This window comes from Pipistrellus hanaki (genome assembly GCF_964339955.1).
Source record: "Pipistrellus hanaki genome assembly, chromosome: 14".
Classification (NCBI taxonomy): Eukaryota; Metazoa; Chordata; class Mammalia; order Chiroptera; family Vespertilionidae; genus Pipistrellus; species Pipistrellus hanaki.
In genome coordinates this window covers 1,703,708-1,847,886 of record NC_140516.1, presented here as the reverse complement: position 1 = coordinate 1,847,886, position 144,179 = coordinate 1,703,708, and the positions used below count along the sequence as shown (strand labels likewise).

Below are 144,179 nucleotides of genomic sequence, written 5' to 3'. Positions count from 1 at the left end.
AAACCTCAGCGTATAAGTGGGATTCTGGTGGCTTGGAAAGAGCTGCCCACACGTTGCACCGAAAGCAAGGATGTGGCAAGGGCACCGTCCTGCCCGGGAGGCCTTGCCTCGTGCCCAGCGGCTCCAGCCGCCCAGGCCCACTCTGCGCTCGGAGGCAGAGGAGCTGCAGCCACTGTTTCTGAAAGAAGCCAGCCGGAAACTGTTTTTGGCTTTATGGTTTCCTTAGCAACTACTCAACTCTGCTTCTGTGGTACAAAAGCAGTCATGGACAACATGTAAACTAATGGCTGTGTCTGTGTTCCAATAAAACTTTATGAACACTGAAACTTAAATTTCCTATAATGTTCATGTGCCATAAAATTATTCTTTTGGGGTTTTTTTCCCCAACCATTTTGGCAGATGAATGTCAAAACCATTCTCAGCTCACAGGCTCCACAGAAACAGGAGCGGATGGATTTGGAGCCCAGGACAGTTGTGTTAACCCTGGGACTGCAGCAACACGTTCCTTTGCTTCTGGTTACAGGCCTGGGCAAGAGCCCGGGGCCAGAGAGGGAGGCCGAGGCCTCCTAACGCGGCAGGCTGGCTGGTGCACCTCCCCTTGGAGGCCCCTGGCCCAGGCCTCCAGGCTCCCCCGCCCTGCCCCTTCAGGCCTGCCTGTTGCCACCCTGGGACCTGCACCATCCTGTCGGTTTCCTCTACATCACTCATTTCAGCAGAACACTGGCTGATCCAGCCCCACCTGCCTCCTGCCACCTCCTCCAGGCTTCTCATTCCAGCTTGTACATAACTCCAACAGCTCAGAAAATCCTTTTGAGCTTTGCTTTCTGTAAGGTATTACAAATCATAGTTTAATTTAATTTTTTTTTTTTTGTGGTCCCCATTTCCCCAAGATCTTGGCACCTTTCGTGAGAAATGATCTCCGGCTCTGCCAGTCTGGCTCAGGTGGTTGGGCATCATCATCCCTGCACCAAGAGGCTGCTGGTTCAATTCCAGGTCAGAGCACACGGCTCCATCCCCAGTAGGGGGCGTGCAGGAGGCAGCCGTGTTTCTCTCATCAATGTTTCTCCCTCTCAACTCAATAAAGCATATGTATGTAATATAGAAAGAGAGCGGTGATTTCCCTCCTTGCCTGCAAAGTTAGCATCTGGGAATGTGTGCCAGTTACTCACTAGTCCCTCAGTTTGGGAAGCCACACCCAGCTCAGAAGCCGCAGGCCCGGGGCAGCCCGCCCTGCCGCTCTCGCCTCGGCCTGGCTGCAGCGGCCTCACTGTCCCTCCATGGGAAGCAGCTCTCAGAGGTGTGCTCTCTCACCTAAACGAGCATGATATTGTCTTCCCAGAAACACAGAGGCTGGCTCTCTGGTACAGTAATGTAACCCCTCTAATGTATGGGATAACTATTGTGTGGGATGTTTGCTGTGTGGAAACCCCAGTACTCTGTGACTTCCAAAACTGATGAGCACCCTCTATCTTGATGTAAAAGCTCTGAGCCCTTGAAGTGTAAACGCCCTGCTCCCGGCATAAGGCTCACCGGCTGCCCACACTGATAAGACACAGTTGTCTACCGCGGTCTACATAACCCGGGACCAGCTTCAGCTAAGGTCTCCTGAGGACTCCACGTCGCTCGAGAGACAAGCCCCTGACCGCTCTGCTGTGTGAGCCTGAACCCTGCAGCCGCCTGCCTGTCTCTGTCTTTGCTGATGCCTTTCCATGTGCATCGCCGGTGGCCTTTGCTGGAGCCCAGGACCCACTAGGAATCAGTAAATACACCCTGTGTGATCACATCCTAATTCTGTCTGTGTGTCATGTGTTCCGGTTCGGCTCAGCTGACTAGACATTGACAGGGGATAGGCCGTGATTGCTGACTCCTGGTCACCTGTGTTTGTCCCACTAAGTCTAGACTAGGGGTGTCGAACTGAATCAGAGAAGGGGCCAAAATATAAAATCCAGCCTAAATCGCGGGCCGAATGGTTTACTGAACAGTCATAAAATGACAATGTCATAAACTGACAGCGGAGTGCAGTGATGACAGCTCGGTGCGGGCCACATTGCAAGGCCTGGCTGGCCGGATTTGGCCCGCGGGCCTTGTGTTTGACACATGTGGTCTAGACAGATAATCAATTAATGGGGGCATAATTGGGACAATCTCCCGTCTTCCCAGGCTCACCTTCTGCTTTATCGAGGTGTGGGCAGAAAAAGGGTTCAATGGGCAGTAACCGCTCAGGGCGATCGGTTCCGCTGGGCAGGCCTCGGGGGACAGTCCGGCCCCAGGCCTACAGCTTTTTATAAAAGACGTGTCTGTGCCTTCATTAAGCCCCACCCAGTGTTTCTGTGCATCTGAGTCAACGCGCCTTTGAAATGAACTGTAACCACCGTCCTGGCCCATCTGGCCTCTGCGCTGCCACTCCAGCCCTGTCACACCTGCGGAGGCGGAGCAGGCCACCCCCGGTGGCGCTGTGGCCCTGCCTCCCGTGCGTCCTGCTGGGCGGGGGACACTGACCCCGCACCCCTCCTCCCGCCTTCGACGTCTTCCCTTCCCTTCCTCTAAGCGGCCGTGGGAGCTGAATTACATGCTCCAACTCAGCTTTCTACGTCATGACACAGGAAAATGATGTGGGACTGGGGTACCCAGAGGAAAGGGTTTTCTGGGTGCCTGTTTATTAAATAAAATTCTCAAACACATTTATAGTAAAATAACAGCAAAATCGTTCTCTTAATGTGCAGCCTCTACGCTGAAAACCAGAGTGTTTTCTACGTGAACACCGGTTTTCTGCGGTGCGGTGCCCAGGACGGCTAGATTGCTCCTTCCCCCCCACCCCCACCCCCGTCCCCAGCCCCCATCTTCCAAGTCCTTTCCTCTTTGGATAATCTCTTCCTGATTTCTGAACGGATTCTAACACATACTGTTTGCAAGGTCTTAAGGTTTGGCCTGGTTGACCCTTGGATGTTTTGGGGTGTTTTCTAACCATTTGGCTTTCAGGGAATGATCGTCTTTATGGGAAGGAGAATTGGATGAGCATCAGAAGATTCAGAGTTCACTGCTGGTTCTGCTACTTTTTAGCGATGTGACCTTGAACAAGTGAAGGCTCCCCGCCAGGAAGTTAGTGTCCGTGGGCCGTCCCTGCAGTCGGACAGAATGATGTGTCCAAAGTGCCTGTCAGACAGATGCCATGCAGATGTTTACTATCGTTAATGTGCTCTGAAGTGTCGGCTTCTAATTTTACCGCCTGTGAGATAAAGCACTTAGAAACGGTTTCCTCCCTGAGTCTCACTGGATGGATTTGGACAGGCATTATGGTGTTTTAAAATTTTGAAAGCAGTTTTAGTTAAACCTGTAAGAGTGGACTGAAGTATTATACTATAGTAATATTGAAGGGTTTCTACAAAATTTTGACTGATTTTATCATTGCATAATGCTTAATTCTAAATACCCTGTTTAAAAAGCCTTGTTTATATTTTCCACATGATACACTCAGACATTTTGCCTGTGTCCCACATGGTTGGTTTCTCGTCTGCCTTACCAGGTTTCCTTTTTAATGAAGTTTGCTTAGATCCCAACCGGTGTGGCTCAGTGGTTTAGCTTTGACCTATGAACCAGGAGATCACGGTTCTCCCCCCTCCTAATCTACCACCAATGGATTTCATGTAAACCCCCTTACATGTTTTCCTTTTGAAGGTAATTTATAAAGACAAGGTATGAACTCCCCATTCTCCAGAGCATTCTCTCAATTCATTGAGGTTCTGCTTCCAGCATATATCGACAGTTTGGCTCAAATAAACTCACAAAAATCCTTTAGAGGTGTCAATGGTTTTTTACGTTAACAACATTAAGTGACTATCCCACTGAGGAAAGGAAGATGCATTTGGGCTGAGCTGTGACTTAGGGCAGTGGTCGGGAAACTCATTAGTCATCAGAGCCAAATATCAACAGTACAACGATTGAAATTTTTTTTGAGAGCCGAAAACCGACTTCTGCGCACAGGCCACCAAGTTTCAATCACACGTACGTGTGCCCGCATGTGGTATTTTGTGGAAGAGCCACACTCAAGAGCCAAAGAGCCCCGTGTGGCTCGTGAGCCGCAGTTTGCTGACCACTGACCTAGGGTAATCACTAAGCCTCCTACAACAGAGAACTATGCTGTTGGCTCCCAGTGCCCAAAGTAAGTGGTAGGTGGAAAAAACGTGGCCTTCCGCTATTTATAAGAAGCACCTGGCACTTACCCCCCAGGTGGTTAGCTCTGTCCGGTGGCAGTCAGGCGGGAGCGGCTGGTGGGGCCGCTCTGGGGCCTGAACAAGGTTCTCACCAGCCTTGCCTTCAGGAGGCCTCCCGGTGGGCGGCCCAGCAGGCCACAGCACGCAGGTTCCTGGGCAAGCCCAGAGGAAACCACGTAAGCTCACTGACAGTGTGACTGTGCTAACTATAATTAGTTCAGGGCTCTGGGCTCATTGCAATAAAATTTGCATTTCGGTTTTGTCCCTGCCCCTGTGGGTTTTTCTGTATACATTATGGGTAAGGGCACGCCTAGAAGAAAGATAGTTTCTGTCAATCATCCCTGAATACAAATGAGAGGCTCCACCCAGAAAAACCCTCTTTTAAACCAGGAGTTTGGGGCATGCGCTCTCTCTCTCCCTCTCTCTCTCTCTCTCTCTCTCTCTCTCCCCACCTCTCTCCCTCCAAGGAGCACAATCACACCACTGGATTTCCCCTTCCCTTCCACCTCAGGCACTCACCTCCCAATCTCCACGTGCCCCTTGAGACTTGCAACCAGGGGTAAATGGGCAGCGGCAGCATGTTCCGGCTTGAACCTGCCTCCGAGGCCCTTTTCCTCTGCCTTCCCAGGGATCTGGGGCAGCCCAGCCTCTCACCCTCACCACACTGCCTCCCCCGCACCCTCCACGGCCGCTCCTCATTTGGAATGTATCTTCAATAAGCTCCGTTTCGCTTTATGTTTACTTTCGCTGACCTTAACATTCTTTTCTGCGTTGAAGAAAAGAACCTGGGTCCCAGCCGGTAACCCCAATGGGTAACACTCCTCTGGCTCAGACAGCCCCTCTGACCACACTGAAGGACGAGGTAAGCTGCTCCAAGGCTGCATCTCACACACCCTCCCCCCTGGGCCGGAACCTTTCCAGTTAGCAGAAGGCTCTGCCCCTCCTTTCACACCAAGCTGCCCCCTTCGCACTCTTCGTAACCTGCTCTAAGGATGTTGCCGGCCTGGGGAACAGACTGGTCAGACACCCCCTAGGCCCTCTCCGCTGTGTCCTGAGGAGTAGCAAGGCCACCCCTGATGTCTGCTCAGGGTCACCTAGCAACAGCAGCAGCGGAACCCCTCCCTTCCTGTTCAGGCTCTAATGGGTGTCACTCCCGAGAGGAGAGCAGCTTTGTTCTTTGCCTTTGCATTGGTTACCAATTCCCCCCCAGAAAACATCCTAGCAGCAGGAGGGAGTGAACAGGCCCCCTGCCTGGGCAAGGATTTGCTGGACGAAGCAGAGTGCCCAGGAGAGGAGAGGGAGCACAGGCCTCAGAGCCCGCAAGGCCTGGTGCCTGCCCATGGCCCTGCACCTCGCAGGGGCCGGCCTAGAGGTGGGGACAGACCTTGCTAGGCTTCTCTGTGGAGCTGGGCCATGGCACTAGGGTCTGGCCCGACTGAGGGAGGGAGGCTGGGCGGCCTGGAGTGAGGCTCAGAGCACAGGGACAGAGCCAGGGCCGGGCTCGGAGGGGCCGCCACCGTGTGAGACCTCCGAGCGCTGCTTGTTGTTCACACCTGTGAAGTGGGTCCTCCACGAGGGCTTCTTTTTTTTAGTGGCATTTATTTATTTATTTATTTATTAAATAAATCTTTATTGTTCATATTATTACAAAAGTTCCTCATTTTTTCCCCCTCCACCAGGTTCCCACCCCCCCTCTGCCCTTTCCCCACCCCCCATTGTCCTCATCCATAGGTGCACAGTTTATGTTCAGTCTCTTCCCACACCCCCCTCTCCCCTTTTCCCCGAGAATCATCAGTTCACTCCCCTTCCATACCTCTGATTCTATTATATTCACCAGTTAGTATTGTTCATCAGATTTTTTTTTTATTCCCTTAGTTTTTAGATTCACTTGTTGATAGTTACATATTTGTTGTTCATAATTTTTTTTAATATTTTATTGATTTTTTACAGAGAGGAAGGGAGAGAGAGAGAGAGCTAGAAACGTCGATGAGAAAGAAACATCGACCAGCTGCCTCTTGCACACCCCCTACCGGGGATGTGCCCACAACCAATGTACATGCCTTTGACCGGAATCAAACCTGAGACCTTTCAGTCCGCAGACCGACGCTCTACCACTGAGCCAAACGGGCTTCAGCACTGTTGTTCATAATTTTTATCTTTATTTTCTTCCTCTTCCTAAAGAACCCCCTTCAGCAATTCATATAATTCTGGTTTGGAGGTGATGAACTCCTTTAGCTTTTTTTTATTAGTGAAGTTCTTTATCTAGCCTTTGATTCTGAGTGATAGCTTTGCTGGATAGATTATTTTTGGCTGTAGGTTCTTGTTATTCATCACCTTGAATATTTCTTGCCATTCCCGTCTGGCCTGCACGGTTTCTGTTGAGAAATCAGCTGACAATCGTATGGGTGCTCCTTTATAGGTAACTACCTGCTTTGCTCTTGCTGCTTTTAAGATTCTCTCTTTGTCTTTTGCTCTTGGAATTTTAATTATGATGTGTCTTGGTGTGGTCCTCTTTGGATTCTTTTTGTTTGGGATTCTGTGCACTTCCTGGACTTGTAGGTCTAATTCTTTCACCAGGTGGGGGAAGTTTTCTGTCATTATTTCTTTCAGTATGTTTTCGGTATCTTGCTCTCTCTCTTCTTCTGGGACCCCCATAATTCTGATGTTGGTTTGCTTGAAGTTGTCCCAGAGGTTTCTTACAGTCTTCAACTTTCTGGATTCTCTTGTCTTCTTGCTTCTGTGGAGGAGTGTCCTCTGCCTCTTTGTGTTTCAAATCTTTGACTTGATTCTTGCGATCTTCCATTCTGTTTTCAGGACTCTGTTTAATATATTTTTTTTTTATTTCAGACAATGTATTCTTTATTTCTAGTTGATCCCTTATCATATTGTCATAGATCTTGTTTATTTTATCAGCCTTTTCTAGGAAATTCTTGAAAAACCTTATAAGCATAGTTTTGAACTCTATATCCAGTCGCTTTTTGTCCTCCATTTCTTTTGTTTGTGACCTATTTCCTTGTCTTGGCATTTTCACAGCTTCCCTGAGTTGGTAGGGTGGCTTTGTGTGCTAAGGTGTCCTATATGGTTCAGTGGGTCAGCCTCCCAATTATCTGAGGTAGACACTCTTGGTCAGGGGTCTTCAAACTTTTTAAAGTGGGGGCCAGATCACGGTCCCTCAGAGAGCTGGAGGGCCGGACTATATGAACTACTAATTCCTACTGTAACACCTTGGCTGCGCTCACTGCCCAAAAAACCTGGCGGGCAGGATCAGACTCCCCTGGGGGCTGCATGTGGCCCTTGGGCCTTAGTTTGAAGACCCCTGCTCTTGGTGCACCCCTTTGTGGACTATGTATACAGCCTTTTGTAGTTAAGTCTTGATTGTTGTTGGTATCACTGGGAGGAACTGACCTCCAGTCCGATTGGCTGTGAGGATCAGCTGTGTCTATGCCGGGAGACAGCCTTATTCAAAAGCCTCTGTGCTCAGCTTGGATGGAGTGGAGTTTCAGGGTGGAGCCTACAGCGTTGGCTTTCTGTCAGCCCCGCCCTATGAGGTTCCTGAGTCTCAGTGTTCCTCGGTGTCCTTTGGTACTCGCTGCTTTGGTACTTGCTGCAAGCACCTCTGAGAGAAAGGTGCCCTCGAGTTTCACCCACTACCAGACAGTCTAGTCTCTCGACCAATGAGCCTAGAACTGGGGTTCAGTGCAGTCCAGAGCTTTTGTCTCCTTCCCTCTAGGGCAATCCAGTGGCACAGTCAACAGTCCGTACTCTGTGAGCAACGTGCGAGACTCTGGGCTCTGTCTTTCGCCACTCCCCTGGGTTTCTGCCTTACAGCCCAGATTCCCTCTGTATGAGCTTGGTTCCACAGGGTCTGGTCTAGAACTGGGGTTCAGTGCAGTTGGAACTGGGGCTCAGCACAGTTTAGAGCTTTTGTCTTCTTCCTTCTAGGGCAATCCAGCAGCACAGTCAACAGTCTGTCCTCTGTGCGCAATGTGCGCAACTCTGGGGCTCTGCTTTTCGCCTCTCCCCTGAGTTTCCACCTTACAGCTTAGAATCCCTCTGTATGAGCCTGGTCCCCAGGGTTTCGCCCAGAACTGGGGTTCAGTGCAGTCGGAACTGGGGCTCAGCACAGTCTAGAGCTTTTATATCCTTCCGGCTAGGAAACGCCAACCAGTCACTCAGCCGCCCCTCCTCTCCGGCTCCGTCCTCTCCCCACGTGCGCACCGTGTCTTCGTATCTTAGGTTTTTACAGCTCCTCTGATTTTCCTTCTGGTTTTCTCTTTCCTTCTCGTTGTAGAATTTCCAGTCTGTCAACTTTCCTGTAGTTCTGGATGATGTCCATTTTATATTTTAGTTGTATTTTTTTGAAATAGTTGTGTGAGGCTGCAGTTAGGTATTTACCTATGCCGCCATCTTGGTATCCCAGAGTTTCTTAAAGACGAGGGCTTCTGTCTTAAAGTTCTTTTCAGGTTTCAAGATTCTCGGAACTTGATTCTGAATATCCATGAGCAGATTAAATCGTTTGTAACATGTAAGTGAAAAAGTGACATATTAAATGTACTAGGATGTGACCCTAATTCTTTGGCAGTGGCTCTCATTAAATGGTGTACCCCGCTATTTGCTCATTGCAGCCCGCTGTCCTGCTCAGTCACTTAGTTTGCCCTCCAGACGCACCCACCTACTTTCCTGCTCTGCTCCCCTGCTTTGCATCAGGAGGCTTGCAGACAAACTTGGCACGAAGGATCATGGGTCAGGTGTGAGGATCACAGACAGGGGGGGAGGATCACAGGACAGGGGGTGAGGATCACAGACAGGGGTGAGGATCACAGACAGGGGTGAGGATCACGGACAGGGGTGAGGATCACAGACAGGGGTGAGGATCACGGGACAGGGGTGAGGATCACGGGACAGGGGTGAGGATCACGGACAGGGGTGAGGATCACAGACAGGGGTGAGGATCACGGACAGGGGTGAGGATCACAGACAGGGGTGAGGATCACGGGACAGGGGTGAGGATCACGGGACAGGGGTGAGGATCACGGACAGGGGTGAGGATCACAGACAGGGGTGAGGATCACGGACAGGGTGGGGATCACGGACAGGGGGAGGATCACGGGACAGGGGGTGAGGATCACGGACAGGGGTGAGGATCACAGACAGGGGTGAGGATCCCGGACAGGGGGTGAGGATCACGGACAGGGGTGAGGATCACGGGACAGGGGGTGAGATTCACGGACAAGGGGGAGGATCACGGGACAGGGGGGAGGATCACGGACAGGGTGGGGATCACAGACAGGGGTGAGGATCACGGACAGGGTGGGGATCACGGACAGGGGGGAGGATCACAGGACAGGGGTGGGGATCACGGACAGGGTAGAGGATCAGGAGACAGGGGGGAGGATCACGGACAGGGGGGAGGATCATGGGACAGGGGTGAGGATCACGGACAGGGTGGGGATCACAGACAGGGGTGAGGATCACGGACAGGGGTGGGGATCACAGACAGGGGTGGGGATCACAGACAGGGGGGAGGATCACGGACAGGGTGGGGATCACGGACAGGGTGGGGATCACGGACAGGGTGAGGATCACAGACAGGGGGGAGGATCACGGACAGGGTGGGGATCACGGACAGGGTGGGGATCACGGACAGGGTGAGGATCACAGACAGGGGGGAGGATCACGGACAGGGGTGAGGATCACGGACAGGGTGAGGATCACGGACAGGGGGGAGGATCACGGACAGGGGTGAGGATCACAGACAGGGGTGAGGATCACGGACAGGGGTGAGGATCACGGACAGGGGTGGGGATCACAGACAGGGTGGGGATCACAGACAGGGGGGAGGATCACGGAACAGGGGTGGAAGGCAGAAGGCCCGCGGGCCTCACAGGAGGTGAACTTCTCTCTCCTGCACTCCCAGCGAGAAGAACCTCACTCTGCCGTGTGGCTGGGGAGGGTGCCGTCTCCAGGAAGGACTCGGCCTCCTGCAGTTTCATGGCCAGGGTCAGCACAGGGGGACAGAGGGGCTAATGGAGACCTGAGCTTCTTGCATGAATTTCGTGCGTTCGGCCTCTAGTGACAGCATTAACGATGAAGGGATTTATGGTCTCTGCCTGGTGCCCACGTGCATTTGGTTGTGCTGGGAACTGGGGGTGGGGGAGTTACAAGTTACTCTGACATTTCATAGTTATGCTATCTTAGATGCCAAAAGACAACAGGCTCAGCTAAGGTAAAAATGGACCTTGCCAGGGAAAATACTGGCCTCGAACATGACTACCCACCGTAACTGCTTTCAGTTAAAGTTTTAATTTCAAACCATCTTTGTGGTTACTTTAGTCTTCAAATTTGCAAGACTGCCATGCAGGCCTTCCCTGAGCATCACAAGTTAATATGTGGCCTTTTTTTTTTCTGTCCACACCTGTATGGAATCATTTATTCCTCACTACCTGGCCAGGCAGGTACAATTATTACTCTCCATTTTACAGACAAACAGACTGAGGCCAATGTAGTGAAGTAACTTGCCTGCAGCCTCACAACAGGTAGCAGCAGAGCTGGGAGGTGCATCCAGGCTGCTTAAGCTAGAGACCTGGGTGTGCAAACTGGAGGGAGGATGAAGGAGGCGGGTCTGAGCTCACTGACGGAGCTCTGACAGACTGGTAAGGGAGAAAGGTCCGCGGGGCTGGAGGAGAACTGAGCCTCAGGCAGATTTAGCGACTTGGAGCCACGTCTCTGGCCCGAGGGTCCCAAAGGCACCGGGTGAGGCTCTTGTTCCACCCCAGTCTGACCTTGGCTGGGGGCGCGGGAGGCCCTAAGGGGGAAGTTGGTCGCCTTCTCCTCCTGAAGTAAGCGCCTACCCCCCCCCCCCCCCGCAGGGGGCAGGGCGGAGGGACCTCGGTGAGAGCTCAGTACCGCTGCCCGCCGCTGGGCGGCGCTGCGGCTCCGCACAAAGGGAACAGCGCTCACCGGCCAGGACTGGGCTTTAGCGGGGAAAGAGGCACGAGTTGCCGCCTTCCGGGAGCCCAGGGCAGGTCAAGTGGACACTGGGGTCTAATAATATACGTAATTAATTCTTTCAACCCCTGGTCCCAGCATTTGAGCCTCGCCCTGCGCTCCCTGCACAGGCCGTTGGGGGCGGGGCGGGGCGGCCGCTCCCAGGGCCCTGCGGGGGTGCGGGGAGGGTGCGGGGAGGGTGCGGGGAGGGGGCGGGGAGGGGCGGGGAGAGGGCGGGGAGAGGGCGGGGAGAGGGCGGGGAGGGTGCGGGGAGGGTGCGGGGAGGGTGCGGGGAGGGGCGGGGAGGGTGCGGGGAGGGTGCGGGGAGGGGCGGGGAGAGGGCGGGGAGAGGGCGGGGAGAGGGCGGGGAGGGGCGGGGAGGGGCGGGGAGGAGCTGGGGAGCCGGAGCCGGGCGCCAGGCTGGGCCTCCTCCCCCAGGAAACTCGGGCACAGGCTTCTCTCTTGCTGCCTCTTCCTTCCTCTATAAAATCAATAAAATATATATGAAACTTTGTGTCCATGCGCAGAAGTCAGTTTTCGGCTCTCAAAAGAGATTTCAATCGTTGTACTGTTGATATTTGGCTCTGGTGACTAATGAGTTTGATTGGGATAGTACATTAAGAATAGATTGGTCAGCCCTGTCAGGTAGCTCAGTTGGTTAGAGCATTGTCTCAACACACCAAAGCTATGGGTATGATCCCTGGTCAGGGCACATACAAAAATCAACCAATGAATGCATAAATAAGTGGAACGACAAATTGATCTCTCTCTTTCCCTCTCTTTCCCCCCTTCCTCTGTCCCTCTAAAATCAACAAATTAAAATAAAGAGTAGGTTAGTTAAACTATGGTATAACCATACAATGAACACCACCTAGCTATTTTTAAAAAATAAGAAAGATCCATACCTTTTGATGTATGCCAATATGACCTCAAAAAAAACTGATTAGCCGAAACCGGTTTGGCTCAATGGATAGAGCGTCGGCTTGGGGACTGAAAGGTCCCGGGTTCGATTCCGGTCAAGGGCATGTATCTTGGTTGCGGGCATATCCCCAGTAGGGGGTGTGCAAGAGGCAGCAAGAGGCAACTCTCTCTCATTGATGTTTCTAACTCTCTCTCTCCCTTCCTCTCTGTACAAAATCAATAAAATATATTTATTAAAAAAAAACTGATTAAAACCTAGTATGTTCCTGCCCTGGCCGGTGTACTAAGTAGTTAGAGCATCGGCCTGCCCACCAAAAGATCTCGGGTTTGATTCCTGGTCAGGGGTACATACTGGGATTGCAGTGTGCTCCCTGCCCCCGCTGGTCTGGGTGCATGTCGAAGGAAGCCAGTCGATGTGTCTCTCTCCAGTCAATGTTTCTCTCTCTTCTTCCCCCCTCTACTATGAAAAGCAGTGGAAATGGTATCCTCAGGTAAGGATAAAAAACAAACAACAGGCCCTAACCGGTGTGGCTCAGTGGATAGAGTGTAGACCTGCGGACTGAAAGGTCCCAGGTTCGGCCAAAACCGGTTTGGCTCTGTGGTAGAGCGTCGGTCTGCGGACTATAAGGTCCCGGGTTCGATTCCGGTCAAGGGCATGTACCTTGGTTGCGGGCACATCCCCTGTAGGGGGTGTGTAAGAGGCAGCTGGTCGATGTTTCTCTCTCATCGACGTTTCTAGCTATCTCTCTCCCTTCCTCTCTGTAAAATATTAATAAAATATATTTTAAAAAAAAGAAAAAAAGAAAAAAAGAAAGGTCCCAGGTTCGATTCCAGTCAAGGGCATGTACCTTGGTTGCGGGCACATCCCCAGTAGGTGTGCAGGAGGCAGCTGATCAATGTTTCTCTCTCATCTATGTTTCTAACTCTCTATCCTTCTCCCTTCTTCTCTGTGAAAAATGAATTAAAAAAATTTTTTTTAAACTAGTATGTTCCTTATGAATTCTTCAATGTAAAAATATTAATCTATATATATATACAAAATCTGGAAAGTTACACAGTACATTAATTTGTGTTGATTTCTGAGAGAGGAAGGGGAAGGGAGAGAGAGATAGAAATGTCAATGATGAGAGAGAATCATCAATTGGCTGCCTCCTGCACGCCCTCACTGGGGATGGAGTCTACAGTGGAATCAAATCATGACCACCTGGTTCTTAGGTCCAAGCACCAAGCCACACTGGCCCGGCTGCTTTTTGTTTGTTTGTTAGTTCTCACCCGATTTGCTACTGATTTTTTTTAGAAAGTGGAAAGGAAGAAAGGGGAGAGAGAGTGTGTGTGTGAAACATTGATGAGAAAGAGACAATTGATTGGTTGCCTCCTGCATGTGCCCCACCAGGGCTGGGGATTGAACCTGCAACTCAGGTATGTGCCATTGACCAGGAATCAATCCTAAAACCCTTCAGTGAGCAGGTCAACTCTCTAACCACTGAGCAAAACTGGCCAGCGCTACAGTACAAAAATAAAACACAAAAGAACTCAGGGCAGATACCTTATGTGATAAAATGCAGACAAAATGCCAAATCAACTCCACTTCACACATATGACGTCAAAGTTCCACTGCCTTGGGGATGGGTAGACCCTTGGTCAGAGGTTAGAAGGTTCAACTCATGCTGACAGGACTGCCAACCGGCATAAAGACATGGCCCCGAGGCCTTTCTCCTTTGGAGTGGAGAAGTTATTTCTCACTTCAAAGTCCTCCGAACTTGAGAAGTCAAAATAAGAAGTCCATCAATGGATTTATATAATATTCTGACATTTCTGCATGGCAAAAAAAACAAAACAAAAACTTGAGAAACAGTTGTCAAGACAAATGGCAGACCTTCACGTCAGGCCATGATGGAATAAAAAGCACCCGGGTTAGCATCTCACCAAAAAACAAACTGGACCAAGTTTATGGAACAGTTGCTTTCAGACACTGAGTTACAGGCAACATGCAACTCTGATACCTGCGAGGAAGAAAACACAGGCCTGGCCCTGTGACCACCACGGCTGTCTGCGGAGGCACCTGTCATACTGTGGGTGAGGAGGGGGAGCAGAGCCAACCATCTTGCTGAGACGAGGAGGCAGACAGAGGCCAGGTGTCTGAGGTGGCTGGGAATGGCAGGGCAGAGTTCAGAGGAGTGAATTATGCAGGAAAATAATTCCAGAAATCTCTATCGGCACCTCCATGAACTTTGCAGAATACCAAGATGGGAACACATAGGATAGCACCCCACAGGCTGGGTAGAGAGCAGCCGGAAGCGATGAGTTAAAAGGCACCTGAATTCACAAATGGCTGACACTCACTGGAGTCTGACAGCCAGAGTGGAGACCTGTGACGCATTCAGCAGAGGCCCCAGGGGACATGCCTCAGGGAAAGACCTAGATTATGGCCTGTCTCTCTATATTCACAACCTTAACAACATTTTTTAAAAGCCTCAAAAGGATCAAATTGAACTGCAGGTAACCTCATTGAATATGAGGACAAAGTCCAACACATAGTAAACAAAGACAACAAAATTTAGGCACCCAACAGTATAAGTCTTTATCCAGCACCCATTCAAACATACTGAACACTGAACAAACAGGACATGTGCTCTGTAACCAGGAGAAAAAGTAGGCAACAAACTGGAGCTGTGACTTCCCTTCAAGGCTGCCAACCGCTGGGCCCTATCTCTGACTCCATCCTTTCCCCTGAGGAAACCACGAGGGCCAGATCCCCACTCTCCCAGCTTCCTTTGCACACAGGGCATGGGTGCATACGGCCCATCATCGCGTCCTCTCAGAACCGGAAGTGGGCGTCTGGTCTGGTCTGAGGAACCTTTCTGGGGTCATCAGTGGCACCAGGGGCCATCCAGGTCCTGGGAGAGTGAAGGGACCTGGAACCAACACTGGCAGAATCCAGGGCTGCCAGTGGCGATGTCTCCAGTCCGTATTGACAGATCAAGTAGATGCAGCAGTGGCCTCATTTCACATCCCTGGTTTCATTTTACAGCATGATTAAAAAAAAAAAAAATTATTGATTTTTTACAGAGAGGAAGGGAGAGGGATAGAGAGAAACATCGATGAGAGAGAAACATCGATGAGAGAGAAATATCCATCAGCTGCCTCCTGTACACCTCCTACTGGGGATGTGCCCACAACCAAGGTACATGCCCTTGACCGGAATCGAACCTGGGACCCTTAGGTCCATAGGTCGATGCTGTATCCACTGAGCCACACCGGTTAGGGCTACAGCATGAGTTTTGCTGTCACTCTGGCTGTTTAGCTTTCCTCATGCATGTGCCTCACCTATGTTTCCTCATCCATGTTTCTAACTCTCTATCCTTCTCCCTTCCTCAGAGCTGCCTGTTTTCCAGGCTTGGTTCTCCTAGTGACTAGGACCTAGTCTCCCCATATTTACTTAATAACATCATCTCTTTTGCTGAAATGCATATTCAAGCCTTCTGTCATCTTTTTAAATTTAAGTTTTTATCTATTTGAGAGACAGAGAAGAAGGGAAGGAGAGAAAGAGAAACTTCGATTTGTTCACTTATTTATGCATTAATTGGTTGATTTTTGTCTGTGCCCTGCCCAGAATCAAATCCAAAACTTTGGTATAGCAGAATGATGCTCTGATCAACTGAGCTACCCGGCCTGGACTGCCCATTTGTAAATTAGATTGTTTTGCTGTTAATTTGTAAGAATTCTTTATGTATTCTGGATATAAAAAGACAACCACAGAGTGACAAAAGATAATTGCAAATTACATGTCTGATAGTCTTTTCACATTCTTTCTGGCGTCCTTTGGATCCCCAGGGCTTGCACTGTGATCGTGTCCAGTTTTCTTTATCCCCTGTTCCATGTGCATTTGGTGCCATCGCCAGAGAAGGTAATGAAGGTTTCATTGTTTTCTTTTTTGAGGTTTTTGCTCTTTCCATTCATCTTGAGTTAATCTTTCCACATGGTGTGAGTGGAGATTTGACATCATTTTCCTACCTGTGGATACTCAGTTGTCCCAACATCATTTGTTGAAAACATTTTCTCTCCCATTGAATTGTGTTGGCATCTTGCTGAAATCAATTGACCATAAATGTAAGGGTTTATTCTTGGATTCTAAATTCTTCTTTCATAGTTACTAGGTATCAGCAACAGAAACCAACTCTGACAGACTTAAGAAAAATGGAATAAGGGAAAACCCCAATGAAACATGAACAAAACCTCACCAAAGAGGATACAGGAGTGGCCAGTGCACACAGGAAAGGTGGCCACCTTTGGAGTTAGAAACGTAGATGAGAGAGAAACATTGATCAGGGACATGCACAGCAGCTCTGCAGCCAGACTTACCACTCCCCGCCAGGCCAACTAAATGGAAAAGACTGACCGTTGTTTATCCTGATGGAGCTAAACAGAACTCATGTATTTCTGGTATTAGTGTGGATTGTTAAACCCAATTAGAAAAACAGTTTGGCAGTGTTTTGTTTGTGTGTGTGTGTGTGTGTGTGTGTGTGTTTTAAAAAATGTTTTTATTGATTTCAGAGAAAGAAAAGGAGAGAGAGAGAGAGAGAGAGAGAGAGAGAGAGAGAGAGAGAGAGAGAAAGAGAGAGAGAGAAACATCAATGAGAGAGAAACACCAATCAGCATGTGCTCTGACTAGGAATCAAACCAGTGACCTTCTGGTACATGGGACAATGCTCAACCACTGAGCCACACTGGCTGGGAGTTTGGCAGTTAAAAAAATAAATAAATTTAACATAGTTCTGCCATAAAATACAGCAATTACGCTTCCAAAAGAAAAATATGTACTTACATAAAGACTTGTAGGTGAATATTCATAATAGCTTTGTTTATAAGAGTCAAAATACGGAAACAATGTAAATGTCCATCAACAGGAAAATGGATAAACAAATGATTGTGTGTTCATCAGTGGTCTACTCTACAGAAGACAATCCATGTATCTGGACTGCACATGGCTTCTCCAGCTGGAAACCAGAGCCAATGAGGGAGCCCACAACCCAGAGGGGATCTCCAGGCCTGTGCCTCTGGTGGAAGGGGGAAGAGGGTACAGACGTCCTGTCAATCTTAAAGGACAGAGGACGGGGAGACGGGGGAGAGAAGAGGGAGGGAAGAGCATGCTAAGCTAGGAAAATTCTTTGGCAAGTGGAATGGAGAAAAGGAGACAGAGAGCTAACACACTGGCCGAGTAACCCACAGCCCATTCAGAGGTCACCTTCCTGGAGATACATCTAGCCCTCAGTTGTATTTCAGCTCCGGGACCAGAACAGCAGCAGAGCCAGGTGGGCGATCAGCGGCAATGGCGGACTGCCCCTGCCCTGACAACGCCATTTGGCAGAGACCGCGATGCAGAAGGGGCACACTCTTCCGGGTGCGCAGGAGGCAGCCAATCAATGATTCTCTCTCATCATTGATGTTTTTCTCTTTCTCTCTCTCTCTCTCCCTCTTCCTTCCTCTCTGAAATCAATAAAAATATATATTTCAAAAAATAAATAAATTTAAAGGCAATGGAAAAAATATCCTTGGGTGAGGATTATGTGGGTGAGATTAGCATGATTAGCTTGAGGAAGGCGGCATGGCTGCTCACAGACTCAGAGACCTAACGCAGTCACAAAGAGTGGTCTGAAACTCAAAGCAGCCTATGGTGGGGAGGCATGTCTAGGCCAGGATCGTCCTGGTCAAGGTCAAGCTGTACCCTAACTGAGCCTGTCTGTGGTCTTTTTGCATCCACGATAACATATCCTGGAATGTCAAAGGAATCTTCCTTTTTTAGACCCCCCAAGGCACAGACACCCTGCAGAGACTACAAACCCCCATCATCCAGTAACTGCTGACGGTTAGCTATCCTGTGCCCACCGAAGTGAAATAAGTATGTGTCCATCATTTTACTTTTTATCCAATCCCAGAGGTTTCCTGCTTTCCCTCTCCCGCCTCCCTAACCTACCACCAATGGCTCCATGTAACCCACTCTGCCTCCTTTGGTCGTGATGTATAAAACCAGGTGCAAAACTGCCTGCCGTGCTCTGGAGCTCCGCTCAGTCCGCTGAGCTTCTGCTTCCTGACCCCTGTCAACTGTTTTGGCTCAAATAAACGCACAAAAATTCTTCCCGGGTTTGAATGTTTCTTATGTTGACAATTAACAACAACAACAAATAATAATAATAATAATAATAGTGTGTGGGAGGAACAAACTTCCCTTTACCCTCAAGGTTCTCTGGCTGTCTAATAATCAAATGAACATGAAATAGATTAGCAAGGAAAAATAATCACATTTAATACATACATATGTGCATACATATATACCCACATACATGAGCAGTCCCGAGACAGAAAGGAAGACGGAGGCACAGACCCCCTGAGCTGGGGGTGCGGGACCACCTTGGGGCTTCCCAGGTCCGTGCAGGGTGCTGGGAAGAGCAGACGCTTCCCAAGGAGGAGCTGGCCTGCCGCCGAGCAGGGCCAGCTAGTGCTGTCATCTCCCTCAGTCAAGTGCTGGGCGATTCCAGTGAGGCCTGAGGACCCTCTGCAGACAGTGATCTTAGTTACATAGTAAATGAAGTCCCAGGAACAAAGGCCAGGAACACACTCCCCCTCAGAGTTGCTGTTGGAGGTGGCATTCTAGGTGATTTGTAAAACATGCATGTGCTCTCACTGTGCTTCCAATAACAAGAGGGAAGGACACAGTGAGCCCAACACTCATTGAGGTTGCCTGGTGAGTGACAACCAAATGTCAGTTCTCATTGTTTTTGTTTTTTTGTTAATCCTCACCCATCGATTTTAGAGAGAGTGGGAGGGAGGAAGAGAAGAGGGGAGAAAGAGAGAGAGAGAAAGAGGGGAGAGAGAGAAAGAGGGAGAGATGAGAGAAATTGGTTGCCTTGGAAAGCTCCCTGACCCTGGCTGGAATTGAACCTGCAACCCAGGTACATGCCCTTATCTAGGAATTTTATCAGTGACCCTTTGGTATGAGGACCAGTGTTTTAACGACCGAACCATACAAGCCAGGGCTGTTCTCATTTTTAAAATTGATATATAATTGCATGTAACGTTGTACAGCATATTGATTTGATACACTTATATTGCAATATGATTGCCACTGTAGCATTACCTAGTATGTCACGTTCATGTCAAAATTGGCTGCCTCCTTCTAGTGGCAGAAATGCGGGGGCCTGACACGGCCGGGGATCTCCCTGCTCCGTGGCCAGCACGGAAAGAGAGATGAAATTGGTTCTTCGTAGAGGCAGCCAGGGATTGAGAAATAAAGAAATGAAGAGAGCCGATGCAGAAATAGGTTTAAGCTGGGCCCCAGGTGGGTCGCAGACCTCCTCTGTGGAGAAACTGACAACCCCTGAGCCACACAGCACCTATTTATTCTCCAATACACAAAGGGGGGTTTTCACAGGAAAAACAAGGAGCCTGGGGGGGCCAGGTCCCATCCACGCCTTCCTGCCTGACAAACACAGGCCAGGAACTAAGAACATCTCCGCACTCCCAGGGCAGGAAGGTAACTGACAGGATTCTGTCAATATCCCGGGCTCAGTCAACAACAGTCTAAAGAATGTCCAGGTATTTTCCAGGGGGCCCCCTACACAGAAACAATGAAAACCTAGTCTCTTAAGCAAGCGTAATGCTTATAATCACGTTGTCTATAATCACTGAACTGAGTTTAGGTCCCCAGGACAATTTATCTGCTAGTTGCAAACATGTACTCTTTTTTTTCTTTCTTTCTTTCTTTTTTTTTTTTTTAATGTTTATACTGATTTCAGAGAGAGGAGAGGGAGAGAGAAATAAAAATGTCATCAACTGGCTGCCGCCTGCACACCCCCTACTGGGAGTTGAGCCTGCAACCGGGGCATGTGTCCTGACCAGGAATCAAACCGTGACCTCCTGTTCATAGGTTACACTCAGCCGCTGAGCCACCCTGCTGGGCACAAATGTGTCCTTAAACCACTGCCGCCTGCCCGCCCCGGCGGGAACACCGTGTGGGCGCACACCGGCCGCTCGGCGTCCTGGCTGGTGGGAAGACGCTGCAGTAACCGGAGTGAGGGACCTCTTCGGCGTCAGTTTCCATTTCTGTCGAGCGGCATCTCCTACTGTCCTTTCGAAGTTTATTCTGGATCCTCTGCTGGCGCTTTTGCCTGGTTCCATCCTCAATGAGTTCTGAGAAGGGTGTGATTAAAAATATGGCGTCCAAGTTCTAGGAGGCCTAGACGGATCTGCCAGGATCGCTAAGGTTGGGAGGAATACCCACACCCCGCATTTCCCCTGGTGTTAGCCTCCAGGCGCCACCGGCTGTGGGGCGCCCCTGCTCTGCGGCCTGTCCTCCTTCCGGGGGAATGGGAACATTCACTTACATGTCTGTGTGAGGGGCAGTCTGTATTTATTTATTTAATCTGTTTATTTTGGTTAATCCTCACCTGAGGGTATTTTTTTCCACTGATTTTTAAAAATTTACTTTGCTGCCGAAATTATGACAGATGTCCCCCCTTCCCCCCTCTCCACTGTTTTTTTTTTTTTTTGAGTGAAAAGAAGGGGTGTGGGGGGAGAGACACAAAAGTGAGATGCACAATTGGTTGTCTACCTGGTGCAGCTGGGGATCAAACCTGCAACCCAGGTACATGCCCTCGATCGGGAGTCAAACCCCAGACCCTTTGGTGTGCGGGCAGACACTCTAACCATTCAGCAACACTGGCCAGGGCTTGTGTGCATTTTTAATAGTGAATTGGACACACCATCTTTTCTACATCTTAAGCTGGGGGTTGGAATAAGGTTTGTGGAGGGCCTTCATACATTTTTCTACTTAATCTCTGTGCTGGGTTCTCCTGTTTCCCGTTCCGTGTCCGCCTGCCTGCCCACGGGCCGGAGCCAGCCAGCGAGATAGCATCAGCGAGCTGGCTCCGGGCTGCCCTTGGGTTTGGCCCATGAGGAGCCGCCCACGGAGGAGGGGCACTGAGGTGCCGGCTCCCCCACCGCACCCCCAGAATCTCCCCGGGCCCGCCTCCTGGGTCACCCGGCCTCTGGATCCGGTTTGTCCTCCTGACCCTGGGGAGGGGTCACCTGTCTTCTGCCAGGACCCTGGCCACATCCTCCCGAGAGCCAGGGGAGCCATCCGAAGGGCAGCGCTAGTGAGGGCGGGACTGGGCCGGGAAACCGGTCTATCCGCTCCCTCCGCCAGGTCCCAGCACCGCCCGCCCTGAGGGAGCCTGACTGGGGGGTGGGCAGGTGTGGGCTGGGCTCCTGCTCCACCCCCACTCCTACCCCCCCTGCCCTAGGGTGCCCCCCCCTCCCAGCGCGGGCTGTGCCCCCTCCTCCGCTGTCACTGCATCTGTCCCGCAGGCCACTCCGTTCAGGGGTTCCTGGGATGGTGTTTAACATCCAAATATTCTCAGAGGCCCTTTCCATCAGGAGAGGAGTCTAATTCTCCTTCCCCGGATGTGGGCTGGGCAGCCACTGGTTTCCAGAAATTAAAGACCTAAAAACCGCTGGAACTGGTTTGGCTCAGTGGATAGAGCATCGGCCTGCAGACTGAAAGGTCCAGGGTTCGATTCCTGTCTAGGGCATGTACCTTGGATGTGGGCACATCCCCAGTAGGGGGTGTGCAAGAGGCAGCTGATGGATGATTCTCTCTCATTGATGTTTCTAACTCTCTATCCCTCTCCCCTTTCTCTCTGTAAAAAATAAAAAATAAATAAATAAAAATAAAAAAGACCTAAAAACCGAGGGAGAGATGTGGACCAGCATGTGCCTGCCCCTCTCCTGCATCCCGCTGCCAGCTGTGGGAGAGCCTCGGACCCCAGCCATGGTTTGCCCACGACCACATGAGACCCGCCTGGCTGAACCCAGCCAACACAGGGACAGAGAGAGAGTCCTCACACCACGAGGCCATTATTCTAAGCACAGTCTTGGGCTCGTGTGTCACACAGCAAGAGAAAACCGAGCAGCTCCCTTCGGAGCAGAGGTGGGGCCACCAGGATTGATTCTCGTCCGCGTGCCCGGCATGTCCTGGGAGACGACTCTTCCCTCATTCTCAAACACTCCCAACTCTCCCTTTCAGCTCCACCATAACCTTGTCCTAGATTTTGCTCCTGGATACTTTAAACGGTAACTTTTTGGAATTAAATGTACCCGAATTCTTTTTCAGAAAAAGTAACTTGCTTTCTTTTTCACTAAGTAATATATTGTTGACAGCTTTCCAGGTGACTGAATATAGGTATCCTGCTTAAAACAACAAACACCCTGGCCCCAGCCTCAGTGGCTTAGCTGCTTGGATATTGTCCCATGCACTGGAAGGTCACAAGTTCAATTCTGGTCAGGGTACACACCAGCTTGTGGGATGGGTCCCCAGTAGGGGGCATGTAGGAGGAAGCTGATCAATATGCTGCTCTCATATTGATGGCTCTCTCTCTTTCTCTCTCAAAATATATATTTTTTAATTGCCTAGCTGACATAGCTCAGTGGTTGAGCGTTGATCAATGAACCTGGAGATCATGGTTTGATTCCTGGTCAGGGCACATGCCCAGGTTAAGGGCTCAATTCCGAGTAGGGGGTGTGCAGAAGGCAACGATTGATGATGTTTCTCTCTCATCATTGATGTTCCCTTCTCTCTCCCTCTCCCTCTCCCTTTCTCTTTCTCTAAAAATCAATAAAAACATTAAAAAAATAAGTGCTGCTTGTTAAAAGAAAAGAAGAAGAAGAAGGGTGAGGAGGCCGCAGACGTGCTGCGCTTTGGCTCAGAGAATGAAGGCGCCAAAGGCAGGTGCGGGGCAGGTGGCCCAGGGCACAGCCACCCGCTCGCGGGCGGAGCATCTGCTCAGAGTCTGAGCCCAGTCAAAAAGGTTTTGTGAGAGTAACAACCTGGAACAAACGTTTTAAAAAGTTTCCCAAGATGAATGTCACAGATAACATCCACCTACTACCAGAGAAATTGCTAATTCATTCATTTACATATTTATTTTCTCATTTGCTCATTCAAAACACCATAAAGTGTTCCCTACATGCCGAGTGATAGTTTTTGAGAATATTAAGAACTTTTTGAAACTCTAAGCCTAATTTTACAGGGACAATGTTTGCTTAAGTTAACCCAAATTGCTTTGTGTGTGTGTGTGTGTGTGTGTGTGTGTGTGTGTGTGTTGTTTTCTAAAAATATTTTTATTTATTTCAGGGAGGAAGGGAGGAGAGACAGAAACATCAATGATGAGAATCACTGGTCAGCTGTCTCCTGCACACCCCCCACTGGGAATGAGCCTGTAACCAGGGCATTTTCCTTGACCAGGAATTGAACCATAACCTCCTGGTTCATAGGTCGAAGCTCAACCACTGAGCCATGCCACTTGGGCAATTTTCTTTTAATGGATTAGTAAGATATGCCAAAGATATAACTTAAAAAAATGTTTTCATTGATTTTAGAGAGAGAGAGGTAGAGGAATACAGAGACCTACACATTGAAGAAACAGATACATCGATTGGCTACCTCCTGCACATCCCCTGCTGGGGACTGAGTCTGCAACCCAGGCACATACCCTGATCTGGAATTGAACCAGTGACTTCTTTGTTCATGGGTGGACACTCAACCACTGAATCACACCAGCTGGCAACAAAAATTGGTTTTTAATCTTGCAATGAAGAAGCCTGAATAGAACAGGGTTCATATGAGGGGTGAGGTGTAAGCAATAGTCTCAGGGGAATGGAGATAATCTGAGATTGGTCATTGTCTCTTGATAGAGTTGAAGATAATTGTGGTAGGCAGTCTTTAAGATGGCTCCCAGCGTTAGCCGGTTGCTCAGTGGTTAGAGTGTTGGCCCTAGGACTGAAGGGTCAAAGGTTCAGTTCCAATCAAGGGCACATACCTCGGTTACAGGCTCAATCCCCAGTAGGGGTGCATGTGGGAGGCAATCAATTCATGTGTCTCTCTTACATCATGTTCATCTCTCTCTGTCTCTCCTCTTCCCTACCATTCTTTCTAAAAATCAATGGAAAAAATATATCCTCATGTGAGGATTAACAACAACAAATAATAAAAATAATAATAAGATGGCTCACAAAGCTGAAACCAGTTTGGCTCAGTGGTAGAGCATCGGTCTGCAGACTGAAAGGTCCCAGCTTTGATTCCGGTCAAGGACCTGTACATTGGTTGTGGGCACATCCCCGATAGGGGGTGTGCAGGAGGCAGCTGGTCGATGTTTCTAACTCTCTATCCATCTCTCTTCCTCTCTGTAAAAACATCAATAATATATTTTAAAAATAAAAAAGATGGCTCACAAAGGTTTTCCCCTCCTGCTATTATATTCAGGCTCTTGTGTAACCTGGACCTAGTGACTTGCTTCTAACAAAAGATATCACTTCCATGATTAGGTTACAAAAGACTATGATAGGACTTCCATCTTGTTCTATCGCCTTCTATGTTTGCACACTTTAATGAATAAGCTGACATATTGGAGAGGTCAAATGACAAAAATAGAGGGTGATTTCTGCCCAATAGCTCTAAGGAACTGAATCCTGCCAGCCACCACGTGAGTGAGCTTGAACATGGGTCCTTCAGAGCCACGCCTTTATTGCCTTGATTGCTACTTTGACATAAAGAGAACAGATAAGCTGCCTAGATTCCTGCCTAGACACTGTGAGGTAATAAATACAGTTCAGTCCCTAATCTGTAGAGTAGTTTGTTATGCACCAATAGATAACTAGCACAATAATTATTCAGGGATGGGAACTTTCAAGTAATGGCACGTGATGATGAAGTTAGTGATTTAACTATTCCTTAGGTTTTTCTATAATGAAATTGAAACAAGGCTTTTGGGGACCCAGAGGCTGCCACCAAACACATCATGTAGGAAATGAGGAATTCAAGGTCTATATGTGATTCCATTGCTTTGAACTCAGCTGGACAGTGTGAGGAAAGAGATGGAGAAACACAAGCTCATAATTCTTGTTCTTATTCTGCTTCCCTTCACTTTTACTCTTCCCTTCTCTTCTTTTCCGTTGCCTTCCTTAAAAATTCACTGAAGCCAAAAATGGTTTGGTTCAGTGGACAGAGCGTCGGCCTGCGGACTGAAGGGTTCCAGGTTTGATTCCAGTCAAGGGCATGTACCTTGGTTGCGGGCACGTCCCCAGCAGGGGGTGTGCAGAAGGTCGATGTTTCTCTCTCATTGACGTTTCTAGCTCTCTATCCCTCTTCCTTCCTCTCTGTGGAAAATCAATAAATATATATTAAAAAAAATTCATCCTGAAGACAGATACAACAAAGCAAGGAGGGCATTTGAGCCTGAACAGGAAGGAGCTAAGGAGGCACAGAGTGGAGTCTTGCACCTGAACTGGGCAAGAAGAGAATCTGTGTGGGAGGGCTGTCCCGCATGGAGTCAGACCCTGAGCTGGCTGAGGGGGTGTCAACACAGGGGCTGGTCTTGCTTGGGTGTCACAGCCCCACAAGGGCAAGGAGGACAGCACCCAGAGGAGCTGCTCACAAGGTGTCACAACCTGAGTGGGGCAATTGTGTATTAGTTATCCCTGAGGCATAAGAAATTACCCCCAACTAGTGGGTTAGAACAGTAATCTTTCCCTGCCTCACGATTTCTGCAGAATTCAGACTGCACAGCGGGAAGGGCTTGTTGCTGCTCTGGGACAGCTGGCAGCCTTTGCCTGAGGGCTGAACTCTTTGGCTGTGCTGGCCGGGGAGGCTGGGGCTCAGCTTTAGTGGCTCCCTGCATGCCTGATGAACGGTGGGGAGGGGACAGAGGAGAGCAGTGAGAGCTCTGTCCCAGAAGCATGTCAGCACAGGGATGAGCAGGACCCAATGACAGGCTCGGAGGCAGCAGGCTCCCTGACAGAAGGCTCAACCAGAGGCTGCAGTGGTGCAGGCGTCCCAGGGGCCATGGCCCACGGTGGGTTCTTGGCTTCCAGCACGAAAGAATTCAGATGCAAGCCAGCATGGCGTTTAAAGTGAAAGAGAGTTTATTAGTGAAGTGACAGAGTGTACTCCACAGGCACAGCAGCCCTCCCTGGCGGGGCTGACTTCTCTTGCCGAGGTTTACTTAATACAGGGAGGGGCATTCTGTAAGGGGGGTACTCGGGATTTTTCCGGGAAAGGGTTGGAGACTTCCGAGAAGAGCCTGTGGCCATTCTGTGTCGTTTATGGGCTTTCCTTCTGGATCCTGGAGGCTGGGGAGGGTGTGGCTGTGTGCTAACGGGTTACAATGAGGTACGACGAGGCTGGGGTCACCGCAAGGTGAAGTTAGTTGCCATGTTGGATGGAGCTGTTCTGTGGGTTCTAAGCCCTAAGTCCGTGGGGGGTGGCCTTGCTGTCTCTGATGGTCCTTTTGGCCACAGCCCTTTCTCAGGAGCACGTGAGAGTGCTGACCCCTGGCTGCAGGCGTGCGAGGCCCTCAGGGAGGGCATTCCGCTGGCAGCGCCCTGACCAGGAACACCTGCAGCTGGCAGCCCGCGCCTGCGGGTCACCGCCGCAGAGGACAGGAGGTGAGCCGGCAGTGCTGTCTGGAAGTCCTGGGACTGAATCCTTGTCGCTGGGCCTGGACAAATACCATGGCTAGAGCCTGAAACGGTGCAGAATTGGGAGACCACGTGCACTTTTCAGGGCACAGAGCTTGAAGGGAGCGGGTACCCCCTCTCCAAGGCCGAGGCTATCGGAGCGTCCGTCACCGCCCGCAGCGCTAGGGGCGGAGGCCATCCAGCCCGGCTGCTGCCCGGATCTGAGCTCCTCGCGGCCTGAAGCGGGGCCCCGTGGAGAGGAGAGAGGACTGCACTGTCCGCCTCTTATCGGACGGCACGTTCCCTCTGCTCAGTCCCGAGGGCGCCCCTGGGAGTCTGACTCCGGAGAGTGAGTGCGACGAGGGGAGCACTCCCTGTCCCTGTCCCGCTCCGGGAGGCGGTCCGGGGAGGCCGGGGCGCACGGCTGGCAGGACTGGGCCTCGGCGGTGCTCCCAGGGCTGGCCGCGGGTGTGGGCAGAGAGGAGGCCTCGCCGGAGGCTCTGAGGCTCCGTGTCCATCGGCCTCACGGGACGGAGGCGGCGGCGCGGACCGGAGCGCCGGAGGACAGAGCGGAGCGCACCCCGCCGTGCGGGCGGGCGATGGGTCGGAGACCCCCGCTCAGCACCCGGGACCCGAGCCGCTCCCCGCGGGCCGGCCCCGCACAACTCCCTCCGCTGCACGGGCCGCCGCGGGGGATGCGGCGGCGGGAGGCACCGAGGTGCGGGTGTCCCTCTTCGGGGCGGGGCGGTGCATGTGGCTGAGCACTTTTGGGTTCAAAAGCATAAGACAAGGAGACCGAAGCCAAATGGCCAGCCTCGCAGCCACCGGGCAGCTCCAGGCGGGGCGGCGGGAGCCCAGACCCCTGCGCCCAGCCCGCAGCCGGAGCCACCGCCCGCCCGAAGGGAGCCGCGGGCCATCAGCCCCGGGGCCTCTGGCGGCGCCTCCCCGGGAAATGAACCGGCTCCGGGGAAAGCGTCCGGGCACCCGGGCCTCCGCTCGCCGCCCCGCAGGGCCCGGCCGGAGGGAAGCGTCCCGCCGGCCTCGTAGGAAGCGGCTCGGGAGCAGACACACCGCCTTCGGGCCGCGGGCACCGGGCACACGGGAGTGGGTTCCGGAGGGGCAGGCGGTAGGTAGGCAGACGCGGGGACGTCACACAGCGGCCGCTCTCCCCGGCGCCGAGCTCGGCTGGGGAAGCGTTCCCGGTCGGCACACGCACCCTCCCCTCCCGTGTGCACCCACAGGCCGGGGCCTCCCCTCCCGTGTGCACCCATAGGAAACCGGCCACGGGCTGGGCCAGGGGCGGAGCCAGGCCCGGCCAGGGCGCAGGGGCAGCGGGCGGCAATAGTGCCCGGGACGCTTTGGGAGCGTAGAACTGAGCCAGGCGCTTTCGTAGCCCTTCCGTGGACTAACCTGTGATCAGGCGTTAGTCACGGACTCGGTTCTTTCTAGAAAGGGCACACCACGTGTTCTCCATCCATTCTCCTGGGGCGAGGACAGAGCGGGCGCGATTCCCCGGTTGCTATGGGGTTCCAGTTGTGCAGAAGGAACGCCAAGCCCGGGGTGTGTGCTGGGGAGGATGCAGCCCTCCCAGGCACCATCACGGCCCCAAGACGCTGCCAGCTCGCCCCAATTCCTCAGCTTCAGGTTCTTTAATCCACTGCCTCCCCAAGCAGGCGGTGTCCGGCCTTTGAAAGCTTGTGCCTCAAGCTAGGCAAGTCCAAGAGAGGAATGATCATTTTTCAACCACGGGAGCCCAAGAGTCACTGGAAGGACAGGGTTCTTTCCTGCTCCCCTGGGAGAAGCCCCTCAGCCCCGGGCTCCTCAGAGCTGCCAAACCACCGGAACTAGGGGCCAGGCTGGGGTGCGCCCAGAGGGGTGCGGCCTGCTGAGGAGCCCTCCTGCACCCAAGGCTGGAGTTGGCCACCCAAAGCAATCCCAGCCCAGGTTATTCAGACGCATTTCTTAGAAACCCACGTCTTCCTTTTCCTCTGTGCCAAGGGCACTGCGGATGCCGTGGCCAGAGGAGGAATACGGAAGGAAGAACAGCTTGTAGTGGAGGAGCCCGCCCCCTCCATCCAGGGAGGCATCTGGGTGCCGTCAGAGAACCCCAGGAGCAGGGTAGGAAGAGACGTACATGACCTGGTTAAGACAAGCACTGTGGCCTGGACTGGTGACTAAGCCTAGCTTTGTACACATTGGCCTGCCCCTCTACATCGTCTCCCAGGTCTGCTGTACCTTTCCGTAGGCTCCAGGCCGTTCCTGACTCCTCTTTTAGAGAAAAAAGATGCCATTTTCCTCTAAATACACCCAAGGTCTCAACTGGATCCTCAGGTCTGTACCTCCTGCTTGAAAGGACAGAAGGATGGGGTTCCTCTAGCTGGCATATTTAGGGCCAAGGATAGCACATGCTTCAAGCCTGTAACCCTTGGGAAGTGGCTGGGTAACTTCGAGCAAGTCCTCTCTTTGTTCAATATCCCTTAAGTTTCCCATCAGCAAAGTGGTGGGATACTGTCACACCCTGAAAGACGCAGAGAAGTCTGCGCTGTAAACTCAGTGCCTTGCTTACCTGTCACTGCAAGCTCTCCTGCAGCTCTGGTGAAGCTGGGAGAGAGGGTCATGTCACTGCACACCCCATCAGCCCTGGAAGTGAGATACCTGAAACCCTCACCCTGGCATCCTGGTTTGGGAGAGCGCAGTCAGAGGCAGATTGGCTTCCAGACCAGGTGACAGCCCAGAGGCCTCTCCCCCATCGTGGCCAACACCCCCTCACTGCTTCCAGCAGGTATCCCACTGCCTCCTGCACAGGCGCTGAGCCCACGCAGGTCTTCACTGACATTCAATATCTGTTCTGCTTCCTCTGTTCCCATCTTAAGAATATTAGCACCTAGCCCGCCCATGGCTGTCAGATTTCTTTAACATTTCCAAGGTTAATATATCAACTCATACTATTCATTTTCCAAACTTATTAAAAAGTGGCATGCTTGGTTTTCTGTATCCACTTTAAAAACTATATATATATTTTTATTGATTTTAGAAGGGAAGGGAGAGGGAGATAGAAACATCAATGAGAATCATTGATCAGCTACCTCCTACCATTCCCCCCCTACCCCGTCATGGGTGATCAAGCTCGCAATCCAGGTCTGTGCCCTCGACCGGAATCAAACCCTAGACTTCTCAGTCCAGTTTACATGAGGTTCACTTTTTGTGTTGTACATTTCTCTGGGTTTTAAAAATGCATAATAATATTATGGACCCGCCATCACAGTGTCACACAATCGTTTCAACACCCTGAACATTCCTGGCACTTGGCCCACTCACTACTCCTCCTCCCTCCCCGTGAGCCCCTGGCTTGATAGCTCATTTATGTCAGTAAGTCTATTTTATACTTTCCTTCAATAAATATTTACTGAACTCCTATATCAGTACAGTGCTCTCCCATAAAAATATAATGCAAGTCACATTTACTTTTTCTAGTAACTGCATAAAAAAGGTAAAAAGAGATGAAATTTTAATAACGTATTCTACTTAATATATTGAAAACATTTCAACACTTAATCAGTATAAACACTGAGGTACTTTATGTGGCTTTGTACTGAGTCTTTGCAGCCAGCTGGCATGTTGCATTTTTAGCACAGCTCAAGCTGGACTGGCCGCACTTCCAGCGCTCAGTGGGCACTGCAGCTTGGGGGCCAGAGCGGCTATCGGTTCTGCCCTCACACAGTTTACAGTCCAGGGTGGGAGGCAGGTAATAGAGTACAGTCATTTCAGAGAGTATAAGTATTATTGAGAAAGTAATGCACCCAAATTACACAGAGACTGCGAGTTAGGTTGCCTGGACAGTTGGGAGAGCCTTTGCAAGGCTGAAATCCAAACGAGGAGGCATTAACCATCAATTATCTATTGCCACAATAATGCTGTAGGTCAAACCATTTAAAAAATCAGAGGCTTAACATAATGACTAGCTATTACTGCTCATGAGTCTGTAAGTCAGCTGGGCAGTTCTTCTGGTCCCAGATGGAATCACTCGTGCTCAGTGGGCCGCTGCCGGTCAGATTGGTGGCTGTGCTGATCCTGGGAGGCCTGCATGTTTGGGGTCTGGGGGCTGTTGCCCGGTGTTGGATGACCTCAGCTCTTCTCCATGTAGCAGGGATCCAGGAGAAAATGTGGAAGCGTTCAAGGATTCTTAAGGCTCAGGCTCAGAACTATAATTTCTGCCACATTCTTTTGGCCAACACAAGTTACAAGGTCAGCCCAGGTCCTCAGAGGATCTGCAAAGTCACAATGCAAAAGATGTGCATACAGGGAGGGGTGGGAAATTCAGGCATTTTTTGCAATTAATCTCCCTTATTACTTAAAAAGCTTTCAATTTCACCAGGAAGTTATAACGATTTACACATATATTGTCCTCAAAATATAAAAATAGTACAATAGGGAGAAATTGACAAAATGATTCTTATAGTGGGAGGTTTCAACCTATCTTTTGCAATTATCAATAAGTCAAGCACACAAAAACATCCTCACAGATACAGAAGAGTTCATCACAACTTAGGAGGTTTTCGGTCAGCAAATATTTAAGGCACACTATTCTAGATCTGCTGGGCATATAGCAATGAACAAAAGCCAACAATCTGTTCTCACAGTTTATATTCTAGTGGAAGAAATCAAAAAACCATCAAGTTAACATGCAAAACAAACATGAATGGAGAAAAACTGTGGGTAAAGAGACTATGAAGCACTGGGATGGCAGGTGAGGAGCTGAGCTTAGAGCGTGGCAGGGTGGCACTGAGCGCAGGCGGGAGCGAAGACTTGAAAGAGGCGAGGAGTCACGTGCCTATCTCCAGGGCGAGTGGAGGGAACAGCAATGACCTTGACTGGAGCTGGTTTGGCAGGTTCTGGAAGTAGATAGGGACAGGCTCGGCACTGTGGGAAGGGATGGGAGCAGCTTTGGTAGGACCTTACAGACTACGCTAAGGACTTTGGATTTTCCTCTTTGTGATGGAGGGCTTTTTTGGGGCGGAGGGTGGAAGAGCTGAAAACCCTGGGGAAAAGGGAGCTGTTCCAAGATAACAGTCAGGTGTTGGGAGCTTTAGAGATCTGTGGGTACCAAACCTTGTCAGGCAACATGTCCCCAGGGAATTTCTCTAGCTTGGTCTTTCAAGGACCTGACAGTTCACTTCCCAAAGGCCATCACCATCTCCAGAGCACACATTCCAGCTACCCTGAAAAACAAGGCAATTGGGGGGAGAGTATTCCTTCCCTCAATTCTCAGAAGGAAACCTACCCTAAGCGAGAACAGAGGGAACTCCAGAAAGCACCTCCCGTCCACTGGGAAAACCATCACAGTTTATGGCGCCAGTTATGTAATAAACTGCTGTTTCCAGTCCCTTTCCTTTTAAGTTACAATTTTACATGAAAAAGAAAACAAATGGGGGCATTTATCAACAAATACTTGTTGAGCATCTACCATGTGCCACACACTCTTCCAGGTGCTAGGGATAGAGCAGAAAAGACAGGCAAAGATTCCTGCCCTCATGGGGAAGATAAACACGCAAGACACACAACATATGTGATATGTTACATGAGAACATAAACGCCCTAGAAAGAAATAAAAAAAGGAGTAGGAGCATTTGGGAATGAGTGTGTGTGTGTGTTACAATTTAAAATAGGCTGGTCAGGATGAAATGAATGGAAAAGTCACAGCTGCCCACTGGGGCAGAGCAGAGGAGCTGGGGAGTGTTAGGGAAAGGGCAGTGTCTGGCCCACTTCTTGGAGGGTCTTGCAACATAACCACTACAACGTCTTAGTTTTATTCCACTTTCTATGACAAGAAGAATTTCGAAAACGAATGTAATTTCTGACTTCTAGTTCTCTAAACTGAGTTTTCAGGATGTAATTTATTTTACTAACATTGCCAGAAAGACTACAAAGCTCTATTTAGCAGCTTCAGTCCTGACAGTCCCCATGTCTGGGCTAGAACAATGGCACAATAATGGCGAACAGATTCTCGTATCAGTTGTGTTTGCAGGATTTTCTTTTTTCAGCTAAAGCAAAGTATGAATCCACCTGAGTGGAACTCAAGGTCATGGGGATTCTACCCTGCTCCATGCAGCACACAGGAGGGAAGTCTGCTGTATCAAAGCGTACAAGCTTGATTCAGAGCCAGGACTTCAGTTTATGGCATAAATATGACACTTAATAGGGGAAAATCAGATGTTTGAGAGTTTGCATAGAGCCATTCTAGCAAAGAAGGAAGCACTGGCTACTGGCTGTTTTATGTGTGAGGCAGAGTTGAAGAGGTTAAGAGAACCAATCTAGGTGGTGGATTATAAACTGAGGGAACTAAGAAAACAAAAGCAAAATAAAAATAAAAAAGCTGTTTGCCTAGGTGTTATCCACACTGGAGTCCAATTCACTCACTCTAGTGTGGAACTCAGGGCCTCCTCAAGGGAAGGGGGTGGGGCCTTCAGGGCATTTGCTTGCTACATTGGAACCAAGGAGGTAAATGGTCAAGGTGCTGGCACAGCCTGTGGGTCTGGAGGCTGGACTTCCTCCAGGAGGAGCCCTAGCAAGGGGGGTGGGGAGGGGGAGAGAGAGAGGAGGGGGCATATAAAGGTGGAGAGGCCTCGCACAGGTCTGCTTGGAATTCATATACTAAGCTTCCACATACTTAAACACTCACAATTTTTTACTTTTCAAATCATGTAGCATTTTCTACCAGATTCAAGAATGTGTACCAGTAATAATGGAAATGAAATGTTTAAGGAAAAGTTTGATTCTCCCAGGAGCTGCAATACCTTGAGTGAATGCCAACCTCTCCATTTCCTCACCCATAAAACGGTAACTTCAGGAAGGGTGCACGTGCGGCTTTCCAGAGGCACTGGCATCACACTGATGCCTAGTCCACTCTTCACGGCCCCCCCCCCCCCCCCCCATCAAACGCAAAGGCCAGGCTGTGGCGGATGCTGTGGGTCGCTTTAAGCCGCTGCTTGTCACCCTCGCTGTGTGGCCAGCCCTCGGGAGCCCGCTGCAGGGAGTTCGGAGTTCGGCAGGGACAGGAATGCTGTGCTGCTCACAAGCTCCCGGTGAAGCCGTGCTGCTGGCTGGGATCAGTCTTTGAGTAACAGGATGTTAACCCCACTAGTTCCGTTACTTAACACAACCACAGACAGCCCCCGAAGGGCTCCACAGACTGTCTGCTTCTTTACAAAAGGAGCTCTCCCCAGCAGCTTGGTGCAGTCACTGACCCGCCAAGCTCCTAGCACCAGCTAGGCCTGGCTCACAGGAAGATCTTCACACTGTCACCACCACTTCTGTTTTTTTTTTTTTTTTTAATATAATTTATTGATTTTTTTTTACAGAGCGGAAGGGAAAGGGATAGAGAGCTAGAAACATCGATGAGAAACATCGACCAGCTGTCTCCTGCACACCCCCCACTGGGGATGTGCCCGCAACCAAGGTACATGCCCTTGACTGGAATCGAACCCGAGACCTTCCAGTCCGCAGGCCGGCCAATGCTCTATCCACTGAGCCAAACCGGTTCTGGCCACTTCTGGGTTTTTTGATCTCATCCTTCGCTTCTGATAATTACCCCTTAATTAGCACCCACCACTTGTCATTTAAATAATTATAGTAAGGCAGCTTCGAACTGACAAAACAAGATTCTATGCTTATTTTTTAAAAAGACAAAACTGACCCAAATAAAAAGTTAAGTATACACTAACCATAGAGGAATGTGCAGACTTGTTATAACTGCCATTCATTCACATGGGCTATCTGAGTTGATTTATTTTGAACCAAAGAAAGTACCCACATAGCATTTGGGAAATTATAAATGTCAGGACATTAACTTTGTAAGCAGCGGCAGAAAAGTAAAACATTTCAACCATGCCAAGATCCACCTTAAATTCCTATTGGGAGGACTGCAGGATCTCTGAACTATTTCTTCTTTATTTAGAGTTTCCCGAATATATCGGAGGAAGCTGGTATCTTCTGGGTGCCCTCAAAGCAAATTATCTGTCTGTGGAAGAGGAGGCAGGCCTTTCACTGAAAGCTATAGGCAGTTTTCTAATTTCCCAGGAGGATCTCCATTAACCGCCCCACCCAGCGCAACAGACCCACCAGACCAGGGCGTGGAGCAATGAGTCACGCCCCTCAGGAGAAACTGAGTTGCTTTTCAGCACACACACTCTTTGCTTTTCTGAATAAGTAATATACTAGTCAGAATCAACCTTAAATGGCACAAAAGATTAAACAGCGAAAAATAATTAACCCCCTCCGTTTTACCAGCACTCACTCGTTCATTTCTTTAACCCTTTTATTATTAAAAGTTACAGATATGCATGTAGAGACCGAAATAATGAGCTCGTGTATAGACATTAGGTAGCATCAAAGAAAAACATCCCGCTGGCTTGTTTTATTCTTCTTCCCTCAGTTTTTTTTTTGTTTTTTTTTTTTTTGTGTGTGTGTGTGTGTGTGTGTGTGTGTTTTTTCTTTTTTTTTCAAATTTCAGAGAGGAAGGGAGAAAAGAAAATCCTTGATCAGCTACCTCCTGCACGCCCCACACCGGGGATCCAGCCCGCAACCCGAGCATGTGGCCTGACCTCCTTGTTCAGAGGTTGACGCTCAACCACTGAGCAACACCGGCTGGGCAAGTTTGGGTTTCTTTCTTTCTTTTTAAAAAAAATATATATTTTATTGATTCTAGAGAAGAAGGAAGAGGGAAAGAGCGAAATATCAATGATGAGAGAGAGTCATTGATGGGCTGCCTCCTGCACGCCCCACACCGGGGATCCAGCCCGCAAACCGGGCCTGTGCCCGGACAACAGGGAATCCAGCCGTGAGCCCTGGATCACAGGTCCACACAGTCACTGAGCCCCGCCGGGCCGCCCTGTCTTCACAGGCACCAGCACCATATCATTTTACCCGTCAACACTTGAGTACGCCTTAAAACACACACACACACATAACCACATTATCGTTATCACTCCCAACAAGGTTAACGACAATCCTTACCACCACCTGTATTCCCATGCACTCTAAGGCCGCGCGCGGGCAGGCGCAGGGAGAGCTGCGAAGGGAAGGGCCCGCAGTAAAACGCGGCCGTCGGTGCCCAGCCCCCGGCCTCCCGGGCCCGCGGTCGTTACCTGCGCCGGGCCAGCGCCGCCCGGGCCCGCGGGGCACTGAGACGCGAGCTCCCCACCCCGCCTCCCCGCCCCAGCCGCGGCCGCAGCAGGCCCGGCGCAGCTGCACAACCCACCGTCCCCAGACACCGGCGGTCCCCGGAGGGGAAACGATTGACACAGCTGCCTGCACCGCGCCCGGCCCTCCCGCACCACGTGCGTCTCCGGCGGGCCGGCGGGGCTGGAACTGGCTCCGGAGCCCGGCGGGCCACGACCGCGTGAGCTGCTCCGCCCGCCGCCGGTCCCGCTCCCGCTCGGGGAACTCCGCACCCGCCACCTCGCGGACCGGGACTACAATTCCCGTCGGGCCCCGCGGCCGGACCAATGGCGGGCGCGGGCGCGTGCGGGGCGCGGCGCGGCGCCTGCGCGGCGGTTTGAGTAAGCGGCCGCGCGATTGGCTGCGGGGTCGGGCGCCGCGCGGGGCCTGTGGGAAGCGAGTGACGGAGCGAGCGGCTGTTGGAGGAAGGAGGAGGGGGCCGGAGCGCAAATGGCGTTGAGATGGTTCAGGGCCCTGTTCAAACTCCTGCGCTGACCATTCACCGGCGGAAGCGGCGGCGCAGGGGGCGGCGGCGGCCCAGCGGCGGCACGTAGCGGGCTCGGCGGCCCCGGAGGCCCAGGCCCAGGCCCGGCTGGGGCGCTCGAGGCCCGAGGGAAGTTGCGGTGCCGCCGCTCCTCCCCCCTTTGCCGGTTTCCTATTTACCGCGAGCGGAGTCGCGGGGTCTGACGGCGGCGGAGCCCTCGCCGCTCTTCGTGCACCAGCGGGCCCTGTCCTTCCGCGCGGGACTCGGCGCCCGCGGGCCGTTGGGGCTGGGAGAGGCGGAGGCGGCCCGAGGCTAAAGCACCCGCCAGGCGCCGAGGTGAGTGCGGTCTGGGCGGCTGCCTGGGCCGGAGCGAGCGAGCGAGCGGGCGGGCGGGCGGGAGGCTGGCTGTCTCCCCGCCCGGGTCGGAGGAAGTTGGGCAGGGACACCCGAACTCCCTATTATTGGCCTCTTTTCTGAGTTCTTTCCGGGTGGCCGCTGGTTTACTTCCCGCCAGCCGCGCCGAGTGTGCCGTTTCAGCCCGGAGCCCTGGCCCTCGCCCTCCGCCCGGCGCCCCCGAGGCCTCGGCGGCCCGGGATTCCGGGCCGAGGCTTCCGGGGCGTCGGGAGCGACGTCCCTTCCTGGGCGGTGGGGGCGGGGAGCAGGAAAGTTGCGTGAGCTCCGCTCGCGCTGCCCCCTGGCGCCCCGGCAGCCGCAGGTGAGGGTTTCTGGGGGGCTAGCTTTGCCCTTCCGGCATCATTTCCTAAAGGGTCTCCCCTAAAACTTTGGGGAGCCGAAAGACTAGGTTTGGATGGGGGCAAGTGTGAGGACTTAGCGTACTTCCCTGAAAATTGACTTTGGCTAAGGAAGGAAAAGGCCCAGCGGCCGAAAAGACTTAGTTTTGAATTATTCCTTCTTTGGAATTGGAAGCCTGAGCAACATAGCCTGTGTACTTGAAATATACTTAAAATAGTGTCGTTTGTCCGCATACTTATTTTTTAATGTATGCACACCTTATATTGTAGGCTTACATAATGCCATTACAATAATCTGTCTAGGGACTTTTAAAAATATTATTTTTATTGATTTCAGAGAGGAAGGGAGAGGGAGATAGAAAAATCAATAGAGAGAGAATCACTGATTGGCTGCCTCCTGCACAACTCCCCACCGGGGACGGAGCCCACAACCCAGGCATGTGTCCTGGACTGGAATAGAATCTGGGACTCTGTAGTCCACAGGCACTTTATCCACTGAGCCAAACCAGCCAGGGCTCTCTAGTGTCTTTTTAAAAAAAAAAGACATTATGGAAAACTGAAAAGGAAGTGAAAAGTAGGGGATATTATATAATGAACTCTCATGTACTCTCAGATTTAAGTTATTAACGCCACTGAAATTTTCTCATTTATTCACTTTACATTCCACACCCCTTGAAGTGAGAAAATCCTTGACATCATTTCATCAGTATTTTAGTATATCTTTCTAAAAGACAAGTTCTTTTTAAAGACGTAAGCATGATTTTTCTTACCTTTAGAATAATTCTTTAACCTTAAATATTTGCCTTCAGACTTTCAACTTGCAGCTGATTCGAGGACCATTGAATGCTTTGTAGTTCCAGGACCATTTTTGCAATGAGTTTTTCTGATGTGGGCCTAAAGGATCTCAAGTCTAGATTTTTGGTTTGGCCTTCAGTTAACATTTTTAGGTCATTACTGTGTAAGTGTATCCAGAACATTCCAGCTTTGTATGGATCTGTGTAAATGTAGGTCTGTAGATCAAGGCTTTACATTCTTGGAATGAAAATAAATCAAAATCACTTCAGTTTGTAATTCTTGTAGCTGCCAAATATACTTAATTTTGTTTAGGCAGTACTTAAAAAGACCATAAGATTCTTTAGTCTAAATCTTCACTAGAAGGGAAAAAAGATCTCCCCTAGTAAAAAGTTTTGTGATATGTTAAAAGGTTTTCAAATAATTTATGGACTCTTAATCATAATTCAGGTATGTATGAAGATAAATTATTATTTTGTCAAATTAGAATTGACCTCTGAGCAAACATGAGAGGGGGAAATTCTCTACTGAATATATAGAAAACTAAGTTTATAGTGATTAAGTTAATACAGGGAAAACATTTAAAGGATAGATCAAGTATATTTAAAAAATGTCAGAAAATAAAAATAAGAACAAAAATATGTAAGTCAGATATCATTCTAGGTGAATGATATCATTCTAGGATGAAGATTTTTTCAAGCCCCTAGGCAATTGTTCATTTTTTTCTAGTTATATTTAAATATTATATTTAACTCTAGAATGTCAAAGAAATGGGAAAGAGTTGGTAGAGTTTAAGAGTACTGTATGGTAACTTGTTTTAAAAATGTTTGACTGTTCTGATTTACTGTCCTGAAATTTTTTCCTAGATTTGTTATTAAAATGTAGATAATTCAGATGAAACCATTTATTTTTTATAAAGTGAAGAGGAAAATAAAGTTACATGTTTCTGTTGCTTCGTTTAATAATCCAAGGACCATTGTAATATGCTGGAGTTCACCAGCTCCAAAAAATGTAGCTCAGCAATGATCATAAGCCTATAGGTTAAGGATGAGAGAATAAGTGTGGTTGCTTGTGCTTAGGGAGATGACCAACTAAATAATAAACATTCATATACATATATAGTTATTCTTAACCAGAGGATATCGTTTCCACTCATTTTTATATCAAGTGGAAGAGAGGAAAGGAGAAGGGGGGAGAGAGGAAAACATTCTTGTCACATAGATTAGTGCTGGGAATGGAACCTGTAAGCCAGGTAATTGTCCTTAACTGGGAACTGAACCCAGAAACCCTTCTGTGTGGTGCTCTAACTACTGAGTTACACTGGCGAGGGCTAACGAGTATTTTTCAAGTAACACTTCAAAATTACTTTAGACCAAGAATTAGAATTTAGGGTTGGGTTAAAAGCTGCATGCTTTAATACATGAGAAAATTGCACAATTTTCCCGATTTTTCCCCCTCATGTTAGTATGTGTTCTGAAATTTCAAAGAACTAAATTTAGTCAATTATTTGATATTTCTGAAATCCTGAAAAATGTAAATATGTATATTTAATATATTTTTATTGATTGCAGAGAGGAAGGGAGAGGGAGAGAGAGATAGAAACATCAATGATGAGAAGGAATTGGGCATGTGCTCTGACTGAGAACCATGATCTCCTGATTTATAGGTTGGTGTTCAACCCCTGAGCCACTGGGCACTCCACCACTGAGCCAGGCCAGCTGGGTGAAAAATATAAATATTTTGTGCTTAAGATTTTATATTAGCGAAAATCACCCTTAAGATTACCTTTTAAAGGTAAAAGTGATGTTGTTAAGAATAGCAAGATTCATTTGAAACAAAATAAAATTGATACTCCACTAGAAGTTGGTTTTGTGTATGCTGTATTATAAGATGGATAGTCTTACTTTGTAAACAGCATATGAATATAAAAAACTGACATGGGCACTAGCCAGTTTAGTTCAGTGGATATAGTGTTGGCCTCTGCACTGAAGGGTTCAATTCTAGTCTAGGGCGCATACCTCCATTACAGGCTCCTCACCAGCCCTGGCCCTGGTCAGGGTACATGCAGGAGGCAGCCAATCAGTGTGTTTCTCTTACATTGATATTTCTCTCACTCTTTCCCTCTCTGCCACTCTCTCTAAAATCAATGCAAAAATATGGTCGGGTAAAGATTAAAAACAAAAATTTGACATGGAAATCAGAGTAAAAAATTAGCCTCTCTTTTTCAACACCTCCTCCCCCGCCCCCCGTGTTAATTTAACAATTTTTAAAGATTTGTATCTTTTTTTAGAAATATATTTTTATTGATTTCAGAGAGGAGGGAAGAGGGAGAAACATCAATGATGAGAGAGAATCATTGATTGGCTGCCTCCTTCGAGCCCACAACCGGGGCATGTGCCCTTGACCAGAATTGAACCTGGGACCTTTCAGTTCACAGGCCAATGCTGTATGTACAGAGCCAAACTGGCTAGGGCAAGATTTGTATCTTGAATGTTGGAAAGTCACATGGGAAGAATCCCTGGGTTCTTAATTTTATTTTCAATGTTAACATTTAAGTATTTGGTGATTATATATATTCTTTTCTATTTTTTCTCACAGAGAATATGAAACAGGTGTCAAAATGACATCCAGATTTGGGAAAACATACAGTAGGAAAGGCGGAAATGGCAGTTCAAAATTTGATGAAGTCTTTTCTAACAAACGGACTACCCTTAGCACAAAATGGGGAGAGACCACATTTATGGCTAAATTAGGGCAGAAGAGGCCCAACTTCAAATCAGATATCCAAGAAATTCCGAAGAAACCTAAGGTGGAAGAAGAAAATACTGGAGATCCTTTTGGATTTGATAGCGATGATGAATCTCTACCAGTTTCTTCAAAGAATTTAGCCCAGGGTAAGGGTTCCTCTCATTCAGAAACCAGTGAAGCCGCTCAGCTGGAAGACTTCACTTCTGTACTTGAAGCTAATAGCAAAATTAGTCATGTGGTGGATGAAGACGGTGTTGTATCTGATAAATGCTTACATTTGGAGGATACTTTGCTTGAGAAAGAAAAGAGCACAAACCGAATCTTAGAAGACGATGCAAGCAAAAGTAGTTGTGCTAAATTAATGACTTTAGGTAAGTTTTGATTTTCTTTATTGTGAGCTACAGAACTTCATGTAAGCCATTTAGTTAAAGGATTTAAATTTTTAACTATAGTACTTTGGTTTTCTTTCTACTTTTTGATTAATGGGGACTACAAATTTTATAGAAGAGATTTAAAAACTTTAAAGAAACCAACTGGGGGTTGAAATTTTACTTCAACAACTTGGATAATGTTTCCAGACTTACTCACTTTGGGAACAGTCTTTCATAAATCCCTAACTCCAGTTCCAATAAGAAACATCTCTTTTTATTTGTTTGTTTTAAATTACGTGATTACACTCGTAACCTTTTATATATATGTTTGTTTATTGATTTCAGAGAGGATAGTAGAGGGAGAGAGAAAAATAGAAACATCATTGATGAGAGAAAATAATTGATCGGCTGCCTCCTGCACGCCCCATACTGGGGATTGAGCATGCAACGTGGGCATGTGCCCTGACTGGGAATTGAACTCCTGGTTCATAGGTCAACACTGAGTCACATCAGCTGGGCAAATCATCTCTTTTTGTTGGGTTAGGATTACACAAAACCTAATTTTTATTACTGTGGAGGATTTGGATGGTTACTGATAATGAAAATGAGATGAGAATTTATGAGTATTAGGTTTAGGAGTGTTAGGCTTTCTAAATTAATTTAGACTAAGGAGGTACTGAGTGCAAACATTGAAGAAGTAAACTTCATTGGAAACTGAGACTAGTTTGTAGTCTGTTAGACAAAGGTAGCAACTTCTATTAATAAATTTTAATCCACAAAATATGTGTTTTTAAAATGTTAATTTGTAAATCTGGCATCTAATGTTCATTCCTAAAACAATATGTTTTATCAGTTGTGTATCTCTACTTTTATAAAGGAATTGGGACTTACAGTAAATGGTAAAAGCGCAGTTAACAAAAGATTGTAGAACTGCCTGGTCGGAATAGCTCAGTTGGTTGAGTGTGACATCCTGTGTTGCTGGTTCAGTTCCTGGTCAGGGCACATACTTGGGTTGCAGGTTAAATCCCTGGTCAAGAAAATAACTCCATAGATGTCTCCCTCCCTCCCTCCTTTTCTAAGCATGTCCTATGGTGAGAATTTAAAAAAAAAAAAGGCTGGAGAGCTAAGATTGGAGGTGGCAGGAGAGACAGCATGCACCTTATCAGCAATAGCACAAGGATGGCCAACCTTAGTTTTTTACTTATTGGCAGAGTTTAGTAATATAATATGAAAGGTTATGCAGATCTCATATTTTGAAAAGTTAAAATTTTCATAGTATTCAGTTCTTGAGAAGAATTTTTTTTTTTTTTTTTGAGGCTTTTAATGTTGGGGGGTCTCAAACAATATGATAAAAGTCTTTGCCTTGAAAGTTTTAGTAACAATGCTGAACTTTTTTCACTCTTTTTCTCACCCTTGGATTAGAGCAGTGGTTGCCAGCCGGTGGCCTGTGAGGCTCGAAAGGTTGGCGACCACTGGATTAGAGGATGAGCCAGCTGTTATTGTCACTCCCTTGATCCTCCTGGTTAATTCTTATTTGGTTGTCTTTATGCTTTGCTCACATTTCCACTGAAACATTCTTCATAACTTTTCAGAAAAAAGCAGAGCATAAAAACTTTCCCAGATCAGTTCCTAAAATGTATTATAATTGAGCCAAGATGAAGAGGTCTAGGATCAGCTAGAATTGGGATGAGATTAATTTATTCCTTTTCAATATGTTGAGCAGCTACTGTGTCCTCCACTGTGCTGAGGCTCTGGGAATGCTGTTTCACTTCAGTTGATTAGTGTTTTTACAGTCATAGCTTTCTGTCCTCTGATAGTTGATCCACATGGGGCAGATCGGCTGGAGGAAGGAAGGTGAGGCTTGGGAGGTGGTAAAACTGCTCATGGAAGGCAGACATAGGCTTCTTTCTCCAAGTGCTGTCTTTAGGGAATAGTGCATCACTGGCAGGCAGAGGGGGAGCAAGAGGATGAATGTTTATGTAGAGCAAGACTAGGGACTGTCCAGCCTGCGGGTGGGCTGTATACGGCCCTGCCAAGGCAGGTGGGACTCGAAATTCAAAATCTAGGAGCTTTTTCTTAGCAACATAAATTTATATTAAGTGAATTTTATTAAATGAATGATGTTATAAATATTCAAATGGTCATTGGCAGAGAAAAGATTCTCCACCCCTATCTATATAAAGGCAGAACAGGAACTGAAAGTTAAATATTCAAAGGCAGCAACTCCATATATAGCTTTGTTACATCTATATTACGTACATGTCCAAACTGCCATGTGAAGTGGTTTGGTGAGAACTAGAAACAGTTTTCTGTAAAAGTGAGATATTGTCTTCCTAGGTTCCTGTTGCTGAATTGTAGTTTTGGTGTTGACACTTTGTGGCCTGACTGGGAATCCAAATTCCATTATAATGGGTTTGTGAGAAGAAAATGAATACCCATGAATAGATGTTCAAGAACATCTTGTCCATCTTTCTTCTTCCTTTACAAGGCACCAGTATAGGGTGCAATACTGTGAATATTTCATTTTGTTTTCCTCCTCTCCTTTGGCCATCCAGAGCTGCAGCAACGCTGGCAGACCCCTGTACAATAAGAGGGGAGCTTTGAGGGAGTGCTTTTAAGTCTCATGGTAGTCTTATCCTAAATAAAATTGTTCTTATATAAAAGATTTATAAGTTCGTATGTTTACAAGTTGGTTATAGTTCTGGGAATATTACATGTTATGACCTTTTTTTCCTTTGCCTCTCCCCTGTAAAATTTGGATTCCCCTTGTATCAGGTTTTTTTTGTTTTTGTCTTTTGTTTTTTAATTCCCCATGTATCTAAACTCTTTTCTTACATTATACCTGTCAGGTTGTCATTGCTTTATTCTCATTCAGAAAGCCTTCTGACTTTGCAGAAGTTTAGAAACTCAAACCTAAGTTTTTTTTTCTTTTTTGTTTTTTATTAGTCCTCATCTGAGGATATTTTTTCCATTGATTTTTAGAGAGAGTGAAAAGGAGGGAGGGAACATAGATGTGAGAAAGACACATCAATTGGTTGCCTCCCGCATGCACCCCCACCAGGACCAGGATCTAACCTGCAAATCAGGTATGTACCCTTGACCGAGAATCGGACCTGAAACAAACCCACACTCTACCACTGAGCCATGCCAGCCAGAGCCAAACCTAAGTTTTTGATAAAAGGAATCCTAAAGTGGATCCTAACTTTTTTGAATTAGAGAATAAAATGCATTAAGGATGAAAGAAAGCTTCTCTTGCCTTTTATATGAGGCTACTTCCATTTTCCATCGGTGCTATCTGTTCTAGGTTTTCAACCTGGAGTCTAGAATAAAGTATGCAAAGACTTATATTTCTACTTTGGCAAACTTTACTTGCTAGCTAGCTGTGATTCAATCTACACATCCTGTCAAATATTGAGATAACTATTGCATAGGCTTCTAATTTGCATGCCTGTCTTTGTAGCCAGTAAAATTTCTTCCATTTGCTTAAAGCTGTACTGAAAATATGTGTAAGTTAGAGGGATGTTACTGTCAGGAAGTTAACTTTGATTTAGAACTGAGGATGATTTTTAGAAAGGGAAATGATTGTTCTATTCTGAAAGCTTAAAGTAGGCCAGGAACTTGTGACCTGGGATAAGATTGTCATTTGCTCATTGGATAAAGCACAGGTGATTAATGACAATTATTAATTCTGAAAGTATAGTAACAGCAAGAGTTACTTGCCTCAATTTAGATAGTGAGTGTCTGCAGACTGAAGGGTCCCTGGTTTGATTCCCGTCAAGGGCATGTACCTTGGTTGCGGGCACGTCCTCAGTAGGGGGTGTGCAAGAGGCAGCTGACCGATGATTCTCTCTCATCGATGTTTCTAACTCTATCCCTCTCCTTCTCTGTAAAAAAATCAATAAGAGATATATATATTTAAAAAAAAATAGTGAGTGTATTTGTTGAATAAACTATTTAGTCATAACTAAAATCAAGTTCTCTAAAGAGAAATGACAAAGTCTGGGCCATAAAAACGAAAAATGGTCTTACCCTTTTGACAGCATGGATAGACCTATAGTGTATTATGCTAAATAGAATACTTCAGTTAGAGAAAGACAAATGCTATATAATTTCACTTATCTGTGAAATATAGAACAAAATAAATGAACAAACAAAATTGAAATAGACTTATAGATACAGACTGACTAATGGTTGCCAGAGGGGAGGGAGGTTAAAGGGCTGGGTGAGAGGTGAAGGCATTAAGAAATACCAAATGGCCCTAGCTGTTTGGCTCAATGGATAGAGCATCGGCCTACGGACTGAAGGATCCTGGGTTTGATTCTGGTCAAGGCACATGCCTGAGTTGCAGGTTCAGACTCCAGTAGGGGGCATGCAGGAGGCTGCCAATCAATGATTCTCTCTCATCATAGATGTTTCTATCTCTCCCTCTCTTGTTCTTCTCTGAAATCAATAAAAAAAAGTGTGTGTGTGTGTGTATATATATATATATATATATATATACACACACACACACACACACACACACATATATAAAAGAAGTACCAAAAGTACCAATTAGTAGCAACAAATAGAGGGATGTAAAATAGGGAATATAGTCAATATATGGTGCCAGGTGCATATTGGAAATGATGGGGGAAGTACTGTGTGAAGTTTATGATTGTCTAACCATTGTGCCGTATACCTGAAACTAATACAAATTTGGGAATGTAAACTATTAATAAAAAAGTTGGAAAAGTGGGTAAGATTCCTATTATTTATTAAGTTCCTATTTTGTGCTGAGCTCTTTATATATCAAATAGAGGCCCAGTGCATGATATTCGGCACAGGTAAGGTTCCTAGGCCTGGCTGGCAATCAAGGCCAATCTGTGGGGTGATTGGGGGCTCCTCGCTGGCACGCGTCTTGGCTGGCCTAGGCCTGCAGGTTAGGGGCTGCTCCTGCATTGAGTGTCTGCCCCTGATGGTCAGTGTGTGTCATAGTAACCGGTCGGTTGTTCTACCATTTGGTTGATTTGCATATTAGGCTTTTTTATATAGGATTGATCCTTAGTCACAACTATGTAAGGCAGGCTTTACTCCCATTTTATTAAAGTACAGTTTAAGAGACTATTAAATGCAAGATATGAGAAACATGCAAAGTGCTGCTGTCTTCTGATGTGAATAATCTTAATTTTATTATAAAGCCTTGTATTTCAACTAATAGTCTATCACTGTATGATCAGTTTTGTCTTGATGTTGGAAAAAACTTTATTTTGATAAAGAACAAAATATAGATTCTGTCTTACCTCTATTTAAAAGTTATTCTTAAAAATAATAAGAACGATGTTCAAACTATTATAACTGACCTTATTTTTACAAGTAATAAGTATCATCTTTTCTATTTTTTGTGCTGTGTACAAATGAAAATTCAACAGTATATAAATTTTAAAGGAGGCGCTGTAATTTTAATTAAATTCATTTTGTTTTAAAGTAGAACTTTAATTTCTTTTTTTTTTAAGGAGTATTTGTTGTTTTTTTTTTTTTAATATATATTTTTATTGATTTTGTACAGAGAGAAGGGAGAGAGATAGAGAGTTAGAAACATCGATGAGAGAGAGTCATCAATCAGCTGCCTCTTGCACACCCCCTACTGGGGATATGCCCGCAACCAAGGTACATGCCCTTGACCCGAATCGAACCCGGGACCTTTCAGTCCCCAAGCTGACGCTCTATCCACTGAGCCAAACTGGTTTCGGCAGAACTTTAATTTCTTGCAGAAGATCTCCTTACTAGGATCTGCTGGTGTGGAACTCTTGGTTGGAGATGATAAATTTGAGGTTAAGCATATAAAGTTCCTTGAAAATATAGGGTTAGATCTAGTCATTAAGAAAAATGTGAGAGGAAAATCAACTGAGCTGTGAAGAACTTGTAATAGTTAATGGATGGAGAGAAGAGGAAGAAAAACTAGAAAGAAATTGAATAGGAGCAACTAGAGCACTTGAAGGAAAATCAAGCAAGTGATATTTTATGGAGACCAGCAGACAGCTTCATGGAGGACCAGCTGAATTGTAATGCTGCTGCAAAGTTGGTGAATACAGAGACTGCAAAGTAGGCATGGGAGTGGGGATACTGGATTGAAGTTGTCTGCGTAGTGAGAGCACAGTGAGGAAATAGAGTAGCAAGTATATGCAGTTGTTAAAGATGCTTGGAGGGGAGAATTAAAAGGGCAGCTAAAGTCCTGGAGAGCATGGCTCATGGTTGGAGCATCAGCCCAAGGACTGGACTGAATAGTCAGTGTTTGATTCCTGTTCAAGGGCATGTGCCTGGGTTGAGGTTTGATCCCTTGCCCAATGGGCAAGTGCGGGAGGCAACCAGTGGATGTTTCTCCTGTCTCTCTATCCCTCCCTCCCTTCCATTCTCATTCTCTCTCCCCCTCCCTCCCTCTCTCTCTCTTTCTCTCTCAAAAAAAAAAAAAAAAAAGGAAAATACCTTCTAGTGAGGATTAACAATAACAAAAGGGCAGCTAGAGATATCTGAGGTTTCTGGAAGATTTAATTGTATGAAAGACCCTGGAAGCATGGGGAAAGTGGTCTTGGGAGAGGGGTGCTGCATTTCCTGGACAGGAGGAAAGATGGATGAAAGTGGGAGCTTAGTGGGAGGATGGAACATAAGGTGGTTTGTGGACAGAAGCATTTTTCTCTCCCATGCAGTGACAGAAGAAGTCATCTTGGAAAGGGAGAAGATAGGGCAGGAGTAATGTGGGGGCTGGAAGGGAGAGGCAAAGAGTTCAAATATTGCAGAAAGTGGGAGAAGAAACTGCCCAGAGAGAGGATGTCTGGACATTATTGGGTTCTCAGTTGAAGTTTGCCATTAAAAATTCATGTCACTAATCTACCTGTTGTATGAGAGAATGTGTTCCTCTCTCCTCCCACCCCCTCAGTAGGTCCTATTAGTAAGAAACTACACAGAATATACAATATTGGGTAGGATAATTAGAATTATCCCAAATTGGCATTTTTATCTGACAAGATGTGGAATGAACAGATACAGAAGAAAGAAAATTTAGGATATTGCCCAGAAAGTGATTGAAGTGATGGACTGGGGGATTTAAAATGTTTAGTAACTGAACAAGCCTGGTAGATAAGAGGAAGGAGAGAAAGAGGGGTCAGTATACTGAGAGTCTTGTTAAATAAAAACAAGAATGGGATTACTGGAATAATCAAGTTGGAAAGTAGATAGGTTGTGATTTAAAAGTGGGTTCTTTGATTTTAGTACTTAAGAAATGAAGCCTTTTAGGACAGAAGGTCCTGATGAAGTTGTGAGAGCTAGTGGCTGAGATAGAATATAGAAGACTGTTGATAGGAAGTTAAAGAACTGGGAGGTTAGGGGAGTTTGGATTTGGTGGAATTCAAGATGATAGCAAAACTGGCATGAAGAGGTAGATTATAAATCTTGTGTAAAGTTCTTAAATGAATTAGAGGTTGTTAGATGACAGGTATAGAGAAGATTGGAGGGTAACTATCTAGGTGACACAAGACTCAAAAGAGTTGGCTTTTATAAGGATAGTGGAGTGGAGAAACAACATACCAGGAACCTAAAACCATCCCACTCTGAGATACTCAGGAGACATTTTGTTGTTGTTGTTAATCCTCACCCAAGGATATTTTTCCATTCATTTTTTGAAAGAATGGAAGAGAGGGGGAGAGACAGAAACCTCGATGTGAGAGAACACATCTCTTGGTTGCTTCCTGTACATGCCCTGACCAGGAAGGGGATCCTGCCTGCAGCTTGCAGCCAAGGTATATGCCCTTGACCGAAATCAAACCAGAGACCCTTCAGTCCGCAGGCCGATGCTCTATCCACTGAGCCGAACCATCTAGGGCTATGTTTATTTATAATTGGGTGGTTTATTTTCTCATTGAACTTCAAAAGTTCTTTATTGTGTGTTCTGGATACAGGGATTTTATCAGATATATTTATTGCAGACATTTTCTCCAAGTCTGTGGCTTTCTCTTAACAGTATCTTTTGTTAATGTGAATTAAAAAGCCACTATAGCCCTAGCCTGTTTTGCTCAGTGGATAGAGCGTTGTGGGCGTGCAAAAGGCAGCCTATCAATGATTCTCTCTCATCATGGATGTTTCTCTCTCCCTCTCCCTTTCTCTCTGAAATCAATAAAAATATTTTTTAAAAATCACTGTAGTCTTGGCCATTTGCTCAGTGGTTAGAGCATTGGCCCTCAGGTTCAATTCCTAGTCAAGGCCACTTCTGTTGCTAGTTCCCCAGCCCTGGTAGGGGCGCGGTGCAGGAGGCAACCAATTGATGTGTCTCTCTTATGTAGATATTTCTTTCTCTTTCACCCGCCTCCCTACCATTCTCTCTAGAAATCAATGGAAAAAATATCTTTGGGTGAGGATTAAAAATAATAACTTTTTAAGTAAAAATGAAAGTAAGCAATAAAAAAATACGGTTTATCTACTGTAGTTATTCAATTTTTTAGCAGCCATCACTGGTCTATACTAATAAAAGGGTAATATGCTAATTAGACCAGACATCTTCCAGATATTCTATTGAACAAAGCCATAGTGGCAGGGACCAAGGCAGAGGTGGTTAAGGGTAATCGGGTCAGCAGGGGAGAGCAGTTAGGGGGATCAGGCCAGCAGGGGAGGGCAGTTAGGGGTGACCAGGCCACCTTCTAATTAATTTCCTTTCAATGTGCGTGAATCTGTGCACTGGGTCACTAGTTTATGTATAAAATACAATGTCTGGAATTTGCTTCAAAATAACCCATTATAAAAAGAAAATAAATGGAGGTCAAATAAAATAAAATTGGCTATGAATTGAAGCTGGACTCGTGACACACACACAGATGCATACAACTTTATAAGTGTATATGCCACTGGTAAAGGGCCTAGGGGCGGGGGGTGGAAGGGAAAGGAAAGGGTCCTCCAGGGATGGAGAGCCTCCCTTCCCTTCCCACTTTTTAAAATGCTTCAGAGAATTCACTTCACTCATGGAAGCCTGGAATCATCTCACCGTTTAATTCCCTTTATAAAACTATGTATACACTTCTATTATTGCAAGTATTGATATGTTTGTGTTTTTATTTTAAGGGAATCATCTGTTTTCTTCCAAACGTAAGAATCCTTAAGAAAATAATGGGCATTTAATTAATCTTTTAGAAGTTGCTCACTGTTTTTTAGGTAAGCAGGAATAGGGCTTAGTGGAGCAATATGACTTGTCAAATATTTACACATCTAGTTATTGGCTTAGCTGTGTGGTTCAGCCCCATGCTACTCAGAACTTCCAGATTACACAGAGTCTTCATTAAGATCAATGCCCTCCCTATGTGTTACCTAATATATTAAATATTGAGTAACTATCTAGTGATGCTAAAATATAGTGATGCTAAAAGGCATTAAGTATCTGATTGCAGATGGTGCTTGGCTAAGTCTTGTATTGAACTTTCTATACATCCAGTCTTCATCCTCTAGCTTAGGGGTGTCGAACTCAATCAGAGAAGGGGCCAAAATCTAAAATCCAGCCTAAATCTCGGGCCGAATGGTTTACTGAACAGTCATAAACTGACAATGTCATAAACTGACAGCGGAGTGCAGTGATGACAGCGCGGTGCGGGCCACATTGCAAGGCCTGGCGGGCTAGATTTGGCCCGCGGGCCTTGTGTTTGACACATGTGCTCTAGCTTGAGGAAAAACAGTAAGCCTTGGAATGTAGTTTTGGATTCCTTGCATGAAGCTGATAGATAGAGGACATAAGGGAGTATTGATGAACTTGCAGGCTAAATTCCACTGAGTCTTGATAATAGATTATTAAAAATATATTCTGGCAAAGTTGTAATAGTTATGATAATATGCATTTGTGTGATGCTCTAGTATTCTTTTTTGTGTTTTTTTTTTTATTTTTTAAGAAAACCTTTTTATATATATTTATTGAGTTCAGAGAGGAAGAGAGAGAAAAAACATCAACAGTGAGAATGAATCATTGATTGGCTGCCTCCCACACGCCCCCTACTGGGGGCAGAGCCTGAAACCTGAGTATGTGCCCTAAACTGGAATTGAACCAGGAGTTGAACTATGACCTCCAGATTCATGCTCTTACCACCCGGAACACTGGCTGGTTACATTCTTTTATCTGTTCAACCTGCCCTGAGATGGATTTTATTAGTTGCTTTTATTAGGTGAAGGAACTGTCTGAACTTAAGACCTCATTTTTGCCAGTAAATGGTAAAACTGACACTATTCACTTAATTCCTAAAATGTTATTGAAGCTAGAAGTGCATTTTGTTTATAAACATATACATGTATAATACTAGATATAAAAAGAGTAATACTTAGCCTCTCTTTTAAAAAATCATCTTTATTTACCTCTTTTTAATATATTTTATTGATTTTTTACAGAGAGGAAGAGAGAAAGAGAGAGCGCTAGAAATATCGATGAGAGAGAAACATCGTCCAGCTGCCTCTTGCACACCCCCTACGGGGATGTGCCCGCAACCAATGTACATGCCCTTTACCGGAATCGAACCTGGGACCTTTCAGTCCGCAGACCGACGCTCTACCACTGAGCCAACCGGTTTCGGCTATTTACCTCTTTTTAAAATGCTTGATGTTTTGAGATGTTAAATGGGTTTATCTGTTTGAGAAGCTGGCATGTTTAAGGGAGGAGGGCAGTTGAAAGTAATTGTTGCTCTGCATTTTACGGTAAGATAGCCTTGCCTTACCTTCTGAAGGTATAGTTAGTTACCAATACTGGAGAGCTAAAGGATCAAGGACTGTAGAAAGCATTTCTTTTTATGTTGAAATACTCTTGTGGAGAACTTGGACAGCTTTTCTTATGCAGAACTTTTATTGATTAAATTGGCTTTTATCTGTGTATTTTAGAAGTTTAAATATGTAATGTACTTGAATATTTCATTTGTAGGACTGTTTATGAATTATATTTATTAATACAACTTAATTATATAGGGCTCTTTATTATTCTCTGCATTTTAAACAAAATTTTAAGACAGGCTCATAATACTTAACATGTAAGGTAGCCTGGTTATGAGAGTAGTTACTGTTAAAACATAATATGGATTCTTCTTTCTGATTTTAAGGGAAATTGTAATAGTAATTTGTTTTTTAAATATATTTCATTGATTTTTTACAGAGAGGAAGGGAGAGGGATAGAGAGTTAGAAATATAGATGAGAGAGAAACATCGATCAGCTGCCTCCTGTACACCCCCACCTGGGGATGTGCCCGCAGCCAAGGTACATGCCCTTGACCGGAATCGAACCTGGGACCTTTCAGTCCACAGGCTGACGCTCTATCCACTGAGCCAAAGCAGTTAGGGCTGGAGTAGTAATTTTTGAAAACAATGGATAATAAAGTTTATTCACTTAAATTTTTTATTTTAAGTTAGAGGTGTTTATTCATAAATAATCATAAGCAGCCTCATTAAATTTGTGACATTAATACAATGAAATCTATATAGTTACAAATATGATGATGTATGGAATTCAGTGACATTTCATAGGCCTTTGTATAGCTAAGTACTAAGTGTTCCCATAGGCATTTATTTATAAATAATTCCTTCAGTAACAGTAGAAAATAGTTTGGTCAGTGGCTTCCTTTTTGAACAGGTGAGAAAATTGGAGCTTTCAGGAAAACTCCCTAAGTTAGGAGTATTGCCTGAGCTCTAAAGAACTAGTTTAACTAGAGCAATACTAGTTTCCAGTCTCAGCTATCAGTGTTCTTTCCACTTGTTATAAAAGCAGTTATTAGGTTTGATTTTTATACTAAGTTTTGCTTCTATGCCTTTTAAAAGTAAGAGATGTCATAGTCAGCTTTTAATTTTTATTTTTTAGTATTTTATACTTATACGATTGGTACTTCTGAGATTATGAAAACTATAGTTCCCTTTTGCCTTCAGCTAGGAAATACCTAAGAATAAAACAGATATACCTGTAAATTAGATGCATTCTAAAGGCAAGTAAATACAAATCTTAAATTATATTTAAATCCATTGGATAGCATTAACAGTTGTAGGTACCTTTTTTTGTTCCTAATCCTCACCTGAGGATATTTTTTTCTGTTGATTTTTAGAGAGAGTATGAAAGGGAGGGGGGGGGAAGGAGTATGAGAGAGAGAAAGAAAGAAAGAAAGAAAGAAAGATCATTATAAAAGAGACACATTGATTGCTTTCTTACCACACACATCCTGATGGGGGCTGGGGATCTAATCTGCAACCTAGGTACATGTCCTTGACCAGGAATCTAACCCATGAGCCAGGACGAGTTTTATTTTTTGGCATAGATATTTGCCAGTGTTTTTCTATCAATGAGTCCTGGGAGAATTAATCATAATACCAGTTTGAGTCATACTTCTGTCTCATTTAGAAAGGTTAACAAAAATGTCTCTGATGATAAAAACAAAAGATAACAATAATGAATTCTTCAAGCACAAAATGAATAGGGAGTTTAAGATTTACTCCTGACTGATAGCATAAATAACTACTGTAGTCATTTAACTTGGGCCTCAGAACCACTGTTTAAAAAAACAAAAAAACTATTGAAGTCCTATGGCTTTTAAGATTTGAAGAAAGAATGGACAGCAGAAATAGTTAAAGAAGCCTGATCTTGGGACAAGTTTCTAGACAGAGCTGATCAGTCTCTGGGCAGTCTTATCCCAGAGAAATACAGACACACTGGGATGTTTTCATTGTGCTATTCTATTTTTATTCTAAATACATTTTAATTTAAGCATTTTTTAATTTGAAAAACTCTATACTTCTGAGGTTTGGCTGAGTCATTTAAGTGTCATTTTGAATTGATCCAGTTGCTTAGCAACTGAAATCTCATGAATTTAGGGTAATAATTTTAAGGGATTTGGTTGCCTAGGAAGAGGTCACTAGAAGACATGATATATATAAAAGGTGTAAGGAGAAGTGTCAACTATGTAAACATTAATGTCTTAATTTAAAATTATTGCAATCATTTCAAGGTTAATTGATTCTGTGGTATTAATTAGCCACATAAACTGTTACTACTTGTTAACTTTTACTTTGATGTCACTCGCTTTTAATTTCTTCATTTAATTTTTATAGATAAAGTGGAGAATTTTAGTGACGAATATGAAAAGGATAGTCACCATATTTACAAAAATGCTGAAGACAGTACTAAGAAACCCAATGCGGAAACTATAGTAGCTCCTGGATACAAAGCTGATGAAATCAAGGAAACAAATGATACATGGAATTCCCAACTTGGAAGAAGGTTAGAATCTCCATCAGAAATATCTCTGATTAAGGGATCTGTAAGAACTGGTTTGTATGAGTGGGATAATGATTTCGAAGATGTCAGATCAGAAGATTGTATCTTAAATTTGGATAGTGATCCTCTTTTGGAAATGAAGGATGAGGATTTAAAAAGTCGGTTGGAAAACCCAAACGAAGCCATTGAGGAAGAAGACATCATGCAAAGTGTTCTTAGGCCAAGCAATTGTAGGACGTACTGTAGGGTCAATAAAGCAAAATCTTCACAAGGAACATCCAATTTTGATAAGCTATTAGATGGCACCAGTCAGGCCTTAGCCAAAGCAAACAGTGAGTCAAGTAAAGATGGCCTGAATCAGGCAAAGAAAGGCAGTGTAAGCTGTGGGACCAGTTTTAGAGGGACAGTTGGACGGACTAGAGATTACACTGTTTTACATCCATCTTGCTTGTCAGTTTGTAATGTTACCATTCAGGATACTATGGAACGCAGCATGGATGAGTTCACTGCATCAACTCCTGCCGATTTGGGGGAAGCTGGCCGCCTAAGAAAAAAGGCAGATATTGCAACTTCTAAAACCACTACTAGATTTCGACCTAGTAATACTAAATCCAAAAAGGATGTTAAACTTGAATTTTTTGGTTTTGAAGCTCATGATGAGACAGGAGGTGATGAAGGGGGTTCAGGGAGTTCTAATTACAAAATTAAGTATTTTGGCTTTGATGATCTCAGTGAAAGTGAAGATGATGAAGATGATGACTGTCAAGTGGAGAGAAAGACAAGCAAAAAAAGAAAAACAGCTCCATCCTCCTTGCATCCTGTTCCAGAAAGCAATGATAATTCCCGGGACAGTCAGTCTAATACTAATAACGCAGGTAAGACTTTAAAAAATTTTTTTTGTATTAAGTGCTTTTCAGGCTTAAGCTACTTAGTTTCCTCCTAGATACTCAGTTTTAACTTATGTTTAATTTTAATAGAAGTACTATTTAGAACTACAGACTAGCTTATTCAAAGGTATAACATTTTAAATGTTAATCAAGTTCCACATTGTAAGGAGCCAATTTGTAGATTTTGGAATCTTTTCATTATTATTTATTTAATGGATTTTGAGAGGCAGAGAAACATCTATGTGAAAGTGAAACACCTGGAACTTCAATCGGCTGCCTCCTGCAAGCCCCCTATTGGGGATTGAGTTGCAATCTGGGTTTCTGACCCGAGTGGGAATTGAACCTGCACCTTTTTCAGTGCATGGGAGGATGCCCCACCAAGTGAGCCACACTAGCCAGCGTCATATTTGTGTATTAATTCTGTTAGCACTTGAGAATTTTAAAGAGTGTGTGTTTGGGATTTGAGACAAGGATAGATTTTGTACATTTAGAATTAAACTGATAGCGTAGATCAAGCATGTCAAACTCGCAGCCCATGTGCTGCATGTGGCCCACAACAAATATTTTTGCAGCCAAGCTAATATAATGGTATGTAAGAAACATTTTAATAAAAATTTCATAACTTAATTTTTATAGTATCCTGTCATACATAACTATTGATAATGAACTACAACGTTTGCTAATGACTGATAACTATAATCGTGTTCAATTCCTTTCCCTTACGCGCCTTATGCGCAGGAGTATCATTTCTCACCACTAATAACTGGCAGCGAATGTTTTAGCAGCCGACTGCTACGCCATTAGTTTTGGACTGACTTGTTGGGTGTACACAACAGGAGATATTTTGCTTTTGGAGAACAAGAAAAATAGGTTTATTTGTGTTACCCTTATTAATTTGTGCAGTTATTCAGTGTTGGGTAAGTTAATGTTCAAGAAAAAATATTAATTTTTCTTAAAATATTCTATTTTATGTTAATAATTACTCATTTATTTCAGCCTTTTGTATTCAGCATATCTCTACATTTCTATGAAAATTGAAGCTTTTGTTTTTTGTGGCCACATAAACTTAAACCTTGTTTATTTGGCCCGTCTTAGCTTTTGAGTTTGACATGCTTGTAATGGATGGTTGTAATGAGGGAAATATTAAAAATTAAAATTGACAAAAAGCCTTTGCATTTGGCTCAAAACTAACCAACTAATAAATGTTTAAAACATTCTAAAGAAATATTAATTAAATCTTAATCTTAACAATTATCCTCCTAGCCTCTGCTGGTGTGGCTCAGTTGGTTGAGTTTGTCCCAGGCAACCAAATGCTGCAAGTTTGATTCCCTGTCAGGGCACATGCCTGGGCTGTGGGCTGGATCCCCAATAGAGGCAGCCAATCGATGTTGTTATTCTGTCACATAGATATTTCTCTTTTCCTCTTCCTTCCTTGCTCTCTCAAGATCAGTAATAAAAACATTAAAAAAAACACTTTATGTAAAAAGTAACCCTCTTAAATTGATTTCATAAAATTAAAAAGTGATAAAGTATTTTTCCATCCTCAATGGTGAAAATTTAATTTATCTTTTAAGATAGTAGGACCAGTAATGACTAGAGGTCCTCAAAGAGTTGATAGCCTCCACTGTGAGAGACTAAAGAAATAGGTTAGCTTTGCAGTAATTAAGTCATTACTTGACAAGGGTTTTGTGAAGTGCATTAACTGCTGAGTGAGAAAGAGCTTTTCTGTATCCGTTCACTTCCGTAAATAAAGCTTTTATTAGGGTCATAGAGAAAGTGTCATGGTAAATTAGAATTCTAATCATATTCTTCCACATAGGTTTTCTCATAGTCATACTGGAGACTACCCATCTTTTTGCTTTATTTGGCCTAAAAATAGTTTTGCTAGATTTGAATCACTCTTATCTCTAAAAATAGAATTATACAGGAGTAGTCTCTAAGGTTTCACTCCTGACTCACCCACTGCAATAAAATAAAATAAAATGGTATTGTCAGAATTATTCATTTTGTCTTGAATCTCTTCTGGAAAACTGATGATTGCAGAAACCTTGCTAGTTTCTGAGAGCTGACTGTTGTTCTCTGGGAGGGTGGGGTGAGGGTGATAAGTAAAAATGTATGCTAACCTTGATAGCAAATTACCTTAATCTGCAATTGAGCATCTCTGGCTGAAGTTTACATCTTGGAATATGTAGTTTTTTAAACTTTACAATGAGAAACCATTAGGCTCCCTTTCAAAAATTTCAGGTTGATACCAAAAATTAAATTAGAGATCATTTTAAATTAGAGACCATTTGAGTTGAAATTAGAGTCTTCATATAATTATAACAGGAGTAGCAAACATTTTAAAATTTTGACTTGGAGAAAAGTCTATTTTTGTGTTTTATTTTAAGCTTGAAAATAAAAATTTATAGCTATCTGGGAATTAATCTGATCTTTTGGTTAGGTTTGTGTGAACACTCCCCTCCCCCAAATCATTTACGTACATTGTATTTGGTCATTTTGTATCTTTTGCCAAAGATAGTAATCCTTTAAAAATTTTATTTTCAAAATACATTTTATTGATTTTTTTACAGAGAGGAAGGGAGAGGGAGAGTTAGAAACATCAATGAGGGAGAAACATCCATCAGCTGCCTCCTGCACACCCACTACTAGGGATGTGCCCGCAACTAAGGTACATGCCCTTGACCGGAATTGAACCTGGGACCCTTGAGTCCGCAGGCCAATGCTCTGTCCACCGAACCAAACTGGCTAGAGCTAAAAATTTTATTTTTAAATGTATCTTTGTAGATGTAAGTGGGCCTACTTTGAAGCCCAACATGATTGTGTCTTTAAATTCTAGGAAAATGTTTAAGATAGATACCACTTGATATTATGTATGTGTTTAAACTAGGTCATACCAATGTCAATGTTCATAGGTATCCAGCAGTTATTTTGTAAAATAATTGATTTTGCCATTTATACAAAATAAAAACTGGAGCAAGTAGGTTTCTCAATTTTTTCTTGATGGTGGGGGTGGAACAAGTGACAAATAGGGTGAGAATGGGAGAATGAGCTAATATTTTTGGCAGTATTTTATCAACTGTGTCGTGCTTTTATTCCTTTATTGTTTTTGCCCCTCTCCCCTCCCCACGAAATGTCCATAGATTGTTTGGTAGATAATTTGAAATCTTAGAAAGCTAGATAGTTTTGATTACCATTTCAGAAAACTTGGATTTTACAGAAGACTTGCCTGGTGTTCCTGAAAGTGTGAAGAAGCCCCCAAGTAAACAAGGAGATAAATCAAAGGAAAATACCAGAAAGATTTTTAGTGGCCCCAAACGGGTAAGTAAAGCATTATCAGTGACTCGTATTATTTTTATTAGAGGGCTCAACTCTTAATATTTTTATTTGAAAAATACTAACAAACATTAAGGCAATTAAATTTTCTTGCAAAAAATAAATGTCATTTTTTTAAAAAGGTAACCATTTTTTTAATAAATATATATTATATACAAATATACAATTTAGTGACATTAAATACATTCACAATGTTGTGTAACCCGAAGCATTTTAATCCTCTCCAACAAAAACTTTGTACCCATTAAACAATAACTCATGACTCCTCCTATACTCCTTCCAGTCCTAGTAAACGCTATTCTACTTTCTGTTTCTACTAGGCGCGGGTGGTTGTCCCTCTGCCCAGCCTGCACCCTCTCCAGTCTGGGACTCTAGGGGGATGTCCGACTGCCGGATGTCCCTGTGGGATTGGGCCTAAACCAGCAGCCGGATATCCCTCTTATAGTCCGGGACTGCTAGCTTGCAACTGCTTACCTGCCTGCGTGCTTGATAGCCCCTAACCGCTTCTGCCTGACAGCCTGATCACCCCTAACCATTCCCATGCCAGCCTGATTGATGTCTAACTGCCCTCCGCTACTGGCCTAGTCACCCCCAACTGCCCTCTTCTACAGACCTAATCTCCCCCAACTGCCCTCCCCTGCCAACCTGATCGCCCACAACTGCATCTTGTGCCAGGGTATGATGGTCAGTTTGCACATTACCTCTTTATTATATAGGATGAACTTGCCTATTGTAGGTATCTCATTTGAGTTATTTTATTATGTATAATCTTGTCAAGGTCCATCCATGTTGTAGCCTATATAAAAATTCCATTCCTTTTTATAGCTGAACTAGAGGCCTGATGCACAAAGATTTGTGCAAGAATGGGCCTTCCTTCCCCTAGCTGTGGGCACCACCTTCACTCTGGCCGGAGCCACCTTTCTGCCTTCCCATGCTGCCCTGGGGCCTGGAACGGCTATGGGGGTGCGGAACACCTGCACTGTCACCATGGTGACGACGCAAGCGTCCCACCCTGCCCCTAGCCGCTTGATGCCTGAATATGCACATTAACCTGCCATCTTTGTTGGGTTAATTTGCATAATCCTGATTGGCTGGTGGGCGTCATGAAGGTACGGTCAATTTGCATCTTACTCTTTTATTAGTGTAGACAACACCCCATTGTTTAGCTATTCATCTGTTGGTGAACACTTGGGTTGTTTTTACCTTTTGGCTATTTGGATCCCTGTTTTTAATTCTTTTGGATTTGTCCTTGGAGTAGAATTTTGGGGACATATGGTAGATCTTTGTTGAACTGTCCCAACTGTTTTCCACCTTGACTGTACCATTTACATTCCCAACAGTAATGCACAAGGGTTCTAATTTCTTCACATCATCACCGGCACACCTTTTCTGAGTTTTTAATATGTTTTTATTGATTTATGAGAGGGGGAGAGAGAGAGAAACAGCAGTGAGAGAAACAGCAATTGGCTGGCTCCTGCACACCCCCTACTGGTGATCCATCCTGAAAACTGGACATGTGCCCTGACTAGGAATCCAAATGGTGACATCTTGGTGCATGGCTTGGTGTTTAACCACTGAGCAACACCAGCTCAGTGGTTAAACATCACCTGAGGGGTTTTTTAATAATAACTATTATAAAGGCTGTGAAATGGTTATCTGCTTGTGGTTTGTTTTGCTAACTAGTGATGTTGAGCCTCTTTTCATGTACTTGCCATTTTTATATCTGTTTTGGAGAAATGTCTATGCAGGTACTTTGCTCATTTTTGAATTGAGTTTGTTTTTATTGTTGAGGAGTCATTTATATATTCTTGATATTAACCCCTTCTTAGATATATAATTTTTCACATAGATTCCCCCATCCTATGAATTCTCTCTTTACTCACTTGATAGTGTGCTTAAATGTACAAAAGTTGTTTCAGCAAACTCCAATTTATTTTTTCTAATCTGTGCTTTTAATGTCATATCCAAGAAATCACTGCCAAATTGAATGTCATGTAACTTTTCAACTGTTCTAAAAGATTTATAGTTTTAAATTTCATATTGAAATCTTTTATTTATTTTGAGTTAATTTGTGTATATGATAAAAGTTAAGGGTCCAACTTCATTCTTAATGCAATATGTAAGTCATAATGTAGTTCAGCATAGATTTTGAGAATAATTTGTTTGGCTTTGCCTTTTTATTAAAAACTAGAGGCCCGGTGCACGAAATTCATGCATGGGGCGATGGGGGTGGGGGTGTCCCTCGGCCCAGCCTTCACCCTTTCCAATCTGAGACCCCTCGAGGGATGTTCGACTATCCGTTTAGGCACAATCCTGGTGGGAACGGGCCTTAACGGACAGTTAGACATCCCTTTCACAATCCAGGACTGCTGGCTCCCAACTGCTCGCCTGCCTAAAAGCCTGGTCGCCCTCAACTGCCCTCCCCTGCAGGCCTGGTCTCCCCCCCAACTACCTCCCCTGCAGGCTTGTTCCCCCCGAACTGCCTTTTCCTGCAGGCCTGGCCTCCCCCAACTGCCCGTCTCTGCAGGCATGGTCCCCTCAACTGCCCTCCCCTGCAGGCTTGGTCCCTTCAACTGCCCTCCCCTGCAGGCCTGGTCCCCTCAACTGCCTTCCCCTGCAGGACTGGTCCCCCCTAACTGCCCTCCACTTCCTGCCTGGTCCCCCCTCCCCCCAACTACCCTCCCCTGCAGGCGTGGTCCCCCCCCCCAACATCCCTCCCTTGTAGGCCTGGTCACCTCAGCTGCCCTCCCCTGTTGGCCCGGTCACCCATAACTGTCTTTTATTGCAGGCCTGGTCGCCCCCAACTGCCCTCACCTGCCGGCCTGTTTGCTCCAACTACCCTTTCCTGCCGAACCTGCGCCCCCCCCCCCCAATTGTCCTCCCTGCAGACTGCCCCCCCCCCACTGCCCTCCACTTCCTGCTTGGTCCCCCCCAACTACTCTCCCCTGCAGGCCTGGTTTCCCCACAACTACCCTCCCCTGCAGTCCTGGTCCCCCCCATCCCAATATCCCTCCCCTGCAGGCTTGGTCCCCTCAGCTGCCCTCTGCTGGCCTGGTCATCCCTAACTGTCCTACCCTGGAGGCCCCGGTTGCCTCCAACTGCCCTCCTCTGCTGGCCTGTTCACCCCTAACTACCCTCTCCTGCCAAACCTGGCCCTCCCAATTGCCCTCCCCTGCAAGCCTGGTCCCCCCGGACTTCCCTCCCCTGCCTGCCTGGTTCCCCTCAACTGCTCTCCCCTGCAGATCCCTCCCCTGCCTGCCTGGTCTCCCTCAACTGCCCATCTCTACAGGCCTGATTCTCACGCGCCCCCCCCCCCCTCCCGCCTTCCCCTGCTGACCTGGTCCCCTCAGCTGCCCTCCCCTGCAGGCCTAGCCCCCCCCCCCCCCACCTGCCCTCCTCTGCAGGCATGGTCCTCCCAACTGCCCTCTCCTGCAGGCCTGGTCCCCCCCAACTATCCTCCCCTGCAGGCCTGGTCCCCTCTACTGCCTGCCTGGTTCCCCCCCAACTGCCCTCCCCTGCAGGCCTGATCCCCCCAACTGCATCTACTGCCTGTCGTCCCCCCTCCCCCCCCCCAACTGCCCTCTCCTGCTTGCCTGATTGTCCACAACTGACCTCCCCTGCTAGCCATCTTGTGGCAGCCATCTTGTGTCCACATGGGGACTGCCACCTTGTGTGTTGTAATGATCAATTTGCATATTACTCTTTCATTGGTTAGGATTAGAGGCCCAGTGCACGAATTCGTGCACAGGTGGGGTACCTCAGCCTGGCTAGCAATCGGGGCCAATCAGGCTGGCCGGGGTAGGGACCATGGGAGGTCTGCCAGCCGTGGGAGGTTGGTTGTGGGAGCGCACTGACCATCTGGCCAGCCATCAGGGAGGGACCGTGGGAGGTTGGCTGAGCACACGTCATAGTGACCAGTTGACTGGTTGTTTGGTCGACCGGTCATTTGGTCAACTGGTCGTAACAGTTGCTTAGGCTTTATATATACAGATGTCTTTACTTAAATAGTTTGTTAGAGTGATAAATGTTACTGAAAATCAGTTTGAAATTGTCTAATCTTTTTGTTAGATTGAGCCAATTTTAAGCAACTAAAGAATGAGTGTGTGTGTTTTTTTATGGCGTCCTTTTATTTTTTGTTCTTTTACCTTTATAAAGAGTCAGTGGGATTTTTGTCAAAGTAAATTGTGCTGTATACTCCTGGTGCCCAACTTCTACAAGAAATAAAAAGGTGCTTAAAGTTAATTTCAACAGAGCTAACTTGCCAGGAGTCAGGGTAGTATAAAGACTAGTCATTAATGCTAAGGTGAGGTTTCTGATTTATTGAAAATTGTGTATTGATTTCCAGAGCAACAGTTAAATCATTTGTTTAGTCTTACGACTACTTTACAAATCTTAAAAAAATGATTGAGAATCCCAAAGAGCTTTTGATTATATGTTATATCAATATTTATCAAATTAGAGATGTGAAACATTTAAAAAATACTAGTATTTCACTTCAAAGTAACAATAACCTGCCCTGGCTGATGTGGCTCAATTGGTTGAGTGTTGTCCCATGTACAGAAGGATCTCTTGTTCAATTCCCAGTCAGTCAAGGCACACGCCCAGGTTAGGGGTACGGTCCCCGATTGGCGTTCATGTGGGAGGCAACCAGTCTATGTTAGTTGATCACAGCAGTGTTTCTCTACCTCCCCCTCGCCCTTTCCCTCTCCTACCTTCTCTAAAACTAAAAATAACAACAACCCATTACATGTTAACAATATTTTTATGAAATAAATATTCTTTAAAAAATAGTGAATAGAAAGTTTTGCAACTTTCTTTAATGTTTGGCTTAATAGTCCCTAGCCGGATAGCTTAGTTAGGGCATTGTCCTGATATGCCAAGTTTTCAGGTTTGAGTCCAGTCAGAGCACATACAAGAATCAACCAAAGAATGCTTAAATAGTGGAACAACAAATTGATGTTCCCTCCCTCTTCCTCTCCCTTCCTTTTTCTAAAAACAAAAACAAAACAAAAAGAAAGAAAGTAATAGTTTGGCTTAATAAAAAGATAGCTGAATTCTCATATCCCCTGAATTAAGTATATTTCATTATGTAGTTTTGGTTGAAATATATGAAGAAATTCAGCCTTACACATCTATGTGGTATTTTCAATAGATTTTTCACATAATTGTAAACTCAACAAATGGGAATTTATTAAAGACTAGAAGCCTGCGCCGAAACCGGTTTGGCTCAGTGATAGAGCGTCGGTCTGCGGACTGAAAGGTCCCAGGTTTGATTCCGGTCAAGGGCATGTACCTGGGTTGCGGGCACATCCCCAGTAGGGGGTGTGCAAGAGGCAGCTGGTCGATGTTTCTCTCTCATCGACGTTTCTAGCTCTCTATCTCTCTTCCTTCCTCTCTGTGAAAAATCAATAAAAAAATATATATTTAAAAAAAAAAAAAAAGACTAGAAGCCTGGTGCGTGAAAGTCGTGCACTGGGAGAGGGGGTTCCCTAGTCTGGGACCCCTTAGGGGATGTCCAACTGCCGGCTTGTGGCTCGATGGCCTTCTGCTGCTGCACAGCCTGCTGCTTGAACTTCAGCAGCTGCTGCACATGCACGGATTGGGTCGCCATGGTCTGTCCTGCGAGCACCATTGAGTGGGTGAGTCAAGCGTGGAGACAGGCTCACCCTGAGTTCCCTGTGTTTCCCTGAGTCACTGAGTTGTTCAGACTGACTGCCTTTTACATAGAATGGCACTTTGATTGGGCCTAAGCCAGCAGTCAGACATCCCGGGATCCCTTGGGAGATGTAACAGTGTGCCAAGTGGCAGGTGGCCAGGGAAAACCCCCAATCAGGCGGGGCACCCATGCTGCTCACAGTCATCCCAGCCTGTTGCACCTGCTGTTGCCACTTGATAGTGTTGCCATGGAGTCAGGAGAGGCTCCTGCTGTGGCAGCTGCACTCATCAGCCGTGAGCCTGACTTCTGGCTGAGGGTGCTCCCCCAGTGAGAGTGAACGGACCACTAGGGGGCAGTTCCTGCGATGAACGTCTGCCCCCTGGTGGTTAGTGCACATCATAACGACCAGTCATTCTAGTCGTTCTTGCTGTAATGGTCGCTTAGGCTTTTATATATAAAGATTAGTTGCAGCTTGAAATCTTAGCACCATTCTAATAATAACTTTCCATGCTGTTAACATTAAAATCTATTTGTCTTGCACTTTGAATGGACCTTTTACATATGCCTGCTTTGTAACATCATACATTTGTCATTTGGAAAATTCTAGTTACACTGATTTCATGCAAATGGGCTCACACCTCATTATACAGTATCAAAATATCACAATACTATCACTAACAAACTCATCTGAAAAGCCTTTAGGTATTGGGAAGCTATCAAGTTCACAGTGGTAGATAAAAGTTCTTCAGGATTTTAGTTTTTGCTTAAAAGTTGAAATTTTTCATTGGTAGAAATGACTAAGAAAAATGACTGACAATTAGAGGCCCACTTTGTTCATTTTTGAAAAAGTGGTCTGCCTAATACTCAAGTCTATGTAAGCATAGTTTGTCAGTCTTTCAAGTAAGGAGTAGTATTCCAGGGAAAAAAGTGGCTAGTTTATCTGGCAACTTGAGCAGTAATGTTTTCTCTTTAACACAACAGATACTTTGTACACAGCAGAAGTGTTGAATCATACTTAATGTTGTCACACAGCATATTAGAGCCTTCGAGAATTGTGATATGATAAAATAAATTTTTAATCTTTCATCAAGGGCTTTTTCTAATGTGCAACTGTCATTTTTTAACTGTGAAGTATGTGGAAGTGAAGAATATGACTACTTAATACCCTTTGGAGTCCCTACTTTGTTTTGTGGTAAGGCACCAGCTTTGCCCACCATTGCCTTTACTCGGTACAAATGTCAACATTATGAAAAAGGCACATAACATTATTATTGTGGAAATGGTTTTGGTTTTGTAGACACTCTGAAAGTTTTGGGATCCTGATTTATAACATTCTACTTTATTTTCCTCACTCTTAACCTTTTATTATGAATAAGTTAAAATATATAGAAAGTGTGAAAGAGCCCATACCTCTCTGCCTAGATTGATTTTCTGTTAACATTTTTACATAATTGCACACACATAGCTCGTGTGTGTGTGTGTGTGTGTGTGGGATATTATACTTAAGAAAAAGAACAGTCTCATAACTAACTGGTGATATGATTATAGTACTTTTTAGTCTTGAGCACTCCCCTCATCTTTGAAAAATTTCACATGGAACTGATTTTTTTAAGGGCCCAGGATATTTGTCTTGTAGAATGTTCCATATTCAGAATTTATATGATTATCTATGCTAATAAATACTAGGTGGTCCTTGCACCCTCACATAACACCCTCATGTCGCCATAAGATGGCTGCCACAAAGTTGTCCGGCAGGGGAGGGCAGTTGGGGGCAACCAGGGCTGCAGGGGAAGGCAGTTGGGGGCGATTGGGCTGGCAGGGGAGGGCAGTTAGGAGCAGTTGGGTAGGCAGGTGAGGATAATTGGGCTAGATCAGGTCGGCAGGGGAGGGCAGTTGGGGGCAATCGAACTAGCAGGCAGAAGCAGTTAGGGGCAATCAGGCAGGCAGGCAAGCGGTTAGGAGCCAGCAATTCTGGATTGTGAGAGGGATGTCCAACTCCTGGTTTAGGCCCGATCTCACAGGGACATCAGACATCCCCCTAGGAGTCCCAGATTGGAGAGGGTGCCAGATTGGACACCCCTTCTCCCCACTCACAAAATGAGGGGGTAAAACAACAGTGGAAGAAGGATATTGACATGGTAGCAGATATTCACATTTGTGCACTGGGCCTCTAGTCCTATATACAGTAATAAAAGCCTAATATGCAAATCAACTGAATGGCGGGATGACTGGTCAGTGCACTCCCAGAAGCCGGGCTCACAGCTGGCGAGTGCAGCAGAGGTGGCAGACACATCTCCTGCCTCTGTGGCAGCACTAAGGAGCAGCAAACAAGCAGGCGGTAATAAGGAAGGGGTCCCGGACTGTGAGAGGGAGTGGGCCAGGCTGAGGCACCGTCACCCCCCTGCCCCAGTGCACAAATTTCATGGCCTCTAGTTTTCTGCTGATGTCATCATATAAGCTGTTTCATCATTCAAGTAATATAGTGTCAGAGAACACTAGAAGCTAAGTCTGATAAGCTTGATTAGGTTCAGGTTAAACATATTTTGGCAAGAATACTTCCAAGTGATACGTTATATGTTGCTTCACATCAGAAACTACACAACACATTGTTAACTAGCTTTCTCCAAAATACAGGTACATTTTTCCTTTTACAATTTAATTTGTCAGTAAGCTTGTGGGTGCTGCTCTGCTCTCATGTGAATATCCTTCTCCCACTGTTCGTTTTATCCCTTTATTTTAGCAGCCATTGTTGATTTTTGCCTGCATCATTTTTTACAATGACAGTGGCAGAATGGAATTTTCTAATTGCTATTTCTTCCACATTTAATAACTCGAATTCTATAAAGAAGAATTCTCTCCCTTTCCCCCACCCTCTTGATCACTATAGACTCAATAGTTTTTTACTTAGTAAATATGTTTACAATAGATTTAGCTAGTATCACCATTTCCAGCTATCTTTTGTGTCCTTTTGATATAACCCCGTCATCTTTGAGCACTTCCCTTGCGTTTTGCACATAAGATTACCCAGATTCATCTTGTACTTGACCTGTTTCAATCATGGAATCATCCATTTAATCAAGGGTCCTTGTGTTTTTTATGTGGATTAGTACTTAGACACCAGATCTGAGTGCTGGTGTATTCATTGCTTATAGACTCTTTCATTGAACAGAGCTGTGGAATATGTTGACAAATAAGCTAAGATTATTATAATATCAAATTACTTTGAAGAATAAAAATTTCTTTCCAGGTCTTTTTGTCTGTTATTTCACTTAAGGATGAAGTAATAGTGATGTGTTTGTTCAAAAGATTTGAACTAATTTTATCATATATACTTATATTAATTCAATAATCAATTACCCTTGTGGCCAACTTATTTATCTTCAGTTTTTTAACTTTGTTTTAAACTTAATATTGGAGTCTTTTTTTTTTTTTTTTTTTTTTTTTTTTTGCTACTTAATGACATAGAAGGCAGCATTGTACATGTACTTGACCTGATTTTGAAGGAATCTCTCTGGCCTAAAGTAAATCAGGTCATGCAACCTAGTAAGCAGAAGACCTATTTATTGTTGCTAGATAATGTCAGAAGAAATAGTGCTTGTTTGTAAAACCAAAGAGCTATGGGGTTGAGTTGATTGAAAGGTGTAATGTGGGTAATGCCCTGTCTTAAAACAATAGTGCCAAACCACATTTTATTCTCTGAAGAGGCTTGCTTTATTAAATGTTTTAATTTCTTTTTAAACCTCCAACTGAAATGTTTTTTTCAAGATCCTTTTAATTTTAAGTGGAATTATATCTGAATTTTAAATTTTAGATGGACCAGTAAGCTCTAAAAATGAAATTTTGATCCTTAGTGGTATAGTTCTTTATTAAGAAGGAATTAAAAATATTTTAGACCCCAGGGAAGTTATGTATCTTTATGGAAATAGATAGGCAAGGAATGGAGAAGCCTACTTCAGGAAGAGTGCAGTATAAAATCCCTAGCGCTTGTAAGAAATAGGTCATCCATTTGCCTTTAAGACATTAAAAGACTACTTAAAAGGGGTTAAAAAGAAGAGAACATAGAGAAACAGAAATAAGGGGAAATTGTACCTTTTGACTTAAAAAAAAATTTTTTTTTTATTGACTTTTAGAAAGGGAAGGGAGGAATAGAGAGATAGAAATATCCATGAGAGAGGAATATCATTAATTGGCTGTCTCTTGCATGCCCCCTACTCGGGATCAAGCCCACAACCGCAGCATGTGCCCTGACTAGGAATCAGCTGTGTAGTTCCTGGGTCTGTGCTCAACCACTGAGCCACACAGCTGGGCCCTTTTGACTTTTGAAGAGGAGGAAATAAATGGGATCCAGTTTTAAGCATTAAGTTAAATGGCATAAGTTAATATGGTGGAAATGATAGATTTGTTTTATATATAAGAAATTAGGATTCATGTTTTCTGTGCAAAACTAAGCTTAATTTCCCAAGGAATTTTTAAAATATATTTTTTATTGATTTTTTTTACAGAGAGGAGAGAGGGATAGAGAGCTAGAAACGTCTATGAGAGAGAAACATCGACCAGCTGCCTCTTGCACACCCCCTACCGAGGATGTGCCCACAACCAATGTACATGCCCCTGACCGGAATCGAACCTGGGACCTTTCAGTCCACAGACCGATGCTCTACCACTGAGCCAAACCGGTTTTGGCCCCAAGGAATTTTTATGTAGGATATTTCCCAAATCTCCAGAGAAAAAAGAAAGTTAGTGGTGGAGGGTGCTAGGTAAGTGGGTGTAGAAAATATTCTCAGCAATTGTTCCAGTTCTCTATTGCAGTAGAAACATCAGGGAGCTGATAGTTCAGTGGGAATATCTGGGTCTTCAGGACACTAATGACTTCATTTCTTCATTTTTAATGGTAAAGAGGTAGCTCATCCTTATAGTGGCAGGAGTTGCCTTCCCTACCTATCAGGCTTACCCTCAACACTGGAGATGTAAGTGTGGCCCAGGCTACTACCTACTAAGTGCTAGTAGCAACACCCCTCCCCCTTTTATTTCAACCAAAAAGTCTTCTGGGGGGTCAAAATGGAAGCCCCTCCCCTCTAGGGGTTATGAATGACTTGAGAGTAAGTGCAGACTTGATGCCTATTTCTCCCCTAAATACTGTACGGTAACTTGTACTTTGTAAACACAGTATCTCAGTATACCCATCAAAATCTGGAAGTTAATAACATTGATACAGTAATACAGTCTAATCCACAGATGTCAAATTTCACCAACTGTCTCAGTAATGACCTTTATAGCAAAATAATATCCTAAAGAGTCCAGGATTCAGTCCAGGATCATGTGTATTTAGTTGTCACAAGTCCCTGCTCTCCTTCAATCTGGAGCAACTGTGTCTTTCATGTTCTTTTTATGTCTTTGACACCTTTGAAGAGTTAAGATCAGTTATTTGTGGAGTTATCTCTCAGTTTGTGGTTTTCTAATGGCCCCTCGTGATTAGATTTAGGTTCTGCATTTGTCAGGAATACCACAGAAGAGATACTGTTTTCTCACAGCATCACATCAGGTGGCACAGTGTCAGTTTGTACCATTACTATTGACGTGATCACTGTTGGTATCTGTCTGGTTCCTCAGCTTTCCTCATCAGACTTTTACCTCTAGTTTTAACATTGATTTTTGTCTGAATCAGTTTTTACTATGATGGTTGTTGAATCGTTTTTCCCCTAATTACATCATTCTTTCTACAGTTATTAACATTAGGTATTCTGCTCAGAGGTAGGTGTTTCCTTTCCCTCCATGTCTGTAAGAATACATGTATTTATGTATTCACTATACAATATATAAACATTATACATTCATAATATCTGTGTTTTTTGTCAGTGTGAACATAGATTTCTGTTTTATTCAATCATTTGTTACTATAATTTAACTGATAGTACTAACAATATTTAGATATTAAGATTTTTTTATGATTTGGCTTATCGATGTTTTTTTAAATTATCTTTTAGTATGCTCCACCATTTTGCATTTTTTTACTGACATACTGAAATGTTCAAGACTTGCCATGTACATCCCCTGTATTCAGCCACTTCAAGGACCCCTGTCTTCTTTTAGTGGGAGAATGTTATTTATTTAGAAAAGATCTAGTCACGAGATGTGGTCATTTTTTATGGGGTGTCATTGTTTCTGGGCCTATTTTTGAGTTGATAGAGGTAGGAAAATTACATGCATATTCTCACTCTCTCACACATACACTTATTTTGTTTCTATATATGTTTAGAACCATGAGTTCAATATGGTACCTCCATTTCTAGTTCAACCGCACATATTTTATTCTAACCTTCCCACATTCCACATTTTACTTTGCTTTGCCAACAGTGAGAAATCCGGTTCCCATTATGCCACCATGTTTACATATTTGCTCAATTCTCACATATATAACCCATTTCCTGGCCACACAGGTCATCTCCTTAGTTTTAGTGCACTAGCCAAGAGTTCCCTCTTCCCATCTCCTCATGTTAGAAACATTAACTTTCTAAGCATGCCTATTGTGAGGATTTTCTCCAACACCTCACGGGGGTGGGGGTGTGGGGGTTGTTGTTCATGACAGTAGTGAGGATTGGCTAGGAACACATGAGGTAGAAAGATGAGGGTGAAGAAAACTTCTGATAAGAACATAGTTGAAATGATTACTCAGAAAAGTTGTCACTTGCTGGGGAGAAAAGTAAAGATAGAGTTTTAGAGATTAGGTTGGGATATACCTGGATATAATTATATGTTTCTACATAGTTTTATTGATAATTTGCCAATTTTAATGCTTTAAAAAATACCGTCCTCTTTCTGATCACTGGCTACTGTTTCTCTGTAATCTGTTATTTGCAATTGTCATATACGTGCTGATCTACTTAGGTCATTTCTTCTGTCTGCCCTGCTTTTCATTTAATTTCTAGCTTTTCGTTCATCTGCTGGTCTGCCCTCTTTATAAGGCATTACTTGTATAATCATCCTAACTAATCTCTGCTGTCTGAAGGAGGGTTATATTTTACATGGGACTTTGGCCATCTTATTTTGTCAGTTAAGACTGCTGCTGGGTTATAGATGAACTAACCATAATGTCAGTCTTAGTTTCAATTCTCAAATATATTGTATCTTCACTTTCATCATTTCCCTGCGATTTAATGCTGGGCCTGTCTGGCACTATCTTTTGTTTGACTCAAAGGAACATTCTGGACTTTTTTTTTCTTTCCTTCTGTCATGCAATATGACACTGGATAGTGTGATCCTAGATAATTAAAATTTGATTATTAATGTAACATCAGATTTAATTTATTAAAAAATTGCATAAAGCTGAGGTTTTAAGTGTAGCTTTATAGTTTATAAACTCATTTTTTGTTTTGTTTTATAAAATGAATTTATAAAGATTGTCAACTTAAAAGCAGAATCTTACAGTTGAAGAGATTTTAAAGGGTAAGTAGTCCCTCTTCCCACCCAAGAACAGATGTTTCCTCGTATTGTCCTTCTCTAGAAGTTAGGATTCACACTCATGAAGGACCTATTTTTCTGTGAAATTGTTCTACTGCCCTAGCTGGTTTGGCTCAGTTGATAGAGTGTTGGCCTGTGGACTGAGGGGGCCTGGGTTCAATTCCAGTTAAGGGCACATGGCCAGATTGTGGGCTTGATCCACAATGGGGGGCATGTAGGAGGCAGCCGGTCAATGATTTTCTCTCAACATTGATGTTTTTCTCTCTCTCTCCCCCCTCTCCCTTCCTCACTGGAATCAATAAAAAAGAAAAACTTTGAAAAAAAATTGTTCTGTAACTGGGGATTTAACTGTCCATCTGGAATCTAGTCATCAAGACAGCAGTGTGAGATTCACTGTATTCTCACATACTAGATAGAAATCTAAAACATGAATGTGAAGTCTAAGGAAGAGTTTGCTGATGAGAATACTGGCCGAAGTGTAAAAGTAAAAAGCCACAGCTCTCCATTTATAGCTCCTAAATGGGTAATACAAAGAATTGTTGAAACTAAGCATGTTCTGGCAGAGTCTGGGTAGGAAGAGGGTTCATTTTAGTTGGCTGTTTTTTGTCATTGTTTTTACTTAACCTGTTAACCGGGGAGTTCCCTTTTAAATTACGCAACCTGTAACATGCGCGTACTCTTTCACTAGGACGTGTCAGTACGTCACACCCGGAGGATGTAATTTCATGTTATTTCTTATTTATTTATACTTAATGAAAATAAATTATATATATATATATATATATATATATATATATATATATATATTGTTTATTTATATATATAAAGCACAAAGGAAAATACAAAATTACAAAAAAATAGAAAAGAATACCGACAAAAAAAAAATGGACACTTCGAATTAAAAAATTATAAATTTTACAAACAATGATAAAGATTACAAAAAATAGCCGAAAGCAGTTTGGCTCAGTGGATAGAGCGTCGGCCTTCAGACCTAAAGGTCCCGGGTTCGATTCCGGTCAAGGGCATGTACCTTGGTTGCCGGCACATCCCCAGTGGGGGGTGTGCAAGAGGCAGCTGATCGATGTTTCTCTCTCATCTCATCGATAGTTCTAACTCTCTATCCCTCCCCTTTCCTTCCTCTTTGCAAAAAATCAATAAAATATTAAATAAAATAAAATTACAAAAAATATATACCGTCCCTCTCGGGGCGCAACATGTATTTCAAGGATGTATTCATACGTCCTACCCGTTCCCGATATTGTTTACGTTTGATGTATTTATAGGTCCCACTCGGTTAACAGGTTGACATACTAGTGACCTGCTGCATGAAATTCATGCACATTAAAAGGGGATCAATTAGAGGAAATAATTTAATATTGCTATTTTCTCTTTATAATAGAAGTGTCATACATGAAAGAAAATTAGTAAAATGTATATGAAAACCTTCCTCCTGTGAGAGTCTGGGGCACACCTCGGGACCCAGAATCAAGTTCCCGCCCACCCACACGCACCTCAAAATTGCATGAAACCCAGACCCAGCCAGCCCCAGTCCCTCCATTGGGCTAGATTCAGACCCCCATTCCCACCCTTGTCAAGCTCTACCAGGCAGGGGGCTTAGCCTCAGTCCCCTGCCTGGGCGCCAGGACTGAGAGGGGTGGAGGGGAGCATGGCCTGAGGTCCCCCAGCCCAGACCGGAGTGGAGGGCGTGCCTTGAGGTCCTCTATAAAGCCCTGCCAGGTGGGGGACACGGTCTGAGATAACCTGTCATGCCCAGCACCGGGAGGTAGGCGCAGCCTCAGGTTCCCCTCAAGTCCTGCTGGACGGGGGCGCGGCCTGAGTTCCTCCAACCCAGCACTGGGGCTGCACTTTGAGATCCCCCGTCAAGCTCCCCTGGGTGGGGTCATAGCCTGAGGTTCCCTGTCAAACCCAGCCAGGAAGGGAGGCACAGCCTCAGGTCCCCTGGCCCAGCGCTGACTTAACCAGTTTTTAGGTGTTTATCTCTGGACTATTTTCAAGTTGCTGTGTTGTTGGGAACCAGCTTCCTCTGTGTGGTGGTCTACCATTTCTAGAGGATTTAAAAACAAAGAATGAAAAGGGGGAGGCAGTCTAAGAAGGCCAGGAGCCAGGAGGCTACCTCACTTCTGTTCACACATCACTGACTGGAACTTAGTCATGTACCCAAACCACAAGAGATGTTGGAAAATCGGGACAAGCATGTGTCCAGCTAAATATTCTTAAAGGAAAATGAATATTTTTTAACCACAGGTGTCTCAGTGTGTTTACAGTTTCTCTTTTCATATTTCTAAGTATGTTAGTCATTTCCCCAATATAACTGGTTCATTATATACTAGTATTTAATGGTATTTTTAATTGTAAAATGGTGAAACCCCTTTAGCTGATAACTTTCATCATGGCTTATTCTAATATCTTTTATAATCCTATTTAATAAAAGTAATATGCAAATTGACCATCACTCCAACACACAAGATGGCTGCCCCATATGGTAAAAAATAGCAGCCCCCATGTGGACACAAGATGGCCAGCAGGGGAGGGCAGTTGGGAGGGACCAGGCTGATAGGGGAGGGCAATTAGTGGCAATCAGGCTGGCAGGGGAGTGATTAAAGGGTGATCAGGCTGGCAGGCAGAAGTGGTTAGGGACAATCAGGAAGGCAGGCAGGTGAGCAGTTGGGGGAGCCAGCAGCCCTGGATTGTGAGAGGGATGTCTGACTGCCTGTTTAGGCCTGAACCTACTGGGATCCCTTGAGGGGTCCCAGATTGGAGAGGATGCCACCTGGGCTGAGATAACCCCTCCACCACCACTACCCACCGCCCTGCACAAATTTTGTGCACTGGACCTCTAGTCTATATATATAAAAGCCTAAGCGACCATTCAGTCAGTAGCTATGATGCATATTGACCACCAGGGGGCAGACTGATGAATCTGAGAAGGAAGCAGGGAGGGCTGGAAGAGATTAAGCAAAGATCTTATATGCCTACTAGAGGCCTGATTCACTGGTGGGGCCCCTTGGCCTGGCCTGCTCCCTCTCACAATCCGGGACCCGCTGTGGGATGTTTGACTGCCGATTTTGGCCCAATCCCTGCAGGCATGGCAGAGGCCCCACCGATACATGAATCTGTGCACCAGGCCTCTAGTTGAATAAAAACGTAAGTTGTATTTCACAAGTAAGTTTTTTTGTTATCTGGAAGTTAAGAGTTTATGTTTATATTCTATTTCAAGTTGATATTCTGATGTGACAATGGCTTTTATAAAACTTTCACAACTAATTACACTTTTGAAGTTGTACTCACTAACAACTGAGTAGTAATAAGTATTGTTCTTCGGTAAGGTATGTGTTGACAGTTTTCTCATAAAATTAGCTGCTGAATCTTTAAACAGTTTATCTGTGGAACTTAAGTGAATCAGGCAGGAAAGACATTTTTCAGCTTTACTACTCCTTTTTACTCGTGTATTATATTCTGTTCATAATGCTCTGTCTTAACATTCTAAATGTCTAAAGCAGTACAGTCATTCTTAGTTTTACTTTAGAGATATGCAGTTTTCCCTCAAACAATTTTATCCTCTGAATACTGAACAAATTATGAAATTTTATTTTAAGTTTATCATAGTTTAGAACAATTTGAGATTATATGTTATGCCTAAAAGTTCTAAAGAGCTAAAAGGTATCCTAATCTTTGTAAACCGTTCTCCATCGACTTTCCTCAGCTTCTTTTTTATTTATTTTTTTAATTTTTAATTTTTTAAAATTTTTATTGTTCATATTATTACAACTGTTCCTTCCTCCCCCCCCCCCCCCCCCGCTCCCATTGCTCTCCTCCACCAGGTTCCCACCCAACCCTCTGCCTTTTCCCCACCCCCCATTGTCCTCATCCATAGGTGCACAGTTTATGTTCAGTCTCTTCCCACATCCCCCTCTCCCCTTTTCCCCAAGAATCGTCAGTTCGCTCCCCTTCCATACCTCTGATTCTATTATATTCACCAGTTAATATTGTTCATCAGGTTTTTTTTTTTAATTTCCTTGGATTTCATATTCACTTGTTGATAGCTACGTATTTGTTGTTCATAATTTTTATCTTTATTTACTTTCTCTTCTAAAGGAACCCCCTTCAGCAGTTCATATAATTCTGGTTTGGTGGTGATGAACTCCTTTAATTTTTTTTTATTAGTGAAGCTCTTTATCTGACCTTCGATTCTGAGTGATAGCTTTGCTGGAGAGATTATCTTTGGCTGTAGGTTCTTACTATTCATCACCTTGAATATTTCTTGCCATTCCCGTCTGGCCTGCATGGTTTCTGTTGAGAAATCAGCTGACGATCATATGGGTGCTCCTTTATAGGTAACTACCTGCTTTTCTCTTGCTGCTTTTAATATTCTCTCTTTGTCATTTGCTCTTGGAATTTTAATTATGATTTGTCTTGGTGTGGTCCTCTTTGGATTCCTTTTGTTTGGAGTTCTGTGCACTTCCTGGAATTGTAAGTCTAATTCTTTCCCCAGGTGGGGGAAGTTTTCTGTCACTATTTCTTTCAGTATGTTTTCGGTATCTTGCTCTCTCTCATCTTCTGGGACCCCCATAATTCTGATGTTGGTTCGCTTGAAGTTGTCCCAGAGGTTTCTTACATTATCTTCAACTTTCTGGATTCTCTTGCCTTCTAGCTTCTGCGGAGGAGTGTCTTCTGGCTCTTTGTGTTTCAAATCTTTGACTTGATTCTTGCGATCTTCCATTCTGTTTTTAGGACTCTGTATAATTTTTTTTATTTCAGACAATGTATTCTTTATTTCTTGTTGATCCCTTACCATTTCTTGTTGATTCCTTATTAATTCTAGTTGATCCCTTTTCATATCCTCATAGGTCTTATCGATCTTTTCTAGGAAATTCTTGAAAAACCTTATAAGCGTAGATTTGAACTCTATATCCAGTCGCTTTTTGTTCTCAATTTCTTTCATTTGTGATCTATTTCCTTGTCTCGGCATTTTCCCAGCTTCCCTGATGGGGCGGGGTTTCAGGGTGGAGCCTACAGGCTTGGCTTCTGTCAGCCCTGCCCTATGCGGCTCCTGAGTCTCAGGGTCCTTCAGTACTCTGAGAGAAAGGTGCCCTCGATTTTCGCCTGCTACCAAACAGTCTAGTCCACACATGTCAGACACAAGGCCCGCGGGCCAAATCCAGCCCGCCAGGCCTTGCAATGTGGCCCGCACCGCACTGTCATCACTGCACTCCGCTGCGTTCCTTCACAATGACGCGCAGTGACATAGGAGGCTTGTGATCTCCCTGGCCGTACTTGCTATCTATTACGCATGCGCATAGATAACAAGTCATGCGAGATTCAGGAGGCGTGACCTATAGTCTGGCATCCGATGTGGTTGTGCGGGTGGCAGAGCAGAGGAGAGAGTGAGTGTGCGGGCATAAAAAATACACAGCAGAAGCTGCCAGTTCCTGGCATAAAGTGCAGGCATAAAAATCGCAACAGAATCTGCTATCTGTACCCAGTCATTTATTGACTGACTTTTTTTTTCTCCACTCCATCTGCCAAATCAAGCTATCCCTGTGCAGTTTTCAACTTTTTCCTTCTAACACAGATTTCCAATAAACTACATCTTTTACTGCCAATATTGATCCCAAAATGTCCAGGAAAAGAAAAGTTGACGGTGAAGGCAGACAATTTAATGACAAATGGGAAAATGAATACATGTTTGTGCTTAGAGAGGGCAAACCAGTGTGTATATTGTGTTATGAGACAGTGTCGGTGATGAAAGAGTACAATATACGTCGTCATTTTGACACCAAACATAATGTTAAGTATGGCAAATATACTTTGGAAGAAAAGCATAAAATTGTTAAAGAACTAAAAGGCAAACTACAATCACAGCAGCAAATGTTTACAAAGGCTACAGCGAAAAATGATGCTGCAGTGAAAGCAAGCTTTATAGTGGCTGAAGAAATTGCCCGTACTTCAAGGTGTTTTTCAGAGGGTGCCTTTTTGAAGCAATGCATGCTAAAAGTGTGTGAGCAAGTATGCCCAGACCAGATACAGAGTTTTCAAAATGTCAGTTTGTCAAGAAACACCATTGCAGATAGAGTTCAAGAACTCTCAGGAAATCTAACATCACAGCTGGCCGAACAGGCATGCAGTTATCTCGCTTTTTCACTTGCTATCGATGAAAGCACAGACAACACTGATACAGCGCAGCTGTCCATCTTTATACGTGCTACGAAGACCGACCTCTCTGTCACTGAGGAACTTTTGGATGTAGCTGCCATGCATGGGACGACGACTGGTAGAGATATATTTGAGGCTGTGGAGAAATCTATAAATAATTTTAAATTACCCTGGGAAAAGTTGGTGGGGCTAACTACCGATGGCGCACCTTCAAAGTGCGGAGAAAAGAAAGGCTTGGTTGGACTAATGAAGGAAAGAATGCAAAAAAGTCACTGCCACACACCCTTGATTACTTATCATTGCATTATCCACCAAGAGGCTATGTGTGGAAAAGTTCTGGACCTGAATGACATAATGACCACAGTCATTAAAACTATTAACTTTATACGGGCACGTGGCCTGAATCATCGCCAGTTCCAGCAGTTTTTACAGGAGGTGGGTGCAGAGCATGGAGACGTGCCATACCACACAGAAGTAAGATGGCTGAGCAAGAGCGCAGTCCTCAAAAGATTTTTTGAGCTCAGAGAACAAATTGCTCTTTTCATGGAAAGTAAAGGAAAGCCCTTGCCTGAACTGTCGGATCCCGCCTGGCTATGTGATTTTGCTATGATGTGTGACATATGCGAGCATCTCGCCCAACTGAATCTGAAGCTGCAGGGACGCAAACAAGTCATCACGAAGATGTCTGACATGATCACAGCATTCCAGCGTAAACTTCAACTATGGAAGTCCCAACTGGAACAGGACAATCTTGCCCACTTTCCCGTTTGTTTGAGTATCTCAACCACTATTTCTGGTACTTTTCCTTGCAGTCGGCTGGCTACCAAAGTTAGCCGTTTACTAAGTGAATTTGAGCGGCGCTTCTCTGACTTTAGAACACAGCACTCAGGCTTTGACATCTTTGCCAATCCTTTTACAGTTGATGTCAACAATGTGCCCCATCACCTTCAGATGGAGATAATCGAGCTTCAGTCTGACAGTGGCCTGAAATCAAGGTTTCAGGATGTTGAAATTGAGGTCTTCTACCCTCTACTGCCCCCTGACTCAATGCCAGAGCTCCGACTTCATGCTGCCCGTATTCTATCCATGTTCGGGAGCACCTATCTTTGTGAACAGATGTTTTCAATAATGAATCTGAACAAAAACAAGCACAGATCACGCATTACCGATGACAACCTCCATGCTGTTTTGCGGGTTGCTACAGCCCAAGAAATAAAACCGAACATTGACTCATTGATCCGGGGAAAACGGTGTCAGACATCTAGCCAGAAAACAAAACAATGAGCATTTTAGGTACATTCCAATATTACTGTTTTGCTTGATACCAATATTACTGTTTTGCTTGATAGCATGTGAGTTGGTTAACAGCACTGTTAAGGAAAAGATTGTTCCACTCATTTTAAATTCACATTTCTGGTTAACATTGTCAGTTTATGACTGTTCAGTAAACCATTCGGCCCGCGATTTAGGCTGGATTTTAGATTTTGGCCCCTTCTCTGATTGAGTTCGACACCCCTAGTCTAGTCTCTCCCCCAATGAGCTCGGTATTGGGGTTCAGTTCAGCTGGAAGTGGAGTTGGAGGTGGCATTCAGAGCAGACTGGAGACCCTGTCTCCTTCTCGCCAGGGCAATCCTGCGGCACAGCCAACCGTCCCTTCTCTGCGCGCAATGTTGTGCCTCCGGGACCTCCTTTCGCCGCTTCCCCGGGGTTCAGCCTTTCCACCTTACAGCCCAGCTCCCTCTATTTGAGCCTGGCTCCCCGGGGTCTGGCCTAGAACTGGGATTCAGAGCATTTGGAACTGGGGCCCAGCACAGTCGGAGCTTTTATCTCCTTCCCGCTAGGGAACGCCAGCCAGGCACTCAGCCTCCCTCCTCTCCTGCTCCGTCCTCTCTGTGCGTGTGCCGTCTGTCTCCGTACCTTAGGCTTTTACAGCTCCTCCGCTCTTCCTTCTGGTTTTCTCCTTGCTTCTCGTTGTAGAATTTCCAGTCAGTCAACTTTCCTGTAGTTCTGGGTAATGTCCATTTTATATTTTAGTTGTATTTTATTGAAATTGTGTGCACCTGCGGCTAGGTGTTTACCTGTGCAGCCGTCTTGGATTCTCCTCTTTCCTCAGCTTCTTTTTTTTTTTTTTTTAATATATTTTATTGATTTTTTACAGAGAGGAAGGGAGAGAGATAGAGAGCTAGAAACGTCGATGAGAGAGAAACATCGACCAGCTGCCTCTTGCACACCCCCTACCGGGGATGTGCCCGCAACCAAGGTACATGCCCTTGACCGGAATCGAACCTGGGACCTTTCAGTCCGCAGACCGACGCTCTACCACTGAGCCAAACCGGTTTTTTCTTTCCTCAGCTTCTAATACTCATCTTTTAAAATATATATCCTTAACAATTTTTTAAAAGGCCAAATCTAGATTTTCCTGTTTGAATTGCCACCAAAGTACCCCTCCGCTCCACACATCCTTCCACACACACACCATACACACTTGGCATTGCAGCTCTTGGTTTTGGCAGAACTTAGAGTGTGCTAATTGGTGTGATTCTGGTCTGATATTCTTGAGTGGGAACATCTGGATTAATTTATTTTTTAAATCTTCATTGGAAGATATGTTTACTGATTTGAAAGAGAGGGAGGGGAGGTGAGGAAAGAGGGGGCGGGGAGAGCAATATCAATGTGAGAGAGAAGCATTAATCGGCTGTCTCCCATTAAACTTGCAACCTTTTGGTGTGCCCGACAATGTTCCAGCCAGCTGAACCACTTGGCCAGAGCAGGCTGGATGAATTCTGATCAGGTTACTGTATTTGTCCTCATTTAGTACATAGTCTTCTTTGAAAACTCGGGTACTATTTTAAAAGTTCATATGACTTAAAGGCAGTTATTCTTATTTTTTTCCCTTTTGGGAACCAGTTTAATGAAGGATAGCATAATACTGTCATTTCTTCTTAGCTTCTTAGCTTTTCATGAAGGAACTTTTCTTTCCTCTGCTTTATAATTGTGACTCAACACACCATTCTGTTTAACCATAGCCTTGGCATTATAATTGTAAAAACAGATTTTTATCCATTATCTTGATAGAAACTGGATTCTCTCTTATGAATATATGATTCCTTCATAAGCCTGTTTTTGGCACATTTTTTCTTCACTGTAATAGTGTGTTACATTTGAGGTTCTCTTTATTTGTTGTTGTGATAATTGAATAGTAAAGAATAATATATTTAAGATCACTAGAACTGAACTGTATTAAAATGATTTCAATCTTAGAATATTCCTAAAGAGCTTTCTACTTAATTTATTCTAAATAAACAAACAATTCACAGATATTTTAACCGAGAAAAGTTGAGGAATCTGGTTAATATGACATGGCTGCTTCACAAACCAGAATAAAATTAACAAGATTAAAGATGAGCCTGGTGGTGCAGTCAGAACGATCCAGATAAAACTTAGCTAGGTTGCTAAATGGTACGGTAAGGATGACTTTCATTTTTCATGAAAAGTTGGTTATATTTTTTGCAGATACTGTACACAGTCACTTTTACTGAGTGACATTAGCATGTGATGTAGTGTATAATTTTCAGATCCAAATCATTTCAGAGTATGTGAATTATATCATTTTGGAATCATGTGAAGACCTCAAAGTCAGTCATTGTCATGCACTTTGGTTCCTCTCCCCACAGTGTGTAATAATTACATTCAGATGTTGTTTATCTCACTAATTTTTAGAAAGCAGGGTGTATCTTCATTTCCTCCCCCTTCCTATAGTAAACCCTCTTAATAAACCCAAGTTTAAAAAAATATTTTTATTGATTTTAGAGAGGAAGGAGAGAAAGGGAGAGATATGGGGGTGGGGGGAAGATAGATATCAGTAATAATTGAGAATCATTAATCTGCTGCCTTTTGTATGCCCCATACTGAGAATTGAACCTGCAACCTGGGCATGTGACCTCCTAGGTATATGTCAGTGCTCAACTACTGTGCCACACCAGGGGTGAATGTGTCCTTTTAATATAAAATTTTCAGTTATTATCTACATAGCTAGTTTTCAAGGGCTTTTTGAAAAATTTTTCATTATGGTTAAAACCACAACATGAGATATGCCCTCTTAAGAAACTCTTAATGTACCATACAGTATTACCCTGTTTCCCCGAAAATAAGACAGTGTCTTATATTAATTTTTGCTCCCAAAGATGCGCTAGGTCTTATTTTCAGGGGATGTCTTATTTTTCCATGAAGACGAATACGGTACACATTTATTGTTAAGTGAAAATAAAGGAAATTTATTACCTGTGTACAGTATGGTAGTAAGGTAGTTGTCAACACAAACCAGACAAACTGAATCCTACAGTATCAAGAATTTACTCATGTATTCAATGACAATCATGTCATCATCTTCTGGAACATCATCGTAACAATCCAATTCCTTAATTTCCTGGTGCATTTCTTGTGACTCCATTTCTTTCAGAATCCGTGGACCAAATCTCTCATGTTTAGCCTAGGAGGGGGCCTTATTTTCGGGGGATGCCTTATATTTCACTCAGAAGGAAACCTGTAGGTAGGTCTTATTTTCGGAGGATGTCTTATTTTCGGGGAAACACGGTATTAGCTGTGAGCTCAACGTTCTACAACAGATCTCTCAAACTTTTTCATCTTGCATAACAAACTGTATACCCCTTGAACAGCAACACCCCGTTTCTTCCACCAGCCCTTGCCAACCACCATTCTTTATGTTTTAATGAGTTTGATGACTTTAGATATTTTATACAAATGGTGACATGTGGTATTAGTCTCTCTGAGACTTGCTTTATTTAGCACAACATCCTAAGGGTGTCAAACGATAGTAGTTGACACCAATTTAGTGCCACATGAATCCCCAATTTGGGGTGAGATGAAGGAAACTATTCAGAGCAGTCAGTTGATATAGCACTGCCGTGAACAGCTCAGTAGTGATGCAGAGCTGCTGTGAAAAGAGCATGACTAAGGTTGCTCCCTGGCCAGGCAGCCTTGGTGCCAGGCCCTTGTTTGGCTAGGCTGCTCTGCTCTGCGACCGTGCTCCAGTGAGAGACATTTTCATTTTGGTGTCTTACAGTCTTCAGTCTTTAGTGGAGAAGGTGCTTTCCCAGCCAGATGAGAGTTGGCTTATATGGACAAAAGTTCCCACCCCTGGTTCCTGACTAGTCCATCCTCATGCAAATAAGGATGCCAAATCCTTATAGTAGTTTGATTGGGCCAGTAGAGCCATGCTGATTGGTCAGATCTATGCAACTGATTGAATGAGGAAAGCTTTAATACTATTGGTTGAAATAGGATTCCAGGAAACCACTTAAGGACTGGCTCAGATGACAGAAACTGCAGTGTAGGGGCAGCAGGTTAACAAAGAGGCTTCTCCACAAAGAGCGATTTGCATGTGAGGCCCTTGTGCAGAAATAGCTGTTTAGCCTTCTAATTTATTTACTTTTTAATCCTCACCCGAGGATATTTTTCCATGGTCTTTTAGGGAGAGTGTAAAAGAGAGGAGAAACATCAGTGAGAGAGAAACACATTGACTGGTTGCCTCTAGTGCCCGGACCAGGCCAGGCCTGAGAGGAGCCTGCAATCAAGGTATGCGCCCTTGATCAGAACTTGGGACCCTTTGGTCCACGCTCTATCTGCTGAGCCAAACTGGCTTGGCGGCTTCTGACTTTATTTAAGTCCAGTTAGCCAAGAGGAGCTTTTCTTAGTAGGTGTCTTCCCCTGCCTTCTCCACCCCTGCCCCGGGGTTCACAGGGCTCATACATATTGTTGCATGGGATTGAATTTTATGGTTGAATAATACTCTATTTTATGGTTGAATAATATTCTGGTGTATGGATGTATGTAACATTTCTTTATCCATTCATCTGTTGAGGGCCAGTTAGGTTGTTTCCACTTGGTTATTGTGATTAAATGCTGCAATGAACATGGGAGTGCATGTATTTCTTGAAGATCCTGATTTCAGTTCTTTTGTATAAATACCCCAGAGTTGAATTGCAGGATCATGTGCTAGTTCTGTTTTTAAATTTTTTGGTATCTCCATACTGTGTTCCATAATAGCTACACTATTTAAATCCCTACTAACAGCCCTAGCTTGTTTGGTTCAGTGGACAGAGTGTCTGTTTGCAGACTGAGGGATCCCAGCTTCAAGGGTACATGCCCAGGTTTCGGGTTCTATTCCCTGTGGGGAGACATGCAGGAGGCAGCTGATCAATGATTTCTCTCTCATCATTGATGTTTCTATCTCTCTCCCTCTCTTTCTCCCTTTCTCTCTGAAATCAATAAAAATATATTTTAAGAAATAAAAAGAAGTGTGGCTTCAAGATAGGAGCCAGGAACAGCTCCAATAATCCGAAGTCCAAGTGGATAATGGAATGTCATTCAGCCATTAAAAAAAAATTCCACTAACAGAGTTTAAGGAAATGGTTCCAATTTGACCGCCACCACTTATTTTGTTTTTTGTTTGTTTGTTTGTTTGTTTTTTCTGTTCTTTTGACAGTGGCTATCTTAATGGATTTTATAACTCATTGAGATTCTGATTTGCATTTTTCTTTTTTTTAAAATATATTTTATTGATTTTTTACAGAGAGGAAGGGAGAGGGATAGAGAGCTAGAAACATGGATGAGAGAGAAACATCAACCAACTGCCTCCTGCACAGCCCCCACCGGGGGTGTGCCCGCAACCAAGGCACATGCCCTTGACTGGAATCGAACCCAGGACCTTTCAGTCCACTGGCCTGTCGCTCTATCCACTGAGCCAAACCGAGCCAAACCGGTTCCGGCTCTTTTTTTTTTTTTTTTTTTTTTTTTTTAAATCTTCATTGTTCAGATTGTTACAGATGTTCTTCTTCCCCCCCCCCCCCCTTTTTCTCCCCTCCACCCAGTTCACACCCCACCCCATGCCCTTAACCCCACTGTCCTCATCCATCGGTGTAAGATTTTTGTCCAATTTCTTCCCACACCCTCCAAACCCTTCCCCCTGAGAATTGTCAGTCCACTTCCTTTCGGTGCCCCTGATCCTATTATAATCATCAGTTTATTCTGTTCATCAGATTTTTTATTCACTTGATTTTTAGATTTACTTGTTGATAGATATGTATTTGTTGTCACTTTGTTGTTCATAATTTTTTTAAAAATATATTTTATTGATTTTGTACAGAGAGGAAGGGAGAGAGATAGAGAGTTAGAAACATCGATGAGAGAGTCATCGATCAGCTGCCTCCTGCACACCCCCTACTGGGAATCTGCCCGCAACCAAGGTACATGCCCTTGACCGGAATCGAACCCGGGACCCTTCAGTCCCCAAGCCGACGCTCTATCCATTGAGCCAAACCGGTCCGGCTGTTGTTCATAATTTTTATCTTTACCTTTTTCTTCTACTTCCTCTTCTTTTTTTTTTCTTTTTTTTTTTTCTTAATATATTTTATTGATTTTTTTACAGAGAGGAAGGAGAGGGAGAGAGAGTTAGAAACGTCGATGAGAGAGAAACATTGACCAGCTGCCTCCTACACACCCCCTACCGTGGATGTGCCCACAACCAATGTACATGCCCTTGAGTGGAATATAACCTGGGACCTTTCAATCTGCATACCGAGGCTCTACCACTGAGCCAAAAGGTTTCGGCTACTTCCTCTTCTTAAATAATACCCTTCAGCATTTCATATAATACTGGTTTGGTGGTGATAAAACTCCCTTAGCTTTTTCTTATCTGTGAAGCTCTTTATCTGACCTTCGATTCTAAATGAGAACTTTCCTGGGCAGAGTAATCTTGGTTTGTAGGTTCTTGCTATTCATCACTTTGAATATTTCTTGCCACTCCCTTCTGGCCTGTGTAGTTTCTGTTGAGAAATCAGCTGACAGTCTTACAGGTACTACCTTGTAGTTAACTGTTTTTCTCTTGCTGCTTTTAAGATTCTCTCTCTGTCTTTTGCTCTTGGCATTTTAATTATGATGTGTCTTGGTGTGGCCTTCTTTGGATTCCTTTTGTTTGGGGTTCTCTGTGCTTTCTGGACTTGTAAGTATTTCTTTCACCAGGTATGGGAAGTTTTCTTTCAATATCTTGCTCTCTCTTCTTCTGGCACCCCCATAATTTGGATGGTGGTACGTTTGAAGTTGTCCCAGGAGCTCCTTACACTATCTTCATATTTTTGGATTCTTTTTGCTTTTTGCTTTTCCAGTTGGGTATTTTTTGCTTCCTCATATTTCAGATCTTTGACTTGATTTTGGGGATCCTCTAGTCTACTGTTCAATTTTTGTATATTATTCTTTATTTCAGTCAGTGTATGCTTAATTTCTGACTGGTCCTTGTCCGTTTTTTTAATTTATTTATTTATTTTTGGCATTCTCACTAAGATCCTCAGAGGTTTCTAGAAGATTCTTGAGTAACCTTATAAGTCTGGTTTTGAACTGAATATCCAGTAGTTGCTTTCCTCCATTTCTTTCATTTGTGACATGTTTCTTTGTCTCTGCATTTTGGCTGCTTCCCTGTGTTAATAGAGTGGCCTTGTGTGCTAGATGTGCTCTAGGGCCCAATCACCTGAGTTGGACACTCTTGGTGCACCCATTTTTGGGCTGGGTGCACAGTCTTGTTGTAGTTAAGCCTTGATTGTTGTTGGTATCACTGGGAGGAATTGACCTCCAGGCCAATTGGCTGTGGGGTCTAGCTGTGTTAACAATGGAAGAACTGCTGTGCAGGAGACACCCTTATGGGGCAGAACTTGCTTCAGTGGGGCTTTGGTGCTCACTGAGTGTGTCCCTTGAGTGTGTCTCTTATGGATTTGGAGAGTTGTAATCTGGTATGGTTTCACACTGACCACTGGGTGCACTGGCTCTTGGATCTTCAAGGAGGTGCAAAGTCATCCAATGTCTGAGGCCACCCAGCAAGAGCCACAGAGAGATCTGCAAATTTCTCCTCTTTGGGGTTTGGAGGTTCCCAGATGAGGCCCAGCTGTGAAGCAAGCCAGGCTGCTGCTGCCAGGCGTTGAGCCTTCTTTTGGAAGCTTTGGAGCTCTCTGATCCACCTGTAGTTGGTCAGGTTTTAGGCTGCTAAAGGACAGGCCATTCATATGCAAAAGCCGCTGTACACAGCTTTGGTGGGGTTATAAATTGGGTGGGACAGGGTCTCAGGTAATCACCAGGGTGGAGCAAACAGCAATGGCTGCCTATCAACCCTACACAAGGGAGGTCCTCGCCTCTTCGCATCCTGCGTCCCCACACAGGAATAATGATAACTGTGAGCACCTCTGAGAGAAAGCCGCTCTCACGTTCCTGCCTGATGCCAGACAGTCCGGTTTCTCCCTGTGTGAGTCTAGGTCCCCAGAGTCTCACCCGGAACTGGAGCTCAGAGCAATTGGGAGCTATATTTTGCTCCCTATTGAAAAAGACAATAACACACCCAGTTGTCAGCCTGTTTTGCATGTGCCTCTGCACCTCCTACCTGTCTCAATGTGCTTTTTTCTTTTCTTTTAGTTGTACAACTTCCACTCAGCCAACTTTCCTGTGGTTCTGGTTGACATTTATTTTGTCTTTTAGTTGTACTTTGATGTGGTTGTGAGAAGCAACAAGTATAGGGGTTTACCTATGCCACCATCTTGGTTCCTCCTGAATTTTTCTTAATGACTAATGATGATGTTGAGCATCTTTTCATAAATCTTACTGTTCCTTTGTATGTCTTCTTTGGAGAAATTTAAGTTCTTGTCCCATTTCTTATTGTTTTGCTGTTAAACTCTAAGAGTTTCTTTTATAGTTGACCCATGATCAATATGGGAGTTAGGAGTACTAACCATCTCTTTATCCCCAAGTCAGAAATACGTGTATAGTCGAAACCAGTTTGGCTCAGTGGATAGAGCGTCAATCTGTGGACTGAAGGGTCCCAGGTTTGATTCCGGTCAAGGGCATGTACCTTGGTTGCGGGCACATCCCCAGTAGGGGCTGTGCAGAAAGCAGCTGATCGATGAGTCTCTCTCATCAATGCTTCTAACTCTCTATCCCTCTCTCTTCCTCTCTGGAAAAATCAATAAAGTAAAATAAAAAAAACGTGTATAATTTTTAACTCAAAAAATATATATAGTCTGTACTTTACATCTGTGGATTCAGCTAACTGTGGGTTGAAAACAATATTGTGATCGACAGTGGGAATCCAAAAATACTGGTTTTTTTTAATCCACCATAGACTGAATATGCTATTGGCTGGATCTACAAATGCAAAACGCTCAGATATGAAGGCCAAACTGTGTTTATTGAAAAATATCATATATTAACACCTTTTCAGTTCAAACCCACATGGATTAAGGGTCAACTATGTTTTCTTTCTTTTTAAAAAATTTATCTTGAAATACATTTTCATTGCTTTCAGAGAGGAAAGGAAGAGAAAGAGAGAGAGAGAGAGAGAGAGAGAGAGAGAGAGAGAGAGAGAGAGAGACACATTGATCGGCTACCTCCTCCTTGCCCCCTACTGAGGATTGAGCCCACAACCTGGGCATGTGCCCTTGATCAGAATTGAACCCAGGACTCTGAAATCTGTAGTCTGAAGCTCTATTTGCTTAGCCACACTGGCTAGGGCTTTAAAAAATTGTTTTTATGCTCACTCAGTGATTGAGCATTGATCTGTGAATGATAAGGTCACAGTTCAATTCCCAGTCAGGGCACATGCTCAGGTTGCGGGCTCAATCTCCTTTGGAGGGCATGCTGGAGGCAGCCAGTTGATGATTCTCTCTCATCATTGATGTTTTTTCTCTCTCTCTCTCCCTCTCCCTTTTCTCTCTGAAATCAATAAAAATATGTTTTTAAAAATTTTATCTTTATTGTTGAGAATATTATAGATGTCCCCCTAGGGTCAACTATTTTCTAACACTTAACAAATATATCATCTGCAAGCATTTTTTCCTTTTCTGTAGGTTGCCTCTTAAAAAATGTTTTATTGATTGTTAGAGAGGAAGGGAAAGGGATAGAAACATTGATGAGAGAAACATTGTGTATTCTGACCAGGAATCTTGGTTCCTGGGTTGATATTCAACCACTGAGCATACTGGCTGGGATGCCTCTTCGTGCTTTTGTTTTCTTTGCTGTGCAGAAGCAGCCTTTTAGTTTGATGTACCTACTTTTCTATGGTTGTTTATGTTGCTTGGGCTTTTGGTGTCATGTCTAGGAAGTTATTGCCAGAACCAGTGTTCTGTATCTTTTCTTGTATTTTTTCAAGGAGTTTTACCATTTTAGATCTTATGTGTAAGTTTTGAATCCATTTTGAGTTGATTTTTGTATAATCCAGTTTCCCAGCACCGTTTGTTGAAGGGACTGTCCCCAGTGTGTTGTTTTGGCTCCCTTGATGAAGAGCATTTGACCATATGCCTGTAGATTCTGGGCTCTCATTCTGTTTCATTGATCTATATATCTATCTTTATCTCGGTATCCTGCTATTTTGATTACTGTAGCTTTGTGATATGTTTTGAAATCAGGAAATGTGAGTCTTCCAAGTTTTTTGTTATCTCAAGACTGTTTTGGCTATTTAAGTTGCTTGTGGTTCCATATGAATTTTAAGTTTGTTTTCTGATTACTACTGTAAAAAATACCATTCGTAGGAATACATTGAATCTATAGATTACTTTGGGTAAGTAGTATGGACTTTTGAGCAATATAGTCTTCCAATCCAGGATATCTTTCCTTTTATTTGTATTTTTAGTTTCTTTTCAACAATATTTTGTAGGTGTCAGTATACAGGTCTTTGGCCTTGTTTGGTTAAGTTTATTCCTGAGTATTTTTTATTTTTGATGCAATTATAATGGGATTTATTTCACTTTATCTTTTCAATTGTTTTTGTTAGTTGTATTAGAAATGAACCTGATTTTTGTATCTTGACTTGGTATTGTACAACGTTTACTGATGAATACGTTTATTAGTTCAAAAAGTTAATTTTATATGTGCAATCTTTAGTTTTCTGCATCTAAGATCATGTCATCTGTGAATAAAGAATTTTTTTTTTTTTTTTTTTTTTTTTTTTTAGAGAGAAATTTTTATTTCTATTTTGGATGCTTTTTATTTCTTTTTCTTATCTAATTGCTTTTACTAATATGTACAGTACTGTTTTGAATAAAAGCAGTATGAACCTTTTAATGTGTTCTTGAATTTGTTTCTCTAGTATTTTGTTGAGGATTTTGCATTTATATCCATCAGGGATATTATTCAGTGGCTTTTGAGATGAGTTAGATCAATGTATCCCAGTCTGCTTTTTTATAAATGTTAAAGTGTTTTCGTGTCAGTTATTCCATTTGTTTACTGCAGTCTCTTAGTTAGGTGGGTAGACCATTATATTCTAATATTCTTATAAAGATGCTGTACTCAGATGGAATTGCACATGATTACATAATAACTATCATTGGTATTATCAATAATAATATTTGTATACCACATATTGTTTTAAGCACTCTTCTGAGTGTCTTACATATATTTATTTAAACTTCACAACTCATTGCAGTAGGTACTGTTATTAACCACATTTTAGAGATGAGAAAAATGTTTAGTAATTAGTAGTAGAGCTTACTATTTATCTGGCTTATAATCCAGACCTTATGGTTCCTAACTCTACTTTGTTAACTGTTCAGTGTGTTGCCACTTAAAATTAACTAGGAGGGTGTCAATTTAATTTAGAACTTTGACCTGACATGCTATTTTGTTACCTCTGGAACTAGATAACCTTTCATTCATTCAATCACTCATTCATGTTTAAATATATGTTTTTATTGATTTTTAGAGAGAGAGAAAGGGAGAGAGAAAAAGAAATGTCAATGTGAGGGAAACATCGACCAATTGCCTTCCATATGTGCCCAACCAGTGATTGAGCCTGCAACCTTTTTGGTGCTAAGGATGACACTCCTACTAACTGAGCTAAAATCAGTGAGTTTTAAAAGGAAAGTTTTTGAGTTTTGAAGTACCTATTCTTTCCACAGGTCAGTGGTTTGTGTATTAGAGGTTGTTTAAACGAGTAGCATGCCGGCACCGGTTTGGCTCAGTGGATAGAGCGTCGGCCTGCGGACTGAAAGGTCCCGGGTTCGATTCCGGTCAAAGGCATGTACCTTGGTTGCGGGCACATCCCCAGTAGGGGGTGTGCAAGAGGCAGCTGGTCGATGATTCTCTCTCATCGACATTTCTAACTCTCTATCGCTCTCTCTTCCTCTCTGTGAAAAATCAATAAAATATATATTAAAAAAATAAAAATAAAAATAGACGAGTAGCATATTATATGGTGGATGCTTGAGTGCCTATGTTGTTGTGTCTCAAGAGGCCTAGTTAAGTCATTGTGTGAGTACATAAACTGCTTTTTAGATTATCAAAGCACCATTACTTTATACAAACATGTTACATAAGAATAATTGGTCTGTTTATAAATGAGAGACTTTCTACTTGATGTAAGTTTCATAGTAGAATTTCTTTTAACATTAAGATTTTTTAACACATTTTTAAAAAAATATATTTTATTGATTTTTCACATAGAGGAAGGGAGAGAAAGAGAGTTAGAAACATCGATAAGAGAGAGTCATCGATCAGCTGCCTCTTGCACACCCCCTACTGGGGATATGTCCGCAACCAAGGTACATGCCCTTGACCGGAATCGAACCCGGGACCCTTCAGTCCCCAAGCCGACGCTCTATCCATTGAGCCAAACCGGTCTTGGCAGATCTTCTAACACGTTTAATATGTGAATCAATTTAAGCTTTATCTTTTAAAAACCAGTTGTTGCCCTGGCTAGTGTGGCTCAGTTGGTTGGGCATTGTCCTGAGCACTGAACGGTTGCAGGCTTGCTTCCCAGTCATGGTTCATGTCCAGATGGCTCAGTTCTCCATAGGGGACATGTAGTAGGAGGCAGCAGATCATCCTCTCCTTTCCTCTTTCTCTCTTAAAAACAAACAAACAAACAAAAAAAAACCTTAAAAAGCAGACAGTTCTTATGGAGTTTACACTGCAATCTTTTTTTTTTTTTTTTTAATATTCAAAATATATATTTTATTGATTTTTTTACAGAGAGGAAGAGAGAGGGATAGAGAGAATCATCGATCAGCTGCCTCTTGCACACCCCCTACTGGGGATGTGCCCACAACCAAGGTACATGCCCTTGACCGGAATTGAACCCAGGACCTTTTGGTCTGCAGGCTGACCCTCTATCCACTGAGCCAAACAGGTTTTGGCTACACTGCAATCTTGATGTTATAACATGGTTAATTTGAAGATAATCCTACCTAATAAAAGAGTACGGTGATATGCAAATTAACCACCACTCTGCTACAACCACCAGCCACGCCCATCAGCCAATCAGAGCGAGTATGCAAATAAATCCAACCAAGATGGCTACAGCCACAGAGAGCAGGAGGGAGGCTTGGGTTTCCCAGGCAACGGAAGAAGCCAAGCTTTCCACCTGCCCTTGCCAGCCTAAGCCTCCCCTCAAGGCTACAAAGTTTCAATTATAGAAGGTAAACAAATCCAAACAGAAATGGAAACAGCCATGGAGCGAGCAGGAGGCTTGGCTCCACTCCAGGCTACAAAGTTTAAATTGTTGAATATAAATAAACCCCAGATACCAGGGCCTCCACTTGGGCAAACTACCTGCAAACTACCACAGGCCCCTCGCCCAGGCCGCCCCAAGCCCCAAGGGAACCTCCACTCTGATCCAGGACACCCTTCGGGGCAAACCAACTGGCCCCCACCAGGCCTCTATCCTAATAAAAGAGTAAGATGCAGATTGACCATCACTCCAACACACAATAGCTGCCCCCTTGTGGTCAAAGATCCTGCCCCCATGTGGACACAAGATGGCTACCGCAGGGGAGGGCAGTTGAGAGGGACCAGACCTGCAAGGGAGAGCAGTTGAGAGGACCAGGCCTGTAGGGAAGGGCAGTTGGGAGGGACCTAGGCCTGCAAGGGCGGGCAGTTAAGAGCAAACATGCTGTCAGGGGAGCAGTTAGGCATCAATCAGGCTGACAGGAGAGTGGTTAGGGGGTGATCAGGCTGGCAGGCAGAAGCGCTTAGGGGCAATCAGGAAGGCAGGTAGGCAGGCAGTTGGGAGCCAGCAGTCCTGGATTGTGAGAGGGATCCCAGATTGGAGAAGGTGCAGACTGGGCTGAGGGACACCACCATCCCCTTCCCCCCGCTGCACAAATTTCGTGCACTGGGCCTCTAGTATTTGTATAAAAAGATAACTATGTCTGATGCTTAATTTCATATATGCTAGTTCATTGCAGCTTGTAAGGGAAGATGGGTAATATTTTTATGTAGATTTTTGGCCAATCTTGTATGTTTCTCCTCTTGTACTCTTATTTTTGTATTAGTACTGAAAACACATAAATCATCATAATTCTATAATCTCTAACGAGATTAAAACCACTTATTTGAAGGTTAAAGATCAAAATTTAACATTTATAAAGGATGGGCAAAATGTTGGTCTTTATTTAATCAGTTTCCTTTGGAATAATTGATATGTTCATTTTATACAGGTTTTATCCTGTGGATTTGATTATACATGTTCACAGTTCTTTATTCTCAATTCTGAAATAAAGAATGTTAAACTGAAAGTTTTTTTTTTCATTGTTTATAGTAAATTGATTTGCCAGTAAAGTACCCTAAACTGAGTTGGGACAATATCCTCTTTAGTGTAAATATGTATAAATTTTGCAGTAGAAATCATGGATATTATTACATAGTACTGCTTTAGACCTCTCTATGTTTTTATAACAGGCATATGTACAATATTTACCTTTATAAAATTTGAAAACTTTTGAATGATGGCACTCATCTGACCCTGAGTTTCACTTAAATGAATATAGGCCTTTATCACTTAATCCTGCCCCATTTCTATGGTTGGAAGAATGTGGGGCATGAATCAGTAGCATGAGGAATAAAGAACATATTGAATTAATTACATTGATTAATAAGTTAGCACAAGCCTGACAAGAGGTTTACTTTCTTCTCCTGATTGTTAATAGTTGTCCTCTAGAGCAGTGTTTCCCAACCTTCTCTCATGATGAGAATCACCTGGTGGAGTTGTTAAAACACAGATTCCTGAATCCCAACTAAGAAGTGCTAAACTAGAATTTTTGAGAACATATAGGTAAAATTGCATACCTAACCCAAACACTGCAGTGTTTCCCAACCTTCTCTCATGATGAGAATCACCTGGTAGAGTTGTTAAAACACAGATTCCTGAATCCCAACTAAGAAGTGCTAAACTAGAATTTTTGGGAACATATAGGTAAAATTGCATACCTAACTTAGTGCTCTGTATATAACATCTGTGTTAGAGCACTAGTTAAGTATACAATTTTACCTATATGTTCCCAAAAATTCTAGTTTAGCACTTCTTAGTTGGGATTCAGGAGTCTGTGTTTTAACAACTCCACCAGGTGATTCTCATCATGAGAGAAGGTTGGGAAACACTGCTCTAGAGCACTGATTATCAATTTCGTGGGAGAATGTCACAGTGACTCCATGTCTGCCATAGGCATGGGTACATAGTGGGAATATGAGCTAGATACTGTTTATCTGCTCTAAGGCAGTGGTTGCCAACTAGTAGTCCGTGGACCACTGATTGTCCGTGAGGTCCAAAAGGTTGGTGACAGCTGGTCTAGGGTATATGTTTATGCATTTAAATTATTCATTATGAGTTTTATTTTATGAAATGAGACAGTTTTATAAGGATGCAAAATATGGAAACAGTTGACCATTTTCTCATTTCTATAGTCTCCTACAAAAGCTGTGTATAATGCCAGACATTGGAACCATCCAGACTCAGAAGAACTACCTGGGCCACCAGTAGTAAAACCTCAGAGTGTTGCAGTAAGTGAACTGTACTTTTTAATTTCATGTTTGTTTATTTGTTATCTTTATTCATAATTTGCATGACTCTGACTTTCCTCTTTACCAGTTTATTTTGAACTTCTTAACTAAAATTTAGTGGCTTCCTAATAAAAATTTAGTTTAATTCATTAGAAAAGTGAGGATTGTGGATGGGATTACAGAAATTTGGGTCTTACCACGTTATAAATAAAAGCCTTAAATTTTTTTTTTTACTTCGGACCCACATTTGTGGAATTACTAGAGGCCCGGTGCACGAAATTCGTGCACAGGTGTTGTCCCTAGGCCTGGCCAACAATCAAAGTGTGAGCAGCATCTGGCGTGGAAGGGCAGATCCCAGCTAACCTCTGGGCACTAGGCAGCACCTGCCCCAGCCCCTGCACACCCACCTCCCCCTGAGTCATGAGCCTCCCAGCCCAGCTCCCTCATCACCTGGGAGCCAGGTGGCTGTCCTGCTGCTGCTGGTTGCTGTCTGCGGAGTGATTGGGCCCCATTCGAACCCCTTTTGGCTTGGCACCACTCACTTAACTGCTCTACCATCCTGCGCTCATTAGGACCCATCGGGGCTGGCAATGCCAGCGTGGCGTTGCCTACGCCCACCATGTTCCATGCCATACCCTTGTGGCCAGCGCACGTCAGAGCGAGTGGTTGAACTCCCAGTCGAACTCTCAGTCAAGTGGACATTTTGCATTTTAGGCTTTTATTGTATAGGATAGTGTTCCACTTTAAAGGGCAAATTAGTCTGTCTTTGAAATTTGTATTTAGAATTGTGTTATACATTATATCCTACATAGATGATAAAGTGGCTTTGAGTGGTTAATTCACTTTTTAGAGAACTTTTTCCTGCATTCCAGTAATTCAATTCAGAACACATTTGAAAAACATTCTTATCAAATAAATTTATTCAGAATAACTGCTAGGACTATATACAGTAATATTTCTAGATCAGTGGTTTCCAACAGAGGGGCAGTTTGATTTTTAAGGGAGCAATTTAAGAATGAGTTATTAATAGTGAATTTTTTGCATTTTTTATGATTCTAGGGGCCTCATATACAGGATATAAATATATATTATGGCATTTATGCATTTCAGTTCTCTATTGTTTTGAAACTTGCTTTTTTTTCATAGCACTTCATATTATTATTATTATTATTATTATTATTATAACAATTTCTTTGTGATTTCTTCCTCAGTACTTTAATCCTTTCATTCTTTTATTTTTCTCTTTCATGGATGCCAGGTTCTTTGAAAGTGTGTTTTGACCAAGTTAATGACATTTTAGGCTTCCTCCAGGTGAATAGGAGTTCACTTTTTGAATAATAAGAATTCTATGTTACAGGGGCATCAGGAATTTAGAGATGCTTAGGTGGGCATGGCTGTTCTAGATAATGGTAACTCCTCAGTCATCTGGAGTTATCAAGGAGTGAATTCTTTTTTGTTTTTAAGGAGTGAGTTTTTAACAACAAAAGTTAGATCTTTTTAAAATATAATGTATAATTCTCTTCTTAAGTTGAATACCTTAAACTTCTTTTAGTAGCATAATATCATCATTGTACATATTAGTAATTATATGCTATGCCCTTACTTTGGCTATTTATTTCTACCTTGAAGTACAGTTTTCTGTACTTAAAAATTCTTTTGTCTATCGGTTGTAGTTTTTCTATCTCATCCCTAGCTTCTTATCAATACTGCTTATATATAGAATTGTGGTTCTTTATTCTTTCTAATAGTCCTAAAAACAAAATAGCAAATTGTGTGAAATCTTGCCAAAACCGGTTTGGCTCAGTGGATAGAGCGTCAGCCTGCGGACTGAATGGTCCCGGGTTCGATTCCTGTCAAGGTCATGTACCTTGGCTGCGGGCACATCCCTGGTGGGGGGTGTGCAAGAGGCACCTGGTCGATGTTTCTCATCGACGTTTCTAACTCTTTCCCTCTTCCTTCCTCTCTGTAAAAATCAATAAATATAAAATAAAATAAAAAAAATTGTGTGAAATCTCAGTTTAAGAAAGAACAGTGGGAATTCCTGAGTGGTTCTTTTGTAAGTAAAACACATTATTAATTTTACCTTGTAGTAAATGGAATTTTTAAATGTCCCTTATGACCTTTCAGAGGCCCCTTCCCATCTTTTTTTCATAAGCTACATTTGCTAGATAGAGGACATTTTACTATTTTTATGTGTGTGTATATACTAAAGGCCCGGTAGACGAAATTTGTGCAGGGGGTGAGGGGTCCCTCAGCCCAGCCTGCACCCTCTCCAATCAAGGATCCCTCAAGAGATGTCCGACTGTGGAATCGGGCCTAAATGGGCAATTGGACATCCCTCTCATAATCCAGGACTGCTGGCTCCTAAGTACTTTCCTGCCTGCCTTCCTGATTGCCCCTAACCCCCTAACCACTCTCCCCTGCCAGCCTGGGTGCTGCCTAACTGCTCCCCTTCCAGCCTGTTTGTCCCTAATTGCCATCCCCTGCAGGTCTGGTCACCCCTATCTACCCTCCCCCTGCAGGCCTGGTCTCCCCCAACTGCTCTCCTCTGCAGGCCTGTGCCCGCCCCCCCAAACTGCCCTTCCCTGCATGCACAGTCACCCCCAACTTCCCTCCTAGGCTGGCCTGGTGCCCATTTTGTTTCCACATAGGTCAGGATCTTTGACCACGTGGGGGCAGCTATTGTGTGTTGAAGTGATGGTCAATCTGCAGCTTACTCTTTTATTAGATAGGATAGAGGCCTGGTGCACAGATGGGGGCCAGCTGGTTTGCCCTGGAGATGTCCCGGATCAGTGTGGTGGTTCCCTTGGAGCAGGGGTCAGCCTGGGCAAGGGGCCTGTGGTGGTTTGCAGGCCGGCCTCGCCCCCTGGCCACCCAAGCGAGGCCCTGGTATCTGGGGTTTATTTATCTTGTATAATTGAAACTTTGTAGCCTTGAGTGGAGGCCTAGGTTGGCAGGTGGAAAGCATGGCTTCCTCCATTGTCTGGGAAACCCATGCCTCCCTCCAGCTATCTATGGCTGTAGCCATCTTGGTTGTGTTTATTTGCATATTCTCTCCTTATTGGTGGTGGGTGTGGTTGGAGGGCATGGCTTATGGGTGTAGTGGAGTGATGGTTAATTTGCATATTACTCTTTTATTAGATAGGATATTTTTTAGAGTAACTAACTAATACCCTTTTTAATAGGTGAGGCTGTCTTCAAAGGAACCAAATCAAAAAGATGATGGAGTTTTTAAGGCTCCTGCACCACCACCCAAAGTGATAAAAACTGTGACAATACCTACTCAGCCCTACCAAGATATAGTTACCGCACTAAAATGCAGAAAAGAAGACAAAGAAGTAAGCAGTCCTGTCATTTTCCTATGTATGGATAGGTTTTTGTGTCTAACATTTAGCAATGTAGTGTCTTGAACAAATACAGTACACTGATACTGCTGAGTCATGAACTTACCTTGTCCTAGTACTACCAGTGTTTTAAAAGCAACTGTCAGTGGCCATGTAATAAATATAGTGCAGCAAGCCTTTACATTTAACTAAATATACCAATTCATAGTTACAAAAGAGTTGGACTTATTTTCTTGGCAGTTATATACAGTTGTTCAGCACGTGAAGCACTTCAATGATGTGGTGGAATTTGGTGAAAATCAAGAGTTCACTGATGACATAGAATATTTGTTAAGTGGCTTAAAGAGCACTCAGCCTCTAAACACACGTTGCCTTAGGTAAGCTCTTTCTTTTACTTTTGAAAATTGTATACATGCTATATAGCTCATTAAAGTTTTTCAAGTGGGTGGAGCTAAACATTTGTGATCTTGTTATCATGGATATAGTTTATAGTCAGTGATAATAATGTTAAAATGTGATTGGTTTCTTATAAGGGATTTTATTCTATGGAGGAAGGAAAGTTGGATGTTTATATATTTTTAGCATAATCTAGGCTTCAATTTCCAGATTCTTGAAAGTGTTATGCTAAAGAAGCCCTACGTTCTTTTACAGCCCAATGTTTTAAATATGCAAGTAGTAAATTTATAAATTCAAGCATCTTTTAATTTGGATAGTCTGCATACTATACTAGAGGCCCAGTGCACGGATTCATGCACTGTTGGGGTCCCTCAACCTGGCCTGTATCCTCTCGTAATCCAGGACCCCTCGGGCGATGTAGTAGTGCAAGAAATGGCAGGACCGAGCCTGGGCCAGGTGCCACACCATTCCCACTGCACCTGCCACCGCTCGGTAGCATTGCTGTGGAGGCGGGAGAGGCTCGTGCCACTGCAGCTGCCCTTGCCAGCCGTGAGCCCAGTGTCTGGCACCCGTCAGTCAGCTGAGTGGCACTCCCACTGTGGGAGTGCACTGACCACCAGGGAACAGCTCCTGCATTAGGCATCTGTCCCCTGGTGGTCAGTGCATGTCATAGCGACTTGAGTGGTCACTTAGGCTTTTATATATATGTGTGTGTGTGTGTGTGTGTGTGTGTGTGTGTATGTATGTATGTATATGTGTGTATATATGTATATACTAGAGGCCCAGTGCACAGGGCTCAGCCTGGCCTTTGTCCTCTCACAGTTCAAGACTTCCCAGGGTTTGGATCTAAGCTGGAACTCCAACATCCCTCTCACAGTCCGGGGCTTTCGCAGTCCAGGACCCCTTGCTTCTTACTGCCCACCTGCCTCAGAGGCAGGAGAGGCTCACATCACCTCTGCTGTGCTCACCAGCCATGAGCCCGGCTTCTGGTTGAGGTGCGGGGATGCGAGGGTGTGTGGCTCAACCAGAAACTGGGCTCGCTGCTGCTTAGCACTGACCCCGCCCACTGGTGGGGGGGCCTGATCTGGGACCAGGCTGGTTGGGGGAGGGGCTGTGGGAGGTTGAGGAACCACGGTCACACACCCTTCCCTCCAGACCCCCCTCCTCTCTAAACCCCCCCCCCACACACACACACACACACCTCTGCGGAGGCATGGTGCCAGGACCGGGCCCATGCTACTGACTCTGTGAAGGGGCGAGACTGTGCAGCTCCCTCTCCTGACGCCCGCGGCATCGGGACCTCCAGGTGGCTTCACCGGGGCCAGCCACAGGCACCCAGGACCCCGGGCCGCTTCACCCAGGACCCAGCTTTGTCAGGAAGGATCTTTGAAATGATGTTTGGAAGACGTCTGGTCTATCCAGTCTAGTTAGCATATTACCCTTTTATTTGTATAGACTAGAGGCCCACCTTTTATTTGGATAGACTGGTAGGGTACCTAGCAGCTGCTGGCTGCTGGCCAGTTACTCCCTTCTTCTGGCCGGCCCTGCCTCCTGGTCCAACTCCCAGATACCTCCCAGCTGAGGGGACAATTTGCATACTATGCTTTTATTATATAGGATTGAATATTTTGATTTGATTGAATTATCCAGTCAATGAGAATATATTCAATCAAATATAAAACTCATGTATTAGAGGCATTATCAAAAGTAGCTAAAACTTTTTGTTTTTCATGGTAGTAAGTACTGTAAGAAGTAAATTAAGGATGATCATTTGTTATATAGTTTAATATAACATACCTAATCACATATTTATTAGTAAATCTTTAATAATTTGGTTTGCCCATGCTTTTTATATTGTGATCTGTACGCTTTGACATCTCACCCCATGCCCTTGTTTTGGTACTGTGCAAACAAAATAGTAATGCACTAGCTATTTTTAGTCTCCCTAACTAGTCTATTTTCTTCTAGTGTTATTAGCTTGGCTACTAAATGTGCCATGCCCAGTTTTCGAATGCACCTGAGAGCACATGGAATGGTAGCAATGGTCTTTAAAACCTTGGATGATTCCCAGCACCATCAGGTATTTTTAAGTTTCTGGGTTTGAGAAGCATTATTTAAAAATTCTAGTCTGTTTAGTTATTGACAAATATATTTATGTATATTCAGATATAAATGTTTCCTAAATGGGTTGAGTTTTATTTGCTAAATATAGAGTTTCATGCTAGAAGTTTTTGCTTAATCATTTAAGATTATTTTCTCAGGACATTTTTTCCTCTGTTCAGTTTATACTGTTTACACTTATTCAGGCCCTCGCCTGGTTTTGCTCAGTGGTTAGAGCATTGGTCTACCAACACTGGAGGGTCGCAGACTGTGTTCTGGTCAGGGGCATGTACCTTGGTTGCAGGCCAGATCCTGAGACCCAGATGCCTGTGGGAGGCTACCAATGGATGTCTCTTTCACATTGATGTCTCTCTCTCCCTTTCTCCTTCTCTCCCTCCCCCCCCCCCCCAAGAATTAATGGGGGGGAAATATCCTCTGGTGAAGATTAACAAAAATAAAACATTATCATAGCATACTGGATACCCCATCTCAAACAATTCAGTTCTCTGCCAAGTTGTTCACAGAAAAAATGTCTCAGCTGTCAACCAAACTTTGGTTTTCGACCTGACAACCCTTTCAGGCTGCCGCCACGGAATGACAAAAAGTGTCTCTTAGGCCAGCGTTTTTCAACCGCTGTTCCGCGGCACACTAGTGTGCCGCGAGATGTTGCCTGGTGTGCCGTAGGTGCAGACAAGACAAGAATTTTATAATTTTTCACTATTTTGTTTACTTAATATTTCATAATAAAGTAATTATAAAATACTTTCTTTGTGTTTATTTGATTCCTATTCAAGAGAATTACTTTATATATAGTCAATATAGGCACAGAGTTAAATTTTTTAACATTTTCTAATGGTGGTGTGCCTCGTGATTTTTTTCATGAAACAAGTGTGCCTTTGCCCAAAAAAGGTTGAAAAACACTGTCTTAGGCAACAAAGGAGAGAATGCTTTTGTTGCTGGCAAAATCAAACCAATGATTAGCACAATTTTAAAACAAAGGCCATCAAAATTCCTAATATTGCTAAGGGTGTGATAGAAACAATGATCACAGACAATTGAAGAAGTAGAAAAACTTGTTGGTTTGGCAAAATGAAAAGCAGTTAGCCAGCAATAGTCGTTCTGGCAGTAGTATATAAACAAGCAAAGATTCATGCAGACCGAATGCTAAAAGTGATTCGTTTAAGGTGGTTCAATAAATTTAAAAAAAGAAGTGTTGCCCAAGCCGGTTTTGCTTAATGGATAAAGCATCGGCCTGAAGACAAGGATCCCAGGTTCGATTCCGGTCAAGGGCAAGTACTGCTGGGGCTTATGCAGGAAGCAACCAATTGTTGTTCTTCTCTCACACTGATATTTCTTTCTGTCTTTCCCTCTCTCTTCCACTCTCTCTAAAAATCAATGAAAAGATATCCTCGGATGTGAGGATTAAAAAATATATATATTATTATTTATAAATTAAACAGTACATTAGACATCACTGTATATAAGAAAGGTTAAAGCAGGGAATCATTTGTTTCTAATGAAAAAAAAAGATTCATTTTTCAAACAAATCGCTTTTCAAATAGCCTTCCGGAATGAATTAAGTTTGAAAACAAAGTTCCAATGTATTTAATTCTGTAAGCATTGATTTCTTCTAACCAGAAAGTGCTAGAAAAAAATATTTTACTAATCTTTGATATCAGTAGCATGACAAAAAAGGTTTTGAACTTTTTTTTTTTTTTTAAATATTAGCTTCACAACTTTTTTTTTTTTTTTTTTTTAATATATTTTATTGATTTTGTACAGAGAGGAAGGGAGAGAGATAGAGAGTTAGAAACATCGATGAGAGTCAGTCATCGATCAGCTGCCTCTTGCACACCCCCTACTGGGGATATGCCCGCAACCAAGGTATATGCCCTTGACCGGAATTGAGCCCGGGTCCCTTCAGTCCCCAAGCCGACACTCTATCCATTGAGCCAAACCGGTTTCGGCGGTTTTGAACTTTTTAAAAAAGCATTTTGTCTATATGTTGAATTGGGACATAGCTCATTGTGAAAAAGAATTCCTCATTTTCATTTTGACTTTGACATTTCCTCTTAAAAATATGTGATAAAGTTAGGTTTAACATTTCTTAAGTTAAAAAATAATCATTGCTAATTATTATTAATAGTGGTATTTTTGAGATAACTTTATTATATATTTTTGTTCAGGGAAATTACGTTTCAAATGCAAAATAAGGGAGACACTCTGAGTCTTCTGAAACTGAAAGCATTGTACTTATCCCTCTGTGAGGATAACTCCATTACCAAGTTGTAACAGATAAAGAATGAGTGGGAAGAGAAAAGACCTGTTAATTTGTTTTGTTACACAGTTATTAGGGGCCCAGCGCACAAATTTGTGCACCTTGAAAGGAACCGTCTCTGCCCATCCTCCACACCCCTGCCTGGCCTCTAGTGCCCTATCGGCCAACAGCCCCACTCCTGCCACCACTGCTCCCACACGCTGATGGTGCCAGTCCTACTCCTATCCACTGACAGCACAGACCAATTGGGGCAGGTGCCAATGGCAGCTGCTGCCCCAATTGCCCCTCAGGAACAGGGGGAGATGGAGAAGCCCTCAGAGGCGATCGGGGCTGACAGCCACCACAATTGAGGTTGGCAGCCAGTGCTAGCGAGATCAGTGTTGGCAGTGGGTGCAAGGGCCAGGCAGGAGCAAAGAATTTTCAGTAACCACCAGAGGATCTCCTTAATGACAGCGACTGGCATCCTGCTTTGGTCTGGCGCCTCCGCTCACCTGCTCCACCATCCCTCAGTGGCCAATGCCCGTCATGCTCTGTGCACGCCCTCTGGTGGTCAGTACACATCATAGCGACCAGTTCACCATTCTATTTGCATATTAAGGTTTAGGTAGGTAGGTAGGTAGATAGATAGATAGATAGATAGGAGGACCAAAGCATTGATTTCTGTGTTCTTGAGGGCATTGGACTCCCAAAACCTATACTGTGTCATCCTAATATCCAAAATTAATTTTTTTGTGTAAAGATTTAATTAGTCACTTAGTCTGAAATCTCTTTGCTTTGGGGGATTTAAAGTTTAAATGTTTACATAGTTAATTGTGTTTTTATGCATTGAAATAAGTGTAATACAATATATCTTATATATTGAAATAATGCTGACCTAAACTATATCCCTTTCATTACTTACAGGTTTTAGTACCTATTATAAGTGAAGTGTGCCAGCTACCTGATTTGAATGATTTTGAGAACACATGATTTTATTTTTAAATACTTGGTTCAGCCAGACCTAATTGGTTTATTTCAAAGAAATGAGTCTAAATGTGTTTATTAGGGCATTTTAGTTTTACATATTGACACAAATGCGGTTGCATTTATTTTACAGAAAAACATAGCTAAATTTCTGATACAGATTTTAAAACACACATTATTCACTTTAAAAAATGTTTTTATAGAATTTTAGAGAGAGGGGGGAAGGGTGAGAAGTAGATAGAAACATTGATGACTTCCAACTGAGGATTGAGCTCAAAATGCCTGGCATGTTCCCTGACCGGAATCTAACCAGTGACCTCTTTGGTTCCTGGGTTGATGATCACCCACTGAGCATCTGGGCACAGATTATTGATTTTACTTATTGAAATCTGTTTTTTGAAATTTGACTTTATTTAATCATAAAGAATGATAGTGAAGTGAGCTGAAAAATGTACTGTAAACTTTTTATTAAACATGGAATAGCTAAAGAAATATGTACTTTCACTTATATTCTTGCTTTGGAGCATTCGTGTAGGGAGGTCTTCAGAAAGCACAACTTGATGCAGCAGTACTTTATTTAATTCACATTTCTATAGAATATTTTAATGGATGGGGGTTCCACCATGTGAATAAATGTCAAAATGATCTTATTTCCTGAAATTGCCAGCAATTGATTACTTTTTTTTTCTTTTTGTCCATTGAAGAATCTGTCCCTTTGTACAGCTGCCCTCATGTACATATTGAGTAGAGATCGTTTGAACATGGATCTTGATAGAGCTAGTCTAGACCTAATGATTCGACTTTTAGAACTGGAACAAGATGCTTCTTCAGCTAAGCTACTGAATGAAAAAGACATGAACAAAATCAAGGAAAAAATCCGCAGGCTCTGTGAAACTGTACACAACAAGCATCTTGATCTAGAAAATATAACGGTGGGTTCCTTTCTTCTTTCCATTATAAAAAGAAAATTACTTCCAGAAAGTTTTTGGACACAGCAAGTGTGTGACTTTGGACAAATCATTTAGCTTCTTGGTTTATAATACAGCAGATTTTCTGAAGGTTTAGTTCTGAGCATAGTTCTGTTCTCTGCCTGAAATTCCTAAACTAGCCCATCTATATATTTTTTTGCCAGTAAAATTTTTATTGCATTTTGCCTAATTCTTTTCTTTTTTTAAATTCTTTATTTAAAGTTTTACATATGTCGTCTCCTTTTTTCCCCCTTGACCTCTCCCCGTCCGCTCCCATTGCCCAGCACATTCTTTTCTCAATTTTTAAAAAAATATATTTTTATTGATTTCAGAGAGGAAGGGAGCGGGGAGAGAGAGAGAAATATCCATGATGAGAGAGAATCATGAATCGGCTGCCTCCTATATGCCCCACACTGGGGATTGAGCCTGCAACCAGACATGTGTCCTGACCTGGAATCGAACCCTATCCTGCTGGTTCATAGGTCAATGCTCAACCACTGAGCCACACCAGTTGGGTTCGATTTATTTTTATTTTTATTTTTTTTATGTAAAAATAACTTTTAAGCTATTAGGAATTTGAATAAGGAATTTGAATACTTATTCTCTGTGGGTTTTGGGAATAAGAATTCAGAGATTGCCGAAACCAGTTTGGCTCAGTGGATAGAGCGTCGGCCTGCGGATTGAAAGGTCCCAGGTTCGATTCTGGTCAAGGGCATGTACCATGGTTTGCGGGCACATCCCCAGTGGGATGTGTGCAAGAGATAGTTGATTGATTGTCTCTCATCGATGTTTCTAACTCTCTTCCTCTCTCTAAAAAAATCAATAAAATATATATATATTTTTAAAGAGATTTACAAGGTCATTTTCTTTTCAGAGATTTTTACAAGGTCATTTTCTTTCCTTTTTTTTTTAATGTTTTTATTTTTTTAATTATTATTTTGTTGTTGTTAATTCTCACCAAGGATATTTTTTCATTGATTTTTAGGGAGAGTGGAAGAGAGAGGGAAAGACAGAAAGAGAAACATCGGTGTAAGAAAAACACATTCCTTGGTTGCCTCCTGCATGAGCCCTCACCAGGGCCAGTTCCGGGGAGGAGCTTGCAACCAAGGTATGTGCCTTTGACCGGAATTGAACCTGGGACCCTGTGATCCACAGGCTGACACTCTATCCACTGAGCCAAACCGGCTAGAGCCGCAAGATCATTTTCTTTTCTTTTTTCTTTTTTAAATATATTTTTATTGATTTGTTACAGAGAGGAAGGGAGAGAGATAGAGAGCTAGAAACTTGGATGAGAGAGGGAAACCAACCAGCTGCCTCTTGCATGCCCCCTACTGGGGATGTGCCCCCAACCAATGTACATGCCCCTGATCGGAATCGAACCTGGGACCTTTCAGACCTCAGATCAGCGCTCTACCGTTGAGCCAAACCGGTTTCGGCACCAGATCATTTCCAATGAGCGTTCAATCATTCTAGAGTTTTAGGGTGTCCCATTAACTGCTACACATATTTCCAAGTTTAAAATGACTGTTGCTTTTGCTTAATTCCAGTTTTTGTGGGGTTTTTTATCTGTCTTTTACTTGTATATTCAATAATCCTCCTTAAGATTATCAGGCTAGTAGAAAATAATTCGACTTGTCATTTTGAAACAATAAAATTACTTCTTTATATGTAACTTGACTTTTAGGTATTTTCAACATCAAAACTATATAAACAATATTGTTTTTTCCCCCAACTGCTTAGTAAACTGAAGACTGCAGCAATTGCCTCAAACATTGTTGAGCTAGCTATGACTTAGGGATATTGCTCTATTTTGTGAAGGTAGAGTATGGAATTTGAATAAAGTGGGGGTTGATAGGAAAAGCAAGTTAACATTAAATGGCAGGACATAAAATTGACATGTACTACTAAAGAGCACTTTCATGTATTAAAGTTGGACAAAGAATTGTTTTATGCTCAGATTGTGGATAAGAAATCCCTCTACCTCACCAAACTATTTTTATACTACTTGTAAAATGTATTCGTAATTTTTATTGTTTTTTTTTATATTTTTATAATATATACAAATTTTTAATCAAATAAAGAATAAATTTGAGCCTGAAATTTTTATTTGCTGCATACATGTATGTGTTTGTTCTATCTCCCATATTGTTCAATATTTTTTCCAGATATTTGATGTTAAATGACATGATAAACTTGTTTATTGATTTTCCTCCATGATTTGTTGAATTTATTAGGGTGGTAAATACCAGCATAATAATTTTCTTATATTGTGTCAACTAGTTTACTCACATGATTAAAACCAGAACAGAATTGCTAATTTTAGAATGTCTTTGCTTCTCTCTTAATATCTGTTTGTCTTGAATCTTAAGTAGATATTGTTTGTACATTTACTGTCTCCCTGTGCATAATTTTTGTTTGTTTTATTAATTTCTTAATTTCTTCCTCGAAATATACTGCTATTCCTGATGTGCCCTGGAAAAATAATTTAAAGTATTAATTTTATAATGTTTTTAGGTATAATTTAAATAACAGAGCTAACAGTAGCTGAATATAATATTCTGATTAATGATTTGGCTGTGCTTTAACTCTGAGGACTATTTCCGTTTTCAAGTAAAATGTTTGGATTGTGTAGGCTGTGTTAAAATGCTAGCATATAATATATTGGAAATAGCCTAAAATAGCCACAATCCTTTTTATGCCAATAGAAGTAAATGATAAAGTCCCTTTTTAGCATAAAAACTCACCAGCTTTTGTGATATTAACATCAAATTACTGTCCCCTTTCTTCCTAAATAGTCTCATTAGGCTTCAGGTTCACTATGTGGCTTATGAGCTTAATATTACCAGAACCAATCGCATTAAATTATTCTTTCAGGGACTGGGAATGGAGGGAAATGAATGTGTTTTTATAGCATTGAATTTAGTTCTATATTTCCACCTTAACATCAGCTTTGTTAGAGATTAGACTAAAATGCTCTAAATCAGTACTACTGAGATTTGATGGTAAGATGTGTTTTTTTGCATTTTTAAATACCCAATTTATATTCATTTCCAAATTGTTCAGGAGGACTTAATGTAAACTTGCAAATTACAAAGGAAAGAAGGTTTGGGAAGAAAACCAGGTCTTTTTAGCTTTGCTAATGAAACCATTTCTTATGCTGAAGTTCCTATTGCAACAAGATTCAGACTGCTACTGCTCTTTGGTGGGAGATAGCTATATGCTTTTAGAATAAAATATGGTAGAAACGAAAAACAATAATTAAAGGCAAATAAAGATTAAGAAAAACATCATTCTTGTTATAAATATGGCTTACTGTTCTGTGCTTCCTTTTGTGGTGGTCCTGAAATTATTCGTAGTTTTGTCTTGGTGGCCACACAATGTGTATCCAAGCTGCTAACCCTGCAGTATACAGTTCAAGCCTGGTAAATCTAATAAAAAAATATTTATAACAATAAGCAAAGGATAAGCAACCTAGCAGGTAAATAAGGAAAAAAGAATTGCAGGAGAAACAGTATGTGAAAAGATGCTGAAGTTTACTGTAATTAGAACAATACAAACCAAAGCAATAAGATACAATTTTTTACCCTCAGGATAAAAATTTAAAGTGATAAGATTTTGAGAATTCAGAACAACCGACACAGCCACACTTAGAGTGTTGCTTGTTTTAGCCTCCGTGGTAAATTAATCTGGTATATATTGATTTGCAGTTAAAGTACAGGCACCCTTTAATTCAAACTCCCACTCTTAAGCATCTGTACCTTGGAAATACTATCAGTATCTATTTCTTTTTTTAAATATATTTTATTGATTTTTTTACAGAGAGGAAGGGAGAGGGATAAAGAGTTAGAAACATCGATGAGCCGAAACCGGTTTGGCTCAGTAGATAGAGCGTCGGCCTGCAGACTGGAAGGTCCCATGTTCGATTCCAGTCAAGGGCATGTACCTTGGTTGTGGGCACACCCCCAGTGGGGGGAGGGGGTGCAGGAGGCAGCTGATCGATGTATTGTATATCCTCTTTGATGTTTCTAACTCTATCTCTCTCCCTTCTTCTATGTAAAAAATCAATAAAATATATTAGAAAAAGAAAAATATATTTAAAAAAATGAAAAATCGATGAGAGAGATACATCCACCAGCAGCCTCCTGCACACTCCCCACCGGGATGTGCCCACAACTTATGTACATGCCCTTGACCAGAATCTAACCTGGGACCTTTCACTCTGCAGACCAACGCTCTATCCACTGAGCCAAACCGGTTTTGGCCACCAGTATCTACTTTATTCAACTGATAAATGAGATTCATCTTCCATGAAAGCAAACCATTGGTTAAAACCATTTCTTCAGCTTATGACTATTCACATAAAAATTTAAATCACTCCAGCTTTACTTATAAAAGCACTTGCTGCATTATAAATAACACCACGGCCCTGGCCAGTCTGGTTCAGTGGTCGAGTATCGTCCACACATTGAAAGGGCCCTGGTTCCATTTCCTGTCAGAGCACATGGCCAGGTTGTGGTGTGGTCCCTGGTCTGGTGCATGTGGGAGATGGCCAATGGATATTTCTCTCCTCCCTTTCTCTCTCAGATCAATAAAAGTTTCTGAAAAAAGAAAAAATACAGTGAACTTTATGGGCATGTAGTGAACTTTTCTAAAGAAAACCTCTGGAATTGTTGCCGCAGAATCTTTGTTAAAAGTAAAGATTCATTAATGGTCCTTCTGATTTTTAGACTGGGCATTTAGCTATGGAGACGCTACTATCCCTTACTTCCAAACGCGCAGGAGACTGGTTTAAAGAAGAACTCCGGCTTTTGGGTGGTCTGGATCATATTGTAGATAAAGGTATGATCAATATATTCATAGCATTTTCATAGATTTAAAAGGATGAAAAATATATTTTATTTACATATTCCAAAAGTAATTTCATCACTTGAAAAGATTTTGCAAATCTCTTTCACAGGAAATGCCATTAATGCTTTGAAAGTAATGGAAAGAAAATAATTACAATAAATTAGAGTCTCATACATTTCAACATCTCATAGTATAAAACTTAGAATAATTCATGTCCGAGAGGCTCCAGCATTTCCCAGCATGTGTGCATTGGCTTTCAATGTCCGTGAAGGTGCTGAGACGTGCTAACTGGTACACATCCATTTCTTCTCTTCTAGTGAAAGAATGTGTGGATCATCTCAGTAGAGATGAGGATGAAGAGAAACTAGTAGCCTCATTATGGGGAGCAGAGAGATGTTTACGAGTTCTAGAAAGTGTAAGTATAGACAACTGTTTGGAGAAAATTGTTTAATCTTAATTGTGACTGTGTGAGACTGCCAAATACGTGTTATGTATCTCTGGAGTTTCACTTTTTAACAGAAGTCCAGATTGTAATTGTGATGCATTCTTTGAGAAGCCATTGTTAATAAGTTAAATGAGCAGTTTAGTTTTTTAAAAATATGTATATTGCTGCTCCATACAAAGCCTTGCATGTCAGTTTTGTTTATATTGCCGAATGTTAATATTCCTTAATGTGGAATTCTACTTATATAGGGTGTCCAAAAAACTGTATTCACACACTTTGAATAATTATAAAGGCAGTGTTTGTTAAAATACATTTCATTTTCAAAATAGAACTATCAGCTATTAAAGTGTGTACACATTGTTTTGGGACACCCTTTATGTTAACTTGTTTAGGAGAAATGATAGTAAAAAGCAGTCAGGTGTTCATTTGTTTTTTTTAATTAATAAGAATTTTCTTAATATTTGGTGTTGAAGAATGGTATTATTGAACTGAGTGCCATAATAAGTATATTTGTTCTTGGCCTTTAATGAATAACTTAACCCAGTTCAGAGAAATTACGCTGCCAGTGAAATGCAGTATGCATAGATTGTGTATTGATTAGATTGGAGTAGCCAGGTGCCTTTTGAACCATCTGTGGGGAAATAATCTAATGTAGTTAAAATTTTTTGGCCCTGACCAGATAGTTCAGTTGTTAGGGCACCATCCTGATACACCAAGGTTTTGGATTTGATCTCTGGTCAGGGCACATACAAGAATTGGCCAATGAATGCATAAATAAGTGGAATAACAAATCATTGTTCCTCTCATCAATAAGTAAAATCTTTTAAAAAAAAATTTTTGGCAAAATTGAAGTACTCTGTTCTAGAGTATATTTGATAAACAGAGATATACAGATGTGGGCAAAACTAGGTTTACAGTTGTTTGTATGGAAATAATGCAACTAATAATAATACAGGAATAAACTATTTTGTATACTCACAACTATAATTCTACTTTTGTCCACTCCTGTATATTTTTTTAAAATTCTAAATGAATCCATTTAAGAACTTGATTAGTTTGTGTATAAGTTAGAGACTGTTCTTTTCTGACATTTCATTGGTAATTCATTACAGTGAATGTAGAGCACAGAATACATTATGAGCAAGCAATTGTAACAGTAATGTTTTAACTTTGTAATAAAGTGATAGCTTTATTGTTTTAAAACAGGAACATGTGGGTTATTTACTTACATGACAAGGGCTGAATTTTCTCATCTTTGTCTTTTACAGCATTAGTTATAAGTGTGTTATATATGAATGACTGAAGTTATGGATTGACACATCATTTCAAATTTTTTCTTTTAGGTAACAGTGCATAATCCAGACAATCAAGGCTACTTGATAGCATATAAAGATTCACAACTCATTGTTTCATCAGCTAAGTAAGTTTTTCTGAAATATCACACTTTTTAAAAATATATATATTTTATTGATTTTTTTTTTTTTTTTTTTTTTTTTTTTTTTACAGAGAGGAAAGGAGAGGGATAGAAAGTTTGAAACATCGATGAGAGAGAAACATCGATCAGCTGTCTCCTGCACACCCCCTACTGGGGATGTGCCTGCAACCAAGGTACATGTCTTGTTCGGAATCGAACCCGGGACCTTTCAATCCACAGGCCGATGCTCTATCCACTGAGCCAAACCGGTTTCAGCCACACGAATAAAAATAAAATATTTTATTTAAAGCATTTAGATTGGCTTAAAGGAAATACTGTTGTATGATCTTCCTCCATAAAACACTTCGTCTGTCAAATTCTGTGTACCAGAAGCAGTACAGTCTAGGAAAAGTTAGGAGTGCAGATTCTGGAGCCAGAGCGACTGGAGTGTGGATCCTCGCTTTTTATTTGCTACAAGTTCTTCAGATGGGGGGTTAATAATTGTATCTACTTACCCAAGGTTGTTATCATAAAAATAATAATATACTTGTTATATGTTAAATTACATAATTTAAAATGTATATTAGTATGTATAAAATATATGTCTAAACTTTAAGAATGATTTTTAAATGTCCCTTGTATGTTATATATGTTATGAACAATATATGTTAAAAGAGTTAATATAGGGGAGAGGAAGAAGGGGAATCAATAGAGGAAAAGGGATATCTGTAATAATTCCAACAATAAGATTAATTTTTTAAAAAGTTAGTATATATGGCCGAAGCCGGTTTGGCTCAGTGGTGGAGCGTCGGTCTGCAGACTGCAAGGTCCCGGGTTCGATTCCGGTCAAGGGCATGTACATTGGTTGCAGGCACATCCCCGGTAGGGGGTGTGCAAGAGGCAACTGGTCGATGTTTTGCTCTCATTAACGTTTCTAGCTCTCTATCTCTCTCTCCCTCTCTGTAAAAAATCAATAAAATATATTGAAAGGTCCCAGGTTCGATTTCGGTCGGGGGCATGTACATTGATTGCGGGCACATCCCTAACGGGGATGTGCAAGAGGCAGCTGGTCGATGGTTCTCTCTCATCGACGTTTCTAACTCTCTATCTCTCTCCCTTCCTCTCTGTAAAAAATCAATAAAATATATTTAAAAAAAAAAAAGTTAGTATATATGCATAAAGCCTAGAAACTGCGGCTCGCGAGCCACATGCGCCTCTTTGGCCCCGTGAGTGTGGCTCTTCCACAAATAACCACAGTCTAGGTGAGTCTATTTTGAAGAAATGGCATTAAAAGAAGTTTTAAGGTTAAAAAATTTGGTTCTCAAAAGAAATTTCAATCGTCGTGTTGTTGATATTTGGCTCTGTTGACTAACAAGTTTGCCGACCACTGGCCTAGAACAATTATTGGCATAGAGTGAACACTCAATATCAGCCTTATTTTTATTATGAATAAACATCACTATCCCTCCTCTTCCTTTTTTTATCTTCCCCCCAGATCTGTATGCAGCTTCTTCCCTCATTCCCCACACACTCAACCCTAATTCCTGACATTAGGCTAATGCTATCACCCAGTGCAGCAGCCTCTTCCTGCTCTCTCTGTCCTAACTCCTGATATTCTAGCGTGTCCAGCACAACACCACAGGGGTTGACTGTCCTCAAATCTCTGCTTTTGCCCTGGCTGGTTTGGCTAAGTGGACAGAGCGTCGGATTGAAGGGTCCTAGGTTTGATTCCAGACAAGGGTACCTTCCTGGGTTCCGTGGTTTTGGTCCCCAGTAGGGGGGGTGTGCAGGAGGCGGCCGATCAATGATTCTGTCTCCTCATTGATGTTTCTATCTTTCTCTCCCTCTCCCTTCTCTCTAAAGTCAATGAAAATATGTTTTAATGTATGTATATATATATTTTAAAACATATATGTATATGCTTTGTAAAAATAATCTCAAACTGCAAATCTCTGTGGTTCCTTACTGATTTTGCACATATACTCAAAGTCCTTAGTATAGTAGCAAAGTCCCACTTACTACCTGACTCAAATTTATCTGTGTTTTTTTTTTTTTAACCTCTTATTCAGGAGAATATCATACATGACAAAAGGAGGCAAAATAGTATAATAAGCCTTGATTTACATATCATTCAGATTGAGTCATCATCAATCCTAGCCAGTCTTGTTTCCAGCTGTAACCCTATCATTCCCCCTTCTAGATTATCTGGAAGCAAACCACAAATTTATCATTTCATTCATAAGTACTTAAGTATATACAAGAGGACTCTTTAAAAATATAGCCACATTATTATTTTTATACCCCAAAAATTATTATTTGCCTAATATTAATATGTCCAGTTAGCATTCAGTTTCCAGTATTTTCTAATCTATTTTCTTAATCTGTAAATTTCTTCTCCATTGTTCTTGTATTTTGTACATTTTGTGTCACACTTGATACCATTAAGGTATGTATTCTAGTTTTTTTACTCTGTTAAAAAGGGAGTCTTCTTGCAAGTTAAATATGTTACTTTTAAAATGTCTCTTATATGTTTCACGCCTCCTGATAAGGACAGGTTTTAGCTCTTTTGTTGTATTTAGGACCTTTGTGTCAAATGTCTTAGAAGTAGAGGTGGAGGACAGAGTTGGATATTTGTGAACGATCTCTCATCAGGCTTCTTAAACTTTTCTGTAAAACCCTGATAAATGCAAGGATAACATATTGAAAAATTAAATAATATACCTCACTTTTCTTCACCCACCTCTCAATTCAAACTGTGATTTAGCTCAGTACTGCTTAAAGCAGTTGAGTGAACTATAACAGCATAGTAGTTGGGGCTAACATCCCCAAACATCTACGTAAGACATTATTATAAATCAGGCATGAGGAATACCGACCTAACCAAAGGGCAGCTAAAGGAGGAACAGATACAGGGCAGTTTCTTCAAGGGGGTTGTGTGATATATATAATGCATGTCACATCAGCAGACAGCTTACATCATCTCTCATCATAGACTTTTTTTTAATGGACTTTGTGATTTAAGGAGAGTATTCATAAATATTATACCTACTTAAGCATTAAATGTACTTGTTATTTTGGGTAGCATCTTGAGAATCCTTGGGTACAGCTGATACCTTGATTCTGCCAGGAGACACATCGGTTAAATGACCTGTCATTTGCTATAATATTTATGAAGTATTTAATACCCATCTATACAAGATCATTTTATTGTGCAGTATTAATAATGTTCTCTATCTGCTAAGAACATGCATTAAAAAAGATCTGAGTGAAATTCCAAAGTGTCTAGTGTTAACTCTGAAGAACTTTAGCTTGTTTGGAGAAGGGTTGTAGTCATTTCTGTTGGAGAGAATGGTAAAATGGGGGACAACTGTTAAGTAATAGAGATAAAAACTTCTGTAGAGAATTCATAATTTAACTTGGCCTAAAAAAATTTAAATTATCGAATTTTCCCAAAATAAATCAAATGTAGCAGCTATTGCGATACCATTGTAATACCAGACATACTTAGTACATAATTTACTAGGTTAATACAGTATAACATAGGGATAAGAAAGTAAGTTAATATGACAGATTTTGAAACATTAAGGCCCAAGTAAGAAGTTTTAAATTTAATTATTTTTGTTTAGAGTAAATCTACATTTTGTTTTCTCTTAAGAGCATTGCAACATTGTGAAGAATTGATTCAGCAGTATAACCGTGCTGAGAACAGTATATGCTTGCCTGATAGCAAGCCTCTGCCTCAGCTGAATGTCACTAACCACGTGGGCAAAGCAGTGGAAGACTGCATGCGGGCCATTATCGGGGTGCTGCTCAATTTAACGAACGACAACGGTGAGCGACGCGTGTGACATGGATTCTCCCTGGGAGGCTCTTTACACCCTTGTTTCTTTTCTTGAGATAGTGATTTTTTAAATTGCCATCATGTAATTCACTGATTCATGTATACTAGTAGATTTGACTGCCTTTAGGAGTTGGTCATTTTAGAACAAGCCTGGTATCTTGGCTTGGAAATATTACAGTTAATGACTTCTTCAGCATTTGTGATGGAGTGATGGTCGTCAGTTAGCACAGTTAATGTGTTTAAAAAAAAAAAAAAAAGAAGAGCTATACATTTCTAACTTTTCATATTCTTGTTAGTGTATATTGGTTGTTGGTGTCATGAAGAAGAACCATAACACTTTCACACTGTTTTCTGTTTTAGAGTGGGGCAGCACCAAAACAGGAGAACAGGATGGCTTGATCGGCACAGCGATGAACTGTGTGCTTCAGGTTCCAAAGTACCTACCTCAGGAGCAGAGATTTGATATTCGAGTGCTAGTGAGTCGAAGCAGCTATTTCAGAAATGAGTAGTTGGTTGATTGTGTGCTTGGTTGATAATGAAAACTTCATCTTAGTTTTGGGGTTAGAACAAATTATTGGATATAAGAGGCCCAGTTGCATGGATTCGTGCACCAGTGGGGTCCTTCAGCTTGGCCTGTGACCTCACAATCCAGGACCCCTCGGGGGATGTAGTAGTGTACGAAGTGGCAGGCGGCTGGGGAGGAGCCCAAGTCCTGGCTGGGTGCCACTCCTGTTCATCCCAATGCCGCTGCACCTGCTGCTGCCAATTGGTAGCACTGCTGCAGAGGCGGAAGCACACTCACCACCAGGGTGCAGCTCCTGCATTGAGCATCTCCCCCCTGGTGGTCAGTGTGCATCGTAGTGACCAGTCGTTCAGTCACTTAGGCTTTTATATCTTCTTACCTAATAATAGACAAACATGTAAATTGACTGTACCTCTGCTACGCCCACAGCCAATCAGAGTGAGTATGCAAATTAGAAGGCCAAAGATGGCGGCCGCCCAGCTGCTCCAGGCGAGGAGTGGCCAGGCAGAGCAAGGACGCCTGATATGATGAGAGGGAGGGCAGGGGGCGAAGGGATCTACAGGAGTGGGGTGCCGCAGTGAAGCCGAAAGATTGCAGATTCCAGATGGCAGACTCCAGCAGAGCAGTGAAGACGAACCGGCCAGAGCGAAGGCCTGAGTCCGGGGTGCCAGAGGAAAACTGGTGCAGGAAGCCAAGGGAAGGAAGGCCCATTGCAAGGGGCCTCTAGTACGCAGACATTGTGGGTTTCAGTAGATTCCTTATGAACATGATCTTACTGTGCAAAGTAGCTGTGAAGGGCCCTGTGTACAAATAATATAAGAATTAAAAGTGGAGATTTAAAAAAGTGGTGAAATCAGCCCTGGCCGATGTGGGCCAGTGAGTTGTTAGAGTGTCTGCCCCACACCAAAGGCTCTAGAGTTTGATTCCCCCTCAAGGGCACATACCTGGGTTGCAGGTTCAATCTCCAGGCACAGTGTGTGTGAGGCAAACAGTCTTATGTTTCTCTCACATCCGTGTTTCTACCTCCATCCCTTCAACTTATCTAAGTTAATGGGAAAACATCCTCAGGTGAAGATTCTTTTAAAAAGTGGTTAAATCATTTTTTGGGAAGACCATTATCTTACATACTAGTTTTTAACTGTTTTGTAGACGGTAGGGCACTGATTAGGTTTCTAGTTACCAGTAAAGTGATGTACATTATGTTAATTTGCTTTTAATTCTCACCTGTGGTAATATGCAGTTTTAATTTTTATAGGGCCTAGGTCTACTGATTAATTTAGTAGAATATAGTGCTCGGAATCGGCACTGTCTTGTCAACATGGAAACGTCGTGCTCTTTCGATTCTTCCTTCTGCAGTGGAGAAGGAGATGATAGTTTAAGGATAGCTGGACAAGTTCATGCTGTTCAGGCTTTAGTGCAGGTAAGCAATAACTTAAACACCTTCAGTTTGTTGCATGTGTCCAATTTCCTTATCAGTTGCACTACTCTTTGTCTTATCTCCCCTCCCATCCTTTCCTTTTTATTCCTCCCCCAACCCCTCTGCTTCTCTCCCAGTCTCACCAGTTTAGTGAGAGGTACACTGGGTCAGAATGAATACCCTTACTTATCACTCCTTAAGCATTGTTAGTGAAAGGCATATTTGTTTATAAGTCAAAAATAGATTTTTAATCACAAATTAGGAATCAGCCTTCAGCCCCACCTCATCCAGCACTTACTGGTCTGATCTGTGCCCAGGACTTATATACCTATATATTGGGTCACGATCTTTAAAGTATGTCTGTGGAATAATTTCCTGGTTTAAGAATTGTGTCAGAATATGAATATTTAAAATTGGTATCTCCAACTCCCACCCAAAACAAACACTCCCTCTCCCATCCATTTATATCCCCCCCCTTAAAAAAAATGTATGTGAGTTCTTGTTTCTTGACAACGGTGGACATTACAGTTTTTACTTTTTTCCAGACTCATAAATTCCTAGCTGCCTTTGTCATTTCCTTAAATGGTAGTTTGCATATATGCAGAAGTGATGATAAACTATCCTTTTCATTGTTTCTGAAGCCTTTGCTAGCTAACCTATTAATTTTTTGGCCTATTTGAAACTAATAATGTTTGAACTGTGCCCTCAAAAGTAATCCACAACAATTTGATCTTTTTTTCCTGAATTACAGTTAGGAGCCCATCATTCTCATCTCAAACATTTTGATCTTTATACTCTTAAAAATTAAAGATATTTTGTTTATATGTGCTCTATCTTTCCAAACTTACTAAGAAAATTGTGAAACATGCCGAAACCAGTTTGGCTCAGTGGATAGAGCATCGGTCTGAGGACTGAAGGGTCTTGGGTTCGATTCCGGTCAAGGGCATGTACCTTGGTTGCGGGCATATCCCCAGTGGCGGTTGTGCAAGAGGCAGCTGATCGATGATTCTCTCTCATCGATGTTTCTGACTCTCTATCCCTCTCTCTTCCTCTCTGTAAGAAATCAATAAAAATATTTAAAAAAAGAAAAAGAAAATTGTGAAACATGGGCACCCATACCATCAGGCACTAGAGCAATAATATAAGTACATGAGCTGTGCATTCTGGAAAACTACTGTATATTCAGAGAGAATGAAAGAAGTCACCTGACCTCTTAATATCATTGACCTCATGGTCTCCCTGAAAGGATATAGGGATCCTTGAACCAATTTTAAGAAATGCTGCTTTATACAAAATCTGAATTTTATTTTTTAAGGCATTAAATTTTATAGACCACTCTTTGTACATTAAGCAAATCTCTGAGGTTTATTTGGCATTTGATTATCAGGTAGTTGTCTTTAGTAACTTTGGGTTTTCCCCAAATCATACCAGTATTTCAGTGCTCTCTGCATGTTCAGCACGGTACCCACCCAGGGAAGATCAGGTCAGTGAAGGCAAGGAAGTTCAGGGTATTCTCTTTTTCACTTAGAGTGTTCCCTGTGCACTTTCATTGACAATTGCACCTCATTTTTAATATGATTAGTTGAGTTCCAACTCTGAGTTTTTTTCTGAACCTTTTTACTTTTTTACTGGTTTTTGTATTCTTTTAAAGAAGCCATGTTACTTTTACATAGTATAATATAGTTTTATTCATTGTTCTTCTTTTCAGTTAATTCATCCTTTCTGCTTGTGGTTTGGTTTTGTTGTGTTTTTTTGTTTTGTTTTGTTTTTTTAATATATTTTTATTGAGTTCAGAGAGGAAGGAAATGGGAGGGAGGGGGAGAGAGAAACATCAGTGATGAGAGAGAATCATTGATCAGTTGCCTCCTGCATGCCCCCTATTGGGGATCGAGCCTGCAACCCGACATGCATCCTTGACAGAATTGAACCTGGGACCCTTCCAGTTCGTAGGCTGACGTTCTATCCACTAAGCCAAACTGGCTAGGGCTGTTTTAATTATTTAAGTTTATAGCTTTTTTTACTTGAAATTTTTTGTCATTATTATTCAAATTAAAGGAAGTACTGAGATTTTCATTCTTACAAACACAATGCCTGCCTGCATTATTAGTAGACACTTAATTTACTTGATTGAATACTAACAGCATTTATACTTTCATTTTGGCCTTCATAAGATATAGAGCAAGAATTACCAAACAAGGGCTTTTATTGATACTTACCCTTTTTATCATACAACTTGCTTCTCAGGATTAGTGATGATTAAAAACAAATAGAACTTTATATTTGGCTACATACATATTGGTTGGTGATCTCTTTTTTAATCTCTTCAAAAATAATTTTTGTCAGCTATTTCTTGAGCGAGAGCGAGCAGCCCAGTTGGCAGAAAGTAAAACAGATGAATTGATCAAAGATACTCCCACCACTCAGCATGATAAGAGTGGAGAGTGGCAAGAAACAAGTGGAGAAATACAGTGGGTATCAACGGAAAAGACTGACGGTGCAGAAGAGAGACAAAAGAAGGAAGAGGAGGAGGAGGAACTTGACCTCAATAAAGGTACATTTATTTTTAGTGTATTCACATAGAAAATTCAATGATGGCTTATTTTTTCTCCAGAACATACTTTTAAGTCATGTGTTGTCATGATCTTTTATTTATTCTACTTCATGGCCTCTCTAGTTCAGTGCACACAGCTTTGCTGTCTCAGTGCGCACAGGCGTTGGTTGACGCGCTGGCAGTGAAGTCGGCACATGTGAGTGAGGAAAGGTGCCTTTCCTTCCGGGGCCAGCCTTACTTCTCTGTAATGGGAAGCAGCTGAACACTGACCCCTAAAAGTTTTTAGTTTTGAAACTTTGAGATTCTTTTATTGTTCTCCCTTTATGTACTGAGTTCTATTGTCATAAATTACAGTTATCATTCTCAAATGGTATAGGTAGTTGGTGGCAAACACAGTAAGGAATATACTGAAGGTAATGGTTTCACTAATCAAACATTATCTACTGTTGTCAGGAACTGTGATGCTTGATTCATGCAAATTCTGCAAAATAGCCAGTTGTTACTCATGCCACTCAAGTTTCAAAATTTAATATGTTTATCTTCACCCAGCTAGGATGCAAGCACCAGCAATGTTGATTCTGAGTCTACTCTCTCTCTCTCTCTTGTGCCCATGCTCTCCAAATCTAATGTCGTTAGTTATGATATTGTAAGAAATCTGTTTTATTTCCTCATTTACTAATTTTGATAGTTTCCTTTGGCATAACATTTTTTACTGCTTTTTATTTATTTTTTATTTTTTAAATACGTTTTTATTGATTTCAGAGAGGAAGAAAGAGGGAGAGAGAGAGATAGAAACATCAGAGATGAAAGAGAAGCATTGATTGGCTGCCTCCTGGAGATCGAGCCCCACAGCCCGGGCATGTGCCATTGACTGGAATCGAACCCGGGACCCTTCAGTCTGCAGACTGACACTCTATCTATTGAGCCTGCAACCCGACATGCATCCTTGACAGAAATCCCATACCTACAAACAACAATTACCCCTTACTCTTCACTCCATAGCCTCTGGAAATTATTAATCTATTTTTGTCTCTGTATTTGCTTATTCTGGACATCCACACTAATAAAAGAAAGAGATGTAAATTGACCGTACCTTCATGACCACCAGCCAATCAGGAGTGAGTATGCAAATTAACCCAACAAAGACGGAAGGTTAATTTGTATACACAGGCACGGAGCAGTTGGGTCAGGGCAGGATGCCCCAGCCGCTCCAGGCCTCTGGGCAGCGCGGGATGGCAGAAAGGTGGCTCCGGCCGGAGCGAGGCAGTGTGGGCATCCCGGGGAAGGAAGGCCCGTTCTGGCACGAGTCTTCGGGCATCAGGCCTCTAGTTTTGTATAAATGGAATCACATGGTATGGCCCTTCGTCATGGGTTTCTTCCACTTCACAGCATGTGCCAGTACCTAATTCATTCTTATTTTTGTATTCATTCATCCATCCATCCCTCACCTGAGCATATTTTCCCATTGATTTTTTAGAGAGAGTGGAAGTCAGAGAGAAAATTGATGTTGAGAGAAAGACAGCATTTGGTTGCCTTTCCCACGTGCTGCACCCTGACCAGGTCTGGTGATTGAATCTGCAACTTAAATATGTGCCCTTGACCGGAATCAAACCTCGGACCCTTAAGTCCACAGACTGATACTATATTCACTGAGCCAAACCTGATGGGGCCCCAATTTATTTTTATAGACAAATAATGTTCCATTTATGTGTATACCACATTTTGTTTATCTAGTCAGTTGATGGACATTTGGGTTTGTGTCTATATTTGGTCATAAGTAATGCTGCTATGAACATCAATGTACAAGTTTTTGTGTGAACATATATTTTCAGTTTTCCTGGGTACGTACCCAAGTGTGAAAATGCTACATTATTTGTTTATTCTATGTTTGGCATTTTAAGAAACTGCAAAATTGTTTTCCAAAGTGGCTGCACCATTTTAATTTCCTACCAGCAACATGTAAGGATTTCAGTTTCTTAGAGTTATGTGCCTCTTATTTCAGCCATTCGAGTGGGAGTAAAGTTGTATGTCACTTGATTCTTCCCTAGTTAAGAAATGGTGTTGAGCATCTTTTCACATGCTTAATGGTCATTTAAACATCTTCGGAGAAATATATATCCAAATACCCATATTTTTTTGTTTTGTTTTTTTTTAAATTCATTGTTATTGATTTCAGAGAAGAAGGGAGAGGGAGAGAGGGAGAAACATCGGTGATGACAGAGAATTATTGATTGGCTGCCTCCTGCATACCTCCCCCTCCCCCCTACTGGGGATCGAGACTCCAACTCTGGCATGTGCCCTTGACCAGAATTGAACCTGGGACCTTTCAGTTCGCAGGCTGACACACTGTCCACTGAGCCAAACCAGTAGAGCCAAATGCCCATGTTTTAAATCAGTTTGTCTTTTTGCTGCACACATTCTTTATTCTGGATATTTGACCCTGATTATAGGTATATGATTTGCAGATATATTCTGAAGGTTGTCTTTTACTTTCTTGATGGTATATGGTAACTTGAAATACAAAAGTACCTATTCTATATATAGAGAGATTTTTTTACAGAGAGGAAGAGAGAGGGATAGTTAGAAACATCGATGAGAGAGAGTCACTGATGTGTCCACAACCAAGGTACATGCCCTTTGACCGGAATCGAACCTGGGACTTTTCAGTCCGCAGGCAGACACTCTATCCACTGAGCCAAACCAGTCTCTGCAAAAAGTACCTATTCTTTACTTTGTCATTTTTGGGTTTTATTGTTGAAAAAGCTATTTGCTAACCTAATGTCACAATGATTTAGTCTGTGGTTTTTGTTTGAGCTTAATCCTCACCTGAAGATATGTTTTTAATTGTTTTTTAGAGAGTGAGGAAGGAGAGAGAGAGAGAGAGAGAGAGAGAGAGAGAGAGAGAGAGAGAGACATCTCTTGGTTGCCTCCTGTATGCACTCTGTCTGGGGATGGAATCCTCAACCTGTATGCGCCCTAACCAGAATCTACGACCTGTCGGGGTACAGGATGGCACTGACCCACATTGGCCAGGACTAGTCTGTGTTTTCTTCTAAGAGGTTTATGGTTTTAGCTCTTACATTATCTTCCACTTATTATTTTTTGTGAATTTGTGTGGATATCCCATTTTTCTAGCATCATTATTATTGTTTAATAGTTTTGAAGAAATGATAACTGAGTTGTTGGATTTGTGGGGTTTTATTTTTTTATATGCTGTTACAGTGTTTTGTTTATTCTTAGCCCTTCAGCATGCTGGCAAACATATGGAGGATTGCATTGTGGCCTCGTACACAGCACTGCTTCTTGGTTGTCTCTGCCAGGAGAGTCCCGTAAGTAAGAGTTCACTGTTTTATGTGTATTGAAAAGATTCCATTGTGGCAGCTTCATACCATTATTTAATTAGCTTATATATATATATATATATATATAGAGAGAGAGAGAGAGAGAGAGAGAGAGAGAGAGAGAGACTAGTGACCCAGTGCATGAAATTTATGCACATTAAAGGAGGATTAATTAGAGGAAATAATTTAATATTACTATTTGCCCTTTCTCTATAATAGAAGTGTCAGAGATGAAAGAAAATTAGTAAAATGTATATGAAAACCTTCCTTCTATGAGAGTCTGGGGCACACCAGGGGATGCAGAGTCAAATCCCTGTCCACCCACATGCACCTCAAAATCACGTGAGATCCAGACCTGGCCGCACCACACACACACACACACACACACACACACACACACACACACACTAATTGGGCTAGATCCTGACCTGACCAGTCCCACCCTTGTCAAGCCCTGCCAGGCAAAGGGTATAGCTTCAGGTCCCCTAGTTGGCACCAGGATTGCGGGGGGGGGGGGGGGGGGGGGCGGGCGTGTGGCCTGAGGTCCCCTAGACCAGACTAGAGTGGGGGGCATGCCTTGAGGTCCTCCATCAAGCCCTGCCTGGTGGGGAACACTGCCTGAGATCCCCTGTCAAGTCCCTCCAAGTGGGGGGTGGGGGACAGCGCAGCCTCAGATCCCCCAGCCCAGCACCGGGATGGGGGTACTGCCTTTTGGTCCCCTATCAAGTCCCGCTGGGCTGGGGTGCAGCCTGAGTTCCCCCAACCCAACACTGGGTGTGCCCCTTGAGGTCCCCTGTCAAGCCCCACTGGGTGGGGGGCACAACCTTAGGTCCTCTGGCCTGGTGCTGGGGTTGGGGGCGTGGCCTGAGATCCTCTAGCCAAGTACCAGGATGGGAAGCACACCTTGAGGTCCCCTATCGAGCCCCCCAGGCAAGGGAGGGCTTAGCCTCAGGTCCCTACTGATTACAGAAGGAGTAACATCGATGTGAGAGATACATTGATTGGTTGCCTCCTACATGTAACCTGACTGGGGTTGGGGATCAAGCCTTCGACCCAGGTATGTGCCCTTGACTGGAATTGAACTTGGGACCCTTCAGTCGCAAGCCACTGAGCCAAACCAGCTAGGGCCCTATTCTGTACTTTACATTCCTGTGACTGTTTTGAATATTTGGTGAACTTTTAAAGGTACATTCCAAGTAATAGTACATTGGGTTTGATGAGAACATTCTTGACTAATGGATGATAAATCAATTCACATACCTTTGGTTGAAGTAAAAGAGAGCATAATATAAAATCCATGCTCAGCCGGCTCAAGGTGGAAGTCTGGCCTCAGTGATACCAAGGGCTGTAAGAGCATTGCTTCCCCCTCTAGAACCCCTTCACACTCACTATACCAAATAGGCTCCCCCGCATCTTGGCCAATATTGGCCCACATGCTTTTGTTTGAACTACTCATTGGCCAGGTAAATGGGGCTACTATGTGAGAGCTAGATCATTGTAATCGAACTGTAAGAAGTATGAATGTCCAGACAGTTCTGTGCTGAGGGAACACAGAAGTGGATGGTTCTGGCCTTTGGGACAGTCTGCTTTTAGAGCAGGACACATGGGGGTGGTTGTTTTTTTTTTTTTTTAAATATATTTGTATTGATTTCAGAGAGGAAGGGAGGGGGAGAGAGAGAGAAACATCAATGATGAGAGTGAATCTTGGTCAGCTGCTTCCTGCACACCTCCTTCTGGGGATTGAGCCCACAACCAGGAATTGAACCAAAAACTCCTAATTCATAGGTCGATGCTCAATCACTGAGCCACACTGGGCAGGCTGGGTGTTTTTTTTGTTTGTTTTTAAGGATAGGGACAAGTAGAACAGCCCAATTTTCAAATGAAAGGGAGGTTCTGTAGGAGACAGGGTATTCAGGAGCCAAGAAAAGGTGGAGGTGTGTTGCATGGTGGGAAGGTTAGAATCTCAGTGATAGTGTGAAGGGCTTAATTAGGAGAAGCATTCATACTGTGGGTCTGCCCACCCACAAACACTTCGTCATTTTTGCTATTGTGCTCGCCTCCCATCCCCCACTGCCACCATGTCCATGTGTCTTAAGTCCTGTGTATTTTTCTGAATCTTATCTGTCTCTCCATGCTTTCATTGCAGTCCAGCTCTGATCTAAAGGCACACGAACCCATGTAGCTTTTGAATCTCCTTGGGTTTCCCCAGTTCAAACCTGGCTTCAGCATTTGACTTTTCTAACAAAGACACAGTGGAGCGGAGGAATAGCGTGGCGAGCCTTTTCCATGTGTTTCCCCATGGGGTCTGGAATCTGTTATGGACACTTCTTTCAAGTCGTTTGTCTGTATCTCTGGGTCACGATTTCCTTCATCCTCCGGGTTTGGCAGACCTGTCCATGCTGAACCTAAGAGGTCTTCTGAATCTGGTGGTTGCACTTTTCAGTAAAACCAGCACAGAATAGACGAGCAAACAACCATCGGCAGTGTTGACTGCAACATGAGCTTCCATCACGGTCTGCCATGTTTTTTTGACCACGGAGCCCATTTTGTCTTGGGTAAGATCCAGTCTATGGAAGTTAGGCAGTTTTTGCCCAGAACATCCTCAGTAATTAGCTTGGATTTTCTAAATGCAACTTTGTCTTCCTGCAGATCAGCTAGGCTCACTTCAAAACCCCGGCCCTTGAGACATCAGATGTGGTTTTGGTTCCTTGAGTTCTCGTGACTAGTGTTTCACAGTGCCTCTTACACCCGGTCTGTCTTAGGGAGCAGATTGGGCACTCCTTCTCGGCTCCTAAGTCATACATTTTCCTTAACAGATTGGCTTATAAGTAGTTTAGCTGTCTCGATAACTGTCAGTGGAGGAAACACTTTACTCTCTCCTGGCTTCTGACATGCTCCTTTACATAGGTTATGCTAGGTGCCTTTTAGGAAGCTCTACTTAAATTCTTAGCCTCCATAATTAGTTGGATTCACCCGTGGAACATAAGGATTTTTCTTTCTTTTTTTAATTTTATTATTGAGTTCAGAAAGGGAGAGGGAGAGAGAGATAGAAACATCAATGATGACAGAGAATCATTGATTGGCTGTCTCCTGCACACTACCTACTGGGGCTCGAGCCCACAACTTTGGCATGTGCTCTTGACCAGAATCGAACCTGGGACCTTTCAGTCCGCAGGCTGACACAACTATCCACTAAGCCAAACCAGCTAAGGCGAGGAATTTTCTTTGATCTTTTTATTTTTATTCCATAAGCAGCTCTGAGTACATTTTAAAGTGTAACATTTTTTTAAATCTTTATTGTTAAAAGTATTACATATGTCCCCCTTCTCCCCCATTGATCTCTTCTAGTCTGTTCTCATTTCTCACCCCAAGCCTTCACCACCCTATTTATTGTCTGTGTCCATGAAGTGTAACATTTTAAATCTGCACTCCTTCCTCCTCTCCTAACTCTTCCCACCACCCCAACACACACACACACACACATACTCAACAGCACGTGTTGAGTTTTTTGTTTTGTTTTTAATATATTTTATTGATTTTCTTACAGAGAGGAAGGGAGAGCTTGAGACATCGATGAGAGATGAGAGAGAAACATCGATCACCTGCCTCCCGCACACCCCTGCCTAGGGATGTGCCTGCAACCAAGGTACATGCCCTTGACCAGAATTGAACCTGGGACCCTTCAGTCCGCAGGCCAACACTCTGTCCATTGAGCCAAACCGGTTAGGGCATGTTTAGTTGTTTTAAGCATTTTCAGTGCAGTTACAAAAGTAAACATGCACACATAACTTCATTTTGTAGCCTTTGCCAGCTTAGCCTTTCTCCTTTCTTTGTGGATAGGATGGGATAGGGAATGGGAACACACGCATGCAAGCACTGTTGAACGAGGAAAGAGAGGAAATGCCATATTAACCAAGAGTTCAGGGACCCTTGAACTATGGAGGTTTGGAACACAATGTGCCCATAACCATCAACACAGTGCAAGGTGCAAGCTCGTGTTTTCTACCACCTGACATACATACATTTTAATATATATATTAGTATATATATATGTGTGTGTGTGTGTGTGTGTGTGTGTATTTATATATATATATATATATATATATATATATATATATACACACACACACACACACACACACACACACACATTAGAATGTATATGTATATATATAAACTGATTTCAGAGAGGGGGATGGAGGAGAGAGAAACATTGATGTGAGAAACATTAATTAGTTGCCTCCCGTATGCACCTTGACTGGGATCAAACTGGCAACCTTCCATACAGTGCATAGGATGGTGCTCAGTCAATTGAGCCACACTGATCAGTATTTCTTTGATGTTTCCTCAGATCAATGTGACCACTGTGCGGGAGTATCTGCCTGAAGGGGACTTTTCAATAATGACAGAGATGCTCAAAAAATTCCTGAGCTTTATGAATCTTACTGTAAGTAGCTTCCAGTGCAGCTTTTGTGGTTTTAAATATAAGTATGATAAATTAATGACAGCAGAACTAAAAATTTTGTGGCCATAGTGAATGGAAAGAAACCTGGACTTTATTATTATTTTTTAAGTGTTTTTATTGATTTGAGAGAGAGAGAGGAAGGGAGAGGGATAAAGGGAGAGAAACATCGATGAGATGAGAAAGATGGAGGGTCTGCCTCCTGCAGCCCCTGACTGGGGATCAGGCCCGCATTTTGGGCATGTGCCCTGACCGGAATTGAGCCTTTTGGTATACGGGACAATGCTCCAACCGACTGGGCAACCCAACCAGGGCAAAAGGGATCTTCTTTTAGTAAGTTTGCTCTGTTGAAGATAATTGTTATAATGGCCAGATATATTGATACCTATATTATCAAAGCCATAATTTAGTCTCAGTGTGTTTGATTCACAGTGTTCAGTTTAGTAAAGCTAAAGAATTTATGCTTTAGTCTAATATTTTTTAAAGTTTGTGAACTGGTAACTTGCTTCCTCTCTCCCCATCCTACTTGCAGTGTGCTGTTGGAACCACAGGCCAGAAGTCTATCTCTAGAGTGATTGAGTACTTGGAACATTGCTAGCTGCTTTACCTCTGCTGCAGGGCTCGGCCGTGCTGGAGCCGGTCTGAGACAGAGAAGTGGTGAAAGACAGATCTCCTTGGAGAATACCAAGAACATTCATCAGTATCATTCACGTTGGATTTCTAAGGCCTCCTGATTTCTTCGTCATGCATTCTGCATTTGCTCAATGACAGTTACTACATCAATCTGCAACTATCAAAAATGAGGGAAAAGGTTCAGGCTGTTAATTACATGCAGTATTTAAGTACACTTCCTTTGGCAGAGTTTATACTCTCCCCTGTTCTCTTGCTTCACTCTGGGCAAGATTCAGGGGGAAATTTGTGCTGCTGTTAGTGCAACTGCTGTGTATGTTGAGCCACTGTTGTCATGCCAGCCAGGTGCAGAGGCAGCTTAGCTACTGAGGCATCGAATGTTCTGAGGACATTCTAGACAACAGCGTAGTTCCTTTTTCAGGCTCATTGCTTTTGCTTTTTTTGTTGAATGATTCCGATCGTAAATAAAGCTTTTAATAATTTTGTGAATTTTTTCTTGTTGTTCCCTGAACTACTGTCTATATTTAAAATTAGATGGAATCCAAAGACACAAGGGATTAATTAATAGCATACTTTTTATTCTTGATTTGATTTAGGTTGTCAAACTTTTTCACTTTCAGATCGTGACCATGTTCATTATGATACCATAGTGAGTCATAACTATAGACGCAAGAAAACAAGTAACAGTTGAAGGGACTGTTATCTAAGATGATGCGCCCTGTAAAGGCTGAAGCAAAATGGACAACCCAGGGCAGTTTACGCTTCATGTCAGGGAGGCTCCTGAAACACTAAGTTTGGAGGGAGAACTCTCTAGATATATTTTCTAATGCTCAGTACAGTAAATATAAGAAGCTAAAACACCAATGTGGAATTCATGTTTCCAGATAACGTGTATATTCTTCTATAGAGTGACAGGATCAAATGCATAAACGCAAAGCCTTAAATTGCTGGTGTAGAAAAGACCCTTTTTTTCCATTTAGATTCTTACTTCACAGAGCAGTGTGTTGTTTGGAAAACAGTCATGGAACACACAAAACATTTAATTTCACAACACTGCAAATTTTTCTTGTATTGTTCAGACCACCAGTTTTACATTTTTTCTTTAATTGATCAGGCCTGAATACAGGCTTGTAGAGATCTATTTCATTCATGTTTTTAAATACCTTTCCGGTAGTCATATCTTGTTTCTTCATTGGATTTGTAAAACTTGAAGCCATAAAAATATTAGTTTGGTGTGTACTGGGGAAAATAGCTAAAAGTCTAAGATTTAGTCATTTAGACTTTGTTATTTCCTTGTATAAAGTGACAAATCGGGGCTCTTGTATCAGTGCCAGCTGTAATGTTTTTAATGCAGTGGCTGCCTTCTAATGTCTTCCTATTTTTGATAATGCAGATTGTTGGGAAATCTATAAGTAAGTAACTGGTTCTGGACAAATTGTTTTCTCCCTCCTACCTACCCTGACCCCACCCATCACCTTCTGAGAGCATAGTGTGCCAGTGTAACTTGGGAAAGACAGGTTGTACTTGCCCTGAGTACAGAAGCTAGCTTAGCAAACTATTTTAAAGGCATATCAGGAAATGATACCCAGAAAATGGAATTAGATATATTTTGTTTAATTATTTTAAAATACATTGATATTTATTAATCATTGATTTAGGAAAAGGAACAGATTTTTTGGTAAAGCTGACTGGCAGGTGGTAAGAAATACAAAACATTTGAATGAGAACAATCAGGGCGAACTACATTTTTCTGTTACACTGGTAATCATCTGAGAATTGATTTACCTCGGTGTTTAACAGTTTTTTGTTTTGTTATTTAAATAATAACTAATTGTCAAGCACTGATAGATGCAGATTTTGGTGGGGGGTGGGGGAGACATCACCTCACCAGCTGCAGCGCATTTGTGTGTTTAACCCTCAGAGAACTCTGCATTTTAGGGTACTTGAGGCTGACTTACAAATTAAAGTTTTAAAGTAACCTTTTTTTCCATTGTAAATATCTTTGTAAATACTACCAGTTGGAAATTAGAACAGTAGAATACTTTTCTGAATCCAATATTATTTTATACAGTATTTCTCAGCTGTGATCTTTGGAGCAAAAGCCAACGGCAGGAAAAAATAGTTTGTACCAGTTTCATGAAGTATGTCTTTGGGTTTTTTGTAAATAATTTTAACTCAAATAAAATTGCTACTTTCAATACACATGTTGTCTTTAACATAAATCTATTGAACTGTTTTAGAGGAAGAAGTCTCACGGGCTTGATGTTGCTGCCTAATGTCTCACTTGAATTCCACATTTTCAACGTACACACAAAAATTTTACAACCGATGTTCACTAAGCATTATGTACTTCTCCGTGTGTTTAATAATACTCACCTGAATGTAATGCCAACTCAGCCACTGGGCTGCATTTGCTGGGTCCTTGGTATGCTTATTTATTTGCTTTAGTCTTTTTGCCTCTGAATATGATCCAAGACTTCTTTTTTGTTTGAGTTTTTATAGCTGTTTTTTAGTTTTTTCAGTCTCTTAGTTGTCAGCCCTTAGTTTTCTGCATTTTTACTACAAGCGGAGGCCTCAACCTCTCCTCTCCTCACCTCGTTAACTTCAAACCTGGGGCGGAAGGCCTCTCCTGGGAGTTATCTGCTCCCCCCTTATGTCAGCAGTGTACAGCCATGTTTAAGCTATGAGTATAAGAAGACCTAAATCACATGCAGACATTTCAAGTATTAGTACTGCCTGTTCTATTGGCTGAGCAAATTCCTGAACTGTTATCCTGTGTACGCACCAGACAATGGAAATATGTGGTGTGGCCTCGGGTGTGAATGAAGTAAAACTGCATGTGAGGCATTAGCATGAGGTTCCCAACTTAGAATGGTAAATGGTAGTTTTCAGCAAACAGTTCTGCTTTTACTCTGTTGGGAATTTTTAATGTTCTAAACTGTGACTACTTGGAAGAATGCCTTTCATATTGCCAAGTCCATTGAGTTTAGTTAACATTTCCATTTTACCTAGGAGAAACTAAAACATTCAACAGAAAAACTTGTGGAAAATTGTTTATAGCCATTAACAATAGCCAGACACTGGAAACAACCCAAGTCTCATCCACCAACAGGCAATGGGGTAAACAAATTGTGATACATGTATGCAATAGAAGGCTACTTAGCAGTAACTAGGAATGGGCTCTCAACAGCGTGGAACAAGCAAAGTAAAAACACATCACATGAATCAGCTGATAAAAATTGTAGAACAGGCGAAACTAGTCAGAGGAAGAGAGATGTTTCTCCCATTGGTTTTAGAGAAAGTAGAAGGGAGGGCACTAGGGGTGAGAGAGAGAGAAATGGACATGAGACACGATGATCGGCTGCCTCTTGTTTGAGGCCCATCCAGGGCCAGGGATTGAGCCTGCAAATGAGGTACGTGCCCTTGACTGGGACTCGAACCTGAGAACTTGCAGGTTGTGGGTTGATGCTCTAACCACTGAGAAAAACCAGCACAATTCATTTAAAAGACGATAACAAAAATTAGATGAAAAGTTCCATTACGTTGAGAAATTTTAAAATCTTTTGGTAAATCGTGGGTTAAAGAAATTATAATGCGCCGAAGCCGGTTTGGCTCAGTGGTAGAGCGTCGGTCTGCGGACTGAAAGGTCCCAGGTTCGATTCCGGTCAGGGGCATGTACGTTGGTTGCAGGCACATCCCCAGTAGGGGTATGCAAGAGGCAGCTGGTCGATGTTTTATCGACATTTCTAGCTCTCTATCTCTCTCCCTTCCTCTCTGTAAATATCAATAAAATATATTTTTAAAAAATTACAATGGGTTTGGCTCAGTGGATAGAGTGTTGGCCTACGGGCTAAAGGGTTCCAGGTTTGATTCTGGCCAATTGCACATGCCTGAGTTGCAGGCTCGATCCCCCCCCCGCCCCCCCCGACTCCACCACTCACCCCCGTAGGGGACATTGATGTTTCTATATCTAGCTCTCTTCTCTGAAATCATATATATATATATATATATATATATATATATATATATATATATATATATATTATAAAGAAATAATGGAATTTTTTTTAAAGAATTACAGCTAAATGATAAAAATGAAATGTATAAAAATTGTGGGATATAAGAAACTACCTAAGGAGAAATGTTTAACCTTTAATGTTTATATTTGAATACCAAAGTGACAAAATTCTAAAATACAAACTCCATTTTAAAGGTAGATCAAGAGTTACAGAATAAACCTTTGACAAGTAGAAAGAAGGTAACAAACAAAATAATTTGGCTAAAATTGATTCTTTGGTCAAGATTAACTTTGGGAACACTGACTAAGAAGGAAGAAATAAAGTACAATTTTTAAAATTAAATACGTAAGTACAGAGACAGACCTCAAGACATTAGCTGAATACTCTGAATAAATAAATGCTAATGGATTTACTGGAAAAATAAAATGAATTAAAGACTGACACAAAATGAAATGGAAAATTTTCAGTGTTGAAAAAAATTCTCTAACATAACACAAAGTTACTTCCACTAAAGTTTTGAAAGTAACCATTAAATTTTCAAGAAATAATTCCAATCATAAACTCTTCTAGAGCACTAAAAAAAATGAGACATGTGTCTCATGTCTGAAGTCTATACAATGGATACAAACTAAGACAAGGGTAACAGGGAAAAGAAAATTGTAGAGTTATTCCACTCAAACATAGACACAAAATTCCTTTAATTTTAGCAAATTGGGTGCAGCAATTTATAAAAAGAGAATACAAGATGTCCAAAACTGGATCTATCATGGGAATGCAATGGTAAATTAACATGAGAAAAATCAGTAACTAGCCCTGGCTGGTATGGTTGTTGTGGAGCATTGGCCTGTGCACCAAAAGGTCACTACCAGTTGATTCCTGGTCAGGCATATGCCCAGCTTCTGGGTTCCATCCTGAGTCTCAATGAGTATGGGAGGCAGCGTATCAGTGTTACTCTCTCACATCTATGCTTCTCTCTCACTCTCCCTCTCTAATATGAATAAAAACATTTTTTAAAAATCAGTAATTACTAGTAAGTCACCACACATTATTTTATTAATTATTCCTTTACTCGAGCCCTGATGCATGAAGATTCGTGCAAGAATGGGCCTTCCTTCCCCTGGCTGCCAGCACCACCTTCACTCTGGCCGGAGCCACCTTTCTGCCTTTCCTCCGGCCCGAAGCTGCCTTTCGGCCTTCCCACGCTGCTCAGAGGCCCAGAGTTGCTGGGGAGGGGCAGAATGCCTGTGTCCTGCCCCATCCTCAGCCATTCAACGCTTGCATATGCAAAGTAACCCACCATCTTTGTTGGGTTGGTTTGCATACTCACTCCAGATTGTCTGGTGGCCTTGCAAAGGTACAGTCAATTTTCATCTTTCTCATTTATTAGTGTAGATTCTAGGAAGAAAGCATGGTATCTTCTCAATTGATGCATAAAAAGCATTCAATTCAGTTAATATTGAAAGAAATATTAAATATATTAGCTGAGATATTTAAAGATTTGAACATTTGACATTAATACTAGTAAAACAAATTCAACAATATTAAAGAAAAAAGCCTTTCAAAAAGGTAGAAATGGACAAGAACTTCCTTGAAACAGCTAAAGGTATCTAGTAAAAATCTACAGCAATTATTTATTTATTTATTTATTTATTTATTTAAGAGAGAGAGAGGAAGAGAGAGATAGAAACATCAATGATGAGAGGATCATCAATCGGTTGCCTCCTGCATGCCCCCTACTGGGGATTGAGACTGCACCCAGGCATGTGCCCTGACCTGGAATCAACTAGTAAACCTCTGGGTTCATAGGCTGATGCTTAACCACCGAGCCAGGAATTACTCTTAAGAGTAAAATTCTTAGAAGGATTTGCTTTAAAGTCGGGGACAAAACAATATTTCCCAACATTAGTCCTTCTAGTTAACATTACATTAGACTTTAGTAGCGTGATAAAATAAGACAAATAATTATAGACATAAAAGCTGGAAAGGACTAAGGAACACCTGAAACTAATGGTCTAAAAAGAAAATCCAAATAAAACCATAGAGCAGTGTTTCCCAAACTTCTCTCATGATGAGAATCACCTGGTGGAGTTGTTAAATTACAGATTCTAAGACAGAGCACCAAGTTAAGTATACAATTTTACCTATATGTTCTCCAAAATTCTAGTTTAGCACTTCTTAGTTGGGATTCAGGAATCTGTATTTTAACAACTCCACCAGGTGATTCTCATCATGAGAGAAGTTTGGGAAACACTGCCATAGAGAATTTGTTAGAAATCAAAAGACAGGTTAACAAAAATTCAGAAAACAAAGAACCAGCAAAAGAATGCAGACCTATTATCCTGCTGAAAATAATTAAGATGCTGAAAAAACTTTAAAATAAACATAGAAAAATAAACCTCTTAGGATGAGGTATTATTTTGCCTGAGGTGAAAAGGAAGAGCCTGCCACTCACAACCACTTTTTCCCTGAGGAATTTGCTACTCTGGAAAAAATAACAGGGAAACTTAAAGGCAAAAAGTATTATGAATCATAAACATTACACTTTCTTTTTTTTAAAAAAAAATATATTTTTTATTGATTCAGAGAGAGAAGGAAAGGGAGAGAATTAGAAACATCAATGATGACAGAACATCATTGATCAGCTGCCTCCTTCATCGAACCCACAACCCGGACATATGCCCTGACCAGGAATCGAACTGTGACCTCCTAGTTCATAGGTTAATGTTCAACCACTGAGCCACACCAGCTGGGCATAAACATTACACTTTCATTTCCTAATGATAAAATGGTCAATTCACCAGGAAGATAAAAATATTAAAACACTGACTTCATCTAATAATATGACTTCAAATATATAAAGCAATAATTCCAGAATTCTAATGATAAATACATTGAAAAGCAGGACTTTATCAAAATTAAGAACTTCAGCCAAAACCGGTTTGGCTCAGTGGATACAGCATCGGCCTGGGGACTGAAAGGTTCAATTCTGGTCAAGGGCATGTACCTTGGTTGCAGGCACATCCCCAGCAGGGGGTGTGCAGGAGGCAGCTGATCGATGGTTCTCTCTCATCGATGTTTCTAACTCTGTATCCCTCTCTCTTTCTCTCTGTAAAAAAATCAATAATATATATATATGTAAATTAAGAACTTCTTAGAAGGACACTGCTCAAAGAATGAACACAAAAACCACAGAGTAAGAGGAAATATGCTTGTATCAGGTAAAGTACTTGTATCCAGAATATATATAAAGAACTCTCAAAGCTCAATAATATGAAAACAACTCTATAACAAATGGGCAAAAGATTTCAACAGACAGACACTTCTCCAAAATAAATACAACACACATAATGGTTATGAGGATTTGTAGTGGATGTTCCTGCAGGAAGGAGGGATTCAAAGGGTCATGAGAAAACTTTTGGGGGTAAAATATACTCGCTTGTGGTGATGGTTTGATTTGTTATATCCATGTCAAAACATAAAATTGTACATTTTAAATGTACGTAGTTTATTGCATGTCAATGATAGCTTCATAAATCTGTTAAAAAATAAAACCGCCCTGCCCTTGCCGGCTTGGCTCAGTGGATAGAGTGTTGGCCTATAGAACGAAGGCCCGGGTTCGATTCTGCTCAAGGGCACACGCCGGGGTTGCAGGCTCGATCCCCAGCCCATCAATTATTCTCTTTCATCACTGATGTTTCTATCTCCTCCCTTCCTCTCTGGAATAAATAAAAATATGTTTAAAATAATAATAATAATAATGATGATGATGATGATGACGATAATAATAATAATAATAATAATAATAATAAACCTTCCTATAAAGAAAATACCAGGCCCATTTATCTTTACTGGTGACTTCCATTTTAAGAAGAATAAAAACAGTCCTACACAAACTCTTTAAGGGGATAGGAAAAGGGAACCACTTCCCAGCCAACCCATTTTGTGGGATCAGTTTGTCCATCATATCAAAACCTGGTAAGAACATTATAAAAAAGAAAAATTATAATCCAATGTTTTGTGATTTACATGTGAAATGGCAAATATTAGTGAGCTGATTCTAGCAATATATAAAAATGTGAATACCTCACACCAAGTCAAACATACATTAGGACAAAAACCATTCCAGTGTATGTGCAAGATGCCGAGGCCTGGTCTCAGACGTGGCCCGCCTCCAGCCTCCAGCCCCCCTCACTCCAAAGTGGCCTTCCAAACGCATGGCTTTGGATGTCACCTGTGTGCAACCCAGGTGCCTACTCCCTTTCCCCTTGGGTGTCTATCAGGCCTCTCCTACCCAACATGTCTACAGGGAGTCCTGGGTCCCTCCCACCCACAGGCTCTCCAGCCTGTACTTACCCATCAGGCTCTCATAGCTCATTTGCTTTTACTGAGCTCCAAACTTGGAATGATTGTGACCCTCCTCATCCTCTTTACATTGAATTCATCCATCATCCCCATCCAATTACTTCTCACCACCTCCTTACCAAGTACTATATTTTTATTATTTATCTGTGTATTATCTTTCCCTCACTAGCATGACACCCCATGAAGGCAGGACACTCTCTTTCATTACAGGAAGTTTCAGTAGTAACGGAACATTGCCTGACACAGAGTAGGCACCAATCAGTATTATTACAATTAATGACCCACAGTAATTTTTCACACAGCACTAAAGCTTAAAAGGTTGATAGCAATTTGTAAGGATGTTGGGCCACAGGTACACTGTGGGTGTGAGTATAAGTTGTTACAGCCTTATTAGACACCAATTTAATGGTGTCTCTTGACCCAGACACTTTATTTCTAGACATCGACTTGGAGGAAAGCACATGCACTGTACAAGCCTGAGTATGAATATTCTGCAGAGCTGTGCGTAGAGGGCAATTGAAGATGTGTAGTAACTTGCACAGTGTGTCATAATCAACTAGAGTGCATTCTATTACATACATGTTCTTGTGAGTGCATAGACAGGAAAACTCTTGAAGGCTACCTATTAAACTGATAACAGTGATTATGCCTGGGGAAAGATAAAGGGAGATGTTAAGGTGAACTTTGTTTAGTTTGTATTGATTTGGATTTCACTTAAATAAGAATATAGTTATTCCGTTCATATGTCTTAAAAATTTTTGAAGGACAGAAAAATCAAATGAACAGACAAAAGTTGGCATCATTGGCATTTCTACTTAGTGCTGCCTGCACAGGGTAGCTGCGCCTGATGCTGATCTGGGTACAGTCAACAATGTTGCAGCAAACCCCACTGAGCTCAGCTACAACAGTTTTAATGGCTCAGTGGAAACCAACCCCTCCCTGGGAGCAGAGTATCATTATTTATTGACAGTGGCAGGTGTGAATGTAAGTAACATGTCACCTGTAAAAAGAGCCTCACCCTGCTGGGTGGCTCAGTTACTTGGAGTGTCCTCCTGTGCAGCAAAGGTTTCCAGTTGCTCTGCCGTTTCCCTCGGTGGGTAGAGCTTTGGCCCTCAAAGTGAAGGCCATGCAGGAGCCAACCAATCCATGTGTCCCTCTCAATCATTGTTTCTCTATCTCTATCTCTTTCTCTCCCCCTCCATACCACTCTCTAAAAATCAATGGGAAAATATCCTTAGGTAAGGATTGACAACAACAAAAGTTGCCAGGTTGATTTCTAGTCAGGGTACATACTTAGACCTCTCTCTCTCTCTCTTTTACTCTCTCCCCTCTCCTCCCCCACCCCCCCGCAATAAACATACCCTCAGGTGAGAGGGGAAAAAAGAGTTCTTTAGGGGTTAACAGGTATGTACATTTCACCAAGCATCATAGGAATGATTAATGCAAAACTGAAACTGGTTCTTAGAACTTTTACTGAATATCTTGATCCTCTAAAACTACCATGGGAAAGTCAATACTATTAAAAATAGGGTCAATTTCTGAAGTTTAAGGTAAAGTGTTTTAAAACATTGGAACAGGGTATAACTCAAAGTAACTTTGAGCAAAGCTGTGATGAGAACTTGGACACCGAGAAACTAAGATGGCGGCATAAGGTAAACACCTATACTGCTGCCTTGCACAACAATTTCAAAACTGCAACTGGAAGACAGAGTGGACATCATCCAGAGCCACCGGAAAGCTGGCTGAGTGGAAATTCTACAGCTAGAAGGAAAGAGAAAAGGACACAGACTCAGAGGAGCTATGGAGGTACGGAGACCCGTGCACGCAGAAAGGGTGGGCAGCTGAATACGTGGCTGGCTTACTCTCAGTACTGGAGAGGGCGGGCAGCAAACACGTGGCTATGTTTCTCATTTGGAAGGAAAACAAAACCTCCCTACTGCACTGAAATCCAGCTCCGGGTGAGACTTTGGATACCAGACTCATTCGGGGAGAAACTGGACTGTCTGGCAACAGGCAAAACTCGAGAGCAGCCTTCTCTCAGAGGTGCATGCAGCCATTGCTGAGTGACACTGAGACACAGAGCCCTCATAGGGTGGGGATGACGGGAAACCAAGGCTGTCTGCTCCATCCTGAGACTCCGCCCCATCCAGTGTGTCTCTCCCAGCGGAGACACAGCTGATCCTCACAACCAATTGGCCTGGTGGTCAAATCCCCCCAGTGATACCAACAACAAAAGGTTTAACTACAACAAGACTGTACACACAGCCCACAAAGGGCTGCACCAAGAGTGTCCACCTCAGGAAACTGAGGAGGCTGAGCTACTGGGCACTGCTAGGACACCTAGTACACAAAGCAACTCCATCCACTCATGGAAGCAGCTAAAATGTGGAGACAAAGAGACAGGCCACAAATGAAGGAAATGGAGGAAAGCAAAAGACTGGATATAGAGTTCAAAACCATGGTTATAAGGTTTTTCAAGAATTTCCTAGAAAAGGCCAATAAATTTAGCGAGACCCTTGAGGATATGAAAAATGACCAACTAAAAATTAACTGTACACTGACTGAAATAAAAAAAAAATAATATACAGAGATCCAACAGCAGACTAGAGGATCACAAGAATCAAGTCAAAGATTTGAAATACAAAGAAGTAAAAAACACCCAACTGGAAAAGCAAAAAGCAAAAAGAATCCAAAAATATGAAGATAAGGTAAGGAGCCTTTGGGACAACTTCAAACAGTGCCAGAAGAAGAATGAGAGCAAAATACTGAAAACCTATTTGAAGAAATATTGACTGAAAATTTCCCCCACCTGGTGAAAGAAATAGACTTTCAAGTCCAGAAAATGCACAAAACCCCAAACAAAAGGAATCCAAAGAGGACCACACCAAGACACATCATAATTAAAATGCCAAGAGCAGACTTAACCTCAGAGGTCGTTCCAAGATGGCTGACAGGTAAACACCTAACCGCAGCCGCACACAACAATTTCAATAAAATACAACTAAAATATAAAATGGACGTTACCCAGAACTACAGGAAAGTCGACTGACTAGAAATTCTACAACGAGAAGCAAGGAGAAAACCAGAAGGAAGCGCAGAGGAGCTGTAAAAGCCTAAGGTACGGAGATACGCAGCGCGCACGGAGAGGACGGAGCCAGAGAGGAGGGAGGCTGAGTGCCTGGCTGGCGTTCCCAAGCGGGAAGGAGATAAACACTCCGACTGTGCTGGGCCCAGCTCCAACTGCTCTGAACCCCAGATCTAGGCCAGACCCCGGGGACCCAGGCTCACCCAGAGGAAACTGGGCTGTAAGGTGGAACCCGGGGAAGCAGAGAAAGGAGGTCCGGCGGCACGCACATTGCGTGCAGAGAAGGGACAGTTGGCTGTGCCGCGGGACTGCCCTGGTGGGAAGGAGACAGGGGCTCCAGACTGCTCTGAACTCCAATCCCACTTCCAACTGAACTGAACCCCAATACCGGGCTCATTGGGGGAGAGACTAGACTGTTTGGAAGCAGGTGAAAATCGAGGGCACCTTTCTCTCAGAAGTGCTGGCAGCGAGTACTGAAGGACCCGCATAGGGCGGGGCTGACGGAAGCCAAAGCTGCAGGCTCCACCCTGAAACCCCGCCTCATCCAAGCAGAACACAGAGACTTTTAAGGCTACCAACTCAGGAAAGCTGCGAAAATGCCGAGACGAAATAGATCACAAACGAAAGAAATGGAGGACAAAAAGCGACTGGATATAGAGTTCAAATCTACGCTTATAAAGTTTTTCAAGAATTTCCTAGAAAAGATGGATTAGACCTATGAGGATATGAAAAGGGATCAACTAGAATTAATAAGGAATCAACAAGAAATGATAAGGGATCAACAAGAAATGATAAGGGATCAACAAGAAAATAAAGAAATGATAAGGGATCAACAAGAAATAAAGAAATAAATAAAGAAATAAAGAATATAAGAAATGATAAGGGATCAACAAGAAATAAAGAAATGATAAGGGATCAACAAGAAATGATAAGGGATCAACAAGAAATAAAAAAATATTATACAGAGTCCTAAAAACAGAATGGAAGGTCGCAAGAATCAAGTCAAAGATTTGGAACATAAAGAGCCAGAAGACACTCCTCCACAGAAGCTAGAAGGCAAGAGAATCCAGAAAATTGAAGATAATGTAAGAATCCTTTGGGACAACTTCAAGCGAACCAACATCAGAATTATGGGGGTCCCAGAAGAAGAGAGAGAGCAAGATATTGAAAACATACTGAAAGAAATAGTGACAGAAAACTTCCCCCACCTGGTGAAAGAATTAGACTTACAAGTCCAGGAAGCGCACAGAACTCCAAACAAAAGGAATCCAAAGAGGACCACACCAAGACAAATCATAATTAAAATTCCAAGAGCAAAAGACAAAGAGAGAATATTAAAAGCAGCAAGTGCAAAGGTAGTTACCTATAAAGGAGCACCCATATGATTGTCAGCTAATTTCTCAACAGAAACCATGCAGGCCAGACGGGAATGGCAAGAAATATTCAAGGTGATGAATAGTAAGAACCTACAGCCAAAGATAATCTCTCCAGCAAAGCTATCACTCAGAATCGAAGGTCAGATAAAGAGCTTCACTAATAAAAAAAAGTTAAAGGAGTTCATCACCACCAAACCAGAATTATATGAATTGCTGAAGGGGGTTCTTTCAGAAGAGAAAGTAAATAAAGATAAAAATTATGAACAACAAATACGTAACTATCAACAAGTGAATCTAAAAACCAAGGAAATTAAAAAAAAATCTGATGAACAATATTAACTGTTGAATATAATAGAATCAGAAGTATGGAAGGGGAGTGAACTGACGATTCTTGGGAAAAAGGAGAGGGGGATGTGGGAAGAGACTGAACATAAACTGTGCACCTATGGATGAGGACAATGGGGAGTGGGGAAAGGGCAGAGGGTGGGGTGGGAACCTGGTGGAGGAGAGCAATGGTGGGGGCGGGGGGAAGGAACATTTGTAATAATATGAACAATAAAAATTTATTTTTATTTATTTATTTATTTTTAAAATATATTTTATTGACTTTTTACAGAGAGGAAGGGAGAGAGATAGAGAGCTAGAAATGCCGATGAGAGAGAAACATCAACTAGCTGCCTCTTGCACACCCCCTACCGGGGATGTGCCCGCAACCAAGGTACATGCCCTTGACCGGAATTGAACCTGGGACCTTTCAGTCCGCAGACCGAGGCTCTACCACTGAGCCAAACCGGCTTCGGCTAAAAATTTATTTTAAAAAATAAAAATAAAATGCCAAGAGCAAAAGACAAAGAGAGAATATTAAAAGCAGCAAGAAAAAAAAAAAAAAAAACCAGTTACCTACAAAGGAGCATCCATATGATTGTCAGCTGATTTCTCAACAGAAACTATGCAGGCCAGACGGGAGTGGCAAGAAATATTCAAAGTGATGAACAGCAAGAAACTACAACCAAGATTACTCTACCCAGCAAAGCTATCATTCAGAATTGAAGGTCAGATAAAGAGCTTCACAGATAAGAAAAAGCTAAGGAGTTTATCACCGCCAAACCAGTATTATATGAAATGGTGAAAGGTATTCTTTAAGAAGAGGAGGAAGAAAAAAAAGATAAAGATAAAAATTATTTCCAACAAATATGTATTTATCAACAAGTGAATCTAAAAACCAAGGGAATAAAAAATCTGATGAACAGAATAAACTGGTGAATATAATAGAATCAGAGGCTTAGAAAGGTAGTGGAAAGGGGTATGGGCAGTGTGGGAAGAGACTGAACAAAAAGTGTACACTTATGGATGAGGACACTGGGAGGGATAAGCTCAGAGGGTGGGGGGACGAACCTGGTGGAGAGGTGCTATGGGGGAAAAAAAGAGGAACAATTGTAATAATCTGAACAATAAAGATTTATTAAATTAAAAAAAAAAAAGAACTTGGCCACCATTTGTGGATCAACAGTGAGACCTTGGGCCCAGTTTCTAAAGAAGGCAGCGGGGGTGGGGCCAGGCCAGTGGAGGCGGGACCAGGCCAGCGAGGGCGGAGCTAGGCCAGAGAGGGCGGGACCAGGCCTGAGCATTTAAAACTGCTTCTTTAGCTCTTCAGTGATACTTGTGATGACAGTTGGAAGTGTATATTTTTCTGAGAATGCGAAGCATCAGAATTTTTACTGAGGGGATTTCTCTCACAACCACTGCAAAGAATTCTGACATGGAAACTTGAGTTGAGCTCTGAAATGGGCATGAATTGAAAGTTGGTTTTTTTTGTGTGTTTTTTTTTTTTTTAATAAAGTCCAGTGGCAGAATTTGAGACAATCAACATTCTTCTGTTTTATTTATGTTTATTTTAAAATATATTTTATTGATTTTTTTTTTTTTTTTATAGAGAGGAAGGGAGAGGGATAGAGAGTTAGAAACATTGATGAGAGAGAAACATGGATCAGCTGCCTCCTGCACACCTCCCACCGGGGATGTGCTCGCAATCAAAGTACATGCCCTTTGACCGGAATTGAACCTGGGACCTTTCAGACCACAGGCCAACACTCTATCCACCGAGCCAAACCCGTTTCGGCTGAAATAAAGTTACCTTCCAGAAAAATCGAGCTTTTTACCCCCCTCGTTACAAAACTGTAACTTCCAAAAAATGCACCATGCTTTCCAGGAGGATGCCTGCACATGAAACCCTGTTGGCAGGGTGATGTATGCGACCCTCGGGTTTTCCGGGGAAGCGGTGGGTGACTGCACGGAGGCTGGACACCCAGAGTGCGTCCGCCCGCCGGCCTCGCTCTGCCTGGGCTTCAGGAGGGAGATGCCTGCCCTTCCCGGAGCAGTAAGCCCAGCTCCAGCCCCGGGGGAGGCAGCGGGTGGCCGGAGGCCCCGGAGGAAATCAGGTGAAGCCAGCCGCCTGGCTCCAGGGCGGCAGCCCGCGGGCCCGGGCGTCCCTGCCCCGGAGGGTCCGCCCCCGCCCCCGCGGCCGCCCGGGCCTGGGCTGAGGGCAGGAGGCCTCGCTCCTGTGTGAAAGCTTCGGTCCTGATGAAAGTAGCTTAAAATCACTTTATTTCTATCTAAACCAACTTCTAAAATACAGGCAGTCCTCGGGTTACATCGGACTCAGTGGCTACGTTGCCATCTCCCACGCACAGTATTTATTTTAAAAAGTTCCGTCATTTCGACCTGCCACGTGTGCTTTTTTTCTATTCTTTATTTACCACCAGCAAAGCCGGGCAGTGTCATCTGTAACTTTTGTTGCTGTGTCTCTCCATTCCCGCCGCGTCCGCGCTCCGTGTGGGTGACAGGGCCCGTGCGGGGTCCCCGCCGCACCCGAGGCCGGGGCGGGGGCCGGGGGCCGGGGGCCGGGGGGCCCGCCGAAGCCCGGGGGCCGGGAGCCCGCCGCAGCCCGGGGGCCGGGGCCGGGGACCCGCCGCAGGAAGAGCCTCTGACGCGGGGAGGCGGCGGGACGCCGGGCGGACGGGCAGAGCGGGCGGACGGGCTCCTCACGCCTGAGGTCGGGCCGAGGCGGGAGAAAGGCGCCCGAGCCCGGAAAGGCGGCGCCTCGGGCAGGCAGCGGGGAGACCGAGGGGCCAAGGTCTCCATTCAGACTTTTCACTGTGAAACTGGGCACTCTGTCTAGTCCTCCCTGGAGGCCGCTTCCCACAGACTGAGACCGCAGAGAACCTCCCGGGAGCAGCATGGCCGCC

General features: G+C 43.0%; 2 protein-coding genes across 5 annotated transcripts; one reads left to right on the top strand and one right to left on the bottom strand.

The window, feature by feature from the left end:
• Positions 1 to 27,267: 27,267 nt before the first annotated feature.
• On the bottom strand, positions 27,268 to 39,895 carry LOC311632666 (uncharacterized protein; the record flags this gene model as incomplete). Its single annotated transcript, XM_084904381.1, has 3 exons — positions 27,268 to 33,189; positions 35,771 to 36,686; positions 39,890 to 39,895. 3 exons carry the CDS (start codon positions 39,893 to 39,895, stop codon positions 33,134 to 33,136), a joined length of 978 nt encoding a protein of 325 aa, XP_084760507.1. The 3' UTR covers positions 27,268 to 33,133.
• On the top strand, positions 36,242 to 128,581 carry WAPL (WAPL cohesin release factor). Of its 4 annotated transcripts, none has more exons than XM_084904136.1 (20): positions 36,251 to 36,663; positions 40,470 to 40,990; positions 54,071 to 54,239; positions 54,969 to 55,111; positions 58,344 to 58,444; positions 94,476 to 94,571; positions 97,757 to 97,909; positions 98,156 to 98,292; positions 100,280 to 100,391; positions 104,357 to 104,584; positions 109,348 to 109,459; positions 109,786 to 109,883; positions 111,257 to 111,333; positions 114,983 to 115,158; positions 115,529 to 115,644; positions 116,947 to 117,111; positions 119,452 to 119,659; positions 122,900 to 122,988; positions 127,352 to 127,447; positions 127,995 to 128,581. In XM_084904136.1, exons 2-20 carry the CDS (start codon positions 40,492 to 40,494, stop codon positions 128,058 to 128,060), a joined length of 2,841 nt encoding a protein of 946 aa, XP_084760262.1. In that variant the 5' UTR covers positions 36,251 to 36,663; positions 40,470 to 40,491; the 3' UTR covers positions 128,061 to 128,581. The 4 variants fall into 4 exon arrangements, with proteins under 4 accessions (XP_084760260.1, XP_084760259.1, XP_084760262.1 ...); XM_084904135.1 differs by having other exon boundaries at positions 58,326 to 58,444; XM_084904134.1 differs by having other exon boundaries at positions 36,242 to 36,663; positions 54,071 to 55,111.
• The last annotated feature ends 15,598 nt before the right edge of the window (positions 128,582 to 144,179 follow it).

Coding starts and splice junctions, on each gene's coding strand:
- WAPL (XM_084904133.1), top strand. CDS start 40,492: ATGACATCCAGATTTGGGAAAACATACAGTAGGAAAGGCGGAAATGGC. Junction 117,112..119,451: donor CTGTTCAGGCTTTAGTGCAG/GTAAGCAATAAC, acceptor AATTTTTGTCAG/CTATTTCTTGAGCGAGAGCG. Junction 119,660..122,899: donor GGAACTTGACCTCAATAAAG/GTACATTTATTT, acceptor GTTTATTCTTAG/CCCTTCAGCATGCTGGCAAA.